Genomic DNA, 141,845 nt, shown 5'->3' on the forward strand with positions numbered 1-141,845 from the left:
CCGCTAGATCCATCCCACAGCTCAAATGGTCCCGACAAAGCCTCCACGAAAGACTGGGTCTGGCCGACTCTGTAAGCGGCAGGGGAAGACGAAACTGCTCCGACATTGGATCCCACTGGGATAGCAACACTTTCTGTAGAGGTCTCATGAGCAAACGCCCATGGAACCAGCTCCAAGGTAGATGCCATGGAGTCGAGGACCTGCAAGTAATCCCAGACCCTGGGCACTCGGGCCTCCAATAGGTTCCGAACTTGAGCCTGCAACTTGACAATATGCTCCTCCATGAGAAACACTTTCCCCACTCGGGTATCAAAGCACGCACCCAAGAACTCCAGGCCCTGCGAAGGAGAGAGATGGCTCTCTATCCAGCCCAAGGATCTCAAATGGTGCAACATCACTTCCACCAACTGCCTGCAAAGGTCCTCTGACTTTGCTCAGATGAGCCAGTCGTCCAGACATGGGTGAACCAGCACCACCCTCCTTTCTGAGGGCTGCTGCCACCAACACCAGCACCTTCGTGAAGGTCCTTGGAGCCGTCGCCAATCCAAATGGGAGTGCGCAAAATTGAAAATGCCTCCCAAGGATCATAAACCGGAGAAACCTCTGATGATCTGGACAGATGCCTATGTGTAGGTATGCTTCCGTTATATCCAACGAACCCAAGAACTTTCCGCTTCGTACCACTCTGATGACAGACCGCAGAATCTCTATCCAAAACTGGGGAACTTTGAGAGCTATGTTCACTTTTTTCAAGTCCAGAATTGGAAGAAACGTTCCTTCCTTTTTTAGGACCACAAAATAATTGGAACAACATCCCATCCTTTGCTCCTCCTGGGGGATGGAAACAATGGCTCCCAGCATTCGCAGTCGTCGGATGGTCTGCCAAACGACAAGCTTCTTTTCTGCCGAGGCACAAGGAAATACCATGAACAGGCTTCTTAGTGGCCGAGCAAATTCTAAAGCATAGCCTTGTCTTATCATGCTTAGAACCCACCGATCCGATGTGATTTTGGCCCACTCCTCGTAAAATTGAGACAAACGGCCACCGATGACTGGGACTGAGGAGTGGGCTGACCTTGCCTCATTGACGGGCTTGGCTCTGCCACTACCTTGGCTGGAGCCTTCTCTGTTCGCCCTACGGCCACAAAATGACTGGATCCAGGACTGTGACCTCCCCAGCGCCTGGAGCTCTGCCTTGACGGAAACACCTTTGCCCCCAAAATAGAGAATGCACAGGAAAAAAAACCCTTTGGGCAAAAAAGGCAAAGCTCCAAGCTGAGCCTTTGATGAAATGTCCGCCGACCAGTTTCGTAACCATAGGAGCCTCCTGGCCGAGACCACAGACATCACTGTTCTGGAAGAAGTGCGAATGAGGTCATACAATGCATTGGTCCCAAAGTGACTGCAACCTAAAAACGCTCCACCTGCTTAGAATCCAGGGGTGACATAGCTTTATCATCCTGTAACTTCTGCACCCATCTCAGCCCAGCCCGAAGCATAAAACTGCTGCACGCTGCAGCACGGATGCCAAGAGCAGACACCTCAAAAATCTTCTTAAGGTGCACCTTGAGCTTCCTGTCCTGCAAATCCTTCAAAGCTGCCGCGCCAGCAACTGGAATGGTTGTCCTTGCCGAGATAAGAGTTCCAAAGTTGGATGACTGTAAGAACTCCAGAGTGTCTGGGTAAAGGTTAGAGCTTATCCATGGCTCTGCTAGTCTTAAGGCCAGTTTCCAGAGTATCCCACTCCCTGATCACCAACTTTTTGACCAACTTACGAAAAGGGAAGGTCTTGGCCAGACCAAGTAAGCAAGCCATGACCAGATCCACACTCCTGCGGAACCGTTATCCCTGACCCTGCCAGGACATGCGGGATCAAGGGGCCCAGTACCTCCTTTGAAACAAGTGAACCACTTTGGGATTATCCCCTTCCATTGATGGGACCTTCCCCGAATCCTCAACCGGATCCTGCCCATTCCTGCGTGGACTAGCGCCAGGAGGACCATCCCCAGACAGCAACCCACGATCGGATTCCTTGGAGGAGCCATCATTGGCGGACCCTGGTGCAGCTGGACCAAGGACTCTCTGAATCCTTGTGGCCCCTGAAAACTTGGACCTCTTCAAGGGTGGAACTTCCAATGTCCTCCGCCCTGGGGGAGTACTGCTCCGTAGCCTTCCGGATCAAAAAGGCTTCATGCATCAAAAGAATGAACTCCGGGAGAAAGGAAAGGAACCATGAAAATCCTCCTCCAGAAGATCTGGATCCTTCTCTGACTGCCCTTCCTGGGCTCCCCGGGCTTCATCTGGGCTGGAGTCTGCTGGCAAGAGTATTGGTGAGAGATCCTCTCCCTCTCTTTCTGAAGCAGCCGCAAAGGTTTTCAAAATGGCCACCATCCCCGCACTTAGCGGGAATGGATCGTCGGCCTCTCCCATCGCAACCGACGACCTACCAGGTCCGTGCTACCTTGAAGACGCTGCCGCAGTCCCCCCCGATGTACCCTTCCCGCCGGAGAGGCATCGAGAACATCAGCCGGCCCTAGACAGACGCAAGCTGTGCTCTCCGCATGTGGTGCATTGACACCCGCGTGGCTTGGCTCGGCCCGACCCTGACCGCGCAGCACACCCCCGGAGAGAAGGCACTGGAACAGCTGCAAAACGAAAGCCGCTTGAACAGCTTAGCTCCCTCTGCCACCGCGGACAGGGAGAGCCCACGAAAAAAATAAGCCCCTGACTTTTTTTTTTTTTTTTTAAACTTTATGACAGAGACCAAAAAGATAACTATCCTGCCTGAAGGGTGGTGAGGGAACTGGACCACCAGCTTTCACCTCCAGCATGATTCAGCGAGCAAATTAGGGTCTCCAACCCTACAACCAGGAGGGATGGTCCCACCAGGACCTGCCAACCCTCCTCATCTTTTTTTAAATATTTTCTCAGGTTCAGAACTGCAGGTTTTGCACCTCCTCCATCTGCTGGAGACAGAGAAATACTGAAGGACTGCAGGGGGCGCCTGCGAAACTTTCTCCGTCTCCATCTGCTGGAAGGGAGGCAAGACCCAGGAGTCTGGGCTGATCTGGGTACGTACAGGGAACTCATTTTTACTGACCTGTTTTATTGTTGGTTGTTTATATCTGTAAATATTTTGTGACTGTTCGACTGCGATGCACACTGAACTTAATTTGTGACTTTGCAGAATTTTTATCTAAATAAAATTAGATATGTGACCACGTACAGCATCTGATGTTGGGCTGCGGTGTTCTAGGCAAACTTTCATGAGATGGGCTTTGCCACACACAGAGTAAAAGTGCAGGTGAGCTGTGTTTTGGGAGGGGCCGAGGAAGCACACTTACCTAGCTGCACTGTTGAAGCCCTCCCACAGGTCGGCGGAGGCCTGGGCCATAGTATCTGAGGACACAACAGGGGGGCTGAAATCTAAGAGGATATCTGGGGAAGAGAGAAGAGGGAACAGATGTTAACATGCGTCCTCTGTTCATCCCACAGTACCAGGCATGGGCTGCATGTGTGTGAAATTTCAGGTATTTCACAGCCAACCTGGAAAAGCAAGCAGTGTTCTTATTCCTTCACCCGCCACCAAACAGAGGAGAAAAAAAAGAGGACATGTTGGGAAGGAAGCAGCTCAACTTCCTCAGCTAGGTAGGCTCTGCAGGAGCCAAAAATGAGCCAAGCTAACACAACTGAGAAATACAGCGAGATCAGACGTTTTTACACTGCTACATGTTGTTGTATGTGTAATTCTGCACGCCTATGTCTGTGACCTCACATGGGACAAAAGTTCAGAAAAAATTATTCAACAAGAATTTGGCCAGTTAGGTTCTTCTTTGTAAGCTCTATGATGGAGACCTGCCTCCTCCTGCTAAGGCTGTGCACTGTATAAAGGAATATTGGTTCTTACCTGCTAATTTTCGTTCCTGTAATATCACAGATCAGTCCGGATGGGTGGGTTTATGCATCTCTACCAGCAGATGGCGACAGAGAACACAAAACTCTGAGGCACTGCTACATAACCGAGTGCCAACTGCAGTCCCTCAATATTGACCTATACCCAAGCCAAGATTAGAAATCATTCTCCTCTCCCAGGGCGAAATAGAAAACCCCAGGCCTAGATTCCCCTGAACTGGAGATCCACAAGAATCCAGAACAATGATGTCTTCGCGTTGACCCTCGTTGCCATGAGATCTAGTTGAGGCACTCCCCATCTGGCACAAATGCGATTCCAGGCCTCCGGGGACAGCTCCCACTCCCCAGAATCCAGCTGTTGCCGGCTCAAGAAATCCACCTGCACATTGTCTACTCTGCTTCGTGAGAGGCCGCAATCCCCGCGAGGTGACGCTCCACCCACATAAACAGCAGCTGAGCTTCCCGAGCTACAGCGCGACTCTTTGTACCTCCTTGATGATTGATGTACGCTACCGTTGTCGCATTGTCCGAAATCACTCGAACCATTCGACCCTGAACCAGAGGCAGAAACACCTTCAGAGCTCTGCGCACCGCTCTTGTTTCCAGACAATTGATGAACCAGGCCTTCTCTGCCACTGACCTGAGACCCTGTGCCTAACATCCCAGGCACACAGCTCCCCAGCCCTTTAGACTGGCATCCATGATAAGCACCACCCAATCTGAAACTTTGAGATCCACTCCTCTTTCCAAATTGCTCTTCGACAGCCACCACGCCAGGCTGGACTTGGCAACCCTCAGCAGAAGCAAGGGGACAAAATACTTCTCCGACCTCGGATCCCACAGGGAACCAACACTCTCTGTAGCGGCTGCATATGAGCAAAATGCCCACAGAATCAGATCAAATGTCGAGGCCATGGACCCTAGGATCTGTAGATAGCCCCAGACCCTCGGAACTGGGAGATGAAGTCGAGAAACTTGCTCCTGCAACTTTGCTAACCTGTCCACTGTCAGATATACCTTGCCCCTCTAGGTATCGAAACGGGCTCCCAGGTACTCCAGAGATTGAGATGGGACCAGGTGGCTCTTCACCACGTTGATCATCTATCCTAGGGAGCTCATGAGATGCCTCACTTGCTGCACCGAATGAGCTCACTCCTCTTCCATCTTCGCCTGGATGAGCCAATCGTTCAGATATGGGTGAACCAACACCCATTCCCTCCTCAAGGCTGCTGCCGCTGCCGCCACCACCACCATCATTACCTTCGTGAAGGTTTGAGGAGCCGTGGCTAGACCAAAGGGAAGGGCCTGAAACTAGAAATGCTGACCCAACACCTTAAACCTCAGGAACTTCTGATGCTCGGTGACATCCAAAGACACCAGGAACTCTCCTTTGCGGCCTGCCGCAATTACCAAAAGCAGCGTCTCTATCCGGAACCACAGCACCCGCAAAGACAAGTCCACCTTCTGCAAATCTAAGATGGGACAGAAGGTGCCCTCTTTCTTTGGAGCCACGAAATAGATGGAATACCTTCCCTGACCCTGCTTGCTCCAAGCCTATCAATCTTTGCAGAATCCTCTTTACCACTTCTCGTTTGTTTTGAGAAGAACAATTCGATTCCAGGAAGGCGTCCCTGAGCGGACGAGAACATTCTAAGGCGTAACCATCCCTTACCACCTCCAGAACCCACCAATTGGAGGTAATCTTGACTCACTCCTCGTAAAGGTGGGATAATATGTCCCTGACCAATGAGGAGAGGGCGCCCCTGGCTTTATTGGGATGGCTTACTTCCTCCGGCCCTCTGACCAGAACCGCCTCTGGAGGACCTACCGGCCCCCCAAAAGGAATGCTGTTGACTCGACGACTGCTTAGGACCCGAGAAGGAAGATCCTCTACCGGCCTGAAATCTCCTCAACTCCCGAAAGCGAAGATGAGGGAAAGTTCTTCTTAATGCCTTTCTTGTCCTCATGAACTGATCCAGGTCATCCCCGAAGAGAAGCTTTCCCTTAAAGGGAAGGTTATATAATTGAATCTTGGACCACATGTCTACTGACCAATTGCACAGCCATAACAGCTGGCGTGTCGCCTCTGCCGAGACCATACCCCTAACCACAGTGCACACCAGATCATATAAAACGTCTGCTACCTACGCCACCTCCACCTCCAGATGAGCCGCCTGGTCCTGCAGCTTCTGGATCCAACACAAGCATGCGAGCTAGCACACATTGCAGCTGACACCGCAAACATCCGCTTCAACTGCACCTCCAGGTTGCGATTCTGAACATCTTTCAGAACAGCAGCTCCCGCCACCGGCGTTCTGGTCTTCTTGGTCACCGCCAACATCGCCGCATCCACCTTAGGAGTCTTAAGGTGATCCAAATGTTCCTCCAACAAAGGATATCACTTCACCGTTGCTCTTCCAACCTTCAAGCCTGCCTCCGGGGAGTCCCACTCCAGGCTAATAAGCTTCTGAATCTTCTAAGGAATGGGAAAAGCACTAGGTGGGCCACGCAGACCATCAAGGACTGGACTGATGCCCTCATTGTCCAACTCCTCCTGAGCCAACTTTACTCCCAATTCCTCCAACACCTGAGGAATAAGAGGACATAGCTTCTCCTTCTTAAACAGGTGGATCACCCGGGGGTCATCCCCCTCCACCCTGGCTCCTTCAACGAGGTCTGGTTCGTCCTTGCTACCATCCAGGTCTGGGTTCTGATCTGCATTCGGGTCTCCTCCGGATCCACAGCTGGAGGAGGACACCCCATCCTCTTGTGGCTCATCAGAGTCATCCAGGTCCCTGAGGTCTTAACTCCGCATGCGTGGTCCGGGACCCTCGATGCTTAACAGACCTCCTGGAGGACACCCCTATGGCCTCCTGAGATCTTTTGGTCGGCCCTGAAGTCTTCTCCTCAGGACGCCATTTCGCTGCCTTCACCAGAAAGGTCTCATGCATAAGGGGGAAAAGCCCTGTGGGCCCCCCAAGCCCCCTCTCAGGGTTCCTGGGCTCTGACACCGTTCCTTCCTCACCATCATCCTCAAGGTCGTGCCACGCAGGAGAGAGAGGCGGAGGGGATTTGCGGCCCGGTGGAAGCCCCAGACTGCACTCCCCCTCGGGAGCAGTGGGACCGGATACCTCCGCCTTCGACCCTGCTGTGGGCCCCGCCGAGTGAGGAGTCCTCCTGCTTGAGGACCTTAGTGTAGGATCCCTCCCCCCAGAGGCACACACTATGCACCAGGCCAGGGAATTCAGGTGGGCTGACCAAGTGCTGCAGGCCTCCACACGAGGCTTATCTGCCATTCAGATCGAGATGCCGCAAGCGCACACTCCGCTCCAAGGTAGGCCGCACCATGTTGCCGCCGAGACAGCAGGATGCGCTGCCGCACTAGTGCTGATGGCGAGCGGTAGCGGTGGGAAAAACGATCACGCCAAAAAACTGGCCCCGAACACCCCAAGGCTGCAGTGCACAGCAGCACTGACCTCCCTCTTCTACCATCACTAGCAATTAAAAACTGAATACTGCTCTCTTTTTTTTTTTTTAAACTAAACTTTATTGAAAGAAAGAAAAACTCCAATGGGGATACTTCCCTGAGAGAGCCAGCAGTGGACAGGAGGGGACCTCAGGGCGCGAAGAGGGAGCCATTCCCCTGGTTATCAGGGGCCCCGGAACCAGCGGGCAACCTCAGCCAGGGGAATTCAACCCCCCATGCACCTGGCTTGACCCGAGGGATGGCCCACTAAGGAACCTGGCACCTCGGGGGGCAGACTCCAGATCACTCAGGACTGCAGGTTTGCACGTCTACCACCTTCTGGAGACAGAAATACCGAGGGAGTGCAAGTAGCATTCTCGGTTATGTAGCAGGGCCTCAAAGTCGTGTGTTCTCTGCCTCCATCTGCTGGTAGGGAGGCATAAACCCACTCGTCTGGACTGATCTGGATATGTTCTGGAAAGGAGACCTGCCTCCTCGCGCTCAGGCTGTGCGCTGTATAAAGGAGACCTGCCTCCTCCTGCTCAGGCTGTGCACTGTATAAAGGAGACCTGCCTCCTCCTGCTCAGGCTGTGCACTGCATAAAGGAGACCTGCCTCCTCGCGCTCAGGCTGCGCACTGTATAAAGGAGACCTGCCTCCTCCTGCTCAGGCTGTGCACTGTATAAAGGAGACCTGCCTCCTCGCGCTCAGGCTGCGCACTGTATAAAGGAGACCTGCCTCCTCGCGCTCAGGCTGTGCACTGTATAAAGGAGACCTGCCTCCTCCTGCTCAGGCTGTGCACAGTATAAAGGAGACCTGCCTCCTCGCGCTCAGGCTGTGCACCGTATAAAGGAGACCTGCCTCCTCCTGCTGCTCAGGCTGTGCACTGTATAAAGGAGACCTGCCTCCTCGCGCTCAGGCTGTGCACTGTATAAAGGAGACCTGCCTCCTCCTGCTCAGGCTGTGCACTGTATAAAGGAAACCTGCCTCCTCCTGCTCAGGCTGTGCACTGCATAAAGGAGACCTGCCTCCTCGCGCTCAGGCTGCGCACTGTATAAAGGAGACCTGCCTCCTCGCGCTCAGGCTGTGCACTGTATAAAGGAGACCTGCCTCCTCCTGCTCAGGCTGTGCACAGTATAAAGGAGACCTGCCTCCTCGCACTCAGGCTGTGCACCGTATCAAGGAGACCTGCCTCCTCCTGCTGCTCAGGCTGTGCACTGTATAAAGGAGACCTGCCTCCTCGCGCTCAGGCTGCGCACTGTATAAAGGAGACCTGCCTCCTCGCGCTCAGGCTGTGCACTGTATAAAGGAGACCTGCCTCCTCCTGCTCAGGCTGTGCACAGTATAAAGGAGACCTGCCTCCTCGCGCTCAGGCTGTGCACCATATAAAGGAGACCTGCCTCCTCGCGCTCAGGCTGTGCACCATATAAAGGAGACCTGCCTCCTCCTGCTGCTCAGGCTGTGCACTGTATAAAGGAGACCTGCCTCCTCCTGCTCAGGCTGTGCACCATATAAAGGAGACCTGCCTCCTCCTGCTGCTCAGGCTGTGCACTGTATAAAGGAGACCTGCCTCCTCCTGCTCAGGCTGTGCACCATATAAAGGAGACCTGCCTCCTCGCGCTCAGGCTGTGCACCATATAAAGGAGACCTGCCTCCTCCTGCTCAGGCTGTGCACTGTATAAAGGAGACCTGCCTCCTCCTGCTCAGGCTGTGCACAGTATAAAGGAGACCTGCCTCCTCGCGCTCAGGCTGTGCACCATATAAAGGAGACCTGCCTCCTCCTGCTGCTCAGGCTGTGCACTGTATAAAGGAGACCTGCCTCCTCGCGCTCAGGCTGTGCGTTGCATAAAGGAGACCTGCCATGCTCGCTCTTACCTGAACTGGACGGCTGTTGTGAAGGTGGGGTCACATGGTTTGGAAGAACAGTAGAGGAGGGAGAAGGCGGAGGACCTATCTTCCCTCCAGGGGGTGGTGGGAGCAGGCCCAACCCTCCAGTTCCAGATGGACGTGATCGGGATGTCCCTTCTTTTTTCTTTATCTGTCAAAAGCATGAAAAGGGTCAAACAGAATCATATCTCCCTAAGGCTGCAAGTCGGCAGAAGAAGGCCGTACAGCTCATCCAGTATTCCCGGCCGTCCAGTTAATTTAGCATTTTAATTCCCATCACTTCCTTAGAGATCCCCTGTATCCACACCTTTGTTGTGTAAAGTACACAGAAGGCCTGGAAGCTGGATCTGCAGGTGTCACAGCTCTGAGTGACTCCATGGTATAGGCCACACTATTAGGAGTGGTGACAGCAACCGGCTTGAAAGCTGAATCTGCAAAAGTCAAACCGGAAGGACTCCATTCTAAAGGTCACACAGTGAGAGCTGGCGGCAAGATCTCTGTTCTGAATTACTACCTACCCTCATCAGAGTCTGGAGTCCTAGATACTCCCTTCTGTCCCCTCTAAGGGTGCAGGAATTATCGGCTCACCCCAATGTTCAACTTGATGGTCTGTCCTTCTTTAAAACCCAAGTCCAGCTTAGGACGATTGTCTGTCTCCTGGGATTCCTTTGAGAGATCTGACTCCTGCCTTACCCACCTGTGGTGGATAAGATAAAACAAAATGTTCTCATTTTCTGATCAATAATAATCTGCTGACATCCATTAGTATACATAGAATCATACAAGATAATTCACAATTGTAAGATCCTTGAAATGGAAAGCAGTTCCCTAAAGGTCACACAGTAAGAGATGATGGGAGCAGTGGGATTGGGAGTTGTATTGGCGGATGTCACAGCTCCGAGTGACCTCAGGCTGAAGGTCATAAGGTGAGAGTTGGTGTAAGAAGTGGGATTTGAAGCTGGATCTGCAGATTCCACACTGAAGGTCACATAGTGAGAGTTGTTGGGATTGGGAGCTGGGTCTGCAGGTGTCACAGCTCTGAGTGACTACAGGCTGAAGGTCACACAGTGAGAGTTGGTGTAAGAAGTGGGATTTGAAGCCGGATCTGCAGATTCCACACTGAAGGTCACATAGTGAGAGTTGTTGGGATTGGGAGTCGGGTTTGCAGGTGTCACAGCTCTGAGTGACTACAGGCTGAAGGTCACACAGTGAGAGTTGGTGTAAGTAGTGGGATCGAGGGCTGAATCTGAAGCATGACAGGTGGGAAGAATGTAGAAAACGTACTTGAAATGATCTTGAAGAGCGACATTGAAGTCGAAAGCATCGCCACGATCAGTGAACCCGACTCCGATAAAGGCGCTTCTTCCTGGGAAGGAAAGTCAGAGAATGAAGAATGCTTCCCTCCTCCGCGGGCTCCTTCCATGCTCACTCACGCTGTCCCCCCTCTCCTCTTACCAGTCCCATCTTGGATGCGGATTACAAAGTAGCGGCTGGAATCGGTCACCGCTTCCACGGTGATGCCAGGATACTGATCCACAGGGGCCTGGGCGAAGAGCTCACCTGAGAAGAGAGAGGCACAGGTGAGGAAGCCCTCCCCCCCAAGAGGTAGTGGCGGGATCCTCCTCGGACTCCTTACCTGACACCTTGTCCTCCAGTTTTATGAAAGCCACCTTGCCCTTGGAGGTCACGCGGAGGCGGCCGGTCCAGTCGGGCTGATCGAGCTTCCAGTCGGACGCCCTGCGGTGCAAGGGATGGAGATGGGGGAAAGCCATTGCAGTGCCCAGAGAGAGAGACCCTGCCTGGGGCCCAGACAGGTCAGAGGAGAAGAGAAAATGCTGACCTCTGACCTTATGCGGGGGGGGGGGGGGGAGCGCTATACCCGCGTTTAACGAAGGAAGGCGCAGCCCTTTATCAGGGAGTGAAGGGGAACCTGCATCGGAGGAGGGGGGGGGGGGGGGGGGATGGGCGCTGCAATCGGGTGCGATGGGGACAGCGCTGTAACCGGGTGCGGTGACGGAAGGCGCGCGGTACCTGTAGCCGCGGTTGGAGGCTCTCGGCGGGATGCGGTAGACGCTGACCTCGGGTTTCACGCACAGCACAGACTCGTACTCCGCCTCCGCCGCAGCCATCTTCCCTCCCTCACCCCCGAGCTTCCGGCGTCACCATGGATACAACTTCCGGGCCGCCGGGGCGGAAGTCCGCCGGCTGCCATGTTGGAATCGGTCAGAGCCGTGGCAGCGGCAGCCACGAGAAGGAAGGACGAAGCCACGAGACTTGCTGGCAGAGAAATTGGAGGGAGGGGGCCATGCTGGAGCCTTCCCCTAGTGACGGCGGGAAAAGGGGGGGAGGACGCTGCCAGAGCTGCTGGCTCAGGGGGCCATCTTGGGAAAGGGCAACGTGAAGCTGTCTGGCTGGCAGATGTTGCACAGCTGGGAGGGGGCCATGCTGGAGCCTTCCCCTAGTGACGGCGGGAAAAGGGGGGAAGGACGCTGCCAGAGCTGCTGGCTCAGGGGGCCATCTTGGGAAAGGGCAACGTGAAGCTGTCTGGCTGGCAGATGTTGCCCAGCTGGGAGGGGGCCATGCTGGAGGCTTCCACTAGTGACGGCAGGAAAAGGGGGGGAGGACGCTGCCAGAGCTGCTGGCTCAGGGGGCCATCTTGGGAAAGGGCAATGTGAAGCTGTCTGGCTGGCAGATGTTGCACAGCTGGGAGGGGGCCATGCTGGAGCCTTCCACTAGTGACGGCAGGAAAAGGGAGGAAGGACGCTGCCAGAGCTGCTGGCTCAGGGGGCCATCTTGGGAAAGGGCAACATGAAGCTGTCTGGCTGGCAGATGTTGCACAGCTGGGAGGGGGCCATGCTGGAGCCTTCCACTAGTGACGGCAGGAAAAGGGAGGAAGGACGCTGCCAGAGCTGCTGGCTCAGGGGGCCATCTTGGGAAAGGGCAATGTGAAGCTGTCTGGCTGGCAGAGAAATTGGAGGGAGGGCGCCATGCTGGAGCCTTCCACTAGTGACGGCGGGAAAAGGGGGGAAGGACGCTGCCAGAGCTGCTGGCTCAGGGGGCCATCTTGGGAAAGGGCAAATTGAAGCTGTCTGGCTGGCAGATGTTGCACAGCTGGGAGGGGGCCATGTTGCTGTACATAGCTGGGGAGAGTAGACCTGGTTCTTCCCAGTACAGAAGGTGCATGCAAGAAGCAACGTAAACATGAGAAGTGTCCTGCTGGGTCAGACCAGTGGTCCACTGAGCCCGGCATGCAGCAGCCAGTCTGACTCGCTTGGAAATACTTGGCAAAGCCTATGGGGAGATCCATTCTCCCAAATACAGGTGGCTTCCCAAGGGTGGATGTGATGAACTCAGAAACACAGAGGGAACCGAAGAAGCCATTGGATAGGTAGAATTGATCACCAGTAGAGTGAGGCTTGCTGGGCCTAGAGGGCTCTTTCTGTCTAGGTCACAGCCTGTGGAAAGAGAGTGTAATTGAGGAGGGACCCAGTTTGCAGTAGGGCCGTGTGGCCATGAGAAGTGATGCATAATTTCCTTTTTGTCAGGGATCTGTGGTAGCCTGTTTGCTCGCCAATCCTGCCTGCTGCTGCTCCGGCCTAGCCACCACCTTACTCAACAGGTGGCGAGACTAGGGCTGAGGAAGGGAGGAGACTACAGTAGCAGAGGTAGGAGGGGGAGAAAGAGGAGACAGTAAGAGAGGCTGGCATAAACGGCAGTGCTAGGATTGGAAAGAAAAATATTTCAGGTATATCTGAAATTAGTTAAAATGATCTTAAAATGAAAAATATATATTTATGAGTGTCCCAGGAAAGCTGAAATAGAACAAATATATAACTAAAAAAGCCAGGCTTTATGAAAGGCAGGACTTCTACCATCATATTAGCCAGGCAGTTGGTGCCAGGTAGCAAGAAAAAGCAGATTCTACACTTCAGGGTTCCAGGTGGTGCTCACATTCTCAGCCTAAGCAAATGAATGGTATTGGCAAAGTGAAACCAATTCTGAACTGCTTAATTAATATAAAACATTCACAGAAAAACAAAGTTATTCTAGAGCAGAATCAGGAGCGAAAAGAAAACCGGAGGAAATCTGTATTGTTCTAAAATTTTCAAAAGATTTCAAGTCTTCAGGCCCAGCCTGGGACTTCCTGCAAGACCCTTGTGGCTCCTGTTTCTTGGAGAGAGGTCATGCGGACCTCAGTGGCAGAACAAGGATCTCTGGTGCCCGGGCTCCAATACATTTGTGTTACCTCTCCTGTGCCCTACCATAGCTCGTTGGTTGAAGGAGGCTATCTGTTCTTCGTATTTACTGCGTGGTAAGACGGTACCGGTGGGACTTCGCGCTCATTCTACGCATTCACAGGCCGCTTCTTGGGCGGAATCTCACCAGGTTTCGCCCCAGGAAATTTGCAGGGCGGCTACTTGGAAATCTTTGCATACTTCTGCAAGGCATTACAGATTGGATGTGAGAGCTTCGGAGGCTGGGGGATTTGGAGAAGGGGTGCTCCGTGCAGGCCTCTCCGGCTCCCACCCTCTGTGAGTTGGCTCTGGTACATCCCGGGTGTCTGGACTGATCCGGGTACGTACAGGGAAAGGAAAATTAGTTTCTTACCTGATAATTTTTGTTCCTGTAGTACCACGGATCCGTCCAAAGCCCCCCCTCTAGCTGTGTGCACTTCAGTAACGGAGAGTCCGCTCATTTAAAGTTTGTTTTTTTGTGTATGGTTATTTACCATGCCTTCTCGCCTGTTCTGTCTGTTCTGTTCTCAGTTGGGGTGTTCAGTGAACCTTAAGTTAGTTAGATGTTGAATTGGGTTTTATTCCATTCTGCTTTGACATTACGTAAGACTGAGGGACTGTGGGTGGCACCTTGGTATATATGCCAGGGTTTGTTTTGAAAAACTTCTGTCTCCATCTGCTGGAGGGGAGGCAAAACCCAGGTGTCTGGACTGATCCGGGTACTACAGGAACGAAAATTATCAGGTAAGAAACTAATTTTCCTTTGTATAGAAAGTAGCTGAAGTAATCATCTAATGAAAGAAATCAGAAAAGCAAAAGGACAAGTGGAAGAAAGGATGGCCAAAGAGGTAAAGAGAGGAGACAAAACATTTTTCAGCTGTATCAGAGAAAGAAGGGAGGCCTGTAGTGGTATAGTGAAATTGAAAAATGATGAAGAGCAATGTGTGAAAAATAATGAAGAAATGGCAGAAATATTAAACAAATATTTCAGTTCGTTGTTCGTTAAAGAAGACCCTAGAGAAGGACTGTTGCTATTTGACAAGACCATGGATGGGAGTGGAGTAGATGCAACTCCAAGAGAATGTATGGGAAGAGCTAGGAAAACAAAGTGGACAAGGCCATGAGGCTGGTTGAGTTTCATCCCAGGATACTAAGGGAGCTCTGCAATGTGCTCGCTGAAAGACCTGTTCAATTGAGCTCTGGAAACTGGAGTGGTGCCATGAGACTGGAGAAGAGCGATTGTGGTCCCACTTCACAAGAGTGGGAGCAGAGAGGAGGCTAGAAACTAAAGGCCGGTTAGCCTCACCTCTGTGTTGGGAAAATTAATGAAGACTCTGCTGAAGGAAAGGAGAGTGAACCATCTACAATCTGGTGGCTTGCTGGACCCCAGGGAGCATGGATTCACCAGGGGTGAGTAAGAACATAAGAACATGCCATACTGGGTCAGACCAAGGGTTCATCAAGCCCAGCATCCTGTTTCCAACAGTGGCCAATCCAGGCCATAAGAACCTGGCAAGTACCCAAAAACTAAGTCTATTCCATGTTACTGTTGCTAATAATAGCAGTGGCTATTCTCTAAGTGAACTTAATAGCAGGTAATGGACTTCTCCAAGAACTTATCTAATCCTTTTTTAAACACAGCTATACTAACTGCACTAACCACATCCTCTGGCAACAAATTCCAGAGTTTAATTGTGCGTTGAGTAAAAAAGAACTTTCTCCGATTAGTTTTAAATGTGCCCCATGCTAACTTCATGGAGTGCCCCCTAGTCTTTCTACTATCCGAAATAGTAAATAACCGATTCACATCTACCCGTTCTAGACCTCTCACCATGGAGCGATACAGAGGCATTATGACATTTTCCGTTTTATTCACTATTCCCTTCCTAATAATTCCCAACATTCTGTTTGCTTTTTTGACTGCCGCAGCACACTGAACAAGAATTTCAATGTGTTATCCACTATGATGCCTAGATCTCTATCTTGCAGGTCGATACCGTAACGTGCGGTTGAAGATTTCCTGTCTGTAACGTGCTGGGAGCGCACAATTCAGACGAGTAAGGCCATCCAGCGATACAGTCTCCAGTTTCACGCGTCCTTAGCGCTTCTTAAAACAGACGCATAACCCTTTCCGCACGCAGCATGTATATGATATTTAAATGAACGAATTAGCTGTATAATGAAGGAATTAGCTATTCCCCTCCGATACTGTGACGCGCGCTCAGATTATCTCCTTTGTAACCCGCTATTTTGCCGCGTCCTTAACCTGTTAGTTTACCGCCTACCCTCTACTTGGTGTTAGTGTGGTGTTAGTGTGGTGTTCGAAAATTAAAACGGGAATAAAGTGTAAAAAATGGTAAAACCAAAGGGAGTAAAGTGTAAAAAACATTGCAGCGTAAGTTGTTTATATATATGTATAAATACCTGTCACTTTCCGAATCCCCCAGGCGTGCGGTCATCGAGGCGGCGGCGGGAGCCGGCGGGCGGGTGGGCACGCGTTGGATCCAGGCGGCGGTGGGAGCCGACGGGCGGGTGGGCGCGTGTTCGATCCAGGCCGCGGCCGGGTGGGCGTGCATTCATCCAGGCAGAGGGAGCCGGCGGCAAAAGCGGCCTCCGGCTCCCTCTGCCTGGATGAATGCACGGCCCCCACCGGCAGTGAATGAATGCCCGTGCGATTTCGGCGCTCAAGGCGGCCGGGTGGGCGTGCATTCATCCAGGCAGAGGGAGCCGGCGGTGAAAGCGGCCTCCGGCTCCCTCTGCCTGGATGAATGCAAGCCAGTCGGATGTCGAAGATTCAGGCGTTATCCTGCCGGGAGCCTTTTCTGCAATTCGGGAGTATCTCTCAGGACCTTACCGTCTTTTTTGCCAAAGGTTGTCTCTTCCTTTCATGTCAGTCAGTTGGTAGAGCTTTCCCGCTTTCTCTCCTGAGGATATAGCGGGCCCCGTGGGGAGTGATCTTTGTCGACTTGATGTGAAACGCGTTTTACTCCGTTACCTTCAGGTTACCAATGACTTTCGAGTTTCCGACCACCTCTTCGTCCTGTGGAGTGGTCCAAATCGTGGTAACCAAGCTTCTAAGACATTGATCGCTTGGTGGCTGAAGGAGGTGATTTCCTCGGCTTATATCTGCCAAGGCCGGGCAGTTCCAGAAGGTCTCATGGCTCATTCCTTGCGTTCTCAAGCTACTTCTTGGGCGGAGAGTCAATCGGTCTCTCCTCAGGAAATATGCAGGGCCGCTACGTGGAAGTCCCTGCATACATTTGCTCGACATTACCGCCTTGACGTACAGGCACCAGTATTTGGTTCCTTCGTTCGGCAGGTACTTTGAGCGGGACTGTCTCGGGTCCCGCCCTTTGTAGGAAAGCTTTGGTACATCCCACGGTCTGGACTGATCCGGGTACGTACAGGGAAAGGAAAATTAGTTCTTACCTGTTAATTTTCGTTCCTGAAGTATCATGGATCAGTCCAGACGCCCTTCCGTGTTTCCTTGGTCTGTCAGCTCGAATTCTTTTCTGTTTCTTCTTCTTTCAGGAGTGTCTCTGCATGGCTATCTGGAATTCTCATTGAAGGCACCGGAAGCGTCTCTTACGATGATCATGCAAGAGCGATTAGTTACACAGTTTATGCAATTGTTCTATTGTTTGATTGTTCACCAATTTTAATACTTATATTATTACTTGCTTGATCTTATGCCTTTTGCTGCTTTGACAATGGTTATACTGAAGGGCTGCAGGACAGGAGGTTCAACCCACGGTCTGGACTGATCTGTGGTACTACAGGAATGAAAATTAACAGGTAAGAACTAATTTTCCTATGCGGCAGTTACTACCCTTAACCAAAAAGCCTGATTCTACACTTCTGATGCAACTCCGACATTGCTTTCTGCTTCAACTGCAGATGGTGAAAGGAAATTGGACTTAAACGGTAACCAACAAGAGCCCTGACCTTTGCGGTCTGAGAAACTGATAAGTATGGGAAACTGATAACTATGGGAGCTTGCTGGGCAGACTGGATGGACCGTTAGGTCCTTTTCTGCTATCACTTCTATGTTTCTATGTTAACTACCCTTAATTGAACACATGGGGGTAACCTGCACAGAGCGGCAGTTAATACCATAAGGAAATTGGTGGATAGACTAGATGGACCATTTGGTCTTTTTCTGCCATTATTACTATGTTTACTATATATCCTTGAAATATAAGCCCAAGGAGAAGCTTCCACCCCCGTCCCCCCCCCCCCAAAAAAAAACATGCTGCAATTTGCATTTATGATATCAAAGGAGGTGGATCTCAACAGAAAGGAGACTCTGGAATGAGAGGGGGTCAAGGGATGAAGGTGAAAGGGGGTAGATGGAGGAGTAATCTTAGGAAATATTTATTTTCATAGAGGGTGGTGTATGCATGGAACAGCCTCCCAGTGGTGGTGATGGAGACAAGGAGGACCTCTAATGGAGTGGTGGGGATTGTAGAGCTGAGCAGTTAGCATGGACGGGCAGACTGGATGTATCGTAGAGTCTCGTCTGCCGTGATGTTCTGTTTCTTTCCCTGCTCTCCCAAACAAGATTGATGGATATCCCTCTGAAATGTCGTCAACCTCCGTGATGAAGAACCCATGCCAAATACTGCCCCAGGCTCTGATAACCTGGGGACTTTGAAGCCTGTGCCTGGGGGACAAAGGCTGGACTGGTCCAGATATGAATCAGCTTGACAGCATTTCCTGTGGGCAGGACATGTGTGAATACAAGATAGAAAAGTCAGCAAAATATCTGATAGGGTTGAGGTTGCCTTGTTTTGTTTTTTTCATAAACCAACTTCCTAAAATTCTTCTGTACTGAAGCGGTGCTGCTGTTCCCCAGAAGACCCCCCATCTCCCCCAGCTTTCTGTACTGCTGAGGGTGCTGTCTCATTCAGCCCTGCTTCCTGCAGTGGAACTGGTGGGTAAGTGAAGATTTGTCATGTTTCATTTGTGGTATTTTGACAATTCTGCATAAGCTGCTTAGCATTGCGGAGTCCATCTGCCCCTTCTCTCATTCTTTTAGATTTGATTATATCACCTCCCTCTGTATTATACACTGGGGAAATATTTATTCTGTAGTCTTCTTGGAGATTATGAAGTCTATTCTATTGTGCTATTACTTAAGTTGACTTAGAGAATAGCCACTGCTATTATTAGCAGTGGTAACATGGAATAGACTTAGTTTTTGGGTACTTGCCAGGTTCTTATGGCCTGGATTGGCCTCTGTTGGAAGCAGGAAGCTGGGCTTGATGGACCCTTGGTCTGACCCAGTATGGCATGTTCTTATGAATCTTACTTTCTAGGTGGCCCCATCATTCTCTGACTGTAAATGAGCTCCTGAGGTCCCTTCCAGCCCTTTTGTGGGAGATTGGTGGGTAAGCGTTTCTCAGGCCAGACACATCAGCTTATAGGTCAGTGAGCTCACATCAGCTTTACACACAAAGAGAAAAAAGAAAGTCCATCTTTACTTCAGCAGTGCTACAATCTCTTAAATTAATCTTACTTTAGGGCTGTCCCTGGAGTCCAGTAGGTTACAGTTCACCTCTGTGCAGATGGTAGATCCAAAACTCCTCTCTGGGAAGTAGGTTGCACCTTACCTCTGGTACAAAGGTTCAGGTTCCTGTCAGCGCATGGAGATTCAGAGAATATTCCACAGGTTTAAAGTTAAGTCCAGGTTACTCTCTCAGGACTGCGGGGTTCAGTTCACCTTTCTGGCAACAGGGGTCAGAATATTCAACTCTACAGAGACTTTCACAGAATCCCTAGGCAGCTGCTGGCCCACCCCCCTGATTAGGGAGTATTTTCCCCTGCTAGGGGTCATCTTTTAGGAGGGGATGTTCCCCACTGCATCCTTATCTGGACTGGAACATCATCAAAGTGCTGTGATCCAGGGAAAACAGGCTGTTACACCTCTTTCTCTGACTCTAGATGACCTCCTGAGGTCCCTCTCTGTCCCATCCTTCTCTGACTAGATGACCTGCCAAGGTCCCTTCCAGCACCATCTTCCTCTGATTCTAGATGACCTCCCCAGGTCCCTCCCAACCCCATCTCTGTCTGACTCTAGATGACCTCCCCAGGTCCCTTCCAGCCCCATCTTTCTCTGACTCTAGATGACCTCCCAAGGTCCCTTCCAGCCCCATCTTTCTATGACTGTAGGTGACTTCCTGAGATCCCTTCCAGCCCCGTCTTTCTCTGACTGTAGGTGACTTACTAAGGTCCCTTCCAGCCCCGTCTTTCTCTGACTGTAGGGGAGTTACTAAGGTTCCTTCCAGCCCCGACTTTCTGTGACTGTAGGTGACTTACTAAGGTCCCTTCCAGCCCCGTCTTTCTCTGACTGTAGGGGAGTTACTAAGATCCCTTCCAGCCCCGTCTTTCTCTGACTGTAGGGGAGTTACTAAGGTCCCTTCCAGCCCCGTCTTTCTCTGACTGTAGGGGACTTACTAAGGTCCCTTCCAGCCCCGTCTTTCTCTGACTGTAGGGGAGTTACTAAGGTCCCTTCCAGCCCCGTCTTTCTCTGACTGTAGGGGACTTAGTAAGGTCCCTTCCAGCCCCGTCTTTCTCTGACTGTAGGGGACTTAGTAAGGTCCCTTCCAGCCCCGTCTTTCTCTGACTGTAGGGGACTTACTAAGGTCCCTTCCAGCCCCGTCTTTCTCTGACTGTAGGGGAGTTACTAAGGTCCCTTCCAGCCCCGTCTTTCTCTGACTGTAGGTGACTTACTAAGGTCCCTTCCAGCCCCGTCTTTCTCTGACTGTAGGTGACTTACTAAGGCCCCTTCCAGCCCCGTCTTTCTCTGACTGTAGGTGACTTACTAAGGTCCCTTCCAGCCCCGTCTTTCTCTGACTGTAGGGGAGTTACTAAGGTCCCTTCCAGCCCCGTCTTTCTCTGACTGTAGGGGAGTTACTAAGGTCCCTTCCAGCCCCGTCTTTCTCTGACTGTAGGGGAGTTACTAAGGTCCCTTCCAGCCCCGTCTTTCTCTGACTGTAGGGGAGTTACTAAGGTCCCTTCCAGCCCCGTCTTTCTCTGACTGTAGGGGAGTTACTAAGGTCCCTTCCAGCCCCGTCTTTCTCTGACTGTAGGTGACTTACTAAGGTCCCTTCCAGCCCCGTCTTTCTCTGACTGTAGGGGATTTAGTAAGGTCCCTTCCAGCCCCGTCTTTCTCTGACTGTAGGGGAGTTACTAAGGTCCCTTCCAGCCCCGTCTTTCTCTGACTGTAGGTGACTTACTAAGGTCCCTTCCAGCCACGTCTTTCTCTGACTGTAGGTGACTTACTAAGGCCCCTTCCAGCCCCGTCTTTCTCTGACTGTAGGTGACTTACTAAGGCCCCTTCCAGCCCCGTCTTTCTCTGACTGTAGGTGACTTACTAAGATTCCTTCCAGCCCCGTCTTTCTCTGACTGTAGGTGACTTACTAAGGCCCCTTCCAGCCCCGTCTTTCTCTGACTGTAGGTGACTTACTAAGGTCCCTTCCAGCCCCGCCTTTCTCTGACTGTAGGGGAGTTACTAAGGTCCCTTCCAGCCCCGTCTTTCTCTGACTGTAGGGGAGTTACTAAGGTCCCTTCCAGCCCCGTCTTTCTCTGACTGTAGGGGAGTTACTAAGGTCCCTTCCAGCCCCGTCTTTCTCTGATTGTAGGTGTCTTACTAAGGTCCCTTCCAGCCCCGTCTTTCTCTGACTGTAGGGGAGTTACTAAGGTTCCTTCCAGCCCCGACTTTCTGTGACTGTAGATGACTTCCTGAGATCCCTTCCAGCCCCGTCTTTCTCTGACTGTAGGGGACTTACTAAGGCCCCTTCCAGCCCTATTTTTCCTCCCTCCTATAAAGTCTTTATAAGAGTTGGAGATGTGTGCTAGGTCAATATTCTATTCCTGGAGGTGAATCTGATGTCTCCTTAGAAGCAGCAAAAGTGTAATGGCAGAGAGGAGTTGATGTTCTTGTTGGAAATAATGCTTTATGCATCTCCAAGTCTATACATGACCTACACGTGTTTCTAGCTGGATATTCACATGTATAGATCAATCTACAATATATCTATATCATCTTGAAATAGTAATGAGGGTGAAGGCAATGTAAACCTGGCATATGCCGAGGAGTGAATCTCCTCCTGCTCATCCATAGGACAAATGCCAGACCCATGGTTGACATTCACCCCAAATGTACTCCCAGTCATGCCTCTGGATGGACAGCCAGATAGAAGTGCATGTCGAAAAACACTAAATAAGGCAAACTTCCACTTTAGCAGCTCCTCTGCTTACTTCTGAGACTGCTGAGTCTGCCCTCTATATTTAGCACTTACAATGTGCTTATGAAGGTGAATTTGCCTTTTGAAATGAAACGAGGAAGGAAGGGGGTGTGGGAAGGAGGGAGGGCAGCAGAGAATTAAGAGCAAGTGCCTCTTGATTCTTTCACAGCCACTTTTGCTTGTGATGAAGGTGGAGATGCGAAGTGAGTCCTGGGGCGTAGCAAAATGTAGCATCACAGCTGATCTCTAGAATAGCAAGAGAGAAAGACAGTGCCTCCTGCTGGACACAGAATGGGGGCTGCCTTTCTGCTCCTGCAGCTCGAATCTCTCAGCATCACAGGGGAACTGCATACAATGTCTATGTGTAAGGTCCCTGGGGTGAGCTGGCATTGCTGAGGATGAGGACGTCCTATGGGATATTGGCCAATATTTCTAAGGCTAAACCACCAATTCCCTATCATTGACTATGGAAGAAGAGAAGGAATCTGGTTAACGCACAGAGTTAATCGGTCAGTTTTCATCCTGTGATCCAAGTTCAAATCTTGCCCTTCCATATTGACTGACTGTGACCTCTAAAGGGTCACTTTATCTCCCTGTGTCTCAACCAACGTTCCTTTCCTACTGCCATAAGAAACTTTCATGCGGTCACATAAGTGCTGCCAAGTTTTCCACACTGGTTGTGGTTGTACCTGTTCTTTAAGTATTAAATGTTAGACATTTTGGCATCTCGTTCTCATGAAAGGCACTGTATATTCTATACTAGTTAGTATTTTTCTGGTGCACAATGCATAATTAACTTGTAGTCTCATGTTATAGCACACCAAGAAGAATGTCCACCACTCAAAGGAATCACAGCACAGACCTCCTGGGTGATATGGACCCATTCCCAGCAGAATTTGCCATCATCACACTGATCTATGCCCTTACATTCCTTCTGGGGGTGCCTGGCAATGGCCTGGTGATCTGGGTAACAGGCTTCAAGATGAAATGGACTGTAAACACCGTGTGGTTCCTCAACTTGGCACTGGCTGACCTCCTTTGTTGCTTATCTTTACCTTTCTCCATCGCCAACTTGGCACTTGGTGGGCACTGGCCCTATGGGGCTGTCCTCTGCAAAGTCCTACCCTCTGCTGTGATCCTCAACATGTTTGCCAGTGTCTTTCTGCTAGTGGCCATCAGTGCTGACCGCTGCCTTCTGGTAATCAAGCCAATCTGGTCCCAGAATCACCGGCGAGTGGTACTGGCATTGATGCTGTGCTTGGGGATATGGTGCCTGGCATTCCTGATGTGTGTACCAGTCTTTCTCTACCGAGAGATTACACATAGTGATGGCAAAATCACTTGTGTGTATAATTACTATAGCAACCTGGATCTTGATTATAGCTATTGGGATGAAGACTATGGGTTAAGTGCAGACTATAGCAATTTGGATCATACAACCATGATGCCAAGCCTTCCAACTGGAGCACCCGAAGATGTTTCAGGCTACTCCCCAGTAGGTGGTAGCCCCATAAACTTTGGTCTTACAACTGTTGAACCTCATGAAAGATTCACAATCTCAGGGCCATCTGCAAGGATCTATGTCATCCCCCTTGATCATGGTCAACTGGGTGACCTTCAAAGTTTCAAGGCAACAAATGAGCCGGGTGACGCTTCCAACTTCTATCCATCGAGGATTTCTATGTCCTCTCAGGATTTTGATTCGGTATATCCTGATGGGATGTTTGCCACCACAATTTTAATCCCTAAAACTAATTCTTCAGTTTGGCCCAGAGATTATATTTTTGAAAATCAGGATCTTCCAGTGGCCCTCAAGACTACCACCTTTACCCGTGCGATTTTTGGTTTCTTAGTTCCTTTTCTCATCATTTTGATCTGCTATGCCCGTATCACTTGGAAGGTGAAAGGTGCCAGGTTTGCCAAATCTCATGGCAAGACGTTACGAGTGGTTTTTAGCATTGTGTTAGCTTTTTTCTTATGCTGGATCCCATACCATGTAGTAGGCATTCTGACACTTTATGTAAGGTCCCCAACTCTGGACTGGCTGGATCATATGTCCCAGGCTCTGGCCTCTGCCAACAGCTGTGTGAACCCACTACTCTATGTCTTCACAGGACAAGACTTCAAAGAGAAGATTCGCAAATCCCTACATGGCATCTTTGAAAGTGCTTTCAGTGAGGAGGTCACTCGTTCTTCTGCACCTTCCAGGAGCAAGACTAGGTCCTCCATGGATGCCAACATTAACAGCACCATTATCTAAGGAATAAGGTCTACTGTCTCCACCTGTCCTAGAAAAAAAAAGATTTAAGAGAGAGGGTAATGATGCTATGTATTTTGCAACACCTGTAAACCCCTCTTCCAATCCCACTATTGCCACCAACTCACATTTGATCTTCAGCATGGAGTTACTCAGAGCTCTGACACTTGAAGATCCTGGGCCCAAACCCACTCCTACTACTATCTCTTATTGTGTGACCTTTCAGCACGGAGACTTTCAGGTGTAACATCTGCAGACTCAGCTCCCAACCACACGTCTGCCACCAACATTGTACACTACAGAAAATATTCCAGGTACCCAAACCTATATTGTAAATCCTTCAGGGAATGAGACTGTAAATAATCTTCTGATGTATCTTCTACAGTGCTTGTGACCTGTAGTATTCTATAACCAAATCATCTTAACAGTTTGACATAGTTGAAGCCTACCATTCGGGCTGATACAGTACAGTGTGCTCCGTCGCGGAGCGCCCTGTTAACCCTCTATTGGACGCACGTTTTTGACGAGCTAGCATTACCCCTTATTCAGTAAGGGGCCGAAAACGCACGTCCAACCTCCCCGAGACTAATAGCGCCCGCAACATGCAAATGCATGTTGATGGCCCTATTAGGTATTCCCACGCGATTCAGAAAACAAAATGTGCAGCCAAGCCACACATTTTACTTTCAGAAATTAGCGCCGACCCAAAGGTAGGCGCTAATTTCTTCGGGCACCGGGAAAGTGCACAGAAAAGCAGAAAAAACTGCTTTTCTGTGCACCCTCCGACTTAATATCATGGTGATATTAAGTCGGAGGTCCCGAAAGTTACCAAAAGTAAAAAAAATTTGAAGTTGGCCCACAGCTTGAAAAACGGATGCTCAATTTTGCCGGTGTCCGGTTTCCGAACCCTTGGCTGTCATCGGGCTCGAGAACCGATGCCGGCAAAATTGAGCGTCGGCTGTCAAACCCGCGGACAGTCGCCGCTCCGGTCCAAAAGGAGGTGCTAGGGACGCGCTAGTGTCCCTAGCGCCTCCTTTTGCCTGTTTTTACCGCTGGGCCTAATTTGCATAGTGAATCAGGCGTTCACCCGTTCTCCCGCAGACTTTACTGTATCGGCCCGTTTGATTGTAAAATTAAGACCACCTAATGTGGATGTGATGGAAGGGGAAAAAAGACATGACTGCAGAGGGTAAAATAAATCTCTGGAAAGGAAGACCCCCCCCCCAAAAATCAGGCTTCTGTATTTGTAAAGGATCCCCCCCCACGATTAATGTCTGAATTATCTCTTTACAACTGTCATGTGAGGAATCACAAGAGCTCTCCCATTAATTACTGAATTCCGCTTTATACCTGTGATGTTTCACCTGAGTGTAACAATGATTATAGTTCTGTCATACTTCTGTAACTTATCAGGCAGAAATAAAGATACCATAACCGGTCAGCTGAATTCTGAACAGTTTATCCTATACAATGATCCCAGAGAGGCAGACGCAGGAGGCAGTACAGAAAATAAAAAGAGATGGTAACATGCAAAGACTCCGTGCAGCTCGGATTGCAGCAATTTATTCTGGGCCCTGTAGCTCAATCAGACCTGGGGCTGAAGTGGGTTCACAGTTACCTGAGGATTTCCCCCCCCCCCATTTTACATAATCTAATCTGGGAGCTGTGCAGCGAGGATCCTGCCAGGACTCTGCAATCAGAGGCCCCGGCCGATGATCCCGACTCCCTCTACCCCAAAGGCAGTGATCGCCACCCGGGGAACGGAAGTCGCAAGCTGAGAATCGAAGCGGGGACTTTCGGCAGCGCACGGCTCTGGTCAGCCCTGAAGCGTAACTCTGAAAATACGCAACTCTATTAGAAGACTAATGCACGATTAGGAAAACGCAGTTTTCTAAGTATTATTCGTCCCGCACAGCTTGCACAGGCAGAGGCAGTGGCAGGAAGCGCATGCAAGCAGCCATCACTCCCCCGCCACCGGCCAGCGGGTTTTTGTATTTCTGAATGAGAAGGAAACCTTTAAAGCCCTCTATGTCCACAGCGTTTTCTGTGTCCTTTGAAAAGAGGCGCATTGCAGCCTGGGGAGGGGGGGGTGGGGGTTACCGTCAGTCCGCCCTCCTGCCCTGTCCCTGCCGGGGGGGGGGGGGGGGAGGAGATGCTTGGCTCCACCCTCCGCTTTGCGAGGCCTCGGCTGAGGGCTGCTCGGGGAACCGGAAGTGTTTGCCCGGAAGTTAGGGGTGAGAGGTCAGGCCAGGAAGGGAGGGAGTTTGAAATAACGGCGAGAAAAAGCTGGTGCAGACGGGAGTCGGAAGAAGAAGAAGAAGAGGAGGAGGAGTAATAATACCGATGATATAAATCTGTGGAAGCGTCCGCCATTATTATTATTACTGGAAAGCACCGCGCGTTATGTGCGCGCGCGGGGGGCTGGGACCCTCCCCCGCAGAAGAAGAAGAAGTAGAAATGAATTAAAGCAGAAACATTAGAGAGGGGAGAGATGTGACCCCCCCCCCGGGCAGAGAAAGGTAAGAAAGGCGGAGGGGGGGGGGATTCTCTGTTTTACAGGCGCTTGTCCCACTCTCTGCTACTAATAAAGGTTAAAAGCGGAGCTGCTCCCACTCCCCAGCCCTGTCCCCTACAGCAGATCTAACGCCTGCTGCTCTCTTTGCTGAACATACCCAGTGGCAACGAGTAAGGGGAGGGAGGCAGACCCGCACCATACCAGATATAGAGTAATGACAATACAGCTTTATGTACGGCACACAGACATCATGTTCCCTGACTATAATACCAATACCAAATCAGCATCCTGCCACTCATCAGGGCAGGGAGCCCCGGTGCCACCGAAAAACAGCATCAGGTCAGGGAACCCCCAGTGCCACCGAAAATCAGCATCAGGTCAGGGAACCCCCAGTGCCACCGAAAAACAGCATCAGGTCAGGGAACCCCCAGTGCCACTGAAAAACAGCATCAGGTCAGGGAACCCCCAGTGCCACCGAAAATCAGCATCAGGTCAGGGAACCCCCAGTGCCACTGAAAAACAGCATCAGGTCAGGGAACCCCCAGTGCCACTGAAAAACAGCATCAGGTCAGGGAACCCCCAGTGCCACTGAAAAACAGCATCAGGTCAGGGAACCCCCAGTGCCACCGAAAATCAGCATCAGGTCAGGGAACCCCCAGTGCCACTGAAAAAACAGCATCAGGTCAGGGAACCCCCAGTGCCACCGAAAATCAGCATCAGGTCAGGGAACCCCCAGTGCCACTGAAAAACAGCATCAGGTCAGGGAACCCCCAGTGCGACCGAAAAACAGGAGCACACAGCTAATCCGCATCCTGCCACTCATTAGGTCGGGGAGCCCTGGTGCGACCGAAAAACAGGAGCACACGGCTAATCCGCATCCTGCCACTCATTAGGTCGGGGAGCCCTGGTGCGACCGAAAAACAGGAGCATGCAGCTTCAACGGGAAAGATCCTGCGCCACTCGTCAGTGCACGGGTGAGGCTCCAAGTTCCCACCGGAGGACCCTGAACTTTTATAGGGCTTTGTAAACAAGTGTGTGTGCGTAGATGAGCCAGCACCTGGGTCTGGGAACCTTTCTGTAGGGCTGCTGGCCAGGTATTCCTCCTCCTATTGAATCAGGTCCCAGGCACAGACAAACTACTCTCCCCCACAACCACTTGTGTAAGCCCTGCTGATAAACAGCTTTTTGCTTAAAAACCAAGTCCCCAGCTTAAAAAGTGACAGGACAGCATAATGTTTGTTCTGAGAGCATTTTTTTTAACCCATCGTATTACACAATGGCACTGGGTATGTTCCATAGGAGCAGTGGGTAACTTATCCCTGCCAGCAGATGCAGTCAGAGAACAAAACTTTCAGGCACCGAGAGCGCCACCTGCAGGACCTTGCTTTGACTCCAGCAGATGGTAGAGATGCACCTGCAGGCTGTAAGTTAATTAATTAAAAAAAAAAGGCAAAAAAGATTTTTTGTTTTACAGCAGTTTTAGGTTCCAGCTCACGGATGCTGCCTGAGGTGTTAGGCATCTTTGTGGGCCATCCCTCAGGTGGAGCCGGGCTGCTGGGGTGGTTGGATACCCCTGACTTAGTTTGCTTGCAGCGTACCGGATGGCCAGATAGCCAGGGGTCCTTGCTCCCTCGACCCTCCCAGGCACCCTTTTGACCTTCTACCTCTGGCCAGGGAAGTACCAGAATGATAAAGGGGGTGGAACAGCTCCCCTATGAGGAAAGACTAAAGAGGTTAGGACTTTTCAGCTTGGAGAAGAGACGACTGAGGGGGGATATGATAGAGGTGTTTAAAATCATGAGAGGTCTAGAACGGGTAGATGTGAATCGGTTATTTACTCTTTCGGATAATAAAAGGACTAGGGGGCACTCCATGAAGTTAGCAAGTAGCACATTTAAAACTAATCGGAGAAAGTTCTTTTTTACTCAACGCACAATTAAACTCTGGAATTTGTTGCCAGAGGATGTGGTTAGTGTAGCTGTGTTTAAAAAAGGATTGGATAAGTTCTTGGAGGAGAAGTCCATTACCTGCTATTAAGTTCACGTAGAGAATAGCCACTGCCATTAGCAATGGTTACATGGAATAGGCTTAGGTTTTGGGTACTTGCCAGGTTCTTATGGCCTGGATTGGCCACTGTTGGAAACAGGATGCTGGGCTTGATGGACCCTTGGTCTGACCCAGTATGGCATATTCTTATGTTCTTCTGGATGTGCGGCGGATGCTACTTCGGTATTTGTAGGTTACTGATGCTTTTCATCGCTCAGATCATCTGCTTGTCCTCTTCAGTGGACTGAAGAAAGGGGACAAAGCCTCTAAGGCTACCATATCTCGTTGGCTTAGGAAGGCCATTTGCTCGGCTTACGTCTGTAAGGGACGACAAATTCCTGTCTGTTTGCGGGTGCATTTCACTAGGGTACAGGCTGCTTCCTGGGCTGAGTGTCAACTTCTGTTGCCACAGGAGATTTGTAGGACAGCAGTGAGGTCCTCAATTCATACCTTTACCAGGCATTATCATCTGAATGTCAGGGCACAGGATGAGCCGTCCTTCGGGGAGTGTGTCCTGCGTGCAGGTCTTTCAGGGCCCGCCCGGTTTAGGGGTGCTTGGGTACATCCCACTGGTCTGGACTGATCTGGATATGTTCAGGAAAGGAAAACTGGTTCTTACCTGCTAATTTTCGTTCCTGAAATACCACAGATCAGTCCAGAGGCCCTCCCGTTTGATGCCGGAAGACTGATTTCCTGCCAAGTTTTGCTGCTTAGTTCAGAATTTTTCTCTTAGAGGGCAGTTACAGGATTCACTTCCTTGTCTTGTTTGGTTCTTGACAGACAAGGTTTATAGTTCAGGGGTATCCACCCTTTAGTTCCCTATGTCTGTGTGAAGGAGTTGGGTACAGGTCAATACTGAGGTCCTGCAGGTGGTGCTCTCAGTTAAGAAGCAAGGCCTCAAAGTTTTGTTCTCTGACTCCATCAGCTGGAAGGGATGAATAACCCACTGCTCTGGACTGATCCGTGGTACTACAGGAACGAAAATTAGCAGGTAAGAACCAATTTTCCTTTAGTCTGCCTGGCTAATAATGCGTTATGGACTTTTCCCAACCTCTTTTAAACCCTGCTGTGCTCACTGCCTTGCTCACATCCTCTGGCAGCTCGATAGTGCGCTGGGTGATAAAGCACTTCCTACGATCTGTTTTATATCTGCTGGCTGTTAGTTTCCTGGAGGCTCCCCTTGGTTTAGATTTATTCGAGAGGGTAAATAATCATCTTTTGTTTACCCGTCCCACCCCACTGCTGATTTTATAAACCTCTCTCATGTCCCCTCTCAGCCGCCCATCACAGGAGAGATGCCCCTTCCCCTCTATCACTTCTGTCGCCCTCCTCCGCACCTTTTCTAGTTCTGCTCTGTCTTTCTTGAGATGGGAGGACCAGAACTGCTCACAATACTGGAGGTGTGGTTGCAGCATGGCTTGATAGAGAGGGAATATATTTTCCATTTTATTCTGCGTTCCTTTTTGTATCATTGCAAACTTAGTTTGCTTTTTGGATTATTGCTTCACACTGAGCTGAATATTTCAATGCATTTTTGCACAGACTCCGAGGGTGTATATTCAAGGGGGCTCTTAGCTGTCTCGCCTTTTCTCAGGTCCTTTGCACCCCGATGAGCAGATGGCTGCTCTGAGGTCACTGCAGGAGGAGAACCGCTTGCTACAGGAGACCCTGGGTGACCGAGTACAGAGCCAGACTCCCCTGGAAGAGGAGCTGCCGTTTGTCAGGAACATGGTTGTACAGGTAAAGGCAAAGGTTCAGTTCCAGCGGCAGTTTTACCTGTGTATTTTTTTGGCCCATAAGCTTTAAAATGTTGCTGCCCACAGTATAACATTTATTTATTTATTTATTTATTTATTTATTTATTTATGGTTTTTATATACCGGACTTCGTAGGATAACATCAGTTCGGTTTACATTATAACTTCATGGCAGCCTATGCAGCACCCAGGCTTCTCCTCCTTTACCTGGCTGGGTCTCTTCAGTGGAGAGAAGTGACTCTCCCCCCCCCCCCCCCCCACCCCAGTTCCGGCTCCATTGTAGTTTTTCCAGGATTCCTCAGAGCAGGATGCACCCCCACTCCCTCACCTCTTTCTCTGTGACCCTCAGCTCGCTGCAGGAGATGCCTCGGCAGGTCGGCTGCCCCGCCTTCAGGCAGGGACAGAGCTGCAGGCCCTTCGGAGACGGCTGGCGGAGAGCGAGGTGGCTCACCGGCGCCAGGTGCAAGGTCTGCGCGAGGCACAGCAGCGTCAGGCCGTGCTGGTGGAGCGACTTCAAGCCAAGGTAAGAGAGAAATGAGGGAGAAGAGGAACCTTCTTTCAACCTAAGATGGGACATAATAGACCTTGCACTCCTTCCCACAGGTGCTGCAGTACCGCAGTCGGTGCCAGGCGCTGGAGCAGGGCAAGGTACGGTAATGCACGGAGGAGTGAGATTCCTCTCTGTCTCTGCTCCCAAATACGGGGGTTGTACTGTCCTAATGCAGACCTGGCAGCGTAACGGGCTGGAATGTGTCTGAGAGGGAAGATGGAGGGGCTGGGAAGGGTGGATAAGTGAGAAAAAAGGAGGGGAGAGGGAAAGAAATTGGAGAGATGAATGTGCAGTGTTGGAGTGGGCGAGGAGTTAGAGCAGAGGGCTGAGAACCAGGGAAGCCAGAGGTCAAATCCTGCAAGTCACTTTCCTGTTCATAACCAGATCTGTCCAAACTCCTGGGTTTTACCTCCTTGCAGCAGATGGAGACCAAAAAGAAAAGCTTCACTGACCTCACTACTTAACCTGCAGCAAAGAGATCATCAGGAGTTTCCTCTTAGCAGGTTGTTAGGTCCTTGGCGGGGGCCATCCTTCCTGGTTGAGATGGATGAGCAGGAGCTTGGTGACCCTTGGTGTGTCTTATTCCTGGACATTGAGGGGGTTTCGATTAGTTGGTGGTCCGGTTTCCTTGATCCCCTGGAGAACCTGGGAAACCAGCTGCTGCTCTACAGCATTCAGGAAAGTACTCTAATTTGTTTTTATCTGTAGAGTTTAAAAAAAAAAAAGTGAAAAAGCCTGACATGGCTTGGAGAAGGATTCTCGATTCTGGTGGGCCCGGTGTTGGCGAGGAGGCAGTGCATGTGGGATGCACATGGCGCCGGCCATGGTTCATAGCAGGGCCCTGCTGCTGGTGTGGAGATATGTGCGTGCATCTCTGGGGAGAAGGCAGCTTGCAGTGTGTGCTCCATTTCGACACATAGAGTTTCCTAGCGTGTAGCCCGATGGACTCAGGACCAGTGGGTTATGTGCTCCCCTGCCAGCAGATGGAGACGGAGTCAGGTTTCAAAGCTGACGACAGCCCTGCAGTGACCTCAACCCTTCAGTTTCTCTCCGTCTCCTAGCAGATGTGGATGTGCTATCCCCCGCATTAGCAGCAGTGTTTAGCGGGATTGCAGCACTAGTTTGAAGAAGAAATTTTAAATTTACCTCTAAATTGGGAGAAAGATTGAGCCTCACTCTCCTGCAGTGATACCTAAGGGTCCCTCCCCCAGCTGAGAATTCCTGAGGGGATTTCCGAGATCCCTCAGGAGGTGAGCCTCGGTCCGGCAGCCGGTTACCGGCATGGACTTTGCTGCTGAAGCGGTTGAAAGACAGTGGGTGCAGAAAGCTGAGCGAGGCGGTGACTGCCTGAGCCCTCTTCCACAGCTGGAGACATCTTCCGAACCTCCTAAGACAAGGGCTGGTATTTTTCGACCGGGTAGATCGCTTCTGTCTTGCAGCATGGCTTTTGAATGGCGCAGGTTGAGAAGGCGTGGGTACCCGAACAAGGTTATTTCCACCCTCCTTCAGGCTCGAAAACCGTCTATGTCCATTGCGTATATTTGAGTCTGGAAAGTGTTTGAAACTTGGTGTTTCGCAATGCATGTTTCTCCCCGCCATGCTGCCATTTCCAACATCCTCTCCTTCCGGCAGAAAGGCTTGGAGAAGGAGCCGGCTTACAATTCCCTGAAGGTCCAAGTAGCGGCCCTTGGGGTCCTTGTGTGTCATTCAAATGGAATTCGACTCTCTTCACATCCTGACGTCGTCCGGTTTTTACAAGGGGTAAAACATGTCAGGCGTCCGGTCCACTCTTTGTGTCCGTCCTGGAATCTAAATTTGGTCCTCGATTCTTGGTGGCTCACCGTTCGAACCTCTCCTCAGCGCCACCCTCAAGGATCTCACTCTCAAGACTGTGTTCCTGGTAGCCATTTGCTCAGCTCGCCGGATCTCGGAACTACAAGCTTTGTCGTGCAGGGAGCCCTCCCTACGTTTTACGGATTCGGGGGTTTCCTTGCTCACGGTACCAGCTTTCTTACCCAAGGTGGTTTCTGCTTTCCATCTGAATCAGTCGGTAGAGCTCCCCTCCTTCCCGGATGACAGTCCTCGAGAGCTCAAGCGACTTGACATAAAACGGGTCCTCATGCACTATTTGGAAGCTACTAATCCTTTTCGCCTAACAGACCATCTTTTTTTCTATGGAGTGGGCCCAAGAGAGGCTGCAAGGCTTCCAAAATCACCATTGCACGGTGGTTAAAGGATGCAATCTCTTCCGCCTACATCGGTTCTGGTCGTACGCCTCTGGCAGGCATCAAGGCTTATTCTCTTCGCTCCCAAGCTACCTCCTAGACAGAGAGCCAATCCGTCTCCACTCAGGAAATCTGTAGAGCAGCTACCTGGAAATCATTGCACATGTTTGCATGTCACTATCGCTTGCATGCTCCATCTTCGGAGTTTGGCTCCTTTGGTGCTCAAGTTCCTCGTGCTGGGCTATCCATGGCCCGCCCTAAGTAGGGAAGCTGTGGCAACAAAGAAGCTGCCTGCCATATTAGGATTGCACAGTCTGACCTAGATTCCTTCCTGTGTCAGCACTGTGAGGAAGCCCAGGGAGGACTGGACTCAAACTTTTCCAAGTCCAGTCCCTCCCAGTCGGAGGACGGGTCAGCCTCAACCTTATCTGGTAGCAGCCTGGACCTGAACAATTTTGGGGCTGCATCCTCCCCGGGAAAGGGCAGTTCAGCTGCCCCTAACCCAGTCCTTTCTGGGCTAAGTATGGACCCTACGACCTTCTCTTGGTTGGAATTCTTTCAGGGCCTTCAAGCCTTTGTTCAGGTGCAGTCAGCTACTGCCCCTGCCCGGTCTGAGCCCCAGCTGGAAAGGCTTCGTCCTCCCAGCCCCATCAGCATGCCTCGGGACCTTCCTCGCCTTACCAAGGGTATCCTAGACAGGGACCCAGACACCATGGACAACGAAGGGGATGCGGAGTCATTGGAGGACGGAGAAATCCCTCCAGGTCTAGAGCCATACCGGACCATGCTACAATTTTTCCACAGAGATGAATTACCGGCCTTGGTCTCCCTGACCCTAAAGACTGGGAGTTCCTGGCATGGACCCTGTGACGGAACCTAAGAAGAATCCTATCCTGGTGTCTGTACGGAAAGCCTCTTGCTATTTCCCAATGCTGGAAGCCATCCAGGAGTTGATTGACCTGGAATGGGATGTCCCGGAAGCCGGAGGTTGGGCTTTGGAGGCCTTGTACCCTCTGGACCCGACGACCAAAGAACGCCTGCATTTCCTGAAAGTGGACGCCATGGTCTGCGCCATCTCAAAGCGAACAACTATACCAGTAGAGGGAGGAGCAGCCTTGAAGGATGCTTAAGATAGGCGGTTGGAATCCATCCTTAAGCAAGTCTTTGACGCGATAACAATGACACTGCATATCGTTTCCTGTTGTGCCCTGGTGTCTCGTTCGTGTCTGCTTCTCTCTCGAGAGGCAGATAGCTCCGGGGCGTATCCCAGAGAGGCGATCGAGCCCGCCGTGGTCTTCCTAGCTGATGCAAGCTCAGTCCTAGTGCGTACCTTGGCCAAAGGAGTAGCCTCAGTGGTGGCGGCCAGATGACAGCTATGGTTGTGAAACTGGTCAGCGGACTTGACCTCAGGCAAACCTCACAATGATGCCGTTTAAGGGATCCCTCCTATTCTGAAGCAAATTGGAAAAGCTAGCCAGTAAGTGGGGTAAATCTTCAGTGCCCCAGCTATGGAAGATAAGAAAAAGAGGTCACAGTGCCCCTCACCCATGAGGGGTCGGGCCAGGTGCTCCCAGTGCTTCCGGCCCTACAGAAACTCATTTCAGACATCTCGGCCCTTGGGAAGGTCTCAGTCCTTTTGGAGCCAACAACCGAAAAGAGGAATGGGTTTGGGCTCAGGTTCGACCCGAACTTCACAATGAAGTTTGGCCAACCCATCCACGGGATGAGAAGATACGGGGCCAATTATCCTTCTTTTATCAGCGGTTTTGTGCCCTTTCTTTTGGGTTAGCGACCACATCGTGCACATTTGCTGAAGTGGTGGTGGTGACTACAACCCTTTGGTACACCCTTATCTGGACAACTGGCTCATTCGGGCAAAGACAGAAGACCCCTCTGTCAGCTGGCAGGACAGCAGGTCCTAGAGAAGTGGAGGGCTCTGAGCTGGGTGCTGAACCTAGCAAAGAGCCATCTGATGCCATCCCAGACTTTGGATTATCGGGGGGGCTTGATTGAACATCTGGATTGGCAACATGTTCTTCATGGAGGGGAGGAGAGGATGGTGAAGCTGCAGAGTCAGGCGTGCCACTTGTTACGACTCAAGGTGCCCAGAGTTTGGGATTATTTGCAGGTCCTGGGTTCTATGGCATCTGTGCTACAATCAGCTCTGTGGGTGTTTGCGTATCTGCTTCAGAGAGCGCTCCTCTCCCACTGGAGTCCATTATCAGATGAGTTTCAAGTCTCTCTCCCCCTTGTGAGAGGCTAAGTCCAGTCTTTCCTGGTTACTTGGTCTGTTCAATCTAGAGAGGGATGGAGCTGGATTGGGTGATATCCACTGATGCTAGCGTATCTGGTTGGGGAGCAGTGTGTCAGGATGGACCGCACAAGGCTTATGGTCGAAGGAGGAGTCGTCATGGTCTATCGGTCAATTAGAGACGAGAAGAGGGTGCCTAGCCTTACTTTTCTTGCTGCCATGGTTACAAGGTTGGGCAATGTGAGTTCTTTCAGACAATACAATGATGGTAAAGTCAGATGCTTTCTCATGCAGCTTAGGAGTTTTCACTGGACCGAGTAGCACCTGGTAGTTCTGGCAGCATCTCACATAGCCAGGGTGGACAGCATGCAGATGGATTTTTCTCAGCAGGCAAAAGTTGGACCCTGGAGAGTGGGAGCTGTAGGAGGAAGCAATGCTTCTTCCCTGTACGTACCAGGATCAGTCCAGACGGTGGGTTATGTCTCCCGTCCAGCAGATGGAGTCAGACAAGGCTTCGAAGGGTGCTGGCCAAGATCACACTGTTTTTCAGTCACAGGTGAGAACACGGAGCAGAAGGAATCTGTGCTCTGGTGCTTCTGTGGTCGTCAAGGATTCATCTTTCCCTTATGACCATTGATGGGTAAAGTACTAAGATACACGGAGAGCACTTAGGCAAAGTGATTATAGTAGCTTCGGAATGGCCACGTTGGCATGGTTCGTTGGCCTAGTGAACTTGACGGTAGACTGACCGTTAAGATTTGTTCACCTTTTGAGGCTATGTCAGAGTCTAAAATTTTTGGATCCAGCAGATTGTGCCTGGCTTTTGAGAGGAAACCCTTGAGATGCAAGAGTTATTGCCACCTTGCTGCGAGCCAGGTTGCTATCCACACAGGTGTGTCGATCGAGGTGTGCAGCCTCCTCCGGCTTCAGCTTCCAGGTTTGGGCCTTTCTGCAAAAATGTCTAGCCTGTAATTCTCTCCGGGTGCAGGACTGTCTTCGAGGTGAAGTGTAGGGAATGCCATCGCTTCTCACCCGGATGTGATTTGTTTTCTTTTTGTGGGGCGAAGCACTTGCAGCCGGCACTGCGGAAGGTGTTTCCCTCTTGGGTTCTGAGGGTGTTTTGTAGGGCTCTGTCTGAGCTGTGGCAGAGGACGACACGAGAGGATTTAACCTTGAAGGTGGTTTTTTTTTTTTTGGCCAGAAGAATTTGAGTTTCAGGTTTTGTCTTGTAGAGATCCCTCATTTCTGCTGAAGGTGGTTTCAGCTTTTTATCTTGATCTAGCAGTGGAATTCCTGCTTTTCCTAATTTAGCTTCATTAGAGGCAGACACAAGGGTGCTTCGTGTGTTGGATGTGAGGCTGGTGGTGTTGATGTATCTCAATAGTTTCTCTTTGTGCTATGGAGTGGTCCCATGAAAGCTACTGGTACGCTCTGGCTGAAGAACGTGATTGACTTGGCACACATTTGTAGAGATTGTTGGTACTGGAGGCTCTTAAGGTCTCATTTGACTCTGGAACAGGCAACCTCATGGTCCGAGTGTCAGCTGGTCTTTCCTCTAGAAATCTCTTGGGTGGCGACTTGGAAGTCTTTACCCACTTTCGCCAGACATTACCGTTTGGATCTGTGGGATTTGGAGAGCGTGTATTCTGAGTGGGACTATTTATGTATCAGTATAGGGGAGCTTGGGTACAGGAGTCTGGACTGATCTGGGGTTATGAACAGGAAGGGAAAGTTAGTTCTGCTCTGCTCATTTTCATTCCTGGAATAGCCCAGATCAGTCCAGAACCGAGCCTGCTCGCCATGGCAGTATGTGAATAATGCAGAGCGACTTGTGTGGATGAGTTTGCCATAGGCGCTCCGCCTTCCTCCTGCTCATTGAGAGTCTCCGTTATTGTGTTAGTTTTTCTCATCTTGGCTTGCATACAGGTCATACTGAGGCATTGCAGGTGGCACAAGCTTTTCTTGTCTGTCTCCATCTGCTGGCAGGGAGGCTGGACCCAGGAACGAAAATTAGCAGGTAAGAACCACTTTTCCTTTACTTTCCACAGGTAGAAACTTAGGGCCTGATTTTACTAAGATTTATTTTCCTTTCTTAGTGGGAAAAAGCCCTTTGGGGCCAGGCAAATACCTACAGTATCTGAATATAAGCTGCCTCGAGTAACCAATGAATAGGCTTAAGCTAATTGTAAATTTAAAAAAACTAAATGGCGAGAAGAAGAGGAAGGAGGAGAGCTGGAAGAGGGCCTGTCTGTGTGTGTGGTGTAAGTGAGAGTGGTATAGTAATGTCCCCTTATATTCTGCACTCCCAGTACCTGCGGGAGAAGGAGCCAAGCGAGGAAGGGGCCTACAGCCTGGAGAAAGTATTGATGCGTCTGAAAGAGGAACAACAGAGGTAAATAGTGGAATCGCAGCACTTAATGCTGGGGGCAGGAGGGTGAGGGGGTCAACCTTTGACACATCTCCACACCACTGATTAAAGGAACAGTGCAATCCATGTTACTTAACCTCCTCCATCTGCTCGCCTCTTACTCACATGTCTTCACTAATTTATTCAGCAGGGGTCGGTTTCAGTAAAAGTTAATGTGTGAGCCTGTGTAAGGAAGAGAGTGGAACCCCCCTCCAATGACGTGGCTGGCCTGGTTGGCAAAGGTTCAGCCCAGCTAATGGTCTCTGTCTGTCTGTCTGTCTGTGTCTCTCTCTCTCCTTCCCCCACAAACTTACACATTTTGTCTCCTCTCAGCCTGTCTCCATTCCACCTGCTCTCTCTTCCCCATCACACTCACTCTCAAGTACCAATGTCTCCCCAGCTAGGTAATCTCTATCCCCCCCAAGAAATCACTTCACCGGTTTCCATCTTTTGTTATCTTCTGGCTCGGTGCAGTTTTCACTGATTTTGAGCCACACAGCATCTGAACTCCTATTCCCTGTACATATCCAGATCAGTCCAGGCTCCTGGGTTAATCCCTCCCTGCCAGCAGATGGAGACAGAGAGAGTCTCCCTGACACTGTACGTAACCACGTGTGCCACCTGCACTCCCTCAGTATTTCTCTGTCTCCAGCAGTTCCCTGTAGTACCACAGATCAGTCCAGGCTCCTGGGTTAATCCCTCCCTGCCAGCAGATGGAGACAGAGAAAGTTTCACTGACACTGTACGTAACCACGTGTGCCACCTGCACTCCCTCAGTATTTCTCTGTCTCCAGCAGTTCCCTGTAGTACCACAGATCAGTCCAGGCTCCTGGGTTAATCCCTCCCTGCCAGCAGATGGAGACAGAGAGAGTCTCCCTGACACTGTACGTAACCACGTGTGCCACCTGCACTCCCTCAGTATTTCTCTGTCTCCAGCAGTTCCCTGTAGTACCACAGATCAGTCCAGGCTCCTGGGTTAATCCCTCCCTGCCAGCAGATGGAGACAGAGAGAGTCTCCCTGACACTGTACATAACCCAGTGTGCCACCTGCACTCCCTCAGTATTTCTCTGTCGTTAGCAAACCTGCAGTCTAGAGTTAAAAAAAAAAAAAAAAAAGACAATATTCAGAAGAAGAGAAATTTCCTCCCACGGAGTTGCGAGGTCCTGATGGGGCCACCTTCCCTGGTCTGAGGTGGACGAGCTGGGGGTTGGTGACCCGTGGAATGTAAATCTTTTGGTCCAGATCCCTCCCCTTAACAAGGCAGCTGAGGCAGCTTGGTTGCCCCTGGCAGCTCTGCAGTTACTGACTGGGTGCAGGGAAGTATACCTTTTCTGTTTGCCTCTGTACTATTAAAGTTTCTTAATAATAATAAAAAAAAAAAAGTGAATTTCCTAACGTGAGCCAGATGGACTCAGGACAAATGGATTTATGCAGATGGAGCTGGAGTCAGGTTTCAAAGCTGACGATACCCTAGATATACCCCTGCAGTATTTCTCCGTCTCCAGCAGATGCAGACGTGCTTTCCCTATGGGGATCGCTGTACATTTTTTAATATATCGATTCCAAGAGATTACAGGTAAACTGTCACCCAATCCCTAGATCAGGGCATCTATAATCTTGCTGGGATTCAGTGTTTGTTTGATTGAGTACAGTTATGGTTATTCGTTTTTAATCAAGTTTTTTCAATAGTAGGTCCACAGTGGCTTTTGAAGAGAATACTGACTGTCTGAGGTCACTGCAGGGCTGTATCTAGGGTGAGATCAGCTTTGAAACTTGACTCTGACTCCATCTGCTAGCAGGGGAGCGTAAACCCATAGGTCCTGAGTCCATCTGTGTACACTAAGGAAAAGGAAATTATCAGGTAAGTCATTTCTCCAGTCTTGCATCACTGGAGTGGACAATGTTCAGGTGGATTTTCTAAGTTCAGAGTGTTGGACCCCGGAGGGTGGGAGCTATCGGAGAGGGCGATTCAACTCATTTGAGAAAAGTGGGGCTTTCCGAATATGGACATGATGGCGACCACACAAAACACCAAGGTGCCCTGGTTTTGCAGCCAATGAAGAGAACATGGAATGGAAGGCATCAGTGCTCTAGTTCTGCTTTGTCTTTCCCTCGTGGCCTTTGGTGGGAAAGGTGATGCAGCAGATAGAGGAGCATACAGGCGACATGATTCTGGTGGCTCCGGAGTGGCCACACTGTCTGTGGTTTGCGGATCTCGTCAACATGGCTGTAGACATGCTGCTGCAGTTTGATCATCTTCTCTGCCAGGGCCCAATATTTTTGGACCAGGCAGCTCACTTCTGTCTCAATGCCTGGCTTTTGAGAGGAGATGGCTGAGATGGCAGGGATACCCCGAAGCAGTCATTATTACCTTGTTGCAGGCCAGGCGACCTTCCACGTCTTTAGCATGTGTGCGGGTTTGGAAAATCTTCAAGTCTTTGTGTATTGCTAATGGGATGTAGTCTCTGCAAGCTACCATATCACAAATATTAACTTTTCTTCCAGAGGGTTTGGTCAATGGTTTGGCCTTTAACTCACTTAGGGTTCAGGTAGAGGCTTTGAGTTGTCTCCAAGCCATAGTGCAGGGTTACTCCCTATCGGTGCATCCAGATGTTGTATGCTTTCTTCGCGGGGCAAATAATTTGCGTCCCCTGGTGAGGAAAGCTTGCCCGTCTTGGAATCTTGATCTGGTACTGAAGCCTTTTTGTGTGAGGCTCCATTCGATCCACTGAAGAGGGCAATCCTGAAGGACTTGACCTTTAAGGTGGTTTTTCTAGAAGCTATTTGTTCAATTAGGAGGATCTCAGAGCTTCAAGCTTTGTCATGCTGGGATCCTTTTCTGTAGATTTCAGAGTTGGGGGGTTTTGTTGCGTATGATGCCTTCTTTTCTGCCCAAGGTGGTTTCTGCATTCCATGTTAATCAGATGGTAGAGCTTCCGCATTCCCAGATTTGGATTCCTCCGTGCCTCATGCAAGAGAGCTAAGACTCTTGGACGTGACACAGGCACTGCTAAGATATCAGAAGATTACTAATGGCTTTCGCAGATCGGATCACCCGTTTGTTCCATGGCATGGTCCAAAGATGTATTGTTATGCTTCAAAAGCTACAATTATGCGTTCGCTTAAAGAGGTAATTGGTTCGGCCTCTGTATCCTAAGGGTTGACCAGTGCCCGAGGGTTTGAAAGCCCATTTGACGCATTCTCAAGCGACCTCTTGGACTGAGGCCCAACAGGTTTCTTTGCAGGAGATTTGCAGGGCAGCTTCTTGCTCACTTACACCAGACACTATCGTTTGGATATCGGAGGCGCCGGCTTCCATGGCTTTTGGTGAGAGTGTTCTGCGAGTGGGACTCTCCAGGCCCCACCCGAGTTAAGGGGAGCTTAGGCACATCCTAGGAGTCTGGACTGATCTGTCTACGTACAGGGAAAGGAAAATTGGTTCTTACCTGATAATGTTCATTCCTGTAGTACCACGGATCGCTGCAGAACCCGCCCAGGGAAATGAGGAGAGTCATCTGCTCATTCTGTTGGTTTGTATTTACTGCAGAGTTATTGGTGGTTTTTCCAAGTTGCTTATTTGTTTTTGGTTGCTGCACGGGAGCCAGCATGCCAGCTCAGTTGGGCCTGCACACTCGGTCAGGCCTAAAAATAAACCAGGTTGCCAATTATCTGTAGCATCACCATCCTCCTATTCATTGGGGGGAAATTTTCTCGTTACGGTTTTTAGTGTAATTTTTATCTGGGCTTGGGTACACATCAGATGAGTGGGTTTTGCATCCCTACCAGCAGATGGTGGCAGAGAACAAAACCTTGAGGCACTGCTGCATAACTGAGAGAGCCACCTGCAGTCCCTCAGAATTTCTCTGTCTCCAGCAGATGTCAGAGGCGCAAACCTGCAGTTTGGAATTCTTAGAAGAAAAAGATTTAGATAAGAGGAATCCGCTCCCTGAGGTGTTAGGTTCCTTCGTGGGCCATCCCTTGGATGGAGCAGGGCGAGCGGGGGGTGGGGTGGGGGGATGTTGATGATCCTGTCTGGATTCAGCCTTTCGGGGTGGGGGGGGGGGGAGGAAATTTCCAGGAGTCCCGGTTTCCTCTCCCCGCTCCCTCAGTGGGCCTGGCTCCTCAGCAGCGGCTCTCCAGAAGCAGGGGAGAAGTTCTTTCCCCTTGTTTTTTCTTTTTGCCTTCTCTTTAATTGCATTAAAAGAAAAAAAAAAGAGTTGGAGTAGGGATAGCAGCGGCAGCAGTGGTTGTCTGCAGGGCTGTGCAACGGGTAAATGTTTGTTTTCACCTTCGGGGCAGGTTGAGTGCTGAATTTCGGCCCAACACTGGTGGGAGCAATCTCGTCGCCATGGTTTATTTTTAGGCCTGACCCAGTGTGCAGGCCCAACTGAGCTGGCATGTTGGCTCCCGTGCAACGTGGCAAACTTTGTCACGGCTGTGGTTTGAGGGACCTCGGTAGGACCCCCAGGGGGGCAGCAAGAAGGTGCAGGCGGCTGGGACAGCTCTGGAGACTCTGGGGAGGGGGGGGCAGTCGGCGGAGCCAGCGGCCATTTTGGCAGTACATGCTGAAGTGCAGGCTACCATTTCTGAGCCTCGGGACTCCCCTTCCACACTTTTTCTGGTGGGAAAGGACCCTGCTGGTGGCAGGGGATGGGGAGGGGCTTGAGAGTTAGCAGAAAAGTCCTCCTCGGACCCAGAGGCATTTTCCACAGGTTTTGTACTTCTCCTTCATAAGGCTTATTTAGCCAGAAAGGAGTTAGGGGCAAAGAGACCCTTGCCTAGGAAGGCCCGGATGGCCAAAAAGGCTAGAGGGCCGGTGGACTCAGACAAGGAAGGGGTGAACCCAGTCCTAGAGGGATTGCGGGGTCCCCCTATAGCTTTCCTGTTGCTGAAGCAGGTGAAGAAGTTGATGGATCGAGAGTGGGAATCTCCCGAGGCGGGCCTGAAGGTCGCAAGAGCTATGGGGAAGTTATATCCCTTGCCGGAACAGACATTGGAGTTGTGGAGAATTTCCAAGGTGGATGCAGCTGTGTCAGTGGTTACCAAAAAGATGACCAATTCGGTAGTAGGAGTGGTGGCCCTCAAGGATGTCCAGGATAAGAAGCTGAAGATTCTACTGAAGTGGCTGTTTGAAGTTTCGGCTTTGAAGCTTTCTGCGGAAGTCTGATGCAGAGAGCATGTTTGACCTGGGTGCAGAAGGCACATGACAAGCGGTCAGGAGTGGCAGGTGGCTGATGCTCTGTATGACATGGTCCGGACTTTGGTCTCTGCAGTGGCGACGTGGAGGCTCCTGTGGCTGTGAAATTGGTCAGCGGACGTATGGTCTAAAGCCCAGCTGTCAAACCTCCCCTTCAGGGGGAAGTTCCTCTTCAGGGAGGACTTGAAGCAGCTCTTGCAGCATTGGGAGAGTCGAAGGGCAATAAATTGCCTGAGGATAGGAAGGGTCCTAGGAAGTCCTTTCCGCCCCGAGCCCGTTTTCGAGAGGCTAGAAGATTTTGAGTGAGCAGGAACCCCTGCGCCAGTATCGCAGAAACAGCAGCCCTTTCGGATGGGCGCAGATCCCTGAGGGACGGTGGGGTCCAAGGGGGGAGCGGAAGAAAGTTTGGACATGAAGGTGTGTTGGGTCCCTCCTCCCTGGAAGCTATCGGAGGGAGGCTGTCTCTCTTTTATGAGGAGTGGACCAGTGGGTCCTGGAGGTGATGAGAGACACTTCTTCGGCCACTCAGGGATCCTTTGGTAGTCTCCCGCTGTGTCTCCTGGTGCAAGCAGGAGGCCGTGCGGGACCAGTACATCGGTTACACTGTCTGCGCGCCATTGTTCCGGTCCCTCCTCAGAAGAGGGGGCAAGCAAGCTATTCCATGTACTTTCGTGGCACTAAGAAAGAAGGGACCTTTCGCCCATTCTCGATATGCAGAAGGTAAATGCCGCGCTCCAGGTGCCATGTTTTTGGATGGAGATGTGGTGTGCAAAGGGGAGTTTCTGGCGTCGGACTTGTCGGAGGCCTATCTTCTGGGTGTGGAGAGTTTTCGACTCTCGGTGGACACGCTCTGCACTGGACATCCCGCAGAGTCTTGCCCTTCTTACAGAGCGGTTTGACTAAGGGTTGGCCTCTAATTCCCTCCGGGTCCGGTATCAGCCTTGGGCTCCCTGCGTGGTAGGATTCAGGGAAGACTGCTAAGTGTCGTTTCCTAAAAGGGGCAAAGCATCTGTGTCTTGCGGTGTGGAAGATCTGTCCGGCTTGGAATCTGAATTTGGTTCTTCAGATGCTGTGGCCTTCCCTTCGAGCCAGCGCAGAGAGGGCGTCATGGAAGGAGTTAACCCTGAAGACTGTTTTCCTGGTGGGCCATCGTCTTCGGCTAGACGAAAATCCTGAGCTGCAGGGCGTTGTCGGTAGGGACCCTTTCCTGTGCTTTTCGGAGGATTGGGTTCCTTTTTGCCGAAGGTGGTTGTTCTCCCTCCTTTCACCTTAATCAGGTGCTCAGCTTCTTGGCTTTTCCGAACTTGACAGCTGATACTCACGATGGCGAGAGGGACTGCACTTATTGGATGTGCATTGCAGCCTTTTGTGATACCTCAAGGTGACGAATGCCTTTCAGAGATCTGATCATCTGTTTGCCCACCAAGGGAATAGGCTTCTAAGGGCACTGTTGCTTCGCTGGTTAAAAGAGACGATAGCCGGTGGCTTTCATCTGTAAGGGCTTGGTCAGTACTGGAGGGGTCATGATCACGTGCAACCTTGTGGGAGGAGTATCAGCTGCTCTCTCTCCGCGGATCTGTCATGCGGCGATGTGATTCTTCTCTTCACGCTTTTACCAAACATTACTGCTGGGATGTTCGGGCGCCAGAGGAGGCAACGTTTGGGTTCCTGCCCAGATAGAGGGGCTTGGATACATCCCGCTCGTCTGGACTGATCCGGGGTACAAGCAGAGAGGCAGGGGACGGGGTGTAACCTGAGCTGACTGTGCTGGTATCTGATTTTCTCAGACTATCGAGAGGTGTACAAAGTTGGTATCGGTTTTGTGTTTATATCAAGGGGGCTCCAACTTAAGTCTCTGCTTGCCCAAAAGTTTACTGGGGTTTTGTTAATGGTGGTATCTTGGCTTGGGTACAGGTCAGTACTGAGGGACTGCAGGTGCCGCTCTCCGCTTATGCAGCAGGGCCTCAAGGTTTTGTTCTCTGCCTCCAGCTGGTGGTAGGGAATGCATAAACCCACTCATCTGGACTGAGGCTTGGTACTTCTGGAACGAAAATTAGCAGGTAAGAACCAATTTTCCTTTCTGCCTGTTCTCACATTTGTCCTGTCAGCTCTCTGAAACAGGAAATAGCTCAGTCATGTGAATTATCTTCCTGGGGCCAAGTGTTAAAGTGATAAGTACCCATTGAAGTGCTATGACTCTGCCATACTCTCCTATCCTTTCCCTTCAGGTGTGAGACCCTGGCGGAAGGGACCATGCTACTGCGGGACCAGCTGGACAGTGCCAACAAGACCATTGAGAATCCTGGGAGGTGACCTCCGCAAACTGACAATGATTGGACAAGAGCCCTGGGGAACTGGAGAGGAAGGAAGGAGAGTGGCAGGAGGAGAGAGAGGTAGAGCTTGGGGGCATGGAAAACCTGATGGGAAAAGGAACACAGAGTGAGATAGGGATGTGGTCTTAAAGCGTAAGACAGGGCAACAGAGAGTGGAATAGATAAGGTGGTAGGGACATGGGGGAGAGAGATAATAAGAACAGCAGAGATGGTGAGAGATGAGAGCGCTATGGGGTTTTGGGGGGAGGGGGGATGGAAGCGCCTGAAGTTTTTGGTTGGGCTTGCTGGATGGTTTCCATGTTCTCACGGTGCTGCACGTCTCTTCAGTCCTCCCCCTCCCACCTACCAACTTTCTTCTCCCTGCAGTGCTATATGTGTCTCTCTCTGGCCTGCATCGTCTCAATGCTATAAAAAGCACCTGCCCTCTGTGCACCCCTATTACACCTCCAGTCTCTAATACTCTCTCTCTCTGGGACCCTCAGCTCTTGGACAGCCACCGGCGGGGCGAGCGGTCGCGCCTTCTCCATCTCTGGAAGCAGGTTGTGACCTTCCGCCGCCACTTTCCTCCAGCTGAAGTCCAGCACGGACAGTGAGGGCCCAAGGCAGGTGGGTGATCCCACTGCCCACAGAAAGGAGACTTTAGGGTCCGATGCATCCTGAGAGCTGTGGTGCTGATTTCAAGAAAGGAATGGGCAAAGATAGAGATCCTGTAGTTTAGTGATGAGGGTGGTAGGAATGCAAATTCTAAACATCTCCCCCTCTAGGACCTGCACCACCTGGCAATCCTGAAAGGTCAATGTTTGGCTCATTTGCTAACTATGTTTCTATGGGATAATGCAGCACCTGGAAACCTAGGAACATGACTGCAGAAAGAGAGCGTGCGGCCCGTCCATCCATTATAATGCCCATCACTTCCTCAGAGATCCCCTGTACTTATCCCAGGCTCTCCTGATTCAGATCCTGTCCTTGTCCTCCAGCTCCTGCACTGGGGGGCCGTTCCATGCATCCACCACCCTCTCTGTAAAGAGAGATTTCCTAAGGTTACTCCTGGGTCTATCCCCCTTTCACCCTCATCCCATGAGCCCCATCGCCTTATCTACTTTTAGTTAGCTCCTCACAAACACCCTGTTCCTGAAAATCGATTGAGGTTTACCTCACTTCCAGTCTTATTTGTGTTTGTTTTATGTGATCCGGCCTTCAGGCCCTTCCACAGTGAACACTGAACAGACACATTTGGTTAAGCAATTTGTCTTTTCCTCCTCATCAACCTCTACATATTCCTCCTCTTCACCTTTGAGACAGAAGAGGGAATCGCAGGAACTTAAAAGTCCCAGTATGCATTGGAAGTAAAACTAGGATTGTCTCAGCCTGTACCCTGTTGACCTTGGAACATTTTATGTTTTAAAGAGAACTACTTGGTTCCTGTATGTATCCAGATCAGTCCAGACTCCTGGATTTTGCCTCCCCTGCCCAGCAGATGGAAGACAGAGTTTCACTGACGCTGTACATAACCCAGTGGTGCCACCTGGGAGAGTTAGAGTGTATAGCAGTAAATGATGAGATTGATATAATTGGCATCACAGAGACCTGGTGGAAGGAGGATACCAATGGGACAGTGCTATATCAGGGTACAAATTATAATCGCAATGATAGGGAGGATCAACTTGGTAGGGATGTTGGCATTTTATGTTCAGGAGGGTATAGAGTCCAACAGGATAAAGATCAATACAAGAGACTAAATGCTCAGTAGAATCTATATGGGTAGAAATCCCATGTTTGTTGGTAAGAGTATAGTGATAGGAGTATACTACCGTCCACCTGGAACAAAATGGTCAGACAGATGATGAAATGCTAAGAGAAATCAGGGAAGCTAACCAATTTGGCAGTGCAGTAATAATGGGAGATTTCAATTACAATTACCCACAGTGATCAAAAAATGGGAACACAACAATCAATTTTTCAAATAGTCTCCATGAAGGTGTCAGCAAGCCTATCGCTGTGTTTCAATCAAAACCAACCGGTCTTCTGCAAGACTGTTGAGACGCCGGTCCAGATGAGAATGATGTGTTAAAATTCTGGTCAAATGCCCCTGAAGAAGCACTACGTGTGGTGAAACACGGACTTGTTGAGTGCTTGAAAACTCCGGGACGGGGATAATTTTATAAAAAATTTATAAAGTAAAAACTTAGAAAAAAGTATTTTGAATAAATTTGATTGAAGGCGAATGATAGAGGAAGACCGGTTGGTTTGATTGAAACACAGCAACAGATCAGAGCAACGTTAAGGCACATGTTTCTTCAGCTGCGGATGATAGGGTCGCAGCCAAGGTCATAGACGCTTGTGGTTCTTCTATGACTGTCAAGGATCCTGCTATATGTGTTCCCTCCATGACCGTTAATAGGTCAAGTGTTTAGGCATATCGGAGGCATCCGGGCCAGGTGGTACTGGGGGTGCTGGAGAGGCTGTTTCATCCATGATCGCAGATCTGGTTCAGCATGCAATTGACTGGTCCCTGAGATTGGCTCATTTGCAGGGGCTGTTAAGGCAAGGGTCCTATCTTCTCAGATCAGGCAGATTCACTTTTGTCTCGCAACTTGACGTTTGAGAGAAACTGCTTGTGACAAAAAGGGATACTCTGAGCCAGTGATTTCAAAGGCTTAGTTTACATTCCTTGCGGTTCAAGTGGCAGCCTTCCGGTGTCTCAGAGTATACTCCCGGGAAAAGGTTGTTGGCCTCATTCTGGATGTTGTGAGGTTTTTGAAGGGGTCAAGCATCTGCTGCTGCCGGTGCATAGATTGGGGTCCAGCATGGATTTTAAACTTGGGTCTTGCAGGTGCTTTGTGGGCTTCCATTTTGAGCCATTGAAGAAGCATTGTTAAAGGAACTCACGCTGAAGGTGGGATTTTTGGTGGTGATTTGTGCATTCGAAGGATCTTTGGAGCTGCAGGTGCGGGTGTCTTTGGCGCACAGTACCTTCGTTCCTATCTAAGGTGGTATCTTCGTTTCACCTGAATCAGACTGTGGAGCTCCTGCCTTCCTAACATGATCTGCTAAGTCACCAGAGGCAAAGGGTCACAAACAGTTTTTGGTGGTCGAATCATTCGTTTGTATTGTTTGGAAGCGCCAGAAACGGATGCAAGGCCTCCAAGGGCATGATAGTGCGTTGGCTGAAGGAAGCTATTGTTTCGGCCTACCTTTTTAAGGGGAGGGGTTGTGTGTGCACTCTACTAGAGCGCAGGCAGCGTCATGGGCCAAGTGTCAATTAGTGTCGCCGCAGGAGATTTGTAGAGTGGTGACGTGGTCTTCTCTTCAAAACATTTCTTGCCATTACCATTTTAGATGTTCAAGCTCCAGGAGAGCCAACCTTTGGCGAAAGTGTGTTGAGAGGGCTCTTTTGCAGACCTGCTCAGTGTAGGGGTGCTTTGGTATATCCCACTTGCCTGGACTGATCTGGGGTATGAACAGGAAAGGAAAATTGGTGCTTACCTGCTAATTTTCGTTGCTGAAATACCAAAGATAAGTCCAGAGACCCATCCCCTTAATGTTCTCAAGACCATTACGGCAAGTCCGTATTCTGGCCTGCTTACTGGAAAGAACTGTCAGAATGTGTATATATATACAGACCTTAAAGAAGTTTGCAAGATTGTGGTTAACCATTGGGTTTGATTTGTGGTTTTTTTCTGTTTGGGAGGGCTCCAACTTTGGGTTTGGCATTCGCCCTCATTTAGATGGTTGTTGGGTTTGTTGAGGAGTTGTTATTCTATAGTTGGCTTGGGTACAGGTCAGTACTGAGGGGACTGCAGGTGGCACTCTTGATTATGAAACAGTGCCTCAAAGCTTTTACTTCTCTGCCTCCATCTGCTTGTATGGACGCAAAACCTGTTTGTCAGACTGATCTGTGGTACTTCAGGAATGAAAATTAGCAGGTAAGAACCAATTTTTCTTTCTTCTCTTTTCCCCACCACCTCATCCTCTGGCCTTTTTGCCCATTCTCCTCCCCTTCCTCACCACTTCTTTTCCCCCAGGGAGGGCAACAGCTGTGATCTCTCTCCCTGGTAGGGACCTGGGCTGAGGTCTGCAACAGCCAGCTCCTTCTCTCTCCATAGCTAAGCCGTGGTCTGCTTACCATGATGTCCCTATACTCTTGCACCTTCCTCTTTCCTCAGCTTGCAGTGATTCCTCAGCATAGCCATTTTTTCTTCCCTGATAAGGTGGCTTAACCCTGCAGTAATGGATGTGAATGATGCAATATAAAGCAGAGTTGCTTACCTGTAACAGATATTCTCCAAGGACTGCAGGATGTTGGTTCTCACACATGGGTGACATCATCAAATGGAGCCCCAACACGAAAAACTTATGTCAAAGTTTCTAGAACTTTGACTTGCCACACTGGGCATGCCCAGCATGCCCTATACTATGCTTCCACGTGGGTACCTCTTCAGTCTTATAACATAGAATTAGATATAAATAAAATTAGGAGCAATCCAACTTTGCAGGGTGGTGGTTGGTGTTCATGAGGACTTACGTCCTGCTGTCCTCGGAGAATACCTGTTACAGGTAAGCAACTCTTCTTTCTCTGAGGTCAAGCAGGATGGTAGTCCTCATACATGGGTGAATCCCCACATAAAAGGGGATCAACAGACACCCAAACCAGGTGCCAACGGGCACAAAAATAGTGCTGTTGGTAAAAGAGGGGGAAGACAACTTGAACCCAAACAGGGTGAGAGAGTTGGGTTCTACACTTCAAACAAATTCCGAAAGACAGATTTGCCAAACCTACTGTCACGTCGGCCATCCCTATCCAAGCAATAGTGAGATGTGACTATGTGGAGAGAACTCCACATTGCAGCTTGCAGATCTCTTCCATGGGAACTGTTCACAAGTGGGCCACTGAAGCTGCCATGGCTGGGACAGAATGAGCCTTGACACATAACCCCCAAGATGTAGTCCCGCCTGGGTATAACAGAAGGAGATGCAGTCTGCTAGCCAATTTAATAGTGTCTGTTGGCAATGGCAATGCCCAAACTATTTTTATCAAAAGAAACAAAAAGTTGGGTGTATTGTCTATGGGCTTTTGTCTGCTCCAGATAGAAAGTCCAAATTATGCAGGGCTTGTTCGCCTTGGTGCGAATAGGGCCTGGGAAAGAGAATTGGCAGAACGATTGACTGGTTAAGATGGAAATCCATCACCACCTTAAGCAGGAACTTTGGGTGTGTATGCAAAACCACTCAGTCATGATAAAACTTAGTGTGAGGTGGATAAGTCACTAAGGCATGGAGCTCACTGACCCTGCGCACTGAGGTGACCGACACCAAAAATATGACCTTCCAAGTCAGATACTTCAGGCTGAGCTAACACCACATTGAGGAACCAAGACACAGCAGGAGGCCTTAGGGGAGGCTTCATTTGAAGCAGGCCCCGCATGAAATGTACAACTATAGGCTGTACAGAGATGGGCGTACCATTTATACCTTGGTGGTATGCGCCAGTTGCACTCAGTTGAGCTCTAACAGAGTTGGTTTTCAAACCAGATTCTGATAGGTTTAGAAGGTGATCAAGCAGTTTTTGTGTGGGGCAGGAGAATGGACCTAGGACCTTCTGCTCACACCATATGAAAACCTCCTCCATTTCAGTCCATAGGAGTTTCTAGTGGAAGGCTTTCTAGAAGCCTTCAGGACCAGAGACACATCTTCTGAAAGAGTGAATGGTTGCAAAACTAAACTCTCAACATCCAGGCTGTGAGGTACAGGGTCTGGAGGTTGGAATGCCTCAACCTGCCTCGATCTTGTGTGATGAGTTCTGGGAAAGTCCCCAGACTGATCGATCTCCGGATGAGCAACTCCCATAGGCGAGGAAACCAGACCTGTTTCATCCAATAAGATTAGTCCAAAGAAGCAAGATGATAGACAGTCAAATAGTGCCAGGAAGTGAACAGAAGAAAATAAGACCGATCACCTTAGTGATCCTTTATTTATCAAAAATCCACCCAATGTAAATTATGGTACACGTGGAGTTACTACTGCTTGTGCACTTAGAACAAGGACTGTATCATTTCTCTTGGAACGCCACTACTTGGTGCAGGAATGACTCAAACTCATCAAATGCATTAGAAAATCAGCTTCTTATCACTATATCATTGTTGCATGTAGTACAGCACATTGACAGAATTCAGAGAAATTTCAGCAAATACAGGCAAAAATATAAAGAGATGTCATTTCCTACATCATAGCATTTGATGCGTTTACATCGGGTGGATTTTTGATAAATGACATCCTGTACCTATCCAGAATTGCTGTTTTTTGAAGCCCCTGACACAGCCCTATGCTTGGGCAAAACTTGGCCTGAGTTGGGGTTATTTTAATTTCTTGATTTGAACTGTACATTTAATAAAGGAATCCCTACAACTAAGGTGATCGGTCTTATTTTCTTCTGTTCGCCTTCAGCCAATAATGAGCTTTGAGGATCATAGTCCCCTTGTCCTCACGAAGCTTCAACAGAGTCTTCGCTACTAAGGGAATTGGACGATACACATACGGAAGACCTTTGCCCCAATGTCACTCAAGGGCGTCTGAGGCTGGTTTGCCATCTGTCCTGTACAGGCAGCAGAACCGAGGCACCTTTCTGTTGCAAGGGGACGTGAAGAAATCCATGTCCAGGCTCCCCCAAAGGCGGAATATCCGATTTGCATCCCCCTGGTCTTGGGACCACTAATGGAGGGTCTGAAGGCACGATTCAGTCTGTCCGCTAACACATTCTCCATCCCGGCCAGGTACATGTCCCTGAGCACCATCCCGTGGGACAGGACCCATGATCAGATCTGAACCGCTTCCTCTGACATAGGAGATACGAGCCCATACCTCCTTGCTTGTTTACAAACATTGCCACCTGGTTGTCGGTTTGGATCAGAACAACTTTGTTGGACAGCCAATCTCTGAAAGCCCATAGTGTGTACCTGATCGCCTGGAGCTCTAGGAAATTGATTTGGCAACAGCTTTCCTGGACAGACCAGAGACATTGGGGGCTGAGCCTATGGACATGAGCTCCCCAGCTCAGTGTTGATGCATTTGTGATTAGGACCATTTTGGTAGGAGGACCTCTGAAAGAGATCCCCCGTTTCAGATTTGAAAGTATCCATCACCAGGACAAAGGGTCATGGAGGGGTGATGTGACTCGGATGCGATCCTGGAGGTTCGGCGTGACTTGGGGCCACTGTGACTACAGGATCCATTGGCTGTGTGCATGTGCAAACGTGCCAAGGGAGTGACATGGAGGGTTGCAGCCATAAGGCCCAACAGCCTCAACATGTGACAGGCTGACATCCGCTGGCTCTGCTGAATGTCTGCCGCAATGGTCATCAAGAGTGAATACCCTTTCATGAGGCAGGGATGGCCTTGGCCTGAGCCATGTCTAGCAGGGCTCCTATGAAGTCCAATTGAAATAACGGGCTGAGATGGGACTTCAGGTAGTTGATGACACTCAGATGGTCAAGTGTATGGACCTGATGGCCCCTGTCTGAGATGTGCTCTTGGCCAACCAATCGTCCAGATAAGGGAAAACATGCACCCTCAACATGCAGAGGTACGCCGCCACCATGGCCAGGCATTTTGTGAAGACTCGTGGGGCTAATGCTAGCCCAAAGGTCAACACCTGATACTGGAGGTGCTGTTTTCCCACCTCAAATCTGAGATACTTCCGATGACTTGGGAAGATCTCAATGTGAGTGTACGTGTCCTTCAGATTGAAGGAGCATAGCCAGTCCCCTTTTTGCAAAAGAGATATCAAGGTGCCCAGGGAAGCCATTTTGAACTTTTCCTTTTTGATAAATCTGTTCAAGGCCCTTAGGTCTAGGATGGGATGGAGTCCTCCTGTTTTCTTTGGAATCAGGAAGTACCTGGAGTAAAATGCCTGCTCTCTTTGCCCTGGTGGAATAGGCTCTACCGGTTTGGCCGCTAAAAGGGAGAAAAACTCCGCTAACTGTACTTCCTGATGCGCTACCGGCCCCCACAATGAGCTTGGAGGGCAATTTGGCAGGGCACCCAATAGATTCAATCAGTACCCTTGACAGACGATGGAAAGAACCCCCTGGACTCAGATTATACTAGGCCACTGGTTCACAAAGAACCACAGCCTGCCCCTGACTTGCGGATCCATAGTCTCGGGTACAGGCAACTGGACTACGCTCCCTATGACCCAGTCAAAACCCCATCCCTGGAGTTGAGGCATCGGCTGGACCTTGGGGCTCTCTGCTGACTAGGACGGCTGCGGGAACCCTGATGCTGCTGATGGGAATGAGGGGGCGGAGGGTAGTACTTTCTCTGGTGAAAGAAAGATGACTTCTACCCTGATCTCGCCAACCTTCTAGCAGAGAAAGGATGTGGCTGGAGCATATAGAAAGACATGGTTTAATGGAACACAATCAACATGAATTTATACAAGGCAAGTCTTGCCTAACAAATCTGCTTCATTTTTTTGAAGGTGAAACGGTAGATGTACTGTATTTGGATTTTCAGAAGGCGTTTGACAAAGTCCCTCATGAGAGGCTTCTAAGAAAACTAAAAAGTCATGGGATAGAAGGCGATGTCCTTTTGTGGATTACAAATTGGTTAAAAGACAGGAAACAGAGAGTAGGATTAAATGGACAATTTTCTCAGTGGAAAAGGGTAAACAGTGGAGTGCCTCGGGGATCTGTACTTGGACAGATGCTTTTCAATATATTTATAAATGATCTGGAAAGGTATATGATGAGTGAGGCTATCATATTTGCAGATGATACAAAATTATTCAGAGTAGTTAAATCACAAGCGGATTCTGATACATTACAGGAGGACACTGGAAGATTGGGCATCCAAATGGCAGATGAAATTTAATGTGGACAAGTGCAAGGTGTTGCATATAGGGAAAAATAACCCATGCTATAATTACACAATGTTAGGTTCCATATTAGGAGCTACCACCCAGGAAAAAGATGTAGGCATCATAGTGGGTAATACTTTGAAATCGTCGGCTCAGTGTGCTGCAGGAGTCAAAAAAGCAAACAGAATGTTGGGAATTATTAGGAAGGGAATGGTGAATAAAACGGAAAATGTCATAATGCCTCTGTATCACTCCATGGTGAGACCACACCTTGAATACTGTGTGCAATTCTGGTCGCCGCATCTCAAAAGGATACAGCTGCACTGGGGAAAGTGCAGAAAAGGGCGACCAAAATGTTAAAGGGGATGGAACAGCTCCCCTATGAGGAAAGGCTGAAGAGGATAGGGTTGTTCAGCTTGGAGAAGAGACGGCTGAGGGGGGATATGATAGAGGTCTTTAAGATCATGAGAGGTCTTGAACGAGTAGATGTGAATCGGTTATTTACACTTTCGAATAATAGACTAGGGGGCACTCCATGAAGTTAGCAAGTAGCACATTTAAGACTAATCGGGAAAAAATTCTTTTCACTCAACGCACAATTAAGCTCTGGAATTTGTTGCCAGAGGATGTAATTAGTGCAGTTAGGGTAGTTGGGTTTAAAAAAGGTTTGTTTATTTTATTTATTTATTTGTCGAGTTTTATATACCGTCGTTCGGTATCACCATCACAATGGTTTACAAGATTCGATTGGTATAGTGTGTATTACATATGCGAAGCGTGGATATAAAGATTTACAAGCTTACAAGTTTGGATAAGTTCTTGGAGGAGAAGTCCATTAACTGCTATTAATCAAGTTTCTTAGGGAATAGCCACTGCTATTAATTGCATCAGTAGCATGGGATCTTCTTAGTTTTTGGGGTACTTGCCAGGTTCTTATGGCCTGGTTTGGTCTCTGTTGGAAGCAAGATGCTGGGCTTGATGGACCCTCTGTCTGACCCAGTATGGCATGTTCTTATGTTCATTTTGTGCCTGGCATTCTCCTCTGTCAGTAACTGAAATGGGATGGTCTCTGCCATCACCCTCACAAACCTTGCAAAAGTCAAGGCTTCAGGCATCGAATTCCTTCACTCCTCTAGAGGGGAGACCCTTGAAGCCATCGGTGGAGGACTCTGAGGTGTCATCCCCCCCAGGGGTCATAGGGAACCTCATTCTCACTGACATTGACAGGGGATGGTGCCCTGGGTGCTCATTCCTCATCCAGAGGTGCAGGTATCAGTGGAGCTGGAAAGGGGGGTTGCAGGCCTCGGCATCTCAGCCAGCAGAGGTGGAGTTTCCTCCTTAGAGGAACTGGCCATGACAGGGGGAGGCTGCGGTGCCCCTATGGCCATTGTCACCAACTCGGGAACTGATACCAGCTGTGTTGGTAATGTGCCGATAAACACATGGAGCTTCTCCAACAGCAGCTCCAAGATAGACTGTGCTGGCTCCAGTGCCATCGGTGCAATAGGACCGATGCCCCGCATCAACCGCTCGACCGCCAGTAGTACTCGCCGCTCAAGCTCCTCCTCAAGTGTTGCCAATGCCAACACTGAATGAGAGGAAGGAGGGATGGCCCGGTCCTCTTTGAAACCAAGAAGAGGATAGGTTACTGGCATCAGGACCAGTGGAGACCTTTGCAGACCCATGGAACCAATGGAGGACTTGTGCTCCTCGCTGCAGGGTCGCTTCGGGGGCATCACAGCATGAGCTGGCACATTTCCATGCCTGGCACCATGCACCTATGCTGATGCTTCTTTGGCTTCCCTCGATCCTTGGCAAGGTCTTTCCCCTGTGCCGATGACGAGGAGCCTGATCCTTGACCTGGAGAAGCTCGATGATGGCCGGTCTCCGGTGCCCTTATCAGCCAGTGGCTCAGTGTTCTTTGACCCGAAGAGGTGCTCCATCTTATTCAGCAGAAGACTATGTCCCTTCAGGATCATCTAGGTGCATTTGCTGTAACTCTGGACGCCAGGCAGAGGACACATTCATAATGGGGTCCATGATGGACATGGTCCTCAGACACAGAGGGTATCGCTTAAAACCAGATGTTGCCATGAAATAAACGGGAGACAAGATCAAAATCGATGGCGGTGGGTGTTGATGGTCATTGGGCACCGAATTACCACTGCTGTGGGGATTTGACTGCAAAAGGAAATTTACCAAAAAATGAAGAAAACCCTGACTAGGAATACTACAGGGCAGGACCGAGAGGGACTTGGCATTGAACGCAGGCGAAAAAAATAGCATTAAAGCAAAAATATGGACAGTTTTCCAAAAGAGGTCAAAAAGGCCCAAAGTGAGTTCACAAACCACGATGCTATAGCTCCACGGAAAAAGAGACTGAAGAGGGATCCCGCTTGGACACATTTTATAGGGCATGCTGGGCTTGCCCAGTGTGGCAAGGCAAAGTTCTAGAAACTTTGACACAAAATGTCCATGTCGGGGCTCCATCTGATGTCACCCATGTGTGAGGACTGCCATCCTGCTTGTCCTCTGAGAGCACTGAAATCAGTTTTAAAACCAGAAAACAGCAGACTCCATTAGTGTTGTAAACTGAGCAACCACTCGCCCTTTTCAGCCAATGGGATGACTGCATTTTACTTTCTCTTTCCCCAGGGACTTGTCGGAAGTCAGGGTGGACTGGGCTCGCTCCTCTGCTGCCCTACAGGCTGCTTGCATTAGCTTGGCCTCAGCTGCCCTCTTGCCAAAGGACCTGAACACCAACCAGGCGACAGTAGTGGAGACACTCCGGCTGCAATCAGGAGCAAGGATTGTAGAGCTGGAGCAGGAAGTGAGCGAGAGGAAATGGGAAGTGATACGGCTGCAGGTCAAAACAGGGCAAGAGAAGGAAGAGCTTCAAGATAGGTAACAGGAGGGAATGGGCAGAGTCTGAATTGTGGGCTGGATGGGAAGTTGATGTATACTGGTATGGAGATATTGCAATGATAGCGAGGAGCAACTTGGTGGGTGGGTGGGTGGGAACTGCTTTATGTCCAGGATGGCATAGAGTCCATCAGGATAAGGATCCTGCAACAGACTAAATGCACAGTAGAATCTTTATGGATAGAAATCCCATGTGTGTTGGGAAGAGTATAGCGATAGGAGTATACTACCATCCACCTGGCCAAAATGATGAGACAGATGATGAAATGCTGAGAGAAATTAGGGAAGCTAACCAAATCGGTAGTGGAGTAATAATAGACGTTCCTGTTCATACCCAGATCAATCCAGACTCCTGGTTTCTGACTCCCTGCCAGCAGATGGAGACAGAGAAATTTCACTGACACTGTACATAACCCAGTGTGCCACCTGCAATCTCTCAGTATTTCTCTGTTTCCAGCAGTTGATAGATGTGTAAAACCTGCAGTCTGGAGTATATATATAAAAAAAAGAAAAGCGAGAAAGAAAAAGAAGACAGAGTTTGGAATACCCTCCCAGGAGGTTGTTAGGTCCTGGTGGGGCCATCCCTCCTGGTTGAGGCGGACGAGCAGAGGGTCGGTGACCCTTGGTGTGCTTCTCCCCTGAGAGCGCGCTGAAATCTGGTGATGCCAGATCCCTCATGCCTCTCTCCCCTCCCCGCTTTGCTGCACTCACCGTGGTGGCTGCTGAAGAAAAGACTACTGATAGGGAAGTATTTTTGTTTTCCTTTACAAAAAAAAAAGACGAGAGAGCTGAAAGAGGCTATTTTAGCCAAAAAAAAGTCCTTCAAAAATTGGAGGAAGGATCCATCTGAAGAAAACGGAAACAGCAAAGCATTAGCAAGTTAAATGTAAAACATTGATAAGACAGGCGAAGAGAGAATTTGAAAAGAAGTTGGCTGTAGAAGCAAAAACTCATAATAAAAACTTATTTAAATATATCCGAAGCAGGAAGCCTGCAAGGGAGTTGGTTGGATCTTTAGATGATCAAGGGGGTTAAAGGGGCATTTAGGGGAAGATAAGGCATCGCGGAAAGACTAAATGAATTCTTTGCTTTGGTGTTTACTGAAGAGGATGTTGGGGAGATACCCATTCTGGAGACAGTTTTCAAGGGTGATTTTTCAAATGAACTGACCCAAATCATGGTGAATCTGGAAGATATAGGAGGCCAGATTGACAAACGGAAGAGTAACAAATCACCTGGACTGGATGGTTTACATCCCAGGGTTTTGAAAGAACTAAAAAATGAAATTTCAGACCTATTATTTTATTTTATTTATTTATTTATTTTTTATATACAGACATTCGATCTGAGATATCACATCGGTTTACATTCAGATACTGTAGGTATTCAAAGCTAGAAGTGGGCCTCTTCAAAACAGACCAACTCCAAATCCTCTTAGTTTACGCCCCACCAGGACATCTCGACTCAGACGCATCCCCCATCGTAGAAATAATCGCAAAACACATGAATTTTGATTCCCCAGCCATGATCCTAGGAGATTTCAACCTCCACGTCGACAACACTACACTCACAACTAACTGTGAAGCTCTGCTCTCCACACTTACAGCCATGGGCTTCCAGCAGATCATCAACAAGTCCACCCACAAAGCTGGCTACACCCTGGACCTCATTTTCATAAACTCTCGTATCACGCATTCAACCCCCCCTGTATGCACTCCGGTCCCATGGTCGGATCACTCATTAATCTCCGCTACCTTCTCAGCAACAAAAACCTATAATACACACCTCCTTCAATCTTCGTTTCTTTACAGAAGATCATGCTCTTCCGATGACCTCAGCGACCACCTGGCTAAAGAACTTCCACATATAAACCTTTCAGACCCCAACTCAGCCATACTATCCTGGAGCAATATTACAGAAAAAATAGCAAATAAATTATGTCCACTAACTACAAAAAAACTCAACCCCCAACTCCTCAAAGACACAACCTTGGTTTACAAATGCTCTTCGAACACTCAAACAAAACCTCAGACAGAAGGAAAATAAATGGCGCAAGACCCCATGCCCCAGCACACTATCCGCTTACAAAACCGCCCTCCACCACTATAGGAACTCAACCTTAAAGTCAAAAAGGGATTTCTACGCTCACAAGATTCACGACCTGGTCTACGATGCAAAAGCCCTTTTTTCCTACGTATCTGAACTAACACAAACTAACACTCCTTCTATCCCTAACGACCAAGCACAATCCAAAGCTGATGAACTGGCTCTTTTCTTCCATAGCAAAATCTCCAACCTTGTAACCCTCTTGCCCCCTAGCTCCAACTCGCCTACCAGCTCCTACCACCCCCTAAATAAAAGAATCTCTCTGGAATCATTTGAACTCACCACCGCTTTAGAGATTCAATCTCTATTAAGGAAAATGAAACCTTCATCCCATCCCTTCGACCACATCCCATCAAAACTTCTTCTAATACCCGACATCATCTCCAAACCACTGGCGGATATCATTAACTGCTCCTTAACACAGGGAATTTTCCCAGATGCCCTAAAACTTGCTTCGCTTAAACCTCTCCTAAAGAAACCTGACTTGGATCCCAAGAATCCAAACAACTTCCGTCCCATTTCCAACCTTCCATTTGTAGCCAAGATTATGGAGAAACTAGTCAATTCGCAACTCTCCGATTACCTGGAAGACCACAAAATATTGCACCCCACCCAATATGGTTTCCGCAAGGCATTAAGCACTGAAACCCTGCTCTTATCGCTAACAGACCACCTCATCATGGGTTTGGACAAAGGACAATCTTTTTTACTAATTCTCCTTGACCTGTCAGCAGCTTTTGACACCGTAAACCACTCCATCCTCCTCAACCGTCTATCGGACATTGGAATAATAGGCACTGCTTTCACATGGTTCAAAACATTCCTCTGTAACAGAGTTACAAAGTCAGAATCGATAATAATCCCCACGCATCAATTCCTCACTAGGAGTTCCTCAAGGTTCCTCCCTGTCCCCAACTCTCTTCAACATATACCTTCTTCCTTTATGCCAGCTGTTAACTAAGCTTCAACTAAAACACTTCCTATACGCTGACGATGTCCAAATCCTGATCCCCATCAAAGAATCTCTCACTAAAACACTGGGAAAACTGCCTCCGAGAGATCAACCTACTCCTCGCAAACTTAAACCTGATTCTAAACTCAGCTAAGACTGAACTCCTTCTCATCTCCCCGGAAAACAGTAATACCCCACAAAATGCACCAGTAAACACCAATGTTACCCAAGCAAGAGACCTAGGAGTAGTAATAGACAACCGCCTGAATCTAAAAACTTTCATCAACAACACAACCAAGAATTGCTTCTATAAGCTGCAGGTATTAAAAAGAATCAAACCACTCCTTCACTTTCAAGATTTCAGATCAGTCCTCCAAGCCGTAATATTCTCCAAGATAGATTATTGTAACTCTATCTTGCTAGGTCTCCCTTCCTCATCCATCAAACCTCTTCAGATGCTCCAGAACGCGGCAGCCAGAATCCTGACAAACTCCAGAAAAAGAGACCACATCTCACCCATTCTCAAAAATTTACACTGGCTACCAATTCACTTCAGAATTCTACACAAATCCATCACCATCATCCATAAAACCATCTATTCCCAAGCCCCTCTTAACCTCCAAATCTCCCTCAGACTACACACATCATTCAGACCCATCAGGGAAGCCTACAGAGGATCCCTGCTTGTTCCACCAACCAAATCTATGCACCACCTAGCTTTTAGAGGTCGGGCCTTTTCTACACCGGGTCCTTCTCTATGGAACACTCTACCCCCTGATCTCAGACAGGAACCATGTTTATTAACATTCAGAAAAAGGCTTAAGACTTGGTTATTCAAACAAGCCTTCCCCGAGTCTAACTGATACACCACAACCACTATTAAGAGGCCTTTCAGCACAATGTAAATAACTTCTACTTTAAAGGTGCTCTTACTCTTTGTCTCATTCCTCCCCCAGTTCTTGCAACCCTTGTTTTATTGTAACTTTTGTTTCCTCTACACTTGTTAAACGTTCAAGGTTATCGCACCCCCTGTTACCTGTAAACCGGCATGATATGATTGTATCATGAATGCCGGTATAGAAAAGCTCTAAATAAATAAATATTACAAGTAACTTGTAACTTATCATTAAAATCATCCATTGTACCTGAAGACTGGAGGGTGGCCAATGTAACCCCAATATTTAAAAAGAGGCACCAGGGGCGATCTGGGAAACTATAGACTGGTGAGCCTGACTTCAGTGTCAAGAAAATTCATGGAAACTATTATAAAGAATAAAATCACAGAATATATAGATGGACATGATTTAATGGGACACGGCCAGCTTGGATGTCCCCAAGGGAAGTCTTGCCTCACAAATCTGCTTCACTTTTTTGAAGGGGTGAATAAACATGTGGTTAAAGGTGAACCGGTAGATGTAGTGTACTTGAATTTTCAGAAGGCGTTTGACAAAGTCCCTCATGATAGGCTTCTAAGAAAACTAAAACGTTATGGGATTTATTTATTTTGGATTTATTTATTGATTTTTATATACCATCCGGTGGGGCCATCACTGCGGTTAAGAAGGCATAACATATACAATTTCTAATGCATGTAAGTACAGTACTTAGTTAAAATGGCAAAAAAAAAAAATAGAATCAATGGCACAAATAATAAAATCAAGGTTACATTTAAACATTAAAAGAGAATAAATATTAAAAGCAAGACAAGAAGGAGTTAAAATATCATGGAGTGATTGTATAGATAGGTAATAAGGGCTGAGTGGATTGTTAAGGATCTTGGTATGCCTTAGTGAATAGCCAGGTCTTTGTCCCTTTTGAATGTCTTAAGATAGGAGAAAATGTCCTTTTGTGGATTGCAAACTGGTTAAAAGACAGAAAACAGTAGGATAAAATGGTCAGTTTTCACAGTGGAAAAAGGTAGTGGAGTGCCTCAGTGCTTTTTAATATATTTATTTATTTTATTTATTTATTTAGGGTTTTTCTATACCGGCATTCGTGGTTAGAAACCACATCATGCCGGTTTACATATAACATAGGGGGTGTGAACGAAATAACAGAACAGAACATATTTATACCTGATCTGGAAAGGGGTATAACGTGTGAGGTGATGAAATTTGCAAATGAAAAAATATTTCCTAGCATGTAGCCAGATGGACTCAGGACCTGGATTCTTGCTTATGTCAGCACTGTGAGGAGGCCCAGGGAGAGTTTGCCTCCCCAAACTTTGCTAGGCCCAGCTCCTCCAATCAGAAAATGGCTCAGCCACAACCTTAATCAGAAGTATCCTGGATCTGCGTAATCCTGGGACTGGGTCTTCCATGGGAGAGGGAAATCCAGCGGCACCTACCCCAGTACTTCCTGGGCTAGGCATGGATCCGGCTGCCTTCTCTTGGGTGGAATTTTTTCAAGGCCTTCAAGCCTTCTTACAGGCGCAATCTGCTTCACTTGCCCCTGTCCGGACGGAACCCCAGCTGGTAAGGTCTCCCGCTCCCAGCCCCACTGTCAGGAACTGACGGCCCAGGGACGTTGGACCAAGGAAGAGGCACTCTGGAACATACACCGTCTAGAAACATGGGCAGTCAGATTGGCGTGTCTCAGTTCAGCCGCATACGCCAGGGTCAAGCGGTCCACGTAATGTTGGACAGCGCAACAACGGTAGTCTACATCAACTAGCAGTGGGGAACCAAAAGCCAACAAGTGTCACAGGGGATAGATCTCCTTATGGATTGGGCAAAAATACATCTACAGATGATCTTAGCCTCCCACATCACAGAAAAAGGCAACGTCAGAGCAGACCTTCTAAGCAGGGAGAGTCTGGATCCAGGAGAGTGAGTATATTGTCGGCCAAAGTCTTTCAGCTGGTGGTAAGATCGCTGGGGCCTCCTGTCCATCGACCGGCTGGCCAATGATGAGTGGGCCTGAACAGAAACCCAACATGGAGAAGGAAATCCCCAGAATCTTCGGGTTTTCTTAACCTGCTTTGGCTGAATGAACTCAAAGTGACTTGCAGAAAGCTAATGATATCTGGACATGCAATTAACCTGGCTCCAAGATGACGCTTATTCCTTGTGGAATCTTAATCATCTATTGGCGTTTTTGGCAGGTCCCTCCTTTTGGCCGCTGTGCAGTCTACTTGCGCCTGTTAACCCTGAAAACGGTGTTCTGCTGGCTATATGCTCGGCACGTCGCATCTCTGAACTACAGGCGTTGTCGTGTCAGGAACCGTTCCTCCAGATGATTCCAGGAGCGTTACCACTTCATACCGTTCCATCCTTCTTGCCCAAGGACATGGAAGAATATCACGCACCTTGAATATCGTGTGCGATTTTTCTCGCAGCATCTCAAAAAAGATATAGTTGCACTGAAGGAGGTACAGAAAAGTGCAATCAAAATGATAAAGGGGATGGAACAGCTCCCCTATGAGGAAAGGCTGAAGAGGTTAGGGCTGTTCAGCTTGGAGAAGAGACGGCTGAGGGGGGATATGATAGAGGACTTTAAGATCATGAGAGGTCTAGAATGGATAAATGTGAATTGGTCATTTACTGTTCTGAATAATAGAGAAGTCCATTAACTGCTATTAATCAAGTTTACTTAGGGAATAGCCATTGGCATCAGTAGCATGGGATCTTCTTGGAGTTTGGGTACTTGCCAGGTTCTTGTGGCCTGGTTTGGCCTCTGTTGGAAACAGGATGCTGGGCTTGATGGACCCTTGGTCTGACCCAGTATGGCATTTTCTTATGTTCTTATGAGCTGAATCTTTATTCCTGGGATAAGATGGGGTGGTTTGACAGCAGTGTAGATGGGTGAGAGCTCATCTCTCCTCTCCCTTTCCCCCCAGGATCGTGGACCTCTCCTCCACATTGACACAGCTGCAGAGACAGAACACGGAGAAGGAGGAGACACTTAGGGTGTTGAGTGAGACTCTGCAGATGCTGGTATGAAGTGGGCAGGTGAATTGAGAGGATATGGAGGACGTCACAGGTGGGGTTAAGGGCCTGCTCTTAGCCTGAAGCACAGATGGGGATCCCTGAGGGGGTGAGGGGAAAGAGATCCAGAGCGGTGCTTTGCTGGAGGATGAAGACGGGAGTGCAGGATGTGTGAGGGGGGGATAGGGGCATGATCTTAGACACAGGCACTCATGGAGTACCTGAGCCTGGGGGAAGAGAGTGCTGCAGAGGGGAACTGGGACGGAGGAGTCCATATCTGTACCTCCATCACTCTTGGGGTCTCTTCTCTCGTTCCTTTCTTTCAGGAATCGAGTCGCTCCGAGGCAGAGGCCTCGCTGGCCAGGAGTACAATGGAGGAGACGTTGTCGTTTCAGCAGGCACTAAGGGACATTGCCCAGGTAGGAGACAGGGGGGAAAAGCTGGGCGTGAGCCAGACAGGCATTGAGAGAGGTGGGCAGGACTCCTCCTAGAATGACCTGGGCCTCCTCTCTCCTTTTTTGTGTTTAGGTGCTGGTGGAGGGGTCAGACAGTGGCATTGAGTTGTCCTGGGCTGAGCAGTCGCAGGACATTCACGGATCTCTCGTGCTGCTGCGGGAAACTCTGGAGAGAAGGAGGAGGGCGTGAGGGTAAGCGATCTCTCTTCAGGGCTGGTCAGCTGGCTCTCTATGTGCGGCCTGCATTAGGAGACCTTTCTCTTCCCTCTTTCCTAGGGGCTACGGGATCAGTTCTCAGAACAACAGGACTCCTTGATTGCCCTACAGAAGGAGCTGGATGAGAGCCGCTCCCAGGGAAGAGTGCCAGCAGCAGCTCCATGCAGAACTGGAGGCTCTGACCCAAAAGACAGAGGAAGGGGAAAGAACGGGAGCAGCGACTCCAGGCCCAGGTGGAATCGCTGAGCAGGTCAGCATCTGTGTCCCTCTCGGGCTGCCCCCTCCCTGTCGTCAGTGACCTTTTACTGTGTTCTTGGGTTTCTCACCTCTCGTCCGCAGTGAGCTTGCACGTCTGGTGCAGGACTTGAAGAACCAGCGGCAGCGGCTAGAGGTGTCTGAGCAGGAGATGCAGCGGCTGGGACGTGTGAACACAGACCTGCAGCTGCAGGGTGATTCCTTGCTGCAGGAGAAGGAAGAGCAGCAGCAGCAGAAAGAGGAGGCACGGCGGGGCCTCCAGCGAGTGTGAGTACAACTTGAAAATAAACGAAAACAGTCAGAAGATGTAGCACCAGCCCCCACCCATCACAGTCCAGCTGTGCTGCTCTCTCCAGCTTCTCCTCTGCTCTTTCAGTCAGAAGTCCCTGGAAAGCCTGGAGACGCAGCACTCCTCACTGCGGGCAGAGCTGGGGACTACGCGAGAGGCCTTGCAGACGTCCCGCCTGGAGCAAGAGCTAGCACGGAAGGGAGCAGCAGGAGACAGAGGCTGCACTGCGTAAGGTACGGAGACTGTGACCTGGACTCAGAACTATGACATTGAGTGCAAATGACTGAAGTATCTGAGCCATGTAACTGTGTGCGCTGATACAGTCCAGAAGCTATTCCTAGTGCTTGCAACTTCCTCTCCTTCCTGCCCCACCTCTTCTCCCCCCCAACACAGGTGGAGCTCTCAGTGGCAGAGCTGGAGGCAGAGAGAACCAAGCTGAGGTCAGAGGTTGCAGGTTTTACGGGATGCAGGCTCCAAGCTGGGAGCCCTGAGCGAGGCACTGGCAGAGGACAAGGTTGAACTGAGCCGGCAGCTGAGGCAGGTGAGCAGGAGATGGGCTGGATCCCATTGCTGGAAACTTAGTAACATGTCTGCCACATAAAGGGCCACTTGTTAGCTAAGGATGTCTTGTATGCATGATATTTCTTTATACAATTTCTATTCCCTGTACGCACCAGGATCAGTCCAGCAGATGGAGTCAGAGCAGAAACTGAGAAGGAGGACCCCTATCAGTAAGAGCGCCCTCTGTGTCCCCCCCAGTATTCCTCTGACTCCAGCAGGTGCGGGGCCTCACTTAAGGTTCCCCTCTAAGCTTATAAAGGGATAGTTGTAGAGCTTATATTTTCCTCTGCTGTCTCTTTGGATGGATCTAGATTTTAAAAAAAAAAAAAAAAAGGAAGTTTTTGAGAGGACTCTGCCTCAGTCTTGGGCTCAGTTTGCAGGCAGGACTTCGGTCAGGGGTTTTGCCTCTCTCTCTCCTTCTCTCCTTATTCTTCTCTCTCTCCCCGTTTGGGGTAAGTTGTATTTTTATTTTCCTGCTGCCTGGGGTGTAAGCTGGTGGTCCCAGCCTCTCCCCCATTGTGCCGACCCACTGCCTGAGAGGCCGTTTCACCTCAGAAGCAGCTTAATTGTCAGAGAGGCGACATTCCTCTGACAGAGAAAAATAATATACTCTAAGAGGTCGAGCGTTACTTTGGGACGCAGCTGCAGGCAGCCTTCGGAAGTCATCCCCTCCCCCACCGCCATGCCGCGCTCTGTGCGATGCTCCGGATCTCCCGGGAGGGTATTTGTGCCGGGTGCCTCCCCGATGGGGAGGGCACATCGAGGCCGGAGGGGCACACCATTTCGCGCGTTAATTCGCGCCTTGGGGTTGAAGGGCCGGCCCTGTTCCTGTCCGACGCAGGAACGGTGGCCATTTTGAATTTCGCCGAAACTGTTCCCCTGCAGACCAGCGCTGATCCGGCCCTCGCGCTGGCTCCCTCGCCCCCGGTCCTCACCCTGGTGGACTTGCCGGGTGTAGGCCTGCCTCGGGAGGATCCTCCTGCTCCGCCCCTTCCCCCCCCGGGCCCTTTTCCATGGAATTCGTTTTACTAATGCATAGTGCCTATCTGGCTCGGCTGAGCCAACAGCAGCAGCAGGATCCGATCTTGCTCCCTCCTCCACCGAAGATTCCCCGGGTCGAGGAGTCCCAGGGAGCACTGGGAGTCGCTCTAGGGTCGGCTGATGCTCACTCAGCTTCTCGGGTGCAGGTGGCCTCGCAGCCCTCTCTACCAACCCCCCCCCCCCCATTCCCCTAGATCCCTTGGTGGACCCGGATCTGGATGACGCAGCTCCGCAGGCTCAGGTAGAGGGCGATGATCCCAGGGTCCTTAGGCTATTTCAACGGGATGAGTTGGACCATCTTATTGCACATGTCCTGGAGGAATTGGATATCGACCCTCCACAGGAATCTCCAGAACCCACTACCACGGCCAAGAAGGGGGACCCGGTCCTGGCAGGGCTCTCTCCGCCAGCTAAGACTTTTCCATTCCACCCTGTGCTCCTTCAGTTATTAACCAAAGAATGGGAAACACCAGAGGCATCCCTGAGGGTCAGCAGGGCTATGGACAAGCTGTACCCTCTCCCAGAGGAGTATCTGGAACTCCTCAAATTTCCTCAGATGGACTCCGCAGTGACGGCTGTCACAAAGAGAACCACCATCCCAGTAACGGGAGGAGCCTGCCCTTCGGCCTTGCGACCGCACCTCGAACCTTAACCAAGATTATGGTGGTGGTAGCGGCGACTCTGCGGAAGGAAGGAATCTTGGTCCACCCCTATCTCGATGGCTGGCTCATCTGTGCAAAGTCCAGTGTACTATGCCAGCAAGCGATCGACAGAGTTCTGCACCTTCTTCAGTCTCTAGGCTGGGTGATAAATATTGCCAAGAGCCAGCTTACGCCATCACAGTCTCTCGACTTCTTGGGGGCACACTTCGATACCGCGGTGGGCAAGGTCTCACTCCGGGTGGAGCGAGCACTCTCTCTTCAGTCTCAGGTACGACGTTTTCGGCTTCTCCTGCTTCCCTACCGCCTGGGACTATCTACAGCTTCTGGGTACCATGGCCTCCACGATAGAAGTGGTGCCGTGGGCCTTTGCTCATATGCGACCTTTGCAAAGAGCCTTGCTTTCCCGCTGGAAGCCGATCTACCGAGATTTTCAGGCTCTGCTACCGATACCTCCGTCCGTCCGAGCCAGTCTCTTGTGGTGGGTCAGTCTGGACCACTTACTGCAGGGAGTGGACTTGGAAATCCCACAATGGATAGTCATCACCACGGATGCCAGTCTCTCCGGCTGGGGAGCAGTGTGTGGTAGGTACTCGGCATAGGGCCAGTGGAAGTTGGAACAAACAGCCTGGCCTATCAACCGTCTGGAAACGAGAGCAGTCCGTCTGGTGCTCATGCGGTTCCTCCCGCAGGTCCAAGGCCGAGCGGTTCGCATACTCTCGGACAATGATACAGCAGTTGCTTACATCAACCGGCAAGGCGGGACCAGGAGTCGTCATGTGTCACTGGAGACGGACAAGCTCCTTCCTTGGGCGGAGCTCCATCTCTCCCATCTGGCGGCCTCGCACATTGCGGGACTGGACAATGTCCAAGCAGACTTCTTGAGTCATCAGCACATTGATCCTGGAGAATGGGAGCTGTCCGAGACGGCAGCCTCACTTCTCTTCAGGACGTGGGGTCGTCCACATCTAGATCTGATGGCCGCCACTCAAAGAAACGCCAAGGCTCCGCGCTTCTTCAGTAGATGAAGGGAACATGGGGCAGAGGGCGTGGATGCCCTAGTCTTGCTGTGGCCATGGAACGTCCTTCTCTACATGTTCCCACCCTGGCCTCTGGTGGGAAAGGTACTCCGAAGGATCGAGTTACACCCGGGACTCTGGTGGCTCCGGAGTGGCCGCGTCGACCATGGTTTGCGGACTTGGTCAACCTGGCGGTGGATGGTCCTCTGCTTCTGGGACACCTGCCAAACCACCTGAGCTAGGGTCTCGTATTTTTCGACCAGGCAGAACGCTTTTGTCTTGCAGCCTGGCTTTTGAAAGGCTCAGGCTGAGGAAGCGGGGGTATCCTGAAGCAGTTATTTCTACCTTCCTGAAGGCTCAGAAGACTTCAATCTTGGTGGCCTATGTCCGGGTCTGGAAGGTTTTTGAATCCTGGTGTGTCGCTACGAATATCTCGCTGCAACAGACATTGGTCGCCCAAGTCCTGGCTTTCTTACAACTGGGTCTCGACATGGGACTGGCTTTCAATTCACTGAGGGTTCACGTGGCGGCTCTCGGGGCTCTCTTGCGTCTCGCAGGAACTCCGCTCTCTTCTCATCCAGATGTTGTTCGTTTCCTTAGAGGAGCGAAGCATGTCAAGCCGCCAATTCGCAGTCTATGCCCCTCCTGGACTTAAACTTAGTGCTCCGGATCCTGGAAGGTCCGCCTTTCGAATCCTTAAAGAGAGCCATTCTCAAGGACCTCACTTTGAAGATGGTGTTCCTGGTATCTATTTGTTCTGCCCGTCTGATCTCGGAGCTGCAAGCCCTGACCTGCAGGGAGCCTTCTCTCCGTATTACGGATTCGGAGGTAATGTTGATTACGTTGCCCTCCTTTTGGCCGAAGGTGATCTCTGCTTTTCATGTGAATCAATTGGTGGAACTTCCATCTTTTTCTGATGAGGATTCTCCCCAGCTGAAACGGCTCAATGTCAAGTGTGTTCTCATGCGCTGTCTGGAAGTTACTAATGAGTTTTGCCTGTCGGACCATCTCTTTGTCCTTTGGAATGGTCCCAAGAAGGGCCACAAGGCTTCGAAGACCCCCATTGCCCGCTGGCTGAAGGAAGATATATCGGTCGCTTACCTTGGAGCAGGTCGACAGCCTCCGGTGGGCAGTAAGGCGCATTCTCTTCAAGCTCAAGCAGCTTCCTGGGCGGAGAGCCAGGCGGTTTCGCCACAGGAGATTTGCAGAGCAGCGACCTAGAAGTCACTGCATACCTTTGCTCGTTACTATCGTTTGAACCTTCAAACTCAGGATTCTGGTTCCTTCGGTGCTCAAGTCATCCGAGCTGGGCTTTCAGGGACCCACCCTACTTAGGGAAGCTCTGGTACATCCCACGGTCTGGACTGATCCTGGTACATATAAGGAAAAGAAAATTATTCCTTACCTGCTAATTTTCATTCCTGTAGTACCATGGATCAGTCCAGACGCCCTCCCTTGGACTGTTTGGGGGGGGGTGTTTCTGGGAAGCACATTGCAGCTCATCTGTCTACTGTTTTCTAGTCATGTCCAGAAGGTTTTTTCTGATTAGGAGTTCTTTCGTTAATTTACTCTTCAAGTAGTTACGCGTTTGGTCCATTCGCAGTTGAAGTTCATTTTTAGATCCATCCAATCTGTTTTGCTTCTTGCTTGGATATATTTAATACTGAGGGGACACAGAGGGCGCTCTTACTACTAAGGGACCGCCTTCTCAGTTTTTGCTCTGACTCCATCTGCTGGAAGGGGGAGACAACCCATGGTCTGGATTGATCCTTGGTACTACAGGAACGAAAATTAGCAGGTAAGGAATGATTTTCTTTTCCACCTGAACAGTCATACTGTGCTCCTTGTGTGCAACTCTGTGTCTGTGTGTATACTTCTGTCCATCCGACCCACAGGAGGGAATGAATGTAAGTGTGTCTCTGTGTGGAGGATGAGGGAATGTGCTCTCTGGTAAATGTCTCCCACCTCTCTCTCTAAGCTGGAGCAGGAGAATGAGTTGCTGTTTCTGCGGGTGGGAGAGGCAGACCGTGCTAGAGCCTCCACCCACGAGGAGCTGATCACATCCCAGGCGGAGAGAGAACAGCTGTCAGCGGAGAAGGCCCGACTGGAGCAGGGTCTGAGAGATGTGGATGAAGAGAGAGAGGAACTGGAGGCAGAACTGAGGGGCCTGAGACATGAGAGAGAGGAGATCCTGGAGAGACTGCAGCAAGTGAGAAAGGAAAGGGATAGAGCGGGGAGGAGGATACTGGTGACAGGTCCTGGGAGTTTGAGTTTGCTGTTCTGTCATATAGATCCTCAGGCAGCAGGATGGCTACAGCCAGGACTTGGAGCACTCTCGCTTAGAGGCATCTCGCCGAGGTGAGACAGTGGGGCAGTTGTCTCGGGATAAGGAGGCACTTGCGCGAGAGCGGGCCAGAATGGAGGTGAAGCTGGGGGCAGCCGAGCGAGAGAGGAGAGGGCTCTCTGAACAGGTGGCAGAACTGAGGTAAGAGGTAACTGGGTGGGTCCAGTGTGACTTGTATTCTGAACATTGCCTGCCTTCTCCTGCCTCGCACTCTGTCTCACACTCATAATCCTATGTGTCTCTTTTCTTGCCTCACTGTCTGTCGTACTCGTATACATATGTGTCCCACACGCATATCCTCCAGTGACTCCATCTCCTGCCTTCCAAATGATTTTTTAGTCTGACTCTTTCTCCACATGTTGCCAGAGTGACACACAAAATGGGCAAAAGGACAGGGTTACAACGTACAGAAGAGAAATCCCAGAGATTCTGATGCTTATCCGGATTCTCTCTGCTCAGCTCCCAGGTTCTGGTGCTGGTCCGGATTGTCTCTGCTCAGATCCAGGTTCTGGTGCTGGTCCGGATTCTCTCTGCTCAGATCCTGGGTTCTGGTGCTGGTCCGGATTCTCTCTGCTCAGATCCAGGTTCTGGTGCTGGTCCGGATTGTCTCTGCTCAGATCCTGGTTCTGGCCCGGGGGCAGGATCCCACAGACTCTGCTGCTCTCGCTGCAGTTTCTCCTCTTTCCCCCAGGATTAGACGCAGGTTTTCCTGCTCCTTCTTTTGTGGGAAGTCTGTGATTTTCCTCTTCTCTCTTTGCATTTTGCACAGTGCAGGGGAAATGCACGGCTGGTTCTGCATGCAGAATCTGTAGCTTCTTGGAGTTTTGAGTTCAGTGTTTGCACATTTCTGATTCTAATTCTCTCACATCCACACCCATGTGTGTGTCCTCCTGCGTTTCACTGTCTGTCACACCCACACATTTCTCCCTCTTGCTGTCTTACGTCTGTCGCTTGTACCTAGCCTGTGCATCTCTCATGTTTCTAAAGGAGATGTGGGAGACCAGCCTGTATGTGTCTCTCTCAGGTCCTTGAAGGAAGCCCTGGACGCCAGTCTGTTTGAGGCTCAAGAGCACATCTCTAGGTTGGAGATCTCCCAGCACCAGCTGGAGGTCAAAGTTCAAACAGTCACTCAGGCCAAAGAGACTATCCAAGGTGAGGGGGCGAGAAGGCAGGCAAATGAATTATAGACACTTACACCTGACAGTGACGACAGCCGCCTCCTAGTGTGGGACAGAGGGGAGAGCTCTAGGGGTGAGGGACGAGATGTTAGCATTGTAGACTAATATCTCCAGGTTCCTGTTCAAACCCAGATCAGTCCAGACTCCTAGATTTTGCCTCCCTGCCAGCAGATGGAGTCGGAGAAAGTTTCACCAATGCTGTACATAACCACCTGTGCCACCTGCAGTCCCTCAGTATTTCTCTGTCTCCAGCAGATGGGAGATGGTGCAAAACCTGCAGTCTGGAGAGAAGAAAAAAACCCAAAATATATAAAGAATAGAAGATTGCTGGATCCTCTCAGGGGATTGTGAAGTCTTGGTGGGGCCATCCCTCCTGGTTTGAAGTGAACGAGCAGGGGCTTGGGGACCCTTTTTGCTAACTTGATCTTAGAATCCGTGGGGTGGACATCTGATGGTCCAGATCCCTTATCCCTAGCTCTGCACTATCAGCCCGGAGGAGCAGGGAATATACTTTCTATTTCCTGTGGCCAGGGCTAGGTTGCTGACATTTGTATAAAGTTTGTTTTGAAAAAAAGCAAAAAGGAGCAATAGCCCTGCAGTTTTTTCTCGTAGCGGCCGAGCTTGCGGTTATCTTTGGTAGCAGCGAATCGGTGCAGGACTGTTCTCCGGCTTCCATCTGATGAGTGTAGCACGGTAGCAGCTCTTGGACCCAGCCACATGGTCATTGCGTTCGGGTCTTAAGCAGGCCTATTCTCGGGATGTGTTACTGGCAGAGAAGGGGCTTCGAGGGTGGGGGGGAGTCTACTGCTGCTGTTAAATCTGCAAAGGTCTCGAGGGTGTCCAGGCTTCTGCGGAGGGTGCTGTTGGCAGGGGAGGACAGGGGATCCCCACTGCAGCTGTCTCCTGCTGTTGCTGGCACCCGAGAGGACCAGGGAAGTTCTGGTTTTGATGATTTTCCCTGGCTAGGGTAATCTTGGACCTGGAGGATTTCCCTTTGGATAGGAATTCAGATGGATCCCATTCTTTTTCCAATGATTTTATTTTGCTTATGCATAGGGCTTATTAGCTGAATGTGCAGCAGGAGATAGTGCTAGGTCCTGGTCTCGATTCAGAGGTGATACCCGGCCCGTGAAGGACTCCGTACCAGTCAAAAGAAAGCGTTCGGAGAGCGTTCACCTTTTTCTGGATCTTTACTCGCAGGCTGGTGGAACTGAAGAGGACACTGATGACTCATATGATCCAGAGGCTGCAACAGGGGATTCCTCAGGTGCTGGATGCAGCAGACCCGATCGAGGGCCCAGGGGGAAGTTCTGGTGGCCAAAAAGGTTGATGTCAAGATAGTGGAACTTTGGACTTTGATTTCATCTGTGCTTCAGGAACTGGGCATCAACGTTCCTCAGGAAAAATCGGACCTGGAGGGCACAGACTTGGAGTTGTATGGTTTTTCCTAGGACAAGCAAGATATTAGTCCTCACACATGGGTGACATCATCAGATGGAGTCCGGCACGGAAAACTTATGTCAAAGTTTGTAGAAACTTTGACTGGTACACTGAGCAAGCCCAGCATGCCACTATCCACACGTCCACGTGGGGTCCCTCTATAGTCTCTTCTTTTCCACGGTGCTGTCATTTCGCGTTTGTGGAGTTCGTGCTTTTTCCTGATTGATTCGTCGATTTTCCTGTGCCGGGTCCCTCTTAATCCTCTGGCTTAGTTTATTGGGCGGTGTGGTACGTTTTTATCCTTCTGTGCAGTCTATACCCGATGGTTCGCCTCTTTGGTGGCTGCTGGTCATCAACTGCACATCGGGCCTTTTTTTGTAATGGCGTCATCGGGGTTTTGTCTGTCCCCAGTGCCCCCGGACCATGTCCCTCATGGATCCACATGTGTGTATCCTCTGCCTGGGGGCATCGCACGATGTTCGGGGGTGTTGTTTTTGCAACCAGATGACCCCCAAGGGCTGGCGCACCCGCCTTGATAAAATGGAGAAGCTCTTCGTGTCGAAGAAATCTGGGCCCTCGACTCCAAAGGGCCCAGGAGAACCAATGGGCACCAAGCTAGAGCTGTCTACCCCTCCACCGGGGCCTTTGGTGGAGATAGGTGCCAGGGATTGGCCATTGTCCATCTCTTCATGATCCAGGACCTTGGGATCGTCTCTTCTTTCCTCGGCGCTGGGAGACGCCTCCCCCTCCTGAATCCTTCCTGTCTTTGGCGGATTTCCAAGAGGAGTTGAAACGCAGGGTGCAATTGGCCATTGTCTGAACCCTGCAGGGCATCAAACCGCCAGCCTCACCGATGCTGGAGCCTGCACCCTCAATGTTAGCACTGCTGCTGGAGCGCCTCGATGTTTTTCTTGGCGTCCTCCCTACGCAGCTGCTGCCCGGGGGTCCGTTGATGCCCCGGCGACCACCATTGCTGCCTCTGTCAGGTGCAATTCCCATCATGGGTTCCTTCGAGGAGGAAGGGGCGTTGCAGCCCACAGCACTGTTGAGTCCCTTGGTTCCACAGCTGGTGTTGCTGGTCCGGTTCCGGGTCTTTCTGGGACCTTGATGCTCTCTGTGCCCAAGCTTAGAGGCCTAGGCAGAGGTCCGCCACTGGTGTCTCCAGGCGATCTTAGGGAGGAAGAGGCCCCATATGACCCATGGGAGGATGATACCTCCGAGTCTTCGTCTGATGACTTGGGAGATCTTCTCTTGGACCCATTCCGGAGGAATGACGTCTGTTACCGCCTGAGGATTTGACCTTTGCGGGATTCATCCGAGCCATGGCAGAAACCATTCTGTTTTAGCTTCTGATGGTAGAGGATGCCAGGCATAAAATGCTGGAGGTTTTCCAGTTTGTCGATGCCCCGAAAGAGGTGGTGGCTGTTCCCATCCATGAGATCTTCAAGGAGTTACTCCTGAGGATTTGGAACATCCAATCTCCATGCCTCCGTTGAATCAGAAGGCTTAGTTCAGCATGCTTTGGGGTTTGAGAGGCGCCAACTCCCTCATCAGTCGATCGTAGTGTAGTCTGCCCTCAAAAAGGCCAAGTGGTCCCGCACCCATATCTCTGCTCCTCTGGGTTGGGAGCACAAGGTGTTGGATGCACTGGGTAGGAAGATGTGTCAGGGTGCCATGTTGATCGCCTGTATTGCTTCCTACCTGCTGTACATGATGCAATTCTCCAGGAACCTCTGGAAACAGGTCCAGGAATTCTCTGAGCGGCTGCCCAAACAACAGTAGGAAGCTTTGTTGGCAGTTGTCCAGGAGGACCTAGAATGTGGCAAACATGAGATACGCTCCACCTATGATGTGTTTGAAACGGCAGCTAAGGTGGCAGCAGCGGACATGGTTCTCTCAGGATGGCCTAGCTCCGAGCCTCTGATCTCTGGCCAGAGGTCCAGGAGAAGCTCACAGACCTGCTGTGTACTGGCAAGAATCTCTTTGGTGATAAGGTGAGGGATGCTGTGACTCAGTTGAAGGATCACACAAAAAAAGCCCAAACGTATTCCAGAACCCTCACACTGTAAGCACACATCAAAAGAAAAGGGTATCACTGGTCAAAATTCATACACATGTAATGAACTCAATTTGTAGGACCTATAACTCGATGAGTTTGGCTATCATTCAAACTCATACTTGGGTACAACGGTCCATTTAATTTATTAATACCAGAACCAATTTTTTAGTTTTTTTAGTTTTATATTTTAAAGAACCCAAAAAGTTTGTTTTCAATAAAAAGCTATATCCATAAACTGAAGCTGACGCGCACACACACAATGGATGTCCTTGCAAATCCTTCCGGATAGGTTATGACGTAATAATCGCAAATCACCCGTTTTGCATGAACACTACAGGCTCAATAAGGCAATAATACTTGCAAAAATAATAATGTGGACCTCTGTCTTCTTGTAGTTTCAAAAGAGGGCCTATATATTCCAGCTCCTGGGCTTCCATGAGACATTGTGTGAGTGTTACCATCTGCACCCCCTGCCTACTCACTATATCTCAGTTTCTCTACAGCTCAGCCTCCAGGGATCGCTGCTCCAGCTTCTGAGGGACTGCAGCCCAGCCGGGCATTCCAGCTCACTACTGCCTCCTCTGGTGGTTCAGTATACTGTCTAATAAAAGGACTAGTGTGTGTGTCTGTCTCCTAACTCTGAGCCTGACCGGTGGTCCCTCTCGGGATCTCCCCCCGGGGGCATGGTCATCTGCCACCGGTCCAAGGATCCACCCACAACTCTCCTAAATAACAACAGTTTGCTAATCCCAAGCAGACTGTTAACTCTGAACTGAACATTGAGCGGCTACAAATTTTCCATCTGGGACAGAAGATGTGTCCGTCTTGGAATCTTAATCTGGTGCTTAGAGGAATGTGTGAGACTCCATTTGAACCACCGAGGAGATCAACGTTAAAGGACTTGACTCTCAATCGGGAGGAGCTCGGAGTTCCAGGCTTTGTTGGGTCAGGATCCCTTTCTGGGGATTTCTGGTTCGGGTGTGTTAGGCATGGTGCCTTTTTTCTGCCCGAAGGTGGACCCGGCGTTCCATCTTAGTCAAACTGCGGAACATCCGGCCTTTCTGGGGTTGGATTCCTCCACACCTCACGTGAGAAAACTTAGGCTTTTAGATGGGAGACGTGCATTATTGAGGTATCTAAAGGTTACTAATGATTTTTATAGCTTTATTGTGCAGTGGTCCAAATAAAGGAGATAAAGCATCTAAGGCTAACATTGTGTGGTGGCTTAAGGAGCTGATTGGGTCGACTTATATTCTAAAGGCTGGCCAGTGCCTGAGGGTTTAAGGGCTCACTCAACACATTCTCAGGTGACCTCTTGGGCTGAGTCACAGCAGGTGTCTCCGCAGGAAATTTGCAGGATGGCTACTTGGAAGTCGTTGTACACTTTTGCTAGGCATTATCGCTCTTCCATGTGCTTTGGTGAGAGTGTACTATGAACAGATCTCTCCAGATCCCACCCGAGTTAAGGGCAGCTTAGGTACATCCTGGGAGCTTGGATTGATCTGGGTATGAACAGGAAAGGAAAATTGGTTCTTACCTGCTAATTTCCATTCCTGGAATACCACAGATCAGATCACAGATTGTGGGGGGGGGGGGGGTTGGAGGAATTTGCTGCTCGTGTACTGATAGGTATATATAGTGCAGATTTATTGGATGTTTTCAATGCTGTTTGCTTGCGTTATTGTTGGGAAATGAGTTTTCTATTTTATTGCAACCTCATCTTCCTCCTGCTCATTGGGTGGGGGAAGTTTGCATTTAAGATTTTTAGAGTTGCTGTCATCTTGCTTCTCATCTTTGACTGCAGGTGGCACACTGGGTTATATGGAGTGTCAGAAAAACTTTCTCTGTCTCCATCTGCTGGCAAGGATGCAAAACCCAGGAGTCTCAAGTGATCTGTGGTATCCAGGAATGAAAATTAGCAGAGAAGAACCAATTTTCCTGTGACTTGTTGCAAGGAGTTGATGGGGCAGGGAGTAGTGCTGTGGGTGAACCTCAGTCTCTGGGATCTCTTGCTGCTGGGAGTTGGAGCAGGTGGTAGTGCTATAGGTTAACCTCAGTCTCTGGGATCTCTTGCTGCTGGGAGTTGGAGCAGGTGGTAGTGCTGTGGGTGAACCTCAGTCTCTGGGATCTCTTGCTGCTGGGAGTTGGAGCAGGTGGTAGTGCTATAGGTTAACCTCAGTCTCTGGGATCTCTTGCTGCTGGGAGTTGGAGCAGGTGGTAGTGCTGTGGGTGAACCTCACTCTCTGGGATCTCTTGCTGCTGGGAGTTGGAGCAGTTGATAGTGCTGTGGGTGAACCTCAGTCTCTGGGATCTCTTGCTGCTGGGAGTTGGAGCAGGTGGTAGTGCTGTGGGTGAACCTCACTCTCTGGGATCTCTTGCTGCTGGGAGTTGGAGCAGGTGGTAGTGCTATGGGTTAATATCAGTCTCTGGGATCTCTTGCTGCTGGGAGTTGGAGTAGGTGGTAGTGCTATGGGTTAATATCAGTCTCTGGGATCTCTTGCTGCTGGGAGTTGGAGCAGGTGGTAGTGCTATGGGTTAATATCAGTCTCTGGGATCTCTTGCTGCTGGGAGTTGGAGCAGGTGGTAGTGCTGTGGGTTAATATCAGTCTCTGGGATCTCTTGCTGCTGGGAGTTGGAGCAGGTGGTAGTGATGTGGGTTAACCTCAGTCTCTGGGATCTCTTGCTGCTGGGAGTTGGAGCAGATGGTAGTGCTGTGGGTTAATATCAATCTCTGGGATCTCTTGCTGCTGGGAGTTGGAGCAGGTGGGAGTGCTGTGGGTTAATATCAGTCTCTGGGATCTCTTGCTGCTGGGAGTTGGAGCAGCTGGTAGTGCTGTGGGTGAACCTCAGTCTCTGGGATCTCTTGCTACTGGGAGTTGGAGCAGGTGGTAGTGCTGTGGGTTAACCTCAGTCTCTGGGATCTCTTGCTGCTGGGAGTTGGAGCAGGTGGTAGTGCTATGGGTTAATATCAGTCTCTGGGATCTCTTGCTGCTGGGAGTTGGAGCAGGTGGTAGTGCTGTGGGTTAATATCAGTCTCTGGGATCTCTTGCTGCTGGGACTTTGTGGGGCAGATGGTAATGTTGTGGGCTAATCCCCCATCCCTGGGGTCTCTTGCTGCAGGGGAGGTGAACTGCTTGCAGATTGAGCTGGAGACTGAAAGGGTGAAAGTGGAGAAGGAAAGAGAAGCTCTAATGCAGCAACTCTCCTGCGTAGAGCAAGAACAGCAACAAACTGTGAGTCAGCTACGGACAGACCACGAGGAAGAGGTTGTGAGACTGCTAAAGGAGAAGGTATGAGAGAAAGTGAGAGATGGGAAACCCAGGTAGCATGAGAGCAAATTTTGAAGGGATTTGCCTAGATAACTAACGAGTTCTCTTGCTAAATCCATGCAGGTGAAGGTAGCTTTCTCCAAGGACAAGCAGGATGGTAGTCCTCATACATGGTGACATCGGATGGAGCCCAGCATGGAAAACTTTTGTCAAGGTTTCTAGAAACTTTGACAAGCACAAGCATGCCCAGCATGCCGCCAACCACGCGTCCACTCGGGGTCCCTCTTCAGTCTCTTCTTTTCCATGGGGCTGTCACCTTGTGGTTTCAGAGCTCGCTTTTCCTTTTTGAGAAATTTGCTACTTTAAAGTGTGTTTTTGCCTTCCACGCGTCATGTAGGGGAAGTTTCCAGGGTCATCGTGGTCAGTCGCTGACGGCGTTCCCTCCCGGTGAACATCGATCACGCCCATTTTCCAATGGCATTGACTGACTTTCGCTAGTGTCACCAGTGCCCCCGGACCATGTCCATCACAGACCCCCACAAGGGCTGTGTCTTTTACTTGGGGGCTTCCCACGATGTCTGTGTTTGCGATATCTGTGCCCAGATGTCCCCGAAGGCCCACCTTGATAAAATGGAAAAGCTTTTCAGGTCCAAGCATTTGGAGCCGTCCTCGGAATCAGGGACATCCACCCTGCTTGAAAAGGAGCTCCCGGCTCCTACTCCCTCAGGTTCTCCTCCCCCCGTCCTGCCTGGTCTCGAGATTGGCGTTTTCCCTGTCCTCTCATTCCCGGTCCGGTTCCTCAATGTTGTCATCGGTATCGGGAAAGGACCCCACGGTGTTCATCAAGAAAGATCTAAGAAGCATCAGTATCGGTCCTCTTCTTCCTCCAGACCAGACCATGAGAAGGCATCGACCTCTGTGCCTCCTACGAAGCGGTCGAGGGCAGAAGAGGCCTTTCCCTCCAACCCCACCAATGCTTCCAAGCAGCCTCCATCAGTACCGGTGGAGGGCTTGGTTCCCCTTACACCGGGAGATGTACCAATTCCGCTAGTTCTTCCTCAGGCCGTGCTCACCTCACCGGCCTTCGAGGAGGAATTAGAGATGCGTGTGCGGTTGGCGGTCGGCCGGGCCCTGCAGGGCCTTAAGCCTCCCGTTTCCTGGGTACCGCCTCCACCATAAGAGCCTGCTACACCGATGCTTGAAGCCCTTGTTGGAGCGGCTCAAAATGCTCATCAGTATCTTACTGACACAGCCAGCTTCAGTGCCCCAAGCCCTCCATGGCCCCTGGGCACACCACTGCCACTAGCCCCCATACCGGTGAGCGACTCCTCTGAGAAGGAAAGGCCATCGGGCTCGATGGCGGCCCAGAGAAGCACAGTGCCATCTCACCTGCCAGCTCTTCAAGGACCATTGGGGTCAGTTCCACGGATTCCTTCAGTGCCCCCATTCCCGCCAATGCCATTGGACCCCATGCCACCCTCGTGGTCTCGGGACTTCCCGGTGCCCTCGAGGACCAAGCTGCGCATGCCGATGGGCCCTGGACTCCCTGCATCCCCGGAGGTCGCAGTGAGGGAGAAGCTCCCTATGACCCCTGGGAGGGGGAGGTTTCTATATCCTCCTCCAATGAATCGGAAGATTTGCCTTCTGAGCCCTCTCCACCGGAAGAGCGATGGCAATCTCCCCTCAAGGATCTTTCTTTCCTTTACGGGGTTTGTCAAGGCCATGGCTGAGTCGGTGCCTTTGCAATTATGAACAGAACAGGTCTCAAGGCACAAAATGCTTGAGATCCTGCAATTCATGGATGCCCCGAAGGAGGTGGTGGTGGTGCCAGTCCATGACATTTTCAAGGTACTTGTGACCTGCCTATGGGAGCATCCCATCTCTGTGCCGCCGGTCATCAGAAAAACAGATGCGGTGTACCTAGTCCAGCCGTCCACTGGATTTGACCACCGTCAACATTCCCACCAATCATTGGTGGTGGAGTCAATCCTAAAAAAGGTTAAGAGGATTTGTACCCATGCATAACGCTCTTGATGTGTTGGGATATCAAGTGTTTCAGGGAGCTGTGCTCATTGTCTGTATAGCCTGCTACCAACTTTACATGGGACAATATTCCTGGAACTTATGGAAGCAGGCACTGGAATTTAGTGAGCATCTACCTCAACAGTTCCAGGAGGACTTCCAGTCTGTTGTCCACCAGGGCTTGGATTGTGATAAGCATGAGGTACGCTCGGCTTATGACATTTACAAGACAGCCATGAGATCTGCAGCGGGCATTGGTGCCCATCGGACAGCATGGCTACAAGCTTCAGACTTGCGCCCTGAGATACAGGACCAGCTGGCCGACTTGCCTTGTATGGTGGAGAACCTGTTTGGAGACTAGATTAAGGAGGCTGAAGCTCAGCTGAAGGATTACCAAGAGCCTCTTCAGTAATACTTCTGACATCTAGCCTACCAGAAAGCCCCAAGGCAATATCCTAAAAGGCCTTTCTATAGACCTCGTAAATATTACCCGCCTGCACTGAGAGCCAGAGCTCAAAGGCCTGCACCCAAGATGAGGTAGAGACAGCCTAGACCACCTCAGTGCCTGCAGTCCCACCGCAGACCCCCCACCACGGGGTTTTGACTGGCAGCTAGGAGTAATAAGCCAGCCTTCTCCTCGAGACCCCAACCCTCCAGTCAGAGGTTGTTTATAGCTATTTGCAGATTGGTGGACCTCCAATCCATTGGACCTCTGGGTCCTAACCATCATTCGTCAGGGTTACCGACTGCATTTTCAGCGACCTCCATCCCGCTCCCCTTCTCCTCCTCGGTGGAGAGTGGCAGGGGATGTGCAGGTACTTCGAGTGGAGCTCTCTGCCCTTGTTTCTGCTCAGGCGGTCGAGCCTGGTCCACCCAGCCAACGGGATAAAGGGTTCTACTCTAAGTACTTTATAATCCCAAAGAAGACGGATGGCCTCAGGCCTATTTTGGACTTGAGAGCTCTAAACTGTTTCTTGATAAAGGAGAAGTTCAAAATGGTCTCGCTGGGTACCCTAATTCCCCTTCTCTGAGCAGAAGACTGGCTCTGCTCCCTCGATCTAAAAGACGCATACGCCCATATCCCCATTTTTCATGCAGATCGGCAATACCTAAGATTCCTGGTCGACGGACAGAGCTATCAGTATCGTGTCCTCCCTTTTGGCCTCACATCTGTGCCCTGGGTTTTCACCAAGTGTCTGGCACTTGTCGGGGCACATCTTCGAAAGCTGGGAGTTCATTTTCCCCTACCTTGACGATTGGCTCATCAAGGGGGGCTTCCAACAGAGGGGTTCAGAGGGCCTTGCGCCTGACAATTGACACCTTGGAGACCCTGGGATTCTTGATCAACTATCCCAAATCCCATCTCCAGCTGTCCAGGCAGCTGGACTTCATTGGGGCACACCTGGACACTATCCAGGTGAGGGCTTTCCTGCCTTGAGACAGGGCAGAGACCTTAGCAGCTCTTGCCTGGCATGTCTCTGGCTGCCCACATGTCTCCGCTCATCAATTCCTCCAGCTGCTGGGCCACATAGCAGTGAAGGTACATGTGCGATGGGTGGTGTCAGGCTTTGCAGGATTTGCATGCTCACATCCTGATCATGATCACGCTACGGCAATCCCTCCTGTGGTGGACAATCATCCCGAACCTAGAGGAGGGTTGTCCTTTTTGGAGTACTTAGCCTCAGGCAGGATGGGGAACTAGTAGTCAGTTCAGGAGTCATGGCTCCAGATCTACCTCTTGGAGCTGCGAGCATTCTGAGAAATCCCTGTGAACAAGATAGTTCTGGTTCAGACAGACAATCAGGTGGCAGGGGCTGCTGTACCCTTCCGCTCATAACCAGGACACTCCAGAAGTTACGGCAGGATCAGGTCTCCATGATTCTGATTGTTCCCTGCTGGCCCCGCCAGGTCTGGTTCCCTACTCTTCGGAACATGGCTTTGCGCCCCCTCCCCCAATACAACTGGGGATGGCTCCGTACATCGTACCTCATCACCCAGGACCAAGGCATGCCCCGCCACCCCAACTTGCTGGCCTTGGCCCTCCTGGCCCTGGATGTTGACCGGATCACGATAGAGGCCCTCGCCTGTCGGAGGGGTATCTCGTGTCCTCCTGGAGTCCCAAAAGCCTTCCACTAGAAAATAATGTAATCTAAAGTGGAAGCTGTTCTCTTCTTGGTGCGTGATCCTCGCACCCTAGACCCCTTCTCTTGCTCCCCTTCGACACTACTAGACTATCTGTAATCGCTCTGAGTCTGGTGAGGGTTCACCACATAAGAACATAAGAAAATGCCATACTGGGTCAGACCAAGGGTTCCATCAAGCCCAGCATCCTGTTTCCAACAGTGGCCAATCCAGGCCATAAGAACCTGGCAATTACCCAAACACTAAGTCTATTCCATGTAACCATTGCTAATGGCAGTGGCTATTCTCTAAGTGAACTTAATAGCAGGTAATGGACTTCTCCTCCAAGAACTTATCCAATCCTTTTTTAAACACAGCTACACTAACTGCACTAACCACATCCTCTGGCAACAAATTCCAGAGTTTAATTGTGCGTTGAGTGAAAAAGAACTTTCTCCGATTAGTTTTAAATGTGCCCCATGCTAACTTCATGGAGTGCCCCTAGTCTTTCTATTATCCGAAAGAGTAAATAACCGATTCACATCTACCCGTTCTAGACCTCTCATGATTTTAAACACCTCAATCATATCCCCCCTCAGTCGTCTCTTCTCCAAGCTGAAAAGTCCTAACCTCTTTAGTCTTTCCTCATAGGGGAGCTGTTCCATTCCCCTTATCATTTTGGTAGCCCTTCTCTGTACCTTCTCCATCGCAATTATATCTTTTTTGAGATGCGGCGACCAGAATTGTCCACAGTATTCAAGGTGCGGTCTCACCATGGAGCGATACAGAGGCATTATGACATTTTCCGTTTTATTCACCATTCCCTTTCTAATAATTCCCAATATTCTGTTTGCTTTTTTGACTGCCGCAGCACACTGAGCCGACTATTTCAATATGTTATCCACCATGACGCCTAGATCTCTTTCTTGGGTGGTAGCTCCTAATATGGAACCCAACATTGTGTAATTATAGCATGGGTTATTTTTCCCTATATGCAGCACCTTGCACTTATCCATGCCATAGGAACTTACCATCGGGGTTTGGATAGTTCTGCAATTTCTTCCAATCCACTAGTGGGCAGATTCATGAGGGGCTTACTACAACTAAAGCCCCCTACTCACCCCCGAGCGGTTTCCTGGGATCTCAACGTAGTCCTCTCGCAACTCATGAAACCTCCATTTGAACCGTTGCGCTTGTGTAACCTAAAGTACCTTCTGGAAGGTGATCTTCTTGGTTGCAGTTACATTAGCTTGCAGGATAGGTGAACTGCAAGCTCTGGGGTCGTACCCGCCTGATATAAAGTTTTGTCATGACAAGGTGGTCCTACAGACACCCCTGAAGTTCCTTCCCAAGGTAGTTTCAGAGTTCCTTCTCAACCAGTCCATTGTGTTGCGGGCCTGCACACATTGGATTGCACTTGCCTTTTACTTGGAACGGATAGTGCCCCACCGGGCCTTCAACAGAAACCGATTAGGAGTCAACGTCTCCAAGCAAACTCTATCCCACTGGCTAGCGAATTGCATCGTTTTCTGCTACGCACAGGCGGGGCTGCAGCTTGATGGCCATGTAAAAGCTCACTCTGTCCGGGCCATGTCGGTCTCGGTGGCTCACTTGCGTGCAGTTCCCATTCACGAGATTTGCAAAGTGGTGACCTGGTGTTCTCTCCACACTTTCGCCTTGCATTATTGCCTGGACAAGGATGACCAACAAGACAGTCGTTTCAGACAGTCCGTCCTCCGTAATCTCTTCCAGCCATGAAAACCCATCTCTCCCTCCATGGGCCCTGCCCTTGGGTGCAGGCCTGCTCCAATGATGGCTGCAGTTCCAGTTGTGCACGTTGACACCTGTTCTCTGCTGCCCATATTCAGAGAGGCCTGGAGCTACTTAACCACCCATGTGTGAGGACTACCATCCTGCTTGTCCTTGGAGAAAGCAGAGTTGCTTACCTGTAACAGGTGCTCTTCAAGGACAGCAGGATGTTAGTCCTCAATAAACCCACCCACCAGCCTGCAGATTTGGATTTTCTCGCAGTTTATTTTTTCACGAACTCTATGTTATAAGACTGAAGAGGAACCCCGCATGGACGCATGATTGGCGCATGCTGGGCATGCTCGGTGTACCTGTTAAAGTTTCTAGAAACTTTGACAAAAGTTTCCCGGGCTGGGCTCCATCCGACGATGTCACCCATCTGTGAGGACTGACATCCTGCTGCCCTTGGAGAGCACCTGTTACAGATAAGCAACTCTGCTTTCCTCTTAGTGAGTAAAAGATGCACTGTAGTCACAACATGTGCACCTTTAGCCGTGGTTGAAGGAGCTAGCGTTACTGTGAGGAAGGGGAGCTACGTCAGTGCCTATGCTGCACCTGCGGAAAGTCCAGGGGTCCTTTCTATCCACAGCATTTGCCAGCTCTGATTTTCAAGGAGAAATTCTGTAGGGAGTTGCCCCTTTTGAAAGTTAGCTGGCAGGTCCTCCCGAGTGATATATGTATGACTGAATCTCCTTCCCTCCTTAGGACATTGCACATGCCCAGCACGAGGCAGCCATGGAGCGCCTGAAACAGCGAGAGGTGGAATTGGCGAGCAGTTATGAGGAGAAGCTGGAACGGCTACGTCAGGAGAGCACTGTTGCGCACGAGGAACACCAGGAGGCCCTGGCACGGGTGGAGCTTAACAAGCAGCAGGTAGAAGAACAAATAACCCCAAATCCAGCTCTGAGACCCCTGAAAATCGCTTCCTACATTCACACATCATGTGGTGGTTAAACCTGGGACCAGACTGAAGGATGCAACATTAAGGCACCGTAGGGCAGTCCTGAACCAGCCACAACCCTTGCCCCAAGATTTAAATGTCTTACAATTTCTGAAGAGCAAGATTTTCCTTTTTGTCTTTTAATCTGTTTTTCTGCTTCTTTTTTTAATTTTTTTTTTATCAGTTCATTTGTTTTTTTTCTGAGGTTTTTTTTAATTTTTTGGTCTCTCTTTTGATCATTTCATTTTTTGTTTGCTTTTTAATGGGTTTTTCCTGTTTGAGTACCCAGATCAGTCCAGACTCCTGGGTTTTGCCTCCTTGCCAGCAGATGGAGACAGAGAGAGTCTCACTGACTCTGTACATAACCCGGTGTGGCACCTGCACTCTCTCAGTATTTCTCTGTCTCCAGCAGAGAGTAGAAGATGCAAAACCTGCAGTCTGGAGAGAGAGAGAGGAAAAAAAAATAAGACAATAAAATGTTTGGATCCTTCCAGGGGATTTTGAGGTCCTGGTGGGGCCATCCCCCCTGGTTTGAGGCGGACGAGCAGGGGGCTGGTGATCCTTCTGATAGCTCTGTCTGGAGGTCCGGATCCCTCATCCTCCATGAGACAGCGGTGGAGCAGGGGTGTCCCTTTTATAGGGTTTGCCCTGGGCTAGGTTTCGATAAGACTTCCTCCGGTCTCCTTGCTCAGCACGCTGTACTGATGTCGTTCCCGGTCCTGTTGGGGTAAGGGGAAGTGGGCTTCCGAGCGGGTTGAGCGGCCTCGCTTTAGGCTTGGTTGCCACACCGCGTGGTAGGCCATGGTGGCGCCATCTTGCGCACGTACCTCCCATTTATCAGCCATGGCAGGCAAACGCTGCAGGGAGGCTGACCCTGGCAATGTTCAAGGGGGTGGATCATGAGACATCGGAGGATTGACTTTCTCATCTCTAGAAGAGGGAGAAATTACATCTGATTGAGAGCTGCTTTGGATTCTGCTCTGATTTTTTTCTTTTTGCACAGAGATGTCTTGCTGAGTTTGTTGGCTCAGACCCTGAACACGCTTGGAGGGGAGGGAGTTTGCTTGGAAATTTATGGTTGTTGCTATCATCTTGGCTTGGGTACAGGTCGATACTGAGGGAGTGCAGGTGGCACACTGGGTTACGGACAGTGTCTGTGAAACTTTCTCTGTCTCCATCTGCTGGCAGGGATGCAAAACCCAGGAATCTGGACTGATTTGTGGTACCACAGGAACGAAAATTAGCAGGTAAGAACCAATTTTCCTTTTTTCTTTCTTGCCTCTTTTTAGGAGCTGGCCATGCAGCAGGACAGCCGAATGCACCTGGAACAGGAGAGGCAGCATCTGCGTGATTTGCTCCGTGCCTCTGAGGAGAAAGTTGCTGTAGCTGAAGGGTGTCTTCGCAACCTCGAACGTGAGCTCCAGGCTGCCCATCACACTGTGGCTATGAGAGGCAGTGAGGCCCAGGCTCTGAATCTCCGAATCCAGACGCTGGAAGCCTCAGGAGAACAGGAGGTGGCACAGAGGGAGGCACTGCAAGGGAGTTACTTTTGCCTGAGACAGACCATGGCAGAGAGAGACACTGAAGTGGCAAGACTGAGAGAGAGGATAGATGAAAGTGAGCAGGACAGAGGGACACTAAGGACTGAAAGAGACACTTTGAGGAGTGAGATACAGAAACTTTCTCTGTGTGCCACGGAGAGAGATGGAGAGAATGATGCCCTGCGAGAGAGGATACAGGAGAGCGAAAAGGAGAGGGAGACATTGTCCCTGCATACTGTGAAGAGAGATGGGGAAATTAGAGCCCTGCGAGAGAGGATACAAGAGAGTGACAAGGAGAAAGCAACACTGAGAAGTGAAATAGAGAGACTGTCTGTCTGTGTCATGGAGAGGGATGAAGAAGTCACTGACCTGCAAGAGAAGATGCGAGAGAGCGAGAAAGAAAAAGACAGTCTAAAAAGTGAGAGAGTGACACTGTCTCTGCATACTGTGGAGAAAGATAGGGAGGTTACAGTCCTGCAAGAGAGGATACGAGAAAGTGAGGAAGAAAATCACACACTGAGAAATGAGAGAGACACACTGAGGAGTGAAATAGAGAGACTGTCTATCCATGTCATGGAGAGCGACAGGGAGGTCATTGTCCTACAAAAGAAGATGCGAGAGAGCGAGGAGGAGAGAGACACTCTGAGAAGTGAGAGAGAAACACTGTCTCTACATACTGTGGAGAGAGATGAGGAGATTAAAGCCTTGCAAGAGCAGATACAAGAGAGTGAGGAAGAGAGAGACATACTGAGACAAGAGAGAGAGAGACTCTCTCTATATGCTGTGGAAAGAGATGGGGAAATTACAGCCTTGAGAGAGAGGATACAAGAGAGTGAAGAGGAGAAAGGCACAATGAGAAGTGAGACACGAACACTGAGGAGTGAAATAGAGCGATTGTCCATCTGTGTCATGGAGAGAGACAGGGAGATCATTGCTCTACAAAAGAAGATGCGAGAGAGTGAGGAGGAGAGAGACATTCTGAGAAGTGAGACAGAGATGTTGTCTTTATGTACGGTGAAGAGAGATGGGGAGATGAAAGCCTTGCAAGAGAGGATGCAAGAGAGCGACAAGGAGAGAGCCACATTGAGAAGTGAAATAGAGAGACTGTCTATTTGTGTCATGGAAAGAGACAAGGAGGTCACTGTCCTGCAAGAGAAGTTGCGAGGAAATTGAAGGAAGGAAAGAGACAGCCTGAAAAGTGAGAGAGACATACTCTCTCTGCATACTGTGGAGAGAGAAAGGAGCTTAAAGCCTGCGAGAGAGAATACAAAAGTGCGAGGAGGAGAGAGACATACTGAGACATGAAGAGAGAGACTGTTCTGTATACCGGAGAGAGAGATGGAGAGATCAAGGCCCTGCAAGAGAGAATACAAGAGAGCGAGGAGGAGAGAGAGACACTAAAAGTGATAGACACACATTGAGAGTGAAATAGAGAAACTATCTTGTATGTTATGGAGAGAGACAAAGAGATTGCAGTCCTACAAGAAAGGATACAAGATAGTGAGGAAGAGAGAAATGCACTGAGAAGTGAGGAGAGCACTGTCCCTACAAACCGCAGAGAGAAATGTAGAAATTAGAATTGAGGTCTTGCAGGAGAAGAACGAGAGAGTGAGAAGGAAAGAGAGATACTGAAAGTGAGATACAGAAACTGTCTCTACATACCATGGAGAGAGACAGGGAGATTACAGCCCTGCGAGAGAGGATTCAAGATAATGCGAAGGAGAGAAGCACACTGAAAAGTGAGAAACATCAATTGAAGAGTGAAATAGAGAGACTCTCTCTGTGTGTCATGGAGAGAGACAGAGAAATCACAGCCCTGCAAGAGGTTGAAAAGGAGAGAGAAACATTGAGGAGTGAGCTTGAGAGTTTGTCATTATATATGACTGAGAGAGACAGAGAGATCAAGGCCTTGCAAGAGAGGATACAGGAGAGAAATGAGATAGACAGAGAAGTAAAGGTACTCCAAGAGAAAATACATGCGAGTGAGGAGGCAAGAGAGACATTGAAGAACAAATTAGAGAGAGTGTCTCTATGCTTGGCAGAAAGAGATGGAGAAATTGCAGTCCTGAAAAAAAGGATGCAAGAGAGTGAGGTGGAGAGAGAGATGCTGAGAACTAAGATGGAGACAATATCTCTACATGTGACAGAGAAAGAGATGCCAAAAAGTGAAGTAGGGAAGCTACCTTTAGCTGTGATGGTGAAAGAGATGCTGAGCAGCAACTTAGAGAGTCAGTTTCTAAGTGTTATAAAGAGAGATGAGGAGGAGGAGGCAAAGATGCAGCAAACTGAGGCAGAGCATCTACGCCTTATCCTGATAGCGAAGGAAAGCGAAGCCACATCAATGAGACAGCAGATCCAGACACTGGAAGAAACATTGCCAGTCAGAGACTGCGCAAGAATTCAGAGCAAGCTGGGGAATTTCAGGTGATGCTAAAAGAGGATGAGAGAAGGTCAAGGGATATGGAGTACTGGCAAACAATGCTGAGGGAGAAGCAGACAGAGACAGAGGCTCAGCGTCAGCAGATAAGTGTACTTCAGGAGTATGAGGAAAATCAGGAGATGCAGCTGCAGCAACTCCAGGTGAGGGTGCAAGAACTCACCCAAATGCTGCTCCAGAGAACCGTGAGCTTGAATCTCAGCAAGCTGCAGCTCCAGGAGCAAGAGGAAGAGGAGGCGGCCCGGAACTTGTCCTCCATGAGGACTTAGCACGGGTTAAGGCTGCACTCCAGGAACGGGCATGTGAGGTGGAATCCCTGAGGAAGTGGGAGGAAGAGGAGAAGACAAGGGTGAACTCTCTGCAGGTTGCACTAGTGCGCTCCGAGATGACCCTTCGACAACGGGACAGTGAGATTGCAACCCAACGGGACCAGCTTCGGGAGCTTCGGGAGCAGGAGGGTGAGGCAGAAGGGCTAAGATAAAGTTGCTGCAGGAGAGCCTGGGGGCATCTCAAGGCATCACTGAGAGAGAGGCAGCAGGACCTAGAGTTGCTTAGGCAGCAGGTGGAGGAGCAGGAGGAAGAGGAAGCAAGGCAGACAAAGGCCTTGCGGCAAGCCTAGAGCAAGGCCAAGGCCATGCTAAGAGAGCGGGATGGAGAAATTGAAGCCCTGCGCAGTGAGATCCAGGAGCAGGAGGAAGAGGAGGCAGCACAAGCAGAAGCTCTTGGCCAGTCAAAGCCACCTTACAGGAAAGAGAAGAAGAGGTGGAATCTCTTAGAGATCAGTGTGAGGGACTGCAGCAGGTGGTGAAGGGACAGAAAGGAGGAGCTTCGGTTCAAGGTGAACGACTGATCACTTTGCAGCAGCGGGATGAAGAGACGCAAGCAGCTCTCAAGTTATACCGAGACCGTCTTGTGCAGCTGGAGGAGGTTGCTGCAAGAGAAGGGGAGAGTGAAAACACAACTTTGAGAGTAAGGCTTGCCCAGCTTCAAGATCAAGAGGAAGAAGAGGCAGCCAAGGCCAGGGCAACATTAGAGGTCCTGGAGCATCTCCGACGAGTGCTGAGTGAAAAGGAACAGGAGATGAAAGGTCAGAGGGAGAAGGTCAGGCAATTTGAGGAAGCCATGAGGGAGAAGGAGATAGAAATGGACACTCTGAGAGGAAGAGTCCAACTAGCCCATAAAGAAGAAGAAGAGAAGGGAGAACTGCTGGAGAACCTCAACCAACTACAGCAGATGTTGGTCAGAAAGGATGAAGAGATGAAAGCTCAGGAAGAGAAGATTAAATTGCTTGAAGAAGCAATGAGGAACAGAGAAGTGGAAGTGGCGACCTTGAACCAGAGAATTACAGAGCTTCAGGAGCAAGAGAATGAGGAAAAATCAAAGCCTACAAGGGAATCTCAACCTGTTAAAAAAGAGCTAATCAGAAGGGATGAGGAGATGAAAGATCAGAGAGAAGGTCAGCCATCTAGAGGAAGTTCTAGAGGAGAGAAATCAGGGATTGGAAGTCCTGAGGGGGAGAATTGAAGTGCTTACAAACACAGAACAAGAAGTGAATCTCATATATCTCCAACAGACACTCACTAGCAAGGATGAAGAACTGAAAAGTCAGAAGGAGAAAATCTGCTATCTTGCAAAAGCTTTGAGAGATCGCGACCTGGAATTGGAAACCCTAAAGGAGAAAGTCAGAGCGCACGAGACTTCTCTGAGGCAGAGAAAGATAGAAATAGAGACCACGAGGGAGAAAGTCAGACAACTTTCTATGCAAGAAGAAGATGAGAAAGAAAGTTTGGTAAACCTGAGTAATCTCCAACAGACACTATACAAGAAGGATGAAGAGCTGAAAGGTCATTGGGAGAAGATCAGGTACCTTGAAACATCTCTGAGGGCGAGATCAATGGAAGCAGAAAACCTGAAGGAGAAACTTCAAGGATATGAAAAATCTTTGAAGGACAGAGAGATGGAACTTGTGAAACTAAGAGAGAAGCTCCGAAGATATGAGATCTCTCAAAGAGAGAAAGAGATGGAAGCAGAGAACATGAGGGAAAAGCTCCAAGAATATGAGGCCTCTTTGATGGAGAGAGAGATGGAAATGGAGAACCTGCGGGAGAAGGCCAGAATACTTCAAGTTCAAGAGAAAGTTGAAAAAAGACAGTTTGAAAGAGAACCTCAGTTGTGTCCAATGGACACTGACCAGGAAAGAGGAAGAGCTGAAAGATCAATTGGAGATGGTTAGGCATCTCGAGATGTCTTTCAGAGAGAAAGAGATGGAAGTGAAGAAGCTGAGGGAGAGAGCAATAGATGCAGAGTCCTTGAGGGAGAAGGTCAGAGGACTTCGGGTGCAAGAAGAAGAAGAAAACGCCCTCAGAGTATCGCTGGAATGTCTCCATCTGAACCTCCAGCAGAAAGACCAACAATTGTCAGTGAGTAGAGAGAGGATCCGGCAGCTGGAGGAAGAGGAGAGTGTGCAGATAAAGACCCTGCAGAGTGACCTGGAATGTGTGACCTCTGTCCTGCGGCACACCGAGAGTGCAGAAATTGAGTGGAAGGAGAGAGTCCAAGTGTTGACCACTACCTTGGCGGAGAGTGAGGCAGAGACAAAGGCACTGAGAGAGGACATGGAGGTCCTGGAGGGTATGGTGTCTGAAAGAGATCGCGATCGTCAGCTTCTCCAGGTTGGTAGCTGACTTCCTTTTGCCTTCCTAACATTGCTCAGAAGGTAAGTCCTCGGCTAGATTAATGTGTAATGGTTTCTGCTGCTTTTCCACAGAGTGTTAATGAGGATGACGAGGGAAGTGAGAAACTAACGGAACGTCTGAACCGTCTCCTGTGGGCAGTGGCAAAATTGGAGCACGAGAAACGTGGTTTGGAGGAGCGCAATGTAGAATTGAAGACAACCTTGGAGAGGGTGAGGGGCTCTCTGCAGTGCCTCATAGCTGAGGCTAGGGAGAGTCTCACGAGTCCTACTGAGCACTCCCTACCTCCGGATCAGGACTGAGGCTGAAATGTTTTCTCTTTCCAGGTGGAGAAAGATAGGAGGAAGTGGAAGAAGGAGTACAGGCGTGTATCTATGGGAAGACTTCATTTCTCAGGACTTGAGTCGGGGGATTTTGGTCACCCGTCGATGGGAAAGGTTTGGCTGTTTTGTAGTGGGTGGTGGTTCCTTGTCATTGCTTTCCCCGGGTACCCGCTGCCATTGCCAGCTCTGCTGATCACAGAAGGCCACTTTGATGGGTGATCTGTGATTAAAGACCCAGACTTCATCTTCCATCATGTTTCTCAAATTAAATCAGGTCAAAAGATCTTAATAAATAAAGTGTAGGGCTGGGAAAACCTCCACTGACCGTATCAAATCTGCAAATCCTGAGGCTTGATTCTATGTACAAACAGGGCCAGATCTGCTGAGCGTTTTCCCATAGAGACAAAAGCGGGAACGCCCTTTAGTACATCTGAAGCATAGATAGGTAGAAATATAGATTTGTTTTTAATCTTGATTTGCAACTTGTGTGAGTCTATGAATAATTTGAATTTCAGACTCGGAACCAGGTCAGAGAGAACTGAATGTGGGTGGATACCTGGAGTCAGGTCTTGGGTTTCTGTCCTAGCTGGATCCGGATTATCCAGTAATATGCTGGCTCCTGCTCCAGGCTGCACGTAACCTCTTCTATTCCTTCCAGACAGAAATCTCCCCTAGCCACAGCGTCAGAAATAACGCTCTCTCAATAGTATCCCCTGCCTCACCCCCAGTGCTATCGTTTTCTGGCATAGAATCAAAATTCAAAGACATAATTTAATGTTTTTCTCAGCCAGTCGCAGAGGATCAAGTGAAGCAGACAGAGGGATCTCAGCAGAGTTTGCCAGAGCTATTGAAAGAGGTGAGGGACTAGGGAAGAGAAAAAAGTAGACCATACTGTGAGGAAACTCATGCTGGCAGAGTCCCCTTGAACAGGAGTCCCAATGATGGGGCACTGCCGTGAGGAAGCTCGCGTTGCCTGGGGCACTGCCGTGAGGAAGCTCGCGCTGCCTGGGGCACTGCCGTGAGGAAGCTCGCGCTGCCTGGGGCACTGCCGTGAGGAAGCTCGCGTTGCCTGGGGCACTGCCGTGAGGAAGCTCGCGCTGCCTGGGGCACTGCCGTGAGGAAGCTCGCGCTGCCTGGGGCACTGCCGTGAGGAAGCTCGCGCTGCCTGGGGCACTGCCGTGAGGAAGCTCGCGCTGCCTGGGGCACTGCCGTGCGGAAGCTCGCGCTGCCTGGGGCACTGCCGTGAGGAAGCTCGCGCTGCTGCAGCTCTGCCTAGCATAGAGGGAGGTTTGATTGTTTTACTTCCTGAATTTTTTCCTCTTTGCCAGGTCTCCTTCCTGCGTTCTCAGCTGTTACTGGAGCGCCATCAAAAGCTGGATTACATTCAGCGCTGCACCAAGACCAGCAACGAGTTCTCTGACCTTCACCGCGACCTCTCGCAATCACTGGCCACCGTGAGCCGCCACGCTGAGCCTGCTATCCTGGAACTGGAGACCCTGCGACTGGACGAGTCTCTGAGTCAGAGCCTGATGTCATCCAGCATGGGTCCATGTGTCCCCGAAGCTTTGCTGGTGAGCTCCACACCGGGGCATGGAGAGCCGGGGTAGGACTGGGTTCTGTGTTCTGCCTACAGACTGGGGGAAATGGGACTGCTCTGAATTTGTGCTTGCAACCTGCAGACCTTCCACCACTGAATTGAAGGAGTAATGGGGAGGGTTCCCTACTGCCGGCATTAAGCTGAAGATCCCACTTCTGACCAAATGTGAAAGCTGTAAATAACGGAGTTACTGCTTCTTATAATGGGCACAATGTGTCACTAAGGAGGGTATGGATATAGGTCCCTGGTCAGTTTTGCCACTCAGGGATTCAAAAGAGACTCAGGGGAAACTCTCAAGAGAATAGGATGGTTGCAGAGGTCTGCATCTATGCCTTAAACTGATTCAAGGCAACAGCGCCCATTTTATGAGATCTCAGGGAAGGAAATGTCATCCCAGCTGAAACAGTTCTTGTGACCTGTGGGGAGGGGCTCCGTGAAAGAGACCAGGCTTCACGGGCACTGTCTCAAGTTCTGTAACAAGATGGCTGCTGCCTCCATTCTGTGTGCAGTGACATCACTTCCTGTCTGAAGGCCCCACAACAAGATGTCCGCTCTGGCCCATTGCGTAAAGCAAGGAGGCAACGGAATTTGCTGACAGTGATATTGCATCCTACCTCAAGATTTCATGCCAAGCAAACTGGAGGAAAACAGAGACCCGGCCAACCCCAAGTACCCTTTAACTCACCTGTGGAAGATGAGTTTTACAAATACAGAGAATTTTTACAGTGTTTATGAAGCTCTTTAACATTTCAAACAGAAGAGGAGCGCCAATTCTTTTAGTAAGTGAAGTAAAATATTTCTGGGATGTTCTGGTACAGAAGGAAGGGATACTCCAGATGCCATGAAGGACCTATCTTTCTCATCCGTTCTTCTGCTTATCACTCTTCCAACCTTAACATGAGAACTGCTAAGCTGGGCTGGGCCACAGGTCTAACAGCAGCTCAGAGAGGATATGAGCAAGATTCGATGACTCCCGGGTGCATCCTCTTCTGCATCGCTCAGCTCCGTTTCCACTCTTCCTCAGTATTTATCTCATAACCATTTCGGATTAAAAATAATATTTTTTGTATTTATTTTAATATAGACCATGTAATAACTACATGTATACACGATATATTTTTTGGTTTTGTAATAAAAGTGTTACAAGCTAAAATTGATATTGTGGCCTGTTTTACATAAGAGATACCTGCCTCCTTCTCCTCCCTCCCTGTACAGACCCGTGTGCCTGGAATCCATTCTGTAATAACTTTTCTCAGAGGGCAGTGGGCAGCAGCTGATTTGCCTTACTTCCTCTTTCGAGGTTTATGCTCCGTTCTGCCATCAGAAGAGGGTGATTTCTCCTGCTCTCTTCAGCCAATCAGCTCACCAAATTGCTCACTCTTTCAGGACAGCCTGGTCCAGTCCTTGGTTTCCTCCACCGCACACATTCCTGCTTTTCTTGGGGATATCGGACTGGTAACATCGGGACTGGATCAACCAGCCCCAAAGGAAGGCTTTCACCATTGAAAAATCTACTTCTCAGAGGCGTGGGGGCATTGAAAAAACAAACTCACTCACAGAAAGTGCAAAACGCCCCTGTCTGGGTTTTCTTTTATTAATAAGGCATGCAAAAGGCAAAACAGAACAGAGGCAGTGTGGACAGACTACAACATGAGGCAACTTTATCCTGGCAAAATGAATGTGTAACGTGACTAAGGCGCTGGGATTTGGTGTATTCTGCATTCTCCAGGCGGCTCACGTGTGTGCAACGCTCCACGTCTTGTACATAGAAATGAAAGTGAAAAAGCATTAAATATGTCCGGTAAACCCCTCTTACTTTTCTCCCAGGCGCCAGGGGAGGAGCCAGCCCATTCTGGATGCTCTTATTTACATAAGAGTCCTCACTTGTAGGCAGCCAGTGGTGGAGCTTAATCTCCCCGCGGCAGAAATACCTGAATATGGGTTTTGCTTCCATGCTGACCCCGTTGCTCTCGGCAAAGCGCAGGTTTTCTCACTATTTGCAAGTGCTTTTCTGCAGCAGGCCCAGGGCAGGGGATAGGGATTTCGCTCAGTCAATTGTACACACTGGTTAGCAACATCCGGCTTTTCAGCAGCTCCTGCAGAGCTCCACCTGGGATGGCATTGACATCGTGTGCACCCTCAAACTGGTTCCTATTGATCTTCTTGCTGCCAGGAATCGGGCATCTCTTCATGCGTGCTGCTGTCATTTGATCCATTTGGTTTGTCTGGTGAAACAGCCAGACTGCTTTGTCATTTGGGGGTGTCAGTGCCCAAGATGGCTGCCCTGATGGTACCATTGAAACATTTATAAAGTACATTTAAATACATAGTTGCAATTGTTACCTCTCCATACCACCCCTTACCTCAGAACACAGCTTGGTTTCGCCTGGCAAGAGAATGGGGCATTGTGTCTTGCTTTTGGCACCATTACCCATGATGCTTTGCACCATCTCCTTTTATTTGAAAAAAATAAAAAATATAATTGATTTTGCCCTTCTGTGCACAGAAATCACCTGAAATGTAGATTTCCTGTTCATACCCGGATCAGTCCAGCCGTGTGGAATTATGCCTCCCTTCCAGCATGGAGACAGAGAAAGTTACACTGGCATAAAACACAGTGTGCCAGCTGCAGTCCCTCAGTATTTCTCTGCCTCCAGCAGATGGATAGAGGTGCAATCCCTGGAGTCTTAAAAAAAAAAAAAAAAAGAGAGATTTTAAATTCTATTTGGTTACCCTCCCAGGAGGTTGTGAGGCCCTGATGGGGTTATCCCTCCTGGTGTCGAGGAACATGAGCACGGGGTCGGGGACCCCTGGGCTGGCTCGTTCAGATGCCACCAGGAGGGGTATAACTGGTAGGGCCAGTTCCCTCCTCCCCCAGGAGAACAATCGCTCTGCAGCATCTCTTCTTTGGGGCAGTCTTGCTAGGCTTCCTGATTCTCGGCAAGCATTTTCAGTTTTGTGCCCTTCCGTTCGGCTTGGCAACGGCGCCATGGACGTTCACCAAGGTGTGTGATGGTGGTGGTGGCAGCGGCGCTCAGAAGAAGGGGCATCTTAGTTCATCCATATCTGGACGACTAGCTTATCTGAGCAAAGTCGGACATTCTTGCTGTTCAGGCAGTGGCTCAAGACTTGCAGCAACTGGAGGCGCTGGGGTGGATGATGAATCGGGTGAAGAGTAATCTCATCCCCTCTCAGGTTCTGGCCTTCTTAGGAGCATCCTCTCAGGTTCTGGACTTCTTAGGAGCACGCTGCGACACCAGGGCAGGAAGAGTTTTCCTGACTGAGGGTCGTATTCTCAAGTTGCAGAATTGGGTGTGTAGCCTGTTGGATGCGGAGATGCCCAGGATCTGGTATTACCTCCAGGTGTCAGGGTCTATGGCCTCAACATCAGAGCTAGTTCCTTGGGCCTTTGCGCATATGAGGCCGCTACAGCAGGCGCTCCTTTCCCGGTGGGATTCATCTTCCACTGACTCTCGAGGAGTCTTCCAGGTCCAGTCTTTCATGGTGACTTGTCGGGAGCATTTGCAGCACGGAGTGGACTTAGAGGTCCCAGACTGTATGGTGCTTACCACGGATGCCAGTATCATCGGCTGGGGAGCTGTATGCCAGAATCAGTCAGCGCAGGACAGTGGTCTGAGGAAGAGCAGTCCTGGTCTATCAATCATTTGGAGACCAGAGCAGTGAGGTACATGTTGGCGGTGTTTCTGCTTCTGTTGAGTGATTGCGCAGTGCGCTTCTTGTTGGACAACGCGACCATGGTGGCTTATATCAGTCGACAAGGGGAAATCATGAGTCGAGCGATGGCCCAGGAAGCTCAGGAGTTGTTTCCTTGGGCAGAACAGCATCTAGATATGCTAGCAGCCTCTCACGTTGCCGGAGTGGACTTTCTCAGTCGCCATAAGCTGGTTCCCGGAGAAATGTGAGCTGTCGGAGGAGGCGATGGCGATGGCTCTGATTTGTTGCCTGTGGAAGAAAGCCAAAGCGCCCCGGTTCTTCAGTCACAGAAGAAAACATGGAGCAGAGGGAGAAGATGCTCTAGTGCTCCCTTGGCCTCGAGGGATTCTTCTTTGTGTGTTCCCTCTGTGGCCTCTTGTAGGAAAATTAATAATATGAATAGAAAATCACTCTGGTGAAGTGATTCTGGTGGCTCCAGAGTGGCCACGGCGCCCATGGTTCGCGGACCTGGTCAATAGTGGACGATCTGCTGAGACTCGCACATTTGCGAAAACGTCTGTGGTAGGGTCCAATATTTTCAGAGAGGGTGGATCGCTTTTGTCTCACAGCTTGGCTTTTGAGAGGAGATGTTTCAGAGAGAAAGGATACCCGGAGGATGTCATTTCCACCCTGTTGCAGGCTAGAAAGACTTCCACGTCTTTATCATATGTAAAGGTCTGGAAGGTCTTTGAGTCCTGATATACTGGTCAAGGGATAGTCTCAACTCAGGCCTCGATAGCTCACATCTTGGTGTTTTTGCAAAAAAGGCTTGGTAAAAGGCTTAACCTTTAGTTCTCTTAAGGTTCAGGTTGAGGCCTTGGGCTGCCTGCGAAGCAAAGTGCATGGACAGTCGTTGGCTACTCTCCCAGATGTGGTTCGTTTCCTTTGAGGGACAAAGCATTTGCATCCTCCTGTGCAGAAGATATGTCCCTCTTGAAGCCTCAATTTAGTCCTTAGAGAGTTGTGTATGGCTCCTTTTGAACCTTTAAGAAGGGCAACGATAAAGAATCTTACTTTGAAAGTGGTGTTTCTGTAGCCATTTGTTCTGCCTGGAGAATCTCGGAGCTTCAAGCGTTGTCATGCAGAGAACCTTTTCTGAGGATCTCTGATTCAAGGATATCTTTGAGGATGGTGCCCTCTTTTCTCCCGAAGGTTGTGTCAGCGTTTCATTTGAACCAGAATGGAACTTCCGGCGTTTTCAGTTTGGACGCATCGGCCGCGCAAGCTAAAGACCTGCGATGATGGATGTGAAGCGGGCCTTGTTGCGTTACTTCAAAGTCATCAATAACTTCAGGGTGTCTGACCATCTCTTTGTACTTTGGAGTGGTCCTAAAAAGGGTCATAAGGCTTCAAAGACTACAATAGCAAGATGGTTGAAAGAGGCAATAAGCTCGGCTTATATCTGTAAGGGGCGTCCGGTTCCGGAGAGCTTGAGGACGCACTCAGTTTGGTCTCCAGCGACTTCTTGGGCAGAATGTCAGTTGGTGTCGCCACAAGAAGTTTGGCGGGTGGCTACCTGTAAGTTGTAACACACTTTCGCCAGACATTATCGATTGGATGTCCAAGCCCTGGAGACCATGGGCTTTGGTGAGTGTTCTTTGAGCGGGTCTCTCACAGGCCCACCCTCATTAAGGAAGCTTTGGTATACCCCAGGAGTCTGGACTGATCTGGGTATGAACAGGAAAGGAAAAGTGTTTTTTACTTGCTAATTTTCGTTCCTGGAATCCCACGGATCAGCCCCTGTGTGCGGGAGAGTCCACTTGTATTTGACTTGATTCTGGTTTATATAGGATGCAGAGCTGCTTAAGATTTCAAGTTTGTTCTCCTGGTTTGGAGTTTCTGTTGGGGTTTAACCTATTTTCCTCTTGCTCATTTATGGGAAGTTATTTGAGTTAAGGTTGTTGTAGGGATATTCATGGCTTGGGTACAGGTCAATACTGAGGGAGTGCAGGTGGCGCACCAGGTTATATGGCAGTGCCTGCTGAAAGGGAGCCATAATCCCAGGAGTGAGGACTGATCCGTGATATTCCAGGAACGAAAATTAGCAGGTAAGAACCAATTTTCCTTTACCACACACAATATACTAAAATATAAGCTTTGGGCACAACTTCCTAAGCAGGACGGGCAAAGGAAGGGATCCTTTAAGGCGCCTGATGTAGTGCCACACTTTTTACTTTGAAGTGAATCGGGCTCGAAGCGCTGGGTTCTGGGATAGGGGAGGGGAGGGGAGGTAGTGCCACATGTTTTACTTTGAAGTGAATCGGGCTCAGAGAGCTGTGCGTTGGAAGCCTTCGCCTATCGCTGGGTTCTGGGAGAGGGGAGGGGAGGTAGTGCCACATTTTTTACTTTGAAGTGAATCGGGCTTAGAGAGCTGTGCGTTGGAAGCCTTCGCCTATCGCTGGGTTCTGGGAGAGGGGAGGGGAGGTAGTGCCACATTTTTTACTTTGAAGTGAATCGGGCTCAGAGAGCTGTGCGTTGGAAGCCTTCGCCTATCGCTGGGTTCTGGGAGAGGGGAGGGGAGGGAGTGCCACATTTTTTACTTTGAAGTGAATCGGGCTTAGAGAGCTGTGCGTTGGAAGCCTTCGCCTATCGCTGGGTTCTGGGAGAGGGGAGGGGAGGTAGTGCACATTTTTACTTTGAAGTGAATCGGGCTCAGAGAGCTGTGCGTTGGAAGCCTTCGCCTATCGCTGGGTTCTGGGAGAGGGGAGGGGAGGGGAGGTAGTGCCACATTTTTTACTTTGAAGTGAATCGGGCTTAGAGAGCTGTGCGTTGGAAGCCTTCGCCTATCGCTGGGTTCTGGGAGAGGGGAGGGGAGGTAGTGCCACATTTTTTACTTTGAAGTGAATCGGGCTCAGAGAGCTGTGCGTTGGAAGCCTTCGCTTATCGCTGGGTTCTGGGATAGGGGAGGGGAGGGGAGGTAGTGCCACCGACCTGCCCCCTGGTGAGGTGCAGTGCTGGCGGCCATGGATCTCGCTTTCTGGTTCATTCTGCAGCTCTGGCAGCCTGGAACGATAGGAGGGAGCAGGGGACCTTGCAGAGTTTCCACTCACTGTGAGTCCCCTGAAGGTTGGCAGCAGTGAAAACTCTAGAATCAGTGCAGCAAAGACTTAAGTCCCTCCTTCCAGCAGGATTCATGTGCAGATCAGAAGGATGGGGGGGGTTTTAAGATTATTTCTCTCTTCCCCTTCCTGCCCCGGGGTGGGGTAGGACCTGATTGAGTCTGTCTCTCAATTGCTAGGCAATAGAGTCCCAGTCAAAGTCATCGTGGATGTCCTCGCTGTTGCTCGGGTACCTCGGGGGGTTGTGGTGGCCATCATGACCGGGACTGCGGGGGGCAGGGAGTTGCGGGGACAGACCCATGTGCTGCCCTGAGGAGAGGAGGAAAAAAGTGACATTAGTAGGAGGGAAAAAGTGCTGGAGTGGGAGCTTCCTGCTGGGGAGGAAAGGGTCTCTCTCTCCCCTCGTTCTTTCTGATCCCTCTCTCTGTGTCAGTTCCCATGCAGGAGGTTATGGAGACAGCACAGCTTTATCCGGTGACATCATCATCAACACGTATTCGCTGTCTCCAGCTGCTACAGCAGGATAGGCTGGACCTGTTCCTCTGTGTGCGCGCGCGTGTCTCTGTCTCTCTGTTCCTGCGTGTGACACTCACCTTGCTGGTTATATGCAGGCGCCATCTGTGCCTGGATAGGGTATGCTGGCATCACAGAGTAGGCAGGCTGCACACAGATCCCTGATGAACCTCCTGAGGGCCCAAGTGAGTTCACTGCAGACCGATCCAGCACCGAGAGGGAGAGAGAGAAAAAAAAAAAGAAAGTGGTTTGTTTGGATTTTTCAGGATATTTTTCTCTGTAATTCCCTCTCCATTCTTCCTTGCTGACTTTTTGCTTACCCTTCTACAGGTTCTCTCTTCTGCATCTAAAAATGTATCTTCCCATTTCTCTTACTCCCTGTCACCCTTAACCCCACTGTTCCCTGTATGTACCCAGATCAGTCCAGACTCCTGGGTTATGCATCCCTGCCAGCAGATGGAGACAGAGAAAGTTTCACTGACACTGCCTCATAAACCCTTGTGCCACCTGCAGTCAGTCCCTCAGTATTTCTCTGTCTCCAGCAGATGTAGATGTGTAAAACCTACAATCTGAAGAGAAACTTTTAGGAAGAATAGAAGGATTCCGGATCCTTCTAGGGGCCATCCTCCCTGGTCTGAGATGGACGAGCATGGGGTTGGTGCCCTTTTTAATGCTTGATCCTAGATTCCGTCAGGTGGACAGATCCCCGATCCCCCATGAGGCAGCTTTGTAGCCCAAGGGAGCAGGAAATTACACACTTAGTTCTTTATGACCAGGGCTTAGTTGTTTTGTTTGGCATAAAGTTTGTTTAAAAAAAAAAGACACAGCAAGTGCCTCCTGTTGTTTGAATCACAGTGGCTGGGTTTGGGGTTAATTTGAGCAGCAGCATTTGGCATTTCAGAAGCATCTCTGGTGAGCACAGTGGTAGTGGTGCATGGCCCAGCCATGTTGTCATGTTGTGCGGCAAAGTTTGCCATTCTGGCGGGGGTTTGCATTTGTGGCTCAGTCAGGCCCACTTGTGCTGCAAGTGCCATAAGAGGTGACAACTCCTAGGGGGTTCTGCTGTCTTTGCTGCTGTGACAATTAGATCAACAACAGTCTCCCGAAGGTCTAGGTTTTCCGCGGAGGGGGGGTGTCTGTGTGGCAACGGGGGCCATGTTTGTTGCTTCAGCAGGGTCTTCTGCTTCAGTGGCAGAGAACAGGGAATCCTCACTGCAGCCGTTGCTGGCTCTCATGGTGACGAATCTCCCCTGGTTAGGGGAGTTTGGACTGGACCGATTCCCCCTTTGGATTTGGATTCAGATGAGCCTCAAGCCTTCTCTCCTGAGCTTATTTTACTTATGCACAGGGCTTATTTAGCTTAACGTGCATCAGAGGGTAATTCAAGGTCCTGGTTGTGTTCTGAGGGTAAGACTCGAGCCAGGAAGAGCCCTGCGTCCGGTAAAGTAAGCGTTCGGAGAGCGTTCACCAGGTTCTGGGTCTTTTCTCACAGGCAGGCTTAGTCAAGGATATAGACTCCAATGATCCATTGGCTGCGTCAGGGCATCAGGGGGTTCCCTGCTGGCAGACCTAATGCTGGATGTGAGGTCCGGTGGAAATATAGGACGATTCCAAGGTGGCGTGCCTCTTCCGAAGAGAGGAGCTCTGCTCTTTCATTCCCCCTGTGCTTCAGGAGTTGGGGATCAAGTTGTCCCAGGAGGGAGCGGATCCCACTTTGGATGGTTTGTGTGCTCCGACTAAAGCATTCCCCTTCCATAAGTCGATGAAGAAGCTGCTAGGTCTGGAGTGGGACCCTCCAGAGTCCAGCTTAAGGGTTGTCAGGGCTATGACTAAGCTTTATTCATTGCCAGATGAAACAGAGCTTCTGACTCTCCAGAAGGTCGACGCTTCTGTGTTGGGGGTCTCTGAGAAGACTGCCATTCCAGTAGCAGGTTTGGCCGTTCTGAGGGACGTACAAGATGGTAAGTTGGAGCTTCACTTCAGAAGGATTTTTGGAGATGTTGGCTCTGAGTATATGGGCAGCATTTGCAGCCAGGCTTCTCTGCATTGAATTCAGCAGTTAGAAGAGCCGCAGGCTGGGTTGGGACCAGCAACACATCAGGCTGAATGGTTGGAAGTGGCAGGGTGTACGGACTGGGGTTCTGTATGACTAATCCGGGCATCTTCAAGGATTATGATTTTCCTAGCATGTAGCCAGATGGACTTAGATCCAATGGGTTATGTGCTCCGCTGCTAGCAGATGGAGACGGGTTTCAAAGCTGACGTCATCCTAGGTTTACCCCTGCAGTGACCTCAGGCTTTCAGTATTCTCTTCAAAAAGAATTTGATTAGAATTTGGATATTTATTTATTTATTTATTTATTTATTTATAGGTTTTTTATATACCGAAGTATTGGTGATGGCCTTCACTCCGGTTTACATTTTAACAATGAGCACATTACCAACAAAAGTAACAACTTTAACATGTATAAATATGCAGTAAAAAGCATTAAATTCGGAGGATCAAATTGAACAAAATACATTGATTCGAAGGATCAAAATGAAAGCATGGGGAACGGGAAAAATTTTGATAACGAGGGGGGGATATATACAGTAGCAACTCAAGATAGGGTGTTGGCGGCATCGGTTGACACGATGTTCTGAGGAAGTGCAGGTGCGATTCTAAAGAGGAGAGGGAAGGCGGGAGGGAATAGAGGGAGAGGGGAGGGCGTAGCGGAGGGGTGGTTAAGGTGAGAGGTGGGGAGGGGGATTTGCGGGAGTAGACATATGTGATAGTTTATCCAATTCAGCTTGATTAAAAACTGGAGACAGCAACTGTACTCAACCAACATAAGCGCTGAATCCTAGCAATACTATAATTGCCCTGAACTTAGGGATAGGGCAACGGCTTACCTGTAACCTCATGGAATCGAGATTCACCTCATGGGCAATTCCTTGGTGCCTCTCCTGGGCAGCCATAGGCGGGATGCTGAGTCCATCTGTCTACACTAAGGAAAATGAAATTATCAGGTAAGTAATTTCTCCATTCCTAGCGTGCAACCAGATGGACTCAGGACCAAGAGGATGCACAAAAGTTACTCCCAGAAGGGGCGGGCGGCTGCCTGCAGTCTGGTTAGCACCACCCTCTCGGGCCTGGACATCCAGGGGTAGAACCTGGAGGTGTGTAAGGAGGATCACGTGGCTGCTCAGCAGATGTTGGAGAGAGACAGTAGCTTACCTTCCACCCAGGATACTGCCTGGGCCCTGGTAGAATGAGCTTTAATCTGGAGGGGTAAAGGCTTCTCTGCCTCTACGTCAGCTCCCTTGATTACTTCCTTGATCAGCGAGCTATGGTGGCTCGGGAAGCCGCTTCACCTTGTTTCCTTCCCCCGTGAAGAACAAACAAGCGAGCTGACTGAGAATTCCCGATGATACACCAAGTCTATCGACGTTTAGATAGCCAAGAAGGCGGTTTTCTTCTGTGTCCTGGCATCTATCCGGGGAAGTAAGGAGATGGATTGGTTCAGAGGAAACACAGAGACTACCTTTGGTAAGAAGGAGGGGACGGTGCGAAGCTGTACTGTACCTGGAGTAAACCGAAGGAATGGTTCCCAACAAGACAGCACCTGTAGATCAGAGATGCGACAAGCCGAGCAAATCGCCACCAAGAATACAGTCTTCAGTGTTAATAGGCGAGGCCCACTCCCCTCGCTGTCCCCCGTGCACGAGTTACACCGTATCACTTTATACTGAGGATAAAACGCCCACTCCCCTCGCTGACCCCATGCACGAGTTACACCGTATCACTTTATACTGAGGAGTTACACCGTATCACTTTATACTGAGGATAAAACGCCCACTCCCCTCGCTGACCCCCATGCACGAGTTACACCGTATCACTTTATACTGAGGAGTTACACCGTATCACTTTATACTGAGGAGTTACTTGCGAGGAGGCAACTGAGATGGAGGGGATTTTCCAGAGCAATGATTACCACCTTGTTGCTGGCTTGACAACCTTCTACATCCTTTGTGAATGTGCAAATTTGGAGGCTCTTCGAGTCTTGGTGTACAACTGGTTCAGACTAAAGGGTCACTTATTTTGTTTCTATAGAAAGTTCTGGTTAAGGGATTGGCCTTTATCTCACTGAGAGTCCAAGTATTGGCATTGGGCTGTCTCCGGGGTAAGGAGCAGGGATATCCTCTGTCCACGCATCTGGATGACGTATGATTTCTTTGGCAAGCTAAGAATTTACGGCTTCTGGTGCAGAAGGTTTTGTCCATCTTGGAATCTGAGTCTGGTCCTTAGAGGGTTGTGTGAAGTTCTGTTTGAACCATCAAGGAGGGCAATGTTAAAGGATTTGACTCTTAAAGTGGTTTTTCTGATGGCTATATGTTCAACTAGGAGAATCTGGAAGGTAGTTTTGCTGTTCCTTCTAAGTCAGATGGTGGAACTTCCAGCCTTTCCTATCTCATGAGAGGGAGCTTAGGCTTTGATAGGTAAGGCGGGCATTATTGAGTTATCTGAAGGTTACTAATGTTTTCCGTACGTTGTATCACTTCTTTGCTCTATGGAATGGCTCAAAGAAGGGAGGTAAGACTACGATTGCACGGTGACTGAAAGAAGCAAAGCTTGTCCGGTGTTGGAAGGTTTAAGGGGTGCGCTTGATGTATTCTAAGGCGTCACAACAGGGGTGTCTGCAGGACATTTGCAGGGCGGACGCTTGGATGTCATTGCACACTTTTGCTAGGCATTAATGCTTGGCTGTTGGGGCTCTGGCTTCCATGGTGAGAGTGTTGTTCGAGTCCCACATTGTTTAGGGGAGCCTGGGTGCATCTTAGGAATCTGGACTGATCTGGGTCCCTACAAGGAAAGGAAAATCGGTTCTTATCTGTGGTACTACAGGAGTGAAAATTAGCAGGTAAGAATCAGTTCTCCTTTTTCCTCTCCGTAACCTTGCTCTTCAGCACCCCTTCAACCCCGCCGATCCTCATCCAGGGTACCTGGATTCATTCTGTGTTGGGGTTTGCCAGCACTGAGAGCAGCGGAGCTGGAGGTAGGGGGCTGGGTCTGGGTCTGTGTGGACAGGAGGCCTGTGCAGCTGAGGAAGTGGTTAAGCGAGTCAAAGAGGCTGGCAGTGTGTTCCTGCTCCAGGCTCCAGTTCTTCAGCTCAGCCTGTCTGATGCTCTCCATCAACTCTGGAAAGACAGCAGTCAGGATGTGACATCTCCAGCAAATAACACAGAAAATCATAGTATGAGGTCTCTCGGCTCCTACTCGTGCCGTGAGGGAGCACTGGACAGAGAATCCTGGGGGACAGACAAAGAGGGCAGAGCTTACCTGAGAACTGGGATAGGTCGATATTGGACCAGTCCAGTCTGTTAACAATTTTAAAACTCTCCTTCAGCGAGTCTATATTAGAGGACCAGTCCATGGGGAGAGCTGAGGAGAAAGAGAGAGATGTGTAAGGCATGTTAGCATACAAGGATATGCAGACATACATGATAGGATTTTGCATAATACACATTAAGCCTTCTATAACTTTATACTAAGGATAAAATAAAATACCCATTCCCCTTACTCTCCCCTGTACATGAGTTACTCCATTCTAGAAGCACAGTCCAGATGTATTCCACACATTAAGAAAGGTAGAAAGAAGGCAAAACGATTACCGGCATGGTTAAAAGGGGAGGTGAAAGAAGCTATTTTAGCCAAAAGATCTTCATTCAAAAATTGGAAGAAGGATCCAACAGAAGAAAATAGGATAAAGCATAAACATTGGCAAGTTAAATGTAAGACATTGATAAGACAGGCTAAGAGAGAATTTGAAAAGAAGTTGGCTGTAGAGGCAAAAACTCACAGTAAAAACTTTTTTAAATATATCCGAAGCAGAAAGCCTGTGAGGGAGTGAGTTGGACCGTTAGATGATCGAGGGGTTAAAGGGGCACTTAGAGAAGATAAGGCCATCGCGGAAAGATTAAAAGATTTCTTTGCTTCGGTGTTTACTGAAGAGGATGTTGGGGAGGTACCTGTAATGGAGAAGGTTTTCATGGGTAATGATTCAGATGGACTGAATCAAATCACGGTGAACCTAGAAGATGTGGTAGGCCTGATTGACAAACTGAAGAGTAGTAAATCACCTGGACCGGATGGTATACACCCCAGAGTTCTGAAGGAACTAAAAAATGAAATTTCAGACCTATTAGTAAAAATTTGTAACTTATCATTAAAATCATCCATTGTACCAGAAGACTGGAGGATAGCAAATGTAACCCCAATATTTAAAAAGGGCTCCAGGGGCGATCCGGGAAACTACAGACCGGTTAGCCTGACTTCAGTGCCAGGAAAAATAGTGGAAAGTGTTCTAAACATCAAAATCACAGAACATATAGAAAGACATGGTTTAATGGAACAAAGTCAGCATGGCTTTACCCAGGGCAAGTCTTGCCTCACAAATCTGCTTCACATTTTGAAGGAGTTAATAAACATGTGGATAAAGGTGAACCGGTAGATATAGTATACTTGGATTTTCAGAAGACGTTTGACAAAGTTCCTCATGAGAGGCTTCTAGGAAAAGTAAAAAGTCATGGGATAGGTGGCGTCCTTTCGTGGATTGCAGACAGGAAACAGAGAGTAGGATTAAATGGGCAATTTTCTCAGTGGAAGGGAGTGGACAGTGGAGTGCCTCAGGGATCTGTATTGGGACCCTTACTGTTCAATATATTTATAAATGATCTGGAAAGAAATACGACGAGTGAGATAATCAAATTTGCAGATGACACAAAATTGTTCAGAGTAGTTAAATCACAAGCAGATTGTGATAAATTGCAGGAAGACCTTGTGAGACTGGAAAATTGGGCATCCAAATGGCAGATGAAATTTAATGTGGATAAGTGCAAGGTGATGCATATAGGGAAAAATAACCCATGCTATAATTACACGATGTTGGGTTCCATATTAGGTGCTACAACCCAAGAAAGAGATCTAGGCGTCATAGTGGATAACACATTGAAATAGTCGGTTCAGTGTGCTGCGGCAGTCAAAAAAGCAAACAGAATGTTGGGAATTATTAGAAAAGGAATGATGAATAAAACGGAAAATGTCATAATGCCTCTGTATCGCTCCATGGTGAGACCGCACCTTGAATACTGTGTACAATTCTGGTCGCCGCATCTCAAAAAAGATATAATTGCGATGGAGAAGGTACAGAGAAGGGCTACCAAAATGATAGGGGGAATGGAACAACTCCCCTATGAGGAAAGACTAAAGAGGTTAGGACTTTTCAGCTTGGAGAAGAGACGACTGAGGGGGGGATATGATAGAGGTGTTTAAAATCATGAGAGGTCTAGAACGGGTAGATGTGAATCGGTTATTTACTCTTTCGGATAGTAGAAAGACTAGGGGACACTCCATGAAGTTAGCATGGGGCACATTTAAAACTAATCGGAGAAAGTTCTTTTTTACTCAACGCACAATTAAACTCTGGAATTTGTTGCCAGAGAATGTGGTTCGTGCAGTTAGTATAGCTGTGTTTAAAAAAGGATTGGAAAAGTTCTTGGAGGAGAAGTCCATTACCTGCTATTAAGTTCACTTAGAGAATAGCCACTGCCATTAGCAATGGTTACATGGAGTAGACTTAGTTTTTGGGTACTTGCCAGGTTCTTATGGCCTGGATTGGCCACTGTTGGAAACAGGATGCTGGGCTTGATGGACCCTTGGTCTGACCCAGTATGGCATTTTCTTATGTTCTTATATAACTTTATACTGAGGATAAAGCACCCACTCCCCTCGCTGTTCCCCATGCACGAGTTACACCGTATCACTTTATACTGAGGAGTTACACTGTATCACTTTATACTGAGGATAAAATGCCCACTCCCCTCGCTGACCCCCATGCATGAGTTACATTGTATCACTTTATACTGAGGAGTTACACCGTATCACTTTATACTAAGGAGTTACACCGTATCACTTTATACTGTGGATAAAATGCCCACTCCCCTCACTGACCCCCATGCACGAGTTACATTGTATCACTTTATACTGAGGAGTTACACCGTATCACTTTATGCTGTGGATAAAATGCCCACTCCCCTCACTGACCCCCATGCACGAGTTACATTGTATCACTTTATACTGAGGAGTTACACCGTATCACTTTATACTGTGGATAAAATGCCCACTCCCCTCACTGACCCCCATGCACGAGTTACATTGTATCACTTTATACTGAGGAGTTACACCGTATCACTTTATACTAAGGAGTTACACCGTATCACTTTATACTGAGGATAGCACGCCCACTCCCTTCGCTGTCCCTAATGCACGATTTACACCATATCACTTTATACTGAGGATAAAATGCCCACTCCCCTCGCTGATCCCCATGCACGAGTAACACTGTATCACTTTATACTGAGGAGTTACACCGTATCACTTTATACTGAGGATAACATGCCCACTCCCTTCACTGTCCCTAATGCACGATTTACACCATATCACTTTATACTGAGGATAAAACGCCCACGCTCCTCGCTGTCCCCCATGCACGAGTTACATCGTATCACTTTCTACTGAGGAGTTACACCGTATCACTTTATACTGAGGAGTTACACTGTAGCACTTTATACTGAGGATAAAACGCCCACTCCCCTCGCTGACCCCCATGCACGAGTTACACCGTATCACTTTATACTGAGGATAAAACGCCCACGCTCCTCGCTGTCCCCCATGCACGAGTTACACCGTATCACTTTATACTGAGGATAAAATGCCCACTCCCCTCGCTGTCCCTCGTGCACGAGTTACACCGTATCATTTTATACTGAGGATAAAATGCCCACTCCCCTCGCTGTCCCCCATGCACGAGTTACACCTTATCACTTTATACTGAGGATAAAATGCCCACTCCCCTCGCTGTCCCTCGTGCACGAGTTACACCGTATCACTTTATACTGAGGATAAAATGTCCACTCCCCTCGCTGTCCCCCATGCACGAGTTACACCGTATCACTTTATACTGAGGATAAAATGCCCACTCCCCTCGCTGTCCCCCATGCACGAGTTACACCATATCACTTTATACTGAGGAGTTACACCATATCACTTTATAGTGAGGAGTTACACTATATCATTTTATACTGAGGAGTTACACTGTATCAATTTATACTGAGGATGAAATGCCCACTCCCCTCGCTGTCCCTCATGCACGAGTTACACCATATCACTTTATACTGAGGAGTTACACCATATCACTTTATAGTGAGGAGTTACACTATATCATTTTATACTGAGGAGTTACACTGTATCAATTTATACTGAGGATGAAACGCCCACTCCCCTCGCTGTCCCCCGTGCACGAGTTACACCATATCACTTTATACTGAGGAGTTACACTATATCATTTTATACTGAGGAGTTACACTGTATCACTTTATACTGAGGATAAAACGCCCACTCCCCTCGCTGTCCCCCATGCATGAGTTACACCGTATCACTTTATACTGAGGATAAAACACCCACTCTCCTCGCTGACCCCCATGCACGAGTTACCCTGTAACTTTATACTGAGGATAAAACGTACATTCCCTCTTCTGTCCCTGATTCACAAGTGACTATTTATAATTTTATATGAAGCATAAATCGTTTCTAATGGCTCTGATTTACCTTGCCTTGGGCTAGTGAGGGGTGGTCGTGGCTGGGGGTGATAGGGAGGATGGGGCAGTGCTTGCATGGGGTATTCGCCACCGTCTCTTTGCTGATCCGCTGGGTGAATGTTTGGATTTTCTTGGTACATACAGTAACTCTGCAGGTCTCTGGGAAGGGGGCCGAGAGCTGAAGCGAGAGAAGAAAAGTGAGATTCGTGAGAAGCAGTGGCTCCCTCAGGCATGCTCTGTAATTCTGAGAGCGGCGGGCAGAGCTGGGCCGGAGCGGGGAGAAATGGATTTTTATCTGGCAGGCTTTGTGGCACCAGCGAGCCTGTGTGCAAGGCATGACTTATGAAATCGGTGTGGGCACTTAGCCCTGAGCCTTCTAGGGCTGATTCTGAGCAGTGGTTGTGGCACAGAGAAATCTTCTTATAGTATCTCAGTATTTCTCTGCTCCCGGTATCCAACGTCCCTCAGCACGCCCCGTGTCATAGCAGCTCGCACCTCTGGCAGTTCCCCAGACCGTCAGCATAGTCGGAGAAGGGATCTGTGTGACTTAAAAAGCTCACACACAACGTCTGAAGAAGGACCTCGTGTAGTAGGGAAAGCTCCTGTCCAACATCGGCTGAAGATGAGCTCCCATATGTTAAATACAAGTTAGCACTAACTAGAGGAGCTGCTTTTTTTTTTACTTGGCAGGTTCTGCTCCTTCCGCTTTGCACGCATGAAACTGTATTTGTGTCTCTCTTATCAACTGAGAGGCAAGGAACTGCTCAGCCTCCCCCCTTTCCCCCAGCCTTGGTCCCCTCAGTGTTTGCCATGTGCTATGGGCAATGCCCTCACCTGCCTGGCTGCCGGAGCGTCTCCGCAGGGAGTTGTACAGGCAGCAGAAGGAGTGACTGAGGTCCTGGAAGCTTATGTCCGAGAAGGAGAATTTGCAGCTGTCGGAGGCACTGTAGGGGGGTGGAGGAGAATCAGCGATGCCCTGCACTGTGTGAGCAGTGGTGTCCTGCAGGATGGAAGGAGCGGGGGAATTATGGAGGGTAAAACAATCTTGTGGATTTATGTGCAGGGAGGGGGGCCCATGGCTCACCTGGCAGTATGTGGAGTGGGGCCTGGCCGTGTCCTGCACGAGGGGCCGTGCAGCATCTCGTGGTAAGGGGGTGTCGTCGGTGCAGCTACCCTGGGCACTTGCACTCACTTCCTGCCCCACAGAGTCCTGCACAGTAAAGTGAAGGAAGAAAGAGAATGGAGAGTAAGAACAGTGTTAGGGCCCCTCCCCCTTTGTGCCCCAAGCTCTCTTTCCCCTCCACCACACGCATACACAAAGTGCTCACCTCATCATGGGGGTAGAGTCTCTTCCTGCGAGGCAGGACCAGGTCCTCCTTCGGACAGGTGTCGATGGTCCAGTAGGAACCCTGGAAGCAGAATCGGATCAGTGAAATCCAACAAGTCCTACTCATACAGCATCTAGGACAGCAAGCGGGGGCTTGTCTTTCTGATTGGTAGGGCAAGGTCTAGGTTTCTCCCTCGGAGGTACAGTAACCAGGGGAGCTGGGTTATCTCCCCACTTGGTAGAGCTGCTGCTATGGTAGATGGGACCTGGGTTCTCTCCTGTCCAACAGAGGCTCTGGGACAGTACCTGGATGTCTGGGGCTCGACCAAGCTACGGACTTTTTCTGCAGTAACTTACCTTTCCTGGGTCATCCCTGGGCCTTGGAACCTTCCGGAAGCATTTATTGAGCGAGAGGTTGTGCCGGATTGAGTTCTGTGGAGATAGAAAGGCCTGGTTTCACCTCTGCCCAGAAGAGAACAGAATGATCCTCAGCTGGCAAATCTCCAGCTAGAAATTCCTGTATCGAGGTTGCTACAGCGGTGATGTGACTTATAGAAACATAGAAATGACGGCAGAAGAAGACCAAACGGCCCATCCAGTCTGCCCAGCAAGCTTCACAGCACCGGCTCTGCAGTCCTACCCTCAGATAACTGGAAAACACAACCCCTGCAGCTGCTGCAGAATGCGAGCCCGCAGGGATGGTGATGAGTTTACGAGCTAGGGCCCGTGCTCCATCCAGTTTCTGCAACATTTTCACTGCTTGCATAGTGAGGCATGGGGCAGATCTAACATTTTGGCCCTTGGTTTTAAACTCTGGTCCAGGTTAAGATCATCTGAAAAGGAACCAGTTCTTATTGTGAAGATGTTGGGGATTTGTATTTTTTGTTTATAGCTAGAAGTTGATGATCTTTTTTTTTATTTTTACAAGTTTTTATTGATGTTTGTGTTATGTGTTTGCTCAATATTTGTAAATCACCTGGGGCTTGTTTTTTTAGTAGAAATAAATAGTTGCGATGGAGAAGGTACAGAGAAGGGCAACCAAAATGATAAAGGGGATGGAACAGCTCCCTTATGAGGAAAGGCTGAAGAGGTTAGGGCTGTTCAGCTTGGAGAAGAGACGACTGAGGGGGGATATGATAGAGGTGTTTAAGATCATGAGAGGTCTTGAACGAGTAGATGTGACTCGGTTATTTACTCTTTCGAATAATAGAAGGACTAGGGGGCACTCCATGAAGTTAGCATGGGGCACATTTAAGACTAATCAGAGAAAGTTCTTTTTCACTCAAGCACAATAAAGCTCTGGAATTTGTTGCCAGAGGATGTGGTTAGTGCAGTTAGTGTAGCTGGGTTCAAAAAGGTTTGGAGAAGTCCATTACCTGCTATTAATCAAGTTTACTTAGGGAATAGCCACTGCTATTAATTGCATCAGTAGCATGGGATCTTCTTAGTGTTTGGGTACTTGCCAGGTTCTTGTGGCCGGGATTGGCCTCTGTTGGAAACAGGATGCTGGGCTTGATGGACCCTTGGTCTGACCCAGCATGGCCATTTCTTATGTTCTTAAATTATATATGTAAAGATAATGTTGCTGTTTTCTTAGCTGCTAACCCTGGGGGTTGGGGGGAAAAGCTGGCCACATTGGACAGAGCCCCCACTCTGCATCAAATCTGGGTTGAATTCCCGTGTCTTCCGGGAAAACAAACAGGACACTGAGTCAGCCAGGAAAAAAGACAGGTCTCCTTTAATCCTATGCACAGATCCCAGCAGGGGAAAGGACAGGTCTCCTTTAATCCTATCCACTGATCCCAGCAGGGGAAAGGACAGGTCTCCTTTAATCCTATCCACTGATCCCAGCAGGGGAAAGGACAGGTCTCCTTTAATCCTATCCACTGATGCCAGCAGGGGAAAGGGCAGGTCTCCTTTAATCCTATACATTGATCTCAACATGGGCAGAGGGCAGGTCTCCTTTAATCCTATACACTGATCTCAACATGGGCAGAGGGCAGGTCTCCTTTAATCCTATACACTGATGCCAGCAGGGGCAGAGGGCAGGTCTCCTTTAATCCTATACACTGATCTCAACATGGGCAGAGGGCAGGTCTCCTTTAATCCTGTCCACTGATGCCAGCCAGGAAAGCTCGTGCACTTACCTTCCAGCCCAGCCCTGCATTCTTGTAGTAGGGGAAGTTCTCGCACACCCAGCTGTAGATCTCGCTCAGGGTCATCCTCTTGACGGACGTGGAGTTGATGGCGTAAGTGATGAGATTAGCGTAGCTGTAGGGCGGTTTCCCTTCCCTGTGGGCTGCTGCCTCCTCCTTATTCAACATAGCATTAGGGTCCGTGGGGGAGCCAGGACCCTTGCGTGTGGCCCCATTGGGGGTTTTCTCCATGGTGGCGCAGAGGGTGAGCTGAGGAAGCCAATCTATGCAGGTCAGGCTGCTCCCCAGGTCTGATGCCATCTTGGAGCTGGGGTCAGATATAAAATGTACAAAAGGGTGGGATCCCTCCCACACAGCTCTGCCCGCTCCACTGTCCTCCACCCACCCTCCCAAGAGACTCGGCCAGCAGAGAGACAGAGACGTGAAAGTGAAGTACAGCCCGTGAGTGAGGGGCTCTGACATTAATCTGTGCCGCACATTAACAATCCCAGTTAGAGTAATAGGGCAGAGACAGGCCAGGGCTGGCACTTACCTGACTGGCAGGGTTAGGGTCCTGTTAAACTGGTCTGAAGGACCCTCGCTGGGTGGGCTGTGATGGAGAAGAGAGGCTTGGGGTGCTGTCTTCTTATCAGCCCAGCACACCCCACCCCCCCTCAAAAGGCAGCAATGGATGGGGACGTGATCTTAGCTCTTGGAAATCAGGAAGTTTGGCAGGTCCAGGAGTGACCTGTACCCCTACAGGGCTAAGGGGTTCTGACCCCGACGCCCCTTTCTCTCTCTGCCACTCCTTCAGCCCTCACTTCCCCCCACCCCCTGTCTGTCTGGATTCAGGGTCCAGAGAGGTGGGGGCAGAGGGCACTGACCTGCCAGCCTCTCCCTGGGAGAAGACAGGAAAAACAATGGATGATTGGGGGAAGGGGTGCTAGTCCATACTGACCCCTCCGGGTCTCTCCCCAGCCACCCAGGGGTCTCCCTGTTTGTGGTCTGACCCTCCTTTGCTGGTTCTTCCGCCCTGCCCGCCTCCTCTCTGACACCAGGATTATGTCACAGACTAAAATAAAAAAATCTCCACCCAGATTTAAGGAGGCACGGCATCTCCTGCTGCCTCACTGAGATTCAGGAGCTTCTGCATGTCCTACCAAAGGAAGACTTAAGTGATGAAAAAAAAAAACAAGAGAAAAGAGCGAACAGTGACAAGAACACTAACATGAAATCACAAAGTGCAGCAGAGCAATCCCAGAGACAATGTCTGGATTCTGTTGCTGCTCCGGATTCTCTCTGCTCAGATCCCAGATCCTGGTTCTGGTCTGGATTGTCTCTGCTCAGATTCTGGTGCTGCTTCGGATTCTCTCTGCTCAGATCCTGGTTCTGGTGCTGCTCCAGATTGTCTCTGCTCAGATCCAGGTTCTGGCCCGGGAGCAGGATCCCACAGACTCTGCTGCTCTCGCTGCTGTTTCTCCTCTTTCCCCCAGGATTAGACGCAGTTTTTCCTGCTCCTTCTCTTGTGGGAAGTCTGTGATTTTCTCTCTCAGCTTTGGGAAATGTGCGTCTCCTCTCTCTCTGCCCTTTGCACAGTGCAGGGGGAATGCATGGCTGGTTTGTCTGTCTCTTCCTCTTATAGTAACTATGTGATGGCACATAAAGAGTGAAATGGTCCAGCCAGTAATTTTGGCTGTAACTGCTGCTCCCTGCAGCTTACCCCAGTGCTTCATTACAATCTTCTTGCCATTAAAGGATCCTCTGTGTTTATCGTACAACTTTCTTCAGAAAAAGATTTGTTTCTTGTGCATCTGAAGCTCTGTATCCTATCCCCCTGCACCTCCTCTCCTCCAGGGTATGTGAAGCTCTGTATCCTATCTCCCCTGCACCTCCTCTTCTCCAGGGTATCTGAAGCTATGTATCCTATCTCCCCTGCACCTCCTCTCCTCCAGGGTATCTGAAGCTCTGTATCCTATCCCCCCTGCTCCTCCTCTCCTCCAGGGTATCTGAAGCTCTGTATCCTATCCCCCCTGCTCCTCCTCTCCTCCAGGGTATCTGAAGCTCTGTATCCTATCCCCCCTGCTCCTCCTCTCCTCCAGGGTATCTGAAGCTCTGTATCCTATCCCCCCTGCTCCTCCTCTCCTCCAGGGTATCTGAAGCTCTGTATCCTATCCCCCCTGCACCTCCTCTCCTCCAGGGTATCTGAAGCTCTGTATCCTATCTCCCCTGCACCTCCTCTCCTCCAGGGTATCTGAAGCTCTGTATCCTATCCCCCTGCACCTCCTCTCCTCCAGGGTATCTGAAGCTCTGTATCCTATCTCCCCTGCACCTCCTCTCCTCCAGGGTATCTGAAGCTCTGTATCCTATCCCCCGTGCACCTCCTCTCTTCCAGGGTATCTGAAGCTCTGCATCCTATCCCCCCTGCACCTCCTCTCCTCCAGGGTATCTGAAGCTCTGTATCCTATCTCCCCTGCACCTCCTCTCCTCCAGGGTATCTGAAGCTCTGTATCCTATCCCCCCTGCTCCTCCTCTCCTCCAGGGTATCTGAAGCTCTGTATCCTATCCCCCCTGCACCTCCTCTCCTCCAGGGTATCTGAAGCTCTGTATCCTATCCCCCTGCTCCTCCTCTCCTCCAGGGTATCTGAAGCTCTGTATCCTATCCCCCCTGCACCTCCTCTCCTCCAGGGTATCTGAAGCTCTGTATCCTATCTCCTGTGCACCTCCTCTCTTCCAGGGTATCTGAAGCTCTGTATCCTATCCCCCCTGCTCCTCCTCTCCTCCAGGGTATCTGAAGCTCTGTATCCTATCCCCCTGCTCCTCCTCTCCTCCAGGGTATCTGAAGCTCTGTATCCTATCCCCCTGCTCCTCCTCTCCTCCAGGGTATCTGAAGCTCTGTATCCTATCCCCCCTGCTCCTCCTCTCCTCCAGGGTATCTGAAGCTCTGTATCCTATCCCCCCTGCTCCTCCTCTCCTCCAGGGTATCTGAAGCTCTGTATCCTATCCCCCTGCACCTCCTCTCTCCCAGGGTATCTGAAGCTCTGTATCCTATCCCCCCTGCTCCTCCTCTCCTCCAGGGTATCTGAAGCTCTGTATCCTATCCCCCCTGTACCTCCTCTCCTCCAGGGTATCTGAAGCTCTGTATCCTATCCCCCTGCTCCTCCTCTCCTCCAGGGTATCTGAAGCTCTGTATCCTATCCCCCTGCACCTCCTCTCCTCCAGGGTATCTGAAGCTCTGTATCCTATCCCCCTGCACCTCCTCTCCTCCAGGGTATCTGAAGCTCTGTATCCTATCTCCCCTGCACCTCCTCTCCTCCAGGGTATCTGAAGCTCTGTATCCTATCCCCCTGCACCTCCTCTCCTCCAGGGTATCTGAAGCTCTGTATCCTATCCCCCTGCTCCTCCTCTCCTCCAGGGTATCTGAAGCTCTGTATCCTATCCCCCCTGCTCCTCCTCTCCTCCAGGGTGCACAGAGTCTGATCCTTCAGCCTCTCCTCATAGGGCTTCCAGTGCTGCCCCCAAATCATTTTGGTCGCTCTTCTTTCGGCCACCTCCATCCTGTCTTCATCCTTGTCGAGATACGGGCTCCGGTACTGAATGCAGTGCTCCAGGGGAGGCCTCACCAAGGACCTGTACCAGGGCCTCACCACCTCCTTTCTCTTACTGGTTATTCCTCTCTCTCTGCAGCCCTGCATCCCTCTGGCTTTAGCTATCGCCTTCTCACATTGTTTTGCTATCTTGAAGTCATCCCTGATTCTCTTTGCCTCTCTCTGTCCCTATTCATAACTGTCTGTCTGTCTTTCTGTCATGTAGTAAAGGTGACTGCCTCCCTCCCATAGACACCTGCCCTTCCCTGACCTCTGACCCCTTCCCCCAGCTGCGGGCATCTCTGGCCCTGCTATCCCTCATCTCATAGTCCATGCCCCCACAGCCCTCCTACCTAGACCTGTGTCCCTCCCTGTATTACAATCCACTCAGCTTGTTTTGTAATTTGTTATTAAAGTATTGAAATATAAAGCAAACACGCAAACTTTCTCTTCAAACCCCAGAAAGCTTTAATGATTCTGCATTGGTTCTCTGTAAATCCAGGCGACTTTGATCCCGGGATGAGACCTATGTGAGCACTAAGAGGTTAATGGGTTTTGCATTCCTCTCCATCAGCCTGGGAGGGTGGGGATGACCTCTGCCAGCTGCTCCTACATCCCAATCCGGAAACAGAAAGCTGGAGCTCTGATTAAGGTCGCTCTGCTTGCCTCCGACTGATGCCTCTGCTAACCACCCACCCCGGCCCTCTCTCAGTCCCTCTGTTCCTGGTTATTGTCCCTGCTTTCTCCTCCCTGTCCCTCTCTCCCCTCAATAGTTCCTGTATCTCTGGTTATTGCCCCTGCTTTTCCCCTCCCTGCCCCTCTGTCCCCTCAGCAGTTCCTGTATCTCTGGTTATTGCCCCTGCTTTTCCCCTCTCTCCCCTCAGCAGTTCCTGTATCTCTGGTTATTGCCCCTGCTTTTCCCCTCCTGCCCCTCTCCAGCTTTCCTCTCAGCAGTTCCTGTATCTCTGGTTATTGCCCCTGCTTTTCCCCTCCTGCCCCTCTCCCCCTCAGCAGTTCCTGTATCTCTGGCTATTGCCCCTGCTTCTCTCCTTCTGCCCCTTTCTCTCCCCCCTCAGCAGTTTCTGTATCTCTGGTTTTCCCCTCCTGCCCCTCTCTCCCCCTCAGCAGTTCCTGTATCTCTGGTTATTGCCCCTGCTTCTCTGCTCCTGCCCCTCTCTCCCCCTCAGCAGTTTCTGTATCTCTGGTTTTCCTCTCTCTGCCCCTCTCTCTTCCCCTCAGCAGTTCCTGTGTCTCTGGTTATTGCCCCTGCTTTTCCCCTCCTGCCCCTCTCTCCCCCTCAGCAGTTCCTGTATCTCTGGTTATTGCCCCTGCTTTTCCCCTCCTGCCCCTCTCCAGCTCTCCTCTCAGCAGTTCCTGTTTCCTGTTCATACCCCAGATCAGTTCAGACAAGTGGGTTTTGCATCCCTACCAGCAGATGGAGGCAGAGAACAAAACTTTGAGGCACTGCTACATAACTGAAAGCGCTACCTGCAGTCCCTCAGTATTTCTCTGTCTCCAGGAAATGGGAGAGGTGCAAACCTGCAGTCTGAAAGAGGAATGGGAAAAAAAGAGAATTGAGACAGAAAAAGATTGCAAGAGGTGTTCCTTGACATGTTAGTTTCCTTCGTGGGCCATCCCTCAGGTAGAGCCGCAAGTGGGACGGGGGTGGGGGGTGATCCCTGATCTGCCTTGAACCCGCAATATCCGGAGGGATTCAAAACCAGGGGCCCTGGTTCCCTCAACCTCGTCGCAGTCTTCTCACCCAGATCCACGGGCCAGATACAGGAAAATAGCTTTTTCTTCTGTCTTCTGCCTTTGTTTTCTAGCTGCTGAGTCTTTAAGAAAAAAAAAAGAAAGGGAGAAGGGATATGGTTGATTAAGAGAGGGAGAAGGGATATGGTTGATTAAGAGAGGGAGAAGGGATATGGTTGATTAAGAGAGGGAGAAGGGATATGGGTGATTAAGAGAGGGAGAAGGGTTATGGTTGATTAAGAGAATGAGAAGGGATATGGTTGATTAGGAGAAGGGAGAAGGGATATGGGTGATTAAGAGAGGGAGAAGGGATATGGTTGATTAAGAGAGGGAGAAGGGATATGGTTGATTAAGAGAGGGAAAAGGGATATGGTTGATTAGGAGAAGGGAGAAGGGATATAGTTGATTAAGAGAGGGAAAAGGGAGAAGGGATATGGTTGATTAAGAGAGGGAGAAGGGATATGGTTGATTAGAGAGGGAGAAGGATTATGGTTGATTAAGAGGAGAAGGGATATGGTTGATTAAGAGAGGGAGAAGGGTTATGGTTGATTAAGAGAGGGAGAAGGGATATGGTTGATTAAGAGAGGGAGAAGGGTTATGGTTGATTAAGAGAGGGAGAAGGGATATGGTTGATTAAGAGAAGGAGAAGGGATATAGTTGATTAAGAGAGGGAGAAGGGATATGGTTAAGAGAGGGAGAAGGGTTATGGTTGATTAAGAGAGGGAGAAGGGATATGGTTGATTAAGAGAGGGAGAAGGGATATGGTTAAGAGAGGGAGAAGGGATATGGTTGATTAAGAGAAGGAGAAGGGATATGGTTGATTAAGAGAGGGAGAAGGGATATGGTTGATTAAGGGGCTGATCAGATTGTACACTGCAGTATGCACAGGGGTGAGAAGAAAATTTAGCATTTTGGGAGCTCTACCGGGGGTCTGGGACACCTCAAAGGGGGGTGACTTGCAGCAATGACCTATTTTGTGATCGTGGCAGGGAGTGCGGGATCAATGCGCCATGTGCGCTGACAGCATTGCGCCGATCACGGAGCACGGGAGAGCCTGTCGGGCCTGCGGCCTCAGATGCACAGATTTAACTGCAGCTGTGCTTTGCTCGGCCTGTTCCTCCAAGGGGGGGAGGGAACCTCTGCGGAGGTGGAAAGCGAGTCACCCAGTTGGCAGGGCCCATTAGAGAGGCTCCTGGTAGGGCTGAGGGCGCAATGGCCATTTCAGGTGCAAGCAGCAAAAAAAAAAAAAAGGCATCTGTAAGGGAGTCTCCTCCCCTACTTTCGCCAATGGGCCTAGACACATTGGAGGGCCAAGAAGGTGGGGGAGAGGCTGTGGAAGATGTAGAGGATGGGTTCAGTGATTCTCAAGATTTTTCAGTGGATTTTGTTCTGCTTCCTCTTAAGGCCTACCTAACCAAGAGGGGAGCAGGGGATAAATGAGCACCATCCCGGAAGCCTCAGTGCTCCTCAAAGAGTCCTGGAGTGTCCACAAGGAAGGTCTGGGTTCTTCTCTGCTGCCTGGGTCTTGGATGCCCGTCTGGTGATGATGAGGGGTTCTCCATGGATTTGGAGGGTTGCAACGAACTACCTGAAGATCATGGAGGTGACCCTGATTGTGGTACTAGGGATGACCCCATGGAGGTAGCGCTGGATGTGAATAAGGATACGTCAGACCCAGAGGAAGTGCTGATAATGGAAGGGAACTTTGAGGAGGACAAGCAGGATGATAGTCCTCACCCATGGGTTATATCATCAGATGGAGCCCAAAACTGAAAATTTATGTCAAAGTTTCTAGAAACTTTGACTAGGCGCACTGAGCATGCCCTATAGCACACGTCCATGCAGGGTCCCTCTTCAGTCTCTTTTTTTTCCATGGAGCTGTCAGCATCGCGATTGGATTGAGCTCTAAAATGTTTGGCTTTTTGCCTGGTGGAAAACGTTTTTGCGGTTTTTCACTGTCCCTCATTGAAAGTCCATCACTGGGTCCCTCTCGGTGCCTCCCCGAGGTGTCCCCCCAGTCAGGGTTTTTGACGTTCCAGTAAGTTTCCTTTCTTAGTTGGTTCCCCCCGTAGTGGCGGTGCCTCGGTACCTGTAATTCATTGATGCCCGCCGACATTAGTCCATATCTTTCCCGTTTATTTTGCCCTGTCATGGCCATGTCTAGCTTCCGTAGGTAAGCAGCAAACGAAAGGATGCCACAAGAGTGTCTTTCTCAAATTTTAATCAAGGAGACGTAAAATTTTTATCAAATTGCCCGACTCTGGCCGAGTTTCGCCACATGTGGTGGCTGCCTCAGGGGCTGAATAGTCTGAAAACAGTGTACAGGCGATGGTCTGGATAGAGTCAACAATAAACATTCATATCTCGTGAATCTGCCAACAGTGTACGTCTCCTCTCACTTACCAGAGTCGGGCAATTTGATAAAAATTTTATGTCTCCTTGATTAAAATTTGAGAAAGACACTCTTGTGGCATCCTTTCGTTTGCTGCTTACCTACGGTTTCACTGGATCGCCTACCCTGCTGTTTTTTGGGTCCATGTCTAGCTTCCGCCAATGCACCCAGTGCCTGAGGACCATGTCGATCACTGATCCTCATGAGGTTTGCATCCTTTGCTTGGGGGCATTACATGACGTCTGTGGATGCCGCTTGTGCGCCCAGAAGACCCTGAAGGGATGTTGGCTTCAACTCGACAAGATGGACAACTTCCTTGGGTCAAAGAAGTCTGAGCCATCGGCATCGGAGGACCTCGGAGCTGCACCAATGGACACCATGCCATTGACATTGGCAATATCATCTGTTCCGTTGAAGTCACCGATGGATAGGGGCGCAGAGACTGACTGTTGTCGATCTCCTCCAGGCCAAGGACATCAGGTTCATCGACCTCAGCACCAGAGAAAGACCAGGCCAAGTATCGTGGGAAGACCATTAATGCACGGTGCTGAGCATGGGACGCAACGGCTTTTGTTGTGATGCATCCAAAGCGACCCCGGGAAAGAAGTGCCAAACCACCATCGATGCCCAGGGTCTGCAATGGTCTCCATTGGTCCTGGTGCCAGTCGCCGATCCCACTCACTGGTCCAAGGAAGATCTGGTCACCCCTCTTTCCTCCCGGTCAGTGTTGGTTTCAGCAACGTTTGAGGAGGAGCTGGAGTGTCAAGTCCAGCTAGCGGTGGAGTGGGTGCTGTAGGGCTTTGATCCTGCAGCCCTGGAACTGGTGCCGCCTGTGTTCGTACTGCTTCTGGAGAAGCTCAGTGTGCTCATCGATACCTTACTGACCCAGCTGGTGTCTGTTCCTGGGACAGTGCCAGTGCTTAGTGGGGCACCGAGGCCTCCCCCTACTGATATGGTGGTCGTTGCAGGTTCCTCCTCCGAGGAAGCTCCTCTGAGGCCGGCAGAGACACTGAGGCCAGTAGTCTCCCATCCAGTTCCATTGGTGCCTGCACTTCTGGATGTTGGCCGAGCACCTAGGGCCTCATCCCCTGTGATATATAGTGAGGATGGGTCCCTCCGACCCCTGGGGAGATGATTAGATGGACTCTTCCAATGATTCGGATGGTCTCCCATCAGACCTTTCTCCTCCAGAACAGTGAAGGAAGTCCCTGCCTGAGGACTTGACTTTCATAGGGTTTGTCAGGATGATGGCGGAGGCCATCCCATTTCAGCTTTTGACTGAAGAAAACACCAAGTACAAAATGCTTGAGGTTTTCAGTTCATGGAGCCTTCTAAGGAGATTGTGGTGGTCCCGGAGTTGCTGCTGAGGATTTGAGAATACCTCCTCATAATACCTCCTGTGAATAAGAAGATGGACAGGGTTTACCGTATCCAAAAGGCTGCCGGATTCGATAAGCATCAGCTGCCCTACCAATCACTAGTGGTTGAATCCACCTTCAAGGGCCAAGCGCTCTTGAACCCACTCCTCTGTGCCCCTGGGGAAGTATCATAGAATATTGGTCACTCTTGGGAGGAAGGTGTTCCAAGGCGCCATGCTTACTGCCCGCATCGCTGCCTACTAGTTCTACAAGACCCAATACTCGCAGGACATCGGGAAGCAGGTGCAGGAGGTGGCTGAGCAGTTGCCTCAACAGCAGCAAGACACCCTCTGCTTGACATACGTTATTTTCAAAATGGCATTGAGGGTCTCTGCAGCGTGAATCAGCGCCCGAAGCCTGGTATAGCTGCAGGCCTCGGATCTCAGACCAGAGGTACAGGAATGACTTGCTGACATGCCATGCACTGGAGAGAATCTCTTCAGAGAGAGAGTGAAGGATGATGTGGCCCAAATCCAGAACCACCATGAAACCCTCCAACAACTTTCCACCAGCACTCCAACCCCTCTTCTTCATCCAGGAGGCCGTCAAAGCAGGGGCCCAGGAAGTTTTCCTTTTGCCAAAGGAAGTATTATCCTCTGCCTCCACGATCCCGTACACACCCTCAGAGCTCCCATGGCTGTTCCATGCAGCAGAGAGCTCCCAAGCCCCAGCCAGCTCCACAGTCAACTTCGGGGATGGGGTTTTGACTGGGCTGTAGTGAGCATAAACCATTTGCCCATACTTAAGAACATAAGAACATAAGAAAATGCCATACTGGGTCAGACCAAGGGTCCATCAAGCCCAGCATCCTGTTTCCAACAGTGGCCAATCCAGGCCATAAGAACCTGGCAAGTACCCAAAAACTAAGTCTATTCCATGTAACCATTGCTAATGGCAGTGGCTATTCTCTAAGTGAACTTAATAGCAGGTAATGGACTTCTCCTCCAAGAACTTATCCAATCCTTTTTTAAACACAGCTATACTAACTGCACGAACCACATTCTCTGGCAACAAATTCCAGAGTTTAATTGTGCATTGAGTGAAAAAGAACTTTCTCAGATTAGTTTTAAATGTGCCCCATGCTAACTTCATGGAGTGTCCCCTAGTCTTTCTACTATCTGAAAGAGTAAATAACCGATTCACATCTACCCGTTCTAGACCTCTCATGATTTTAAACACCTCTATCATATCCCCCCTCAGTCGTCTCTTCTCCAAGCTGAAAAGACCTAACCTCTTTAGTCTTTCCTCATAGGGGAGTTGTTCCATTCCCCTTATCATTTTGGTAGCCCTTCTCTGTACCTTCTCCATCGCAATGACCCTCCGGTTGGGGGCAGACTGCAGTTCTTTGCGAACCAGTTGCCACTGTAACCTCAGATCAGTGGGTTTTGTCCATTATCTACCAGGGGTACCAATTAAACCTATTGGGTGTCCTGCCAAATTGCCCTCTGTGCCCATTTTGGGGGCCGGTAGTGCATCAGGAGGTACTACAAATGGAACTTTCCTCCCTCTTAATGGCCAGAGTGGTTGAGTCTGTTCCACCAGGGCAAAGAGTGCAGGGATTCTACTCCTGAAACTTCTTGATTCCAAAGTGAATAGGAGGACTCCATCTCATCCTAGATCTGAGGGCCTTGAACAAGTTTCTAAAAAAAGAAAAGTTCAAGATGGTTTCCTTGGGTACCTTGATCGCTCTTTTCAAAAAGGGGACCGGCTATGCTCCCTTGATCTAAAGGACGCATACACTCACATCAAGATCTTCCCCGGTCACAGGATTTATGGTAGGAAAACACTTCCAGTACGGGCGTTGCCGTTTGGGTTTGCGTCTGCCCGGTGGTCTTCACAAAATGTCTGGCTGTGGTGTTGGCGCATCTTTACAGATTGGGAGTCCATGTTTTCTTGTATCTAGACAATTGGCTGGTCAAGAGCACATCTCAGGCAGGGGCCATCCGGTCCATGCGCTTGACCATCCAGATGTTGGAGTTGCTAGGGTTCGTCATAAACTACCCCAAATCCCATATTGTCCCATCACCTTAATTGGACTTTATAGGAGCCTTGCTAGACATGGCTCACGCCAAGGCCTTTCTGCCTCATCAAAGGGCCATCACTTTGACGATCATCATGACAGAGATTCAGAAGGCGTCAGCCTGGTACAGGTACAGGCTGTTGGGCCATACAACCACAACTGTCCATGTCATGCCCTTGGCATGATTACACATGCGTAGAACTCAATAGACCCTGATATCCCAGTGGTGCCAGGCCACGCAGCACCTCCAGGATTGCATCCGAGTCATCTCGACTCGCCGGGACTCATTATCCTAATGGTGGGTACTTTCAGATCTGAAACAGAGATCTCCTTTTGAAGTCCTCAGACACAAATTTGCCTAACCATGGATGCGTCTACCCTGAGCTGGGGAGCTCATATAGATGTGCTCAGCACCCAGGGTCTTTGGTCTGCTTAGGAAAGTTGTCAAATCAACTTCTTGGACCTTTGGGCGATCAGGTACGCACAATGGGCTTTCAGAGATTGGCTGTCCAACATATTTGTCCTGATGCAAACTGACAACCATGTAGCAATGTGGTATGTCAACAAACAGGGAGGTATGGGATTATACCTCCTGTTTCAAGAAGCGGTCCATATCTGGTCATGGGCCCTGTTCCACGGGATGGTGTTCAGGCCATGTACTTGGCTGGGACGGAGAACATGGTAGCAACAGACTGAGTTGTATCTTCAGACCCTATGAGTGGTCCCTAGACTAGGAGGTGGCAAACTGGATATTCCACCTCTGGGGGAGTCCAGATGTGGAGTTCTTTGAGTTCCCTTGCAACAGGAAGGTGCCTCAGTTCTGCTCCCTGTTCAAGTCAGACGACAAATCAGCTTCGGACACCTTTGCCCATCATCGGGGCAAGGGTCTTCTGTACACGTATCCTCCAGTTCCCTTAGTGGCAAAGACTATCTTGAAGCTTCGTGAGGACAAGAGGGCACTCTATGAACTTAGCAAGTAGCTCTGGAATTCATTGCCAGAGGATGTGGTTAAGGCAGTTAGTGTAACTGGGTTTAAAAAAGGTTTGGATGAGTTCCTAGATGTTAAATCCATAAACTAATACGTAATAGTAGCTTGTGATCTATCTAATGTTTGGGTACTTGCCAGGTACCTGTAGCCTGGATTGGCCACTCTTGGAAACAGGATACTGGGCTTGATGGACCCTCGGTCTGACCCAGCATGGCAAGTTTATTCTTTCCTATCTCTTCCTTCTTATCCAAGTTCTGCTACCCCTGTTATTTGTAACTGCTCCTTCGATCACCACAGTTCTAGTTGATGTATCTAATGCACTCCCGTTTCATGTAAACCAGCAAGATATGTGCTCATGATTGCCGGTATATAAAAACCTTAAATAAATAAATAAAAAATAAAGTTCTTATGTTCTAATCTTTCAGGTATCTGAAGGTCTGTATCCTATCCCCCCTGCACCTCTCTCTCTTCCAGGGTGCACATAGTCTGATCCTTCAGCCTCTCCTCATAAGTCTTCCAGTGCTGACCCCTCACCCCCTTCTCTGGACCGCCTCCATCCTGTCTCTGTCCAGAACGCGGTTCTAGAGGTGAAGCCTCACCAAGGACCTGTAGAAGGGGATTATCACCTCCTTTTTCCTGCTGGTCCTGCGTTGCAGCCCAGCTTCCCTCTGGCCTCAGCCACCACCTTGTCACACTGTTTTGTTGCCTTTGGATCATCAGACCCTATCGGCCGTGGCTTTGTTCCGGTCTCCTGCCCACCTTCACTTACAGCTTCTTTGGATTATTGCATCCCAAGTGCATGAATGTGCACTTTTTGACATTGAAACCTTGGCTTGCTCACTCCTCAATCCGCCTGTTCCTTCAGGGTCCACGGCTCTGAGCCCTCCGTGCCCGGGTGCAAGCTTTGTAACACTTGACCATCTGCCACTGGAGTCATTGAGGCCGCTTAGCCTGGTTTCCGTCTCCCTGCAGCCTGGGGTCTGTCACTGCAGGACACATCAGCTCCGAGTTTTCCCCTCTGGCCCTATCCCTGCCCGCCCAGGCTATAGTTGGCAACTATAGACTCAAGGAAGGATTGCTAGGCAACAGCAGCCCACTGTGACATCATGAGAGAACCAGCAGGGTGCCTGGCAACACCCAATGGCTGCAGAGCATTTGGGATCGATGAGGCTGCAGTTGCTAGGGAAAAAGAAGCCAGGGCATAGTCATCGCTATGGCAACAGGTTTGCTTGGCTGGACCCCAAAAGCAAGGGGTTTCTGCATGTCCCCAGTGCAAGGAGTCCTCCAGCCTATCTGCTCCCTCCCAGACTCAGGCGCAGGCGATGCAAAGCTCTTTATTCTGCTGTGCGCACTCAGTGAAAGAGGAGGCTTAAATGTCCTGCAGCTTGTGAGAAGCAGATTATCAGCAACAGGAATGAGAGAGTAAATATACACTGATAAGCCTCACCTTCCCTGCACAGCCCTGGCTTCACCCCAGCAAGCTGTGTGACAGTCACGCTCAGTCGTCCTGCACTGTCCCTGCTCTCTCATGGCAGGATGTGTGACAGTCACGCTCAGTCCTCCTGCACAGTCCCTGCTCTCTCATGGCAGGGTGTGTGACAGTCACGCTCAGCCCTCCTGCACAGTCCCTGCTCTCTCATGGCAGGGTGTGTGACAGTCATGCTCAGTCCTCCTGCACAGTCCCTGCTCTCTCATGGCAGGATGTGTGACAGTCACGCTCAGTCCTCCTGCACAGTCCCTGCTGTCTCTCTCATGGCAGGATGTGGACAGTCACGCTCAGTCCTCCTGCACAGTCCCTGCTCTCTCATGGCAGGATGTGTGACAGTCACGCTCAGCCCTCCTGCACAGTCCCTGCTCTCTCATGGCAGGGTGTGTGACAGGGACACTTAACTATCTTGCACAGTCCCTGCTGTCTGTCTCATGGCAGGATGTGGACAGTCACGCTCAGTCCTCCTGCACAGTCCCTGCTCTCTCATGGCAGGATGTGTGACAGTCACGCTCAGCCCTCCTGCACAGTCCCTGCTCTCTCATGGCAGGATGTGTGACAGTCACGCTCAGTCCTCCTGCACAGTCCCTGCTCTCTCATGGCAGGGTGTGTGACAGTCACGCTCAGTCCTCCTGCACAGTCCCTGCTCTCTCATGGCAGGGTGTGTGACAGTCATGCTCAGCCCTCCTGCACAGTCCCTGCTCTCTCATGGCAGGGTGTGTGACAGTCACGCTCAGTCCTCCTGCACAGTCCCTGCTCTCTCATGGCAGGATGTGTGACAGTCACGCTCAGTCCTCCTGCACAGTCCCTGCTGTCTCTCTCATGGCAGGATGTGGACAGTCACGCTCAGTCCTCCTGCACAGTCCCTGCTCTCTCATGGCAGGATGTGTGACAGTCATGCTCAGCCCTCCTGCACAGTCCCTGCTCTCTCATGGCAGGGTGTGTGACAGTCACGCTCAGTCCTCCTGCACAGTCCCTGCTCTCTCATGGCAGGGTGTGTGACAGTCATGCTCAGCCCTCCTGCACAGTCCCTGCTCTCTCATGGCAGGGTGTGTGACAGTCACGCTCAGTCCTCCTGCACAGTCCCTGCTCTCTCCTGGCAGGATGTGTGACAGTCACGCTCAGTCCTCCTGCACAGTCCCTGCTGTCTCTCTCATGGCAGGATGTGGACAGTCACGCTCAGTCCTCCTGCACAGTCCCTGCTCTCTCATGGCAGGATGTGTGACAGTCACGCTCAGCCCTCCTGCACAGTCCCTGCTCTCTCATGGCAGGATGTGTTACAGGGGCACTCAGTCCTCCTGCACAGTCCCTGCTCTCTCATGGCAGGATGTGTTACAGGGACACTCAGTCCTCCTGCACAGTCCCTGCTCTCTCATGGCAGGATGTGTGACAGTCATGCTCAGCCCTCCTGCACAGTCCCTGCTGTCTCATGGCAGGATGTGTTACAGGGACACTCACCCTCCTGCACAGTCCCTGCTCTCTCATGGCAGGATGTGTTACAGGGACACTCAGTGCTCCTGCACAGTCCCTGCTGTCTCATGGCAGGATGTGTGACAGTCATGCTCAGCCCTCCTGCACAGTCCCTGCTGTCTCATGGCAGCATGTGTTACAGGGGCACTCAGTCCTCCTGCACAGTCCCTGCTGTCTCATGGCAGGATGCGTTACGGGACACTCAGTCCTCCTGCACAGTCCCTGCTGTCTCATGGCAGGATGTGTGACAGGGACACTTAACTGTCTTGCACAGTCCCTGCTGTCTCATGGCAGGATGTGTGACAGGGACACTCAGTCCTCCTGCACAGTCCCTGCTGTCTCATGGCAGGATGTGTGACAGGGACACTCAGTGCTCCTGCACAGTCCCTGCTGTCTCATGGCAGGATGCGTTACAGGACACTCAGTCCTCCTGCACAGTCCCTGCTGTCTCATGGCAGGATGTGTGACAGGGACACTCAGTGCTCCTGCACAGTCCCTGCTGTCTCATGGCAGGATGTGTGACAGGGACACTTAACTATCTTGCACAGTCCCTGCTGTCTCATGGCAGGATGTGTGACAGTCACGCTGAGCCCTCCTGCACAGTCCCTGCTGTCTCATGGCAGGATGTGTGACAGGGACACTTAACTATCTTGCACAGTCCCTGCTGTCTGTCTCATGGCAGGATGTGTGACAGTCACGCTGAGCCCTCCTGCACAGTCCCTGCTGTCTCATGGTGCCAGATTTATTACAGGAACACTTAATCTCACTTTATCCTGGTTATAATCCATCTTTACCTTCTCATGTGGCCTTTTTGTTGCACTTAAGTTCACCCGGTCTCTTCTCTTAGTTCTTATAGCTGGGCCTCCTGCCTCAGACTATTCTCTCTGGACGTATTCGGTCTCTGTTCTTCACCTTGTTGTGATGCATTCTTGCTGCCTCAAATTCCCAGCGATGTTATAACAGTGACAGAGCACCATAGACTAGGGTAGGCAATCCCCCTCCTCTAATCCTGTAGAGCAAGGGGACCATGGGGAATATTTCCTATAAAACTACTGAAGAAGTGAAAGTGATGTTTTCGCGTGTAGAGAAGCAGAATTTGTGGGATCTGTGCTATTGGTATTGTTTCTCATGGTATAAGCGCATGGCTGTCCAGCACAGTTCTAGCACATACTGAACTTATCAGAGAATGCAGCGAGTCCGGTAGCAACGACCTGTACCACCCAGGACATGGGGCTATTGGCGCAACTCACTGCAGTATTCCCAAGCCAGGATGGAAATAGAACCCAATGCAGTGAACAAAGAGCACAACCCTTAAATCTACACTAACTTATCAGTATCTTGACTTAAACCTAAGCTTGTGCCAGGCTCCCACCCTCAGCACTAACAGTATCAACAGCCTGCTTATCAACACCAAACAAACTTCAGCATCACTCCCTACTACCTGGATTTCTGCTGGCATGTATCTCTCCATGTGTCTGCATGCATGTATTCACGAGTGTGCATCTGTCAATGTTTGTGCATATATTCACATGTGTGCGTGTGTTTACACGCATGTATTCATGTGTGCATGTGTCCATGTGTGCATGCATCTGTCCATGTGCATGCATGTATTCATGTGTGTATGCATCTGTCCATGTTTGTGTGTGCATGTATTTATGTGTGTGTATCTATCCATGTGTGTCTGCATGCATGTGCCCATGTGTGTATATATCTGTATGCATCTGTCCACATGTGTCTGCATGCATGTGTCCTTGTGTATCTATCCATGTGTGCAGGCGTGTGTGCATCTGTCCATGTTTGTGTGTGCATGTATTTGTGTGTGTGCGCATCTGTCCATGTGCATGCATGTATTCATGTGTGTATGCATCTGTCCATGTTTGTGTGTGCATGTATTTATGTGTGTGTATCTATCCATGTGTGTCTGCATGCATGTGCCCATGTGTGTATATATCTGTATGCATCTGTCCACATGTGTCTGCATGCATGTGTCCTTGTGTATCTATCCATGTGTGCAGGCGTGTGTGCATCTGTCCATGTTTGTGTGTGCATGTATTTGTGTGTGTGCGCATCTGTCCATGTGCATGTATTTACGTGTGTGTGCATGTGTCCATGTGTCTCTGCATGCATGTCTCTACCTGAGTGTGCACTTGTCCATGGTTATGTATATGCACCTGTCCACACATGAATTTTTCTATATAAATGTATATATATATTCATGTATGTGTCTGTGGCTGCAAATGTATTGATGTGTGTGTACCTGTGTACAGGTATCTGTCCATGTGTATATGTGCAGGAAGTCAAGGTTGAAAAGCTTAGGACTTAGCCAGATACAACCTGAGTTTTAAGTTTTCTGCCCTGCTAAAACCTATGTGGATAAAAATGCTGCAGGGTGGATGGAGAGTTACCTGGTTAACTTTAAACCTGACTGGGTGTATTCATGGGTTGCATTTCCCATGGAATATCCCAGCCAGAGTTGTCTGCTACCACTCAATAGTGAACTCACGTGGGTCTGAGCATGCAGCAGGTTGTTTGTACACGTGAGCACTCCTGTGAGGAGGGGCTGGGACCCCTCTGTCTGCAAACCTGGCAACAGCTTTCAGCCCCTAAACCTACACATCCTACATTTCTTCTATCAAAAGGATGAGGGAGAAAGCCATTTCTGTTGTCATGGCGACATTGTCTCCATGGTGACTGCAAAAGTCTTCAGAGGAGATGGAGGGGTATTGGAGGAAAAGATGGAATGGGGAGCGCGTGCAGGAATCTGGGAGAGAGGGGAATTCTGTTCATCCCCTTTTCTCTCTGCATCTGCCTCTCACATTCCTATCTACTGATCTTATATGAGTATTCAATGCATCTGTCCTAAACAGGCATACAAGTATTCATGCTTTATACGTATCAGTGTGACTCCTGCATGGGGCTCTGATGGAGATCTGCTCGTCAGCTGTCTGTGCTGTATTCATGCTTTACGTGTATCAGTGTGATGGCTGCATGGGGCTCTCATGATGATCTGCTCTTCAGCTGTCTGTGCTGTATTCATGCTTTATGTATATCAGTGTGATGCCTGCATGGGACTCTGATGAGGATCTGCTCTTCAGCTGTCTGTGCTGTATTCATGCTTTATATGTATCAGTGTGATACCTGCATGGGGCTCTGAGGAAGATCTGCGCTTCAGCTGGCTGTGCTGTATTCATGCTTTATGTGTATCAGTGTGATACCTGCATGGGGTTCTGAGGAAGATCTGCTCTTCAGCTGTCTGTGCTGTATTCATGCTTTACGTGTATCAGTGTGATGCCTGCATCTGTTCTTCAGCTGTCTGTGCTGTATTCATGCTTTATGTGTATCAGTGTGATGCCTGCAAGGGGCTCTGAGGAAGATCTGCTCTTCAGCTGTCCATACTGTATTCATGCTTTACGTGTATCAATGTGATACCTGCATGGGGCTCTGAGGAAGATCTGCTCTTCAGCTGTCTGTGCTGTATTCATGCTTTATGTGTATCAGTGTGATACCTGCATGGGGCTCTGAGGAAGATCTGCTCTTCAGCTGTCTGTGCTGAGTCTGATAAGGATTTATTATTTGGGTTTGGGGAGCATGTTCTCTGAAAAAGATCACCACAGCAGTTCCTCTACAAATTATGGGAGTCATGAGGCATGAGAGGGTTTAAAAATATAGTGGTTGATATTACCTGGATAAACTCCAAGATTTAATTCATCCATATAAATTGGGGGCATTCTGGTGGTGTTATGGGGCGGGGCGGAAATATCTAGATACATTTCTTGGATAGTTCTGGATAAATTACTTGGATAGTTTCGCTATTCAGTGCTGTCCAGGTAAGTGTGGTCTTCTGATAACCTTGGGTTTATCCGGGTATGTTCAGTGGCATGGCTGCACTTCTGAATATACAGTTAAGTTATCCATGCCAACATGTTGTACTAACTTGCCTTAGAGCACAAGATATATTACAGGGGAAAACTCAGTAACCCTCAGTCCAGTGGGAAATCATCTTGCTGGTGGCTGAAGAAGATCTGTAAGTATTGCTCTGAGTAATTTAAGAACTGAAAACGTTTTGGAGAAATAAACTATTGGGATACATTCTTTAGTGTGTGTGTTGTGTGTGTTTGTTATAAAAAGCAAGCCAAAAGGTAGGAAAGAGCTTAGAGTTTATATGTGTTCGTCTTTCCCTCCCTCCCCTCTACCCCCACTCCTAGCTCATCCTTTGATTTATATGCAAGAGACACTTTCACATTATTTATTTGTTTATTTAAAGCTTTTTTTTATACCAGTACTAATAGTTACATCATACCGGTTTACATAAGAACTGCAGGTCGAAAATATATCAAACAGGTGCTGGGAATTGGACTGAAGAGAAAGGGAGATAAGAAGCTGAAAACTGGCAAATGAGAGCAGCAATCAGCCTTTTATCAAAAACACAGGATTGCCCCATACCTTATCAAGAGTTTAATTATCCCGTTGCAGGTCACAACCAGATTAATAATGAATATACTAATATATTTAAAGGACTCTTATTTACAGGTTCATATAACTTTATCAACCTAAACTTAAGTAGGAACTGAACAAAATTAAGATGAAAGCAGCAGTCCAGCTGTTGAGAACGGTGTTTTAGTGTGCCCATGGGCCTCAGCCCGACCCCGACCTTCAGGACTGAGCCAAGGGTTGACGGTGGCTCCGCATGGCTGACGGTCTACCCTCTGCCAGGCCGGCAAGCTCCCATGGCCAAACATCCGAGGATGTTGGAAGGTGAATGGTCCTCCGACCATTCCGGGCCCTTTCGGACCTGCTGCAAGCAGCATGGAGCAGCAGGCCTGGCCTGAGGTTGAGGGCAGACGGGCCTTGACATGAAGACATGACTGTGGATTGATGTGACGGCATCCAGGGACGAAGACACATGGCTGATGCAACGGCATCCGGGGATGAAGACACATGGCTGATGTGACGACATCCGGGGATGAAGACACATGGCTGATGCGACGGCATCACAAGGCACGAAGACTCGGGGTTGATGCAACGGCATCCATGGCGAGGACACAAGGCTGATGCAACAGCATCCATGATGTAGACACTTGGCATCGATGCGGACGGCATCCAGACGAGACTCTTGACATCCACAGGGGCAACACAAGGCATGGACATTGGCACTGTCTCTCAGGGCGCCCTACTCAGGCCACCCACGGGACTGAGTCGCGGACCACCCTGTCCGTTATGCGCCCTACACAGCCCTTGCAGACTGGTCACGGACCACGACTGGAGCGGGACAGCACAGGAACACACATCAGGACTTGACGGCTAAGGAGCACAGGACAACCGTCCACCGGCAGGCAGTCCACCCAGGAGTACTGCATCTGAGGGACCCCCGGCCTACCGGTACCAGAAGGCTCGAGAGCGTTGACGAGGCATGGAGTAGGAAGGAACATCACAGAAGGCAGGAACACCAGGACGTAGGAGAACGAAGACACCTGGACATTGACCTCAGGCACGAAGACTTGAACATGGAACAATGAACACGACGAGGAGCTCCACGAAGAGAAGACCTTACATGGTCTCTGGCAGGCCGGAGCCTCCAGAGCGAAGACTCGACGATGATGCAAGGCCAGGAACAATGGACGGAGCAGCCCTTTATAGGGCTAAGGCAGGAAATAGTCCCAAAGGTGGGGCCAAGACACTTCCTGTGTCTGGCCCTTTAAATGCTGAAGAAAGACATGGCCGCGCGCCTATGAGAGTGTAGGAGCTGTGCAGGACCGCGGACAGCGGCCTGCACCGACGTAGGAGTGTCAGACGAGGCAGGGCTGGCCTGGAACACAGGCCCAGCATGAGCAGCGGCTCCAGCTGCTGCCGGAGGCCCTGGGGGCGGCTCCAGCCGCCATTCCAGCCCGGGGCTTTTGCGGCCTCCAGCCGCAAAGATAGAATCGGCGTCGGGGGCAGTCCCAGCCCCGTGGGAGGCACCGGAAGGCCGCGGCTCTGACCGCGGAGCAGAAGAGGATCCAGGGCGGCCTGAAAGTAAAATGTGCGGCTTGGCTGCACATTTTACTTACTGAATTGCGCGGGAATACTAATAGGGCCATCAACACGCATTTGCATGTTGCGGGCGATATTACTTTCGGGGGCTTGGACGCGCGTTTTCGATACGCTATTACCCCTTACTGAATAAGGGGTAAAGCTAGCGTCCAAACGCGGGATAACAATGGGCTCCGCCGGAGCACACTGTACTGTATTGGCCTGATAGTAACTAAATCCCAGTTCCAGTCTGGCAGCCCTGGTGCTGCCTTGGAGGAGGAAGGTCTCCTGATCAGACAGCATCACCCTGGTGCAGCAGGAAATGATCCTGTAGCAAGGATCTGCTCTCCAGGTGACGCATTGTCTTCTCGCACTGAGGATGTGTCTCCCAGGGTCCTGCCCAGGAGGGAAGGGTTAGGTTGGGGAGGAGCCGGCTGTTGTATCCATGTGGGCACCGATGACATAAGAAAATGTGGGAGGGAGGTTCTAGAAGTCCAATTTAGGCTCTTAGGTAGAAAGCTGAAATCCAGAATGTCCAAGGTAGCATTTGCGGATTACATTAAATTATGCAGCGTAGCTAAATCACAAGCGGATTGTGATAAATTGCAAGAGATCCTTGTGAGACTGGAAGGTTGGACGTCCAAATGGCAGATGAAATTTAATGTGGATAAGTGCAAGGTGTTGCATATAGGGAAAAATAACCCTTGCTGTAGTTACACAATGTAAGGTTTCATGTTAGGAGCTACCACCCAGGAAAAAGTTATAGGCGTCATAATGGAAAATACACTGAAATTGTCAGTTCAGTGTGCTTGGTGATCAAAAAAGCAAACAGAATGCTGGGAATTATTAGGAAGGGAATGGTGAATAAAATGGAAAATGTCATAATGCCTCTGTATCGCTCCATGGTGAGACCGCACCTTGAATACTGTGTACAATTCTGGTCGCCGCATCTTAAAAAAGATATAATTGCGATGGAGAAGGTACAGAGAAGGGCAACCAAAATGATAAGGGGAATGGAACAACTCCCCTATGAGGAAAGACTAAAGAGGTTAGGACTTTTCAGCTTGGAGAAGAGACGGCTGAGGGGGGATATGATAGAGGTGTTTAAAATCATGAGAGGTCTAGAACGGGTAGATGTGACTCGGTTATTTACTCTTTCGGATAGTAGAAAGACTAGGGGGCTCTCCATGAAGTTAGCATGGGGCACATTTAAAACTAATCGGAGAAAGTTCATTTTTACTCAACGCACAATTAAACTCTGGAATTTGTTGCCAGGGGATGTGGTTAGTGCAGTTAGTGTAGCTGTGTTTAAAAAAGGATTGGATAAGTTCTTGGAGGAGAAGTCCATTACCTGCTATTAAGTTCACTTAGAGAATAGCCACTGCCATTAGCAATGGTTACATGGAATAGACTTAGTTTTTGGGTACTTGCCAGGTTCTTATGGCCTGGATTGGCCACTGTTGGAAACAGGATGCTGGGCTTGATGGACCCTTGGTCTGACCCAGCATGGCAATTTCTTAAGTTCTTATGTTCATGCTCAGTATGGATCTCACAGGCTCTGTGACTCAGTGGTAGTCAACATTTTATGGACACTGTGTCTTATAAACTGCACAATGGAAGGAAACGTCCATAAACTATTATTAAGCTGTAACTGGGGATTTCACTGCTTGTCCCTGGGAACCTGATAGGTACTTGTGACTCGGATTGACCACTGTGGAAACAGGATGCCGGGCAGGATGGACTCTGCCTGAGAGTGAGCAATGCTTGTGCACTTTCTTTGAAAGGATTTCTTATCGTGGTTCTCACTGGGGAAGATTAGAATGTAAAGCAAATAATATAAGGTGAAGCTTGGCTATAGAGAGTCCATTGGAATTTGTAATTAAGGAACTTAGCACTTCCTGAAAGGGGTGAGCCTAGAGTCTCTTCCTGGCCAATAGATTCCCCTGTGTTAGTGCCCAGGAGATCTGAGGTCAGGCTCTCTCTCTAGCTAGTCAAGTTCCAGGGACAGTAACTGGGGGATCTGGGGTCTCTCTATAGCTGGTAGAGTCCTATAAACAGTAACCAGAATATCTACCGGTTCACCTTTATCCACATGTTTATTAACTCCTTCAAAAAAGTGAAGCAGATTTGTTAGGCAAGGCTTCCCTTGGTAAATCCATGTTGACTGTGTTCCATTAAACCATGTCTTTCTATATGCTCTACGATTTTGATCTTGAGAATAGTTTCCACTATTTTTCCTGGCACTGAAGCCAGGCTCACTGGTCTATAGTTACCCGGATCGCCCCTGGTGCCTTTTTTTTAAATATTGGGGTTACATTGGCCACCCTCCAGTCTTTATTTATTTATTTATTTATTTATTTATTTATTTATATTCTTTTATATACCGAAGTATAGCTGAGTGCCTTCACCCCGGTTTACAGTGAAACAACTTCATACAGAGAACGAGTTATAAAACTTCATACAGTGAACGAGTTATAGGTTGAGGATAAATACAGATGATAGTAAATATAACATCTCGGCAAGAGGCAGAGTAGAACAAGTTATCAGTAGGCAATATATAACTTAAATAAATAGAAAAGGCTTGTTACAGAAATCAAGAAGTGGGATAAACCAAGATTTGTCATATGTCTGTGAATGATTGTCTAAACAACCAGTCTTCAGGTACAATGGATTAGGGATGTGAATCGTTTTAGGACGATTAAAATTATCGTCCGATAATTTTAATATCGTCTTAAACCGTTATGGAACACAATACAATAGAGATTCTAACGATTTATCGTTATAAATCGTTAGAATCGTGAGCCGGCACACTAAAACCCCCTAAAACCCACCCCCGACCCTTTAAATTAAATCCCCCACCCTCCCGAACCCCCCCCCAAATGACTTAAATAACCTGCGGGTCCAGCGGCGGTCCGGAACGGCAGCGGTCCGGAACGGGCTCCTGCTACTGAATCTTGTTGTCTTCAGCCGGCGCCATTTTCCAAAATGGCGCCGAAAAATGGCGGCGGCCATAGACGAACACGATTGGACGGCAGGAGGTCCTTCCGGACCCCCGCTGGACTTTTGGCAAGTCTTGTGGGGGTCAGGAGGCCCCCCCCAAGCTGGCCAAAAGTTCCTGGAGGTCCAGCGGGGGTCAGGGAGCGATTTCCCGCCGCGAATCGTTTTCGTACGGAAAATGGCGCCGGCAGGAGATCGACTGCAGGAGGTCGTTCAGCGAGGCGCCGGAACCCTCGCTGAACGACCTCCTGCAGTCGATCTCCTGCCGGCACCATTTTCCGTACGAAAACGATTCGCGGCGGGAAATCGCTCCCTGACCCCCGCTGGACCTCCAGGAACTTTTGGCCAGCTTGGGGGGGGCCTCCTGACCTCCACAAGACTTGCCAAAAGTCCAGCGGGGGTCCAGAAGGACCTCCTGCCGTCCAATCGTGTTCGTCTATGGCCGCCGCCATTTTTCGGCGCCATTTTGGAAAATGGCACCGGCTGAAGACAACAAGATTCAGTAGCAGGAGCCCGTTCCGGACCGCTGCCATTCCGGACCGCCACTGGACCCGCAGGTTATTTAAGTCATTTGGGGGGGGGGGGGTTCGGGAGGGTGGGGGATTTAATTTAAAGGGTCGGGGGTGGGTTTTAGGGGGTTTTAATGTGCCGGTTTTGCGATTTTACGTTTTTTCGATTTTTCACGATTTTTCACGATATTTTACCCCCCCAAACAGCAACAATACGATTCCCTCCCCCTCCCAGCCGAAATTGATCGTTAAGACGATCGAGGACACGATTCACATCTCTACAATGGATGATTTTAATGATAGGTTACAAATTTTAACTAATAGATCAGAAATTTCATTTTTGAGTTCCTTCAGAACCCTAGGATGCATCCCATCCGGTCCAGGTGATTTGCTACTCTTTAGTTTGTCAATCTGGCCTACTACATCTTCCAGGTTCACAGTGATTTCGTTCAGTTTGTCTGACTCATCACCCCTGAAAACCATCTCCGGAACTGGTATCTCCCCAGCATCCTCATTAGTAAACACAGAGGCAAAGAATTCATTTAGTCTTTCTGCAATGGCCTTATCTTCCCTAAGAGCCCCTTTAACCCCTTGGTCATCTAATGGTCCAACCGACTCCCTCACAGGTTTCTTGCTTCTGATATATTTTAAAAAGTTTTTATTATGAGTTTTTGCCTCTACAGTCAATTTCATTTCAAATTCTCTCTTCGCCTGTCTTATCAATGTTTTACACTTAACTTGAAAATACTTATGTTTTATCCTATTTTCTTCCAATTTTTGAATGAAGATCTTTTGGCTAAAATAGCCTCTTTCACCTCACTTTTTAGCCTTGCCAGCAATCGTTTGACTTTCCTTCCACCTTTCCTAATGCGTGGAATACATATGGACTGCGCCTCTAGGATTGTATTTTTAAACAATGTCCACGCCTGTTGTACACTCTAAATCTTTGCAGCTGCACCTTTCAGTTTTTTTCTATTTTTCTCATTTTATCAAAGTTTCCCTTTTGAAAGTTTAGCAATGCAGCCATGGATTTACTTACTGTCCCCCTTCCAGTCATTAATTCAAATTTGATCATATTATAATCACCAATGCCAAGTGGTCCCACCACAGTTACCTCTCTCACCAAGTCCTGTGCTCCACTGAGAATTAGATCTAAAATTGCTCCCTCTCTCATCAGCTTCTGAACCAATTGCTCCATAAAGCTATCATTTATTCCATCCAGGAACTTTATCTCTCTAGCATGTCCCGATGATACATTTACCCAGTCAATATTGGGGTAATTGAAGTCTCCCATTATTACTGCACTACCAATTTTGTTAGCTTTCATGATTTCTCTTAGCATTTCAACATCTGTCTCATTATTTTGGCCAGGGGTAAATGGTAGTATACTCCTACTCACATGGGAATTTTATCTTCCCTTAAAGATTCTGCTGTGCATTTAATCTCTTGTATGATCTACATCATGTTGGACTCTATGCCATCCTGGACGTAAAGCGCCTCTCCCAACCAAGTTGATCCTCCCTATCATTGCGATATAATTTGTTCCATTGATCATCTTCCTGCCACCTGGTCTCAGAGATAGGAATAAGGGAGTGGTGTATTAGACATAGATTGCATATATATATATATATATATATATATATATATATATATATATATATATATATATATATATATAAATATAAGTAATGGATACATGCAGATGTGATATACAGATGTGAGGTAGGTTCCATAACTTGACTGTGCACTGATTGCATATCTATCTATCTATCTATCTATCTATCTATCTATCTATCTATAAGTAATGGATACATGCAGATGTGATATACAGATGTGAGGTAGATTCCATAATTTGACTGTGCACTGATTGCATATCTATCTATCTATCTATCTATCTATCTATCTATATCTATCTATATAAGTAATGGATACATGCAGATGTGATATACAGATATAATGTGACTGTGCACTGATTGCATATCTATCTATCTATCTATCTATCTATAAGTAATGGATACATGCAGATGTGATATACAGATGTGAGGTAGATTCCATAACTTGACTGTGCACTGATTGCATATCTATCTATCTATCTATCTATCTATAAGTAATGGATACATGCAGATGTGATATACAGATGTGAGGTAGATTTCATAACGAGACTGTGCACTGATTGCATATCTATCTATCTATAAGTAATGGATACATGCAGATGTGATATACAGATGTGAGGTAGATTCCATAACTTGACTGTGCACTGATTGCATATCTATCTATCTATCTATCTATCTATCTATATCTATCTATATAAGTAATGGATACATGCAGATGTGATATACAGATATAATGTGACTGTGCACTGATTGCATATCTATCTATCTATCTATCTATATCTATCTATATAAGTAATGGATACATGCAGATGTGATATACAGATATAATGTGACTGTGCACTGATTGCATATCTATCTATCTATCTATATCTATCTATATAAGTAATGGATACATGCAGATGTGATATA

General features: G+C 49.5%; 4 protein-coding genes across 10 annotated transcripts in view; 2 read left to right on the forward strand and 2 right to left on the reverse strand.

The window, feature by feature from the left end:
• NECAP1 (NECAP endocytosis associated 1) overlaps positions 1–11,670 on the reverse strand; it is a 13,855-nt gene extending 2,185 nt beyond the window's left edge. Inside the window, exons 1-7 of one of the 2 annotated variants that reach the window (XM_029581033.1) lie at positions 11,296–11,666; positions 10,901–11,001; positions 10,720–10,824; positions 10,549–10,630; positions 9,853–9,961; positions 9,253–9,415; positions 3,345–3,438 (exon numbers count right to left, since the gene is read on the reverse strand). In XM_029581033.1, coding sequence (XP_029436893.1) covers positions 3,345–3,438; positions 9,253–9,415; positions 9,853–9,961; positions 10,549–10,630; positions 10,720–10,824; positions 10,901–11,001; positions 11,296–11,393 — 752 coding nt within the window. In that variant the 5' untranslated portion in view covers positions 11,394–11,666. Of the gene's footprint in view, positions 1–3,344; positions 3,439–9,252; positions 9,416–9,852; positions 9,962–10,548; positions 10,631–10,719; positions 10,825–10,900; positions 11,002–11,295 lie in introns of both variants that reach the window. The other variant, XM_029581034.1, reaches the window with a different exon arrangement.
• A 6,401-nt stretch (positions 11,671–18,071) lies between these two features.
• C3AR1 (complement C3a receptor 1) lies at positions 18,072–24,566 on the forward strand. Of its 2 annotated transcripts, none has more exons than XM_029581783.1 (2): positions 18,072–18,436; positions 22,565–24,566. In XM_029581783.1, the coding sequence occupies exon 2, from the start codon at positions 22,578–22,580 to the stop codon at positions 24,006–24,008; it is 1,431 nt and encodes a 476-aa protein (XP_029437643.1). In that variant the 5' UTR covers positions 18,072–18,436; positions 22,565–22,577; the 3' UTR covers positions 24,009–24,566. The 2 variants fall into 2 exon arrangements, with proteins under 2 accessions (XP_029437643.1, XP_029437644.1); XM_029581784.1 differs by having other exon boundaries at positions 18,072–18,432.
• Positions 24,567–26,248: 1,682 nt separating this feature from the next.
• On the forward strand, positions 26,249–95,481 carry LOC115078382 (centrosome-associated protein CEP250-like). Its single transcript, XM_029581290.1, is given in 33 exon segments — positions 26,249–26,524; positions 30,161–30,306; positions 30,672–30,845; positions 30,926–30,970; positions 37,658–37,740; positions 45,182–45,297; positions 45,300–45,346; positions 45,769–45,875; positions 56,796–57,044; positions 63,959–64,055; positions 64,373–64,465; positions 64,575–64,688; positions 64,778–64,950; positions 65,057–65,239; positions 65,349–65,457; positions 65,459–65,494; positions 65,655–65,717; positions 65,719–65,802; positions 70,520–70,750; positions 70,833–71,026; positions 71,910–72,037; positions 78,683–78,852; positions 85,489–85,656; positions 87,013–88,436; positions 89,583–89,969; positions 90,185–90,509; positions 90,512–91,222; positions 91,275–91,852; positions 91,896–92,373; positions 92,469–92,606; positions 92,721–92,831; positions 93,505–93,573; positions 94,046–95,481. Coding segments are annotated over 32 exon segments (7,287 nt in total). The 5' UTR covers positions 26,249–26,524; positions 30,161–30,183; the 3' UTR covers positions 94,325–95,481.
• Positions 95,482–95,872: 391 nt separating this feature from the next.
• FOXJ2 (forkhead box J2) lies at positions 95,873–115,834 on the reverse strand. Of its 5 annotated transcripts, XM_029581895.1 has the most exons (11): positions 115,252–115,828; positions 114,711–115,026; positions 112,921–112,995; positions 112,565–112,645; positions 112,321–112,446; positions 112,071–112,236; positions 111,247–111,414; positions 106,921–107,022; positions 106,584–106,778; positions 101,681–101,794; positions 95,873–101,396 (listed from the first exon to the last, which is right to left on the reverse strand). In XM_029581895.1, the coding sequence occupies exons 2-11, from the start codon at positions 115,017–115,019 to the stop codon at positions 101,263–101,265; spliced, it is 1,470 nt and encodes a 489-aa protein (XP_029437755.1). In that variant the 5' UTR covers positions 115,020–115,026; positions 115,252–115,828; the 3' UTR covers positions 95,873–101,262. The 5 variants fall into 5 exon arrangements, with proteins under 5 accessions (XP_029437755.1, XP_029437754.1, XP_029437756.1 ...); XM_029581894.1 differs by having other exon boundaries at positions 114,711–115,829; XM_029581896.1 differs by lacking the exon at positions 111,247–111,414 and having other exon boundaries at positions 114,711–115,834.
• Between the last annotated feature and the right edge of the window lie 26,011 nt (positions 115,835–141,845).

Source organism: Rhinatrema bivittatum, chromosome 16 (genome assembly GCF_901001135.1).
Source record: "Rhinatrema bivittatum chromosome 16, aRhiBiv1.1, whole genome shotgun sequence".
NCBI classification, from domain to species: Eukaryota; Metazoa; Chordata; class Amphibia; order Gymnophiona; family Rhinatrematidae; genus Rhinatrema; species Rhinatrema bivittatum.

Bases quoted from the DNA above. Each gene is read 5' to 3' on its own strand.
- C3AR1 (XM_029581783.1), top strand. From the start codon at position 22,578: ATGTCCACCACTCAAAGGAATCACAGCACAGACCTCCTGGGTGATATG.
- FOXJ2 (XM_029581894.1), bottom strand. From the start codon at position 115,181: ATGTCAGAGCCCCTCACTCACGGGCTGTACTTCACTTTCACGTCTCTG. The intron at 112,996-114,710 runs GTAAGTGCACGA...CTATCTCCACAG, and splicing joins ATGCAGGGCTGGGCTGGAAG to AACTCAATCCGGCACAACCT. The intron at 112,646-112,920 runs GTAAGTTACTGC...TTCTGCTTCCAG, and splicing joins CCAGGGATGACCCAGGAAAG to GGTTCCTACTGGACCATCGA.